Source organism: Podarcis gaigeae, assembly GCF_964106915.1.
Source record: "Podarcis gaigeae genome assembly, chromosome: 4".
Taxonomy (NCBI): domain Eukaryota; kingdom Metazoa; phylum Chordata; class Lepidosauria; order Squamata; family Lacertidae; genus Podarcis; species Podarcis gaigeae.
In genome coordinates, this window is record NC_139677.1 from 50,264,912 (window position 1) to 50,409,090 (window position 144,179).

Here is a 144,179-nt window from a genome sequence, read left to right on the forward strand (position 1 = left end):
TTTGGTGCAACCACCATTTCTCTTCATTAATGGCTGTGATAAGCAGCTTGGAAATAAAAATAAAATGCTATTTAAAGACTCATTGTGGGCTAATGCTGCACTGAAGGTTTAGTAAATTTTATGTGTAAATTGGTAAAGTTCCAGGTTGTATGGTTTATCGTTCAGTCTCCTATTAGTCTAATTCATTGCAGTTTTTGCTTGTAAACATGCACTGGCATACATAATTTTTGCAACACGGGGATGTAGGATGCCATGTGTGAAACGGCTTTGAGAAATCAAGTCTGTGACACAGGGCCTAAAGCAGACCTGATCAGAGATAGATATCCTTAAGCCCATTGATTTAATCTGACACACTGAAGCCCATTGACATCAGTAGGCACCAGCATTTCTAACTCTGCTATGCCTAAAAACATGTAACTAACAGGTTATATAACAACTAAGTTATACTCAGAATATAATTGAAATTAATTTCAATTGGTCTCCTCTGAGTAGGACTAGCATAGTGCATATTAAGGATAATTGCATACAAAAATGAGGACATTAGACAAAATGAGCACGAAAATTCACACATTTTTTTCCCCCTTTGGAGCGGAAAATTGCAAAACGATATGGAAATGGGGTCAACTACACTTAAGATTTTAAAAAAGAGAGAAACTGAGAAAAAATGAAATGGGCAAATCTGTCCCTTCCTGCTTGGGACCTAATTTTGCTGGAAGGAGTATGCTAATGGCCAGATGCAGTGACTGCTTGTCTTAAATTGTGCTAATGCTGATGACTGTCTAGTCATGGTAACACAAGGCTTTGGCCAGTAGTTTATACCTCAATCCCTAATCCCTTCCTATTAAGGGCTTTAAAAAGATGAGAAGAATTCTATTGACTTTTACCTGAGCTGTGCTAGAATAAATATATGGCCATTGGCCAAACACTGAAATTCCCAGAGAGTCCTATAACTCTTAAGTCCTTCAAGAGGCATGTAATCAACGAGGCCTGTCAAATGCATTTTCAGAACACACTATGCCTGATATTAGCCACATAAAATATAATGTCTAGCAAGCTCATGCCATTCTTTGATCTAGACCTACAAAGGGGAAAAGCAGTGTGTTTCACATGAGCTCAGCTATTTCCCAAATGGTTTGCAATTCCAGCGGTCCAGTCAATGCTTTTTTTAAAACAACAACAACACTAATCCAATTAAAAAACAAAATATGGTGTCAGCCCTTAAAATCTCTGCAGCCCAGGTTCATCGTCCTTCTAAAGACCAACTGCAGTAATTAGAATGTTGTTGTTGTTGTTGTTTAGTCGTTTAGTCGTGTCCGACTCTTCGTGACCCCATGGACCAGAGCACGTCAGGCACTCCTGTCTTCCACTGCCTCCTGCAGTTTGGTCAAACTCATGTTGGTAGCTTTGAGAACACTGTCCAACCATCTCGTCCTCTGTCGTCTCCTTCTCCTTGTGCCCTCAATCTTTCCCAACATCAGGGTTTTTTCCAGGGAGTCTTCTCTTCTCATGAGGTGGCCAAAGTATTGGAGCCTCAGCTTCACGATCTGTCCTTCCAGTGAGCACTCAGGGCTAATTTCCTTAAGAATGGATGCGTTTGATCTTCTTGCAGTCCATGGGACTCTCAAGAGTTTCCTCCAGCACCATAATTCAAAAGCATCAATTCTTCAGCAATCAGCCTTCTTTATGGTTCAGCTCTCACTTCCATACATCACTACTGGGAAAACCATGGCTTTAACTAGACGGACCTTTGTTGGCAAGGTGATGTCTCTGCTTTTTAAGATGTAATTAGAATGGTTACCTTAATTGCATAATATTGGTAGTGTAAGTGGCACTGGGTTATCTAATATCAAATGGGAGCACAGAGATGGAAAATACAGTGAGTCAAATTAATATAAGATACAATCATGGCAGGGCACTTGCACACATTCTTGAATGATATGGGTTATCTAGGTACCCCTTCCAATCTGACCTGACCCTTGAATTGAATCAGCCTTGATTCACCCTGATGAATGATCACTATTGAAAACAGAACAGCCTTGCTCCTTATTCGTAATATCTCTGCAGCCTTTGATGTTCTTGACCATGGTATCCTCCTGGACTGGCTCCCTGGGATGGGAATGGGAAGCACTGTGTTACAGTGGTTCTATTCCTACCTCTGTAGTTGAGTCAAGCATTTCGCTTTGGGGGTCCACTGGTTGTTAATGGTATGGAGTGCCACATGTTCTGGGGTGCACATTTGGTTTGAAGGAGCCCTGTTGGACTTCCCACCCCCACAAATGGTCCACGTACTGAAAATGTTAGAACCTTTGCTCCTACCCTTTAAAGCAGGATTCTCCAACTTGGTGCCCTCCAGGTTCCCCCTCCCCCCCAAAAAACTTTGTTGAATTAAGCATATATATATATATATATATATATATATATATATATATATATATTTGCTTTCGTAGATTTTCACGGGTACAGGAATGCAGGTTTTGGTGTCCTCGGGTGTCTTCCCGTGTAAAAGTTGGGGTGTCTAGGCGACGTTTCGACAGACACACACACCAACAAACTCCACAAACTAGAGAAACGCCAGAAGCCCGGCCACCCTCCACAGCAACCCATGAAACAAACAGTACATAACATATCAGACAGGATCCTCACCACAACTGAAACCAAAGTACTCTCCAAAGGTTTCAACTTTGCAGTCGCCCCTAGACGCATCCCCACGGAAAACATCATATGCGGAGTCGAAGCTAGCCTAACCAAATTCAACCCAGATGAAGCCAATAAAATCAGACTTGAAGTCACCAACATCCTCTGCTCCAGCAAACCACCCAGAAGCAATTTACACAAAGAAGAACAGAAAGCACTCACCAACCTGAGGAAAGACAACAACATAATCATTCTCCCAGCAGACAAAGGTAATGCCACAGTGGTGATGAACACATCGGACTACCAAGCAAAACTATCAAAGCTACTCCAAGATCCTGCCTACAAACCTATAAAAACAGATCCCACCACCTATCTGGAAAAAACCACCAAATCCAAAATAAAAGCCTCTCCTATCAGTGAAGAAATCCAGCTAAGAATCATCCCCAGAGAAAAATCATCCAGATGCCCCAAACTCTACGGCCTCCCCAAGATACACAAAGAAGGAACACCACTCAGACCAATAGTCAGCTCCATAGGCTCACCTCTACAAAATCTCGCTAAATTTCTCGCCAAGCAACTTCAGCCCTATGCAGAATCCATCTCTTCACACGTACCAAACTCCTTCCAGTTCATAGAAACAATAAAGAAGCAAAACCTACATCCTAATGACCTACTTGTGAGCTTCGATGTTGTATCTCTCTTCACACAAGTGCCCATTAATGAAGCCTTGACAGCTATTCAAAACAAATACAATCCCCCCGAATACATCTTGGACCTGACCAACCACTGCCTAACCAACACGTACTTCATCCACAATGGACAAAGATACAAACAGATAGAAGGAGCACCTATGGGATCACCCCTCTCACCGGTCATCGCAAACCTGTACATGGAACACTTTGAAACCAATGCTTTAGACAAGTCAGAACACAAACCCAAACTTTGGCTCAGATATGTTGACGACACCTTTGTAATTTGGCCACACGGGAAGGAAAAACTGGATAGCTTCCTCACACATCTCAACAACTTACACCCCAAAATACAATTCACTATGGAAATAGAAGCCAACAACCAACTTCCCTTCCTTGACGTCCTAATCTACAAAAAACCTGATGGCTCCCTAGGACACACTATCTACCAGAAAAAAACACACACCAACCGCTACTTACATGCACAATCACACCACCACCCTGCACAAATAAACTCCGTAGCCAAGACTCTCATCTCCAGAACCAAACGCCTGGCTGACAAAGACCACTTGACAACTGAGTTACAGAATCTCTCAAATGTGTTAATTGCCAATGGATACCAGCAAAACAGGATTACGAAGCTAATCCAAAAGGAAACACCCCCCAAAAACCAAGACACAGAAGAAAACAATGGCATGGCCCTCCTTCCTTATATCAAGGGCACTACAGATAAAATTAGCAAAATCCTCCATAAACACAATATCAAAACAGCCTTTTGCACCAACCAAAAAATAGCCAATATCCTCAGAAACCCCAAGGATAAAATCCAGTTGGAAAACCAAGGGATCTATGAAATACCCTGCAAAGTCTGCCCAGCCACGTACATTGGACAAACAAACAGACGAATAAATGCACGTATCGCAGAACACAAGAATGCCATCAAAAAAGAAGAAAAAACTTCCTCTCTTTTCCAACACATGAAAGAAACAGGACACGAAATTAATTTTGCAGATTCCAAATTGCTCTTTAACACGGAACATCACCACAAGAGAATAATCATGGAAGCCATCGAGATAGAGAAACACCCTCACAACATGAACAAGCGTGACGACACATCCCGCTTGCCAGACATCTGGAAATTAGCCCTCCCCACAAAAACTGACACCAGATCCAGAGGCACACAGAACGCCAACACCAATCAACCACACCAGACCCAAACCCAGACCCTCTCCACAGATGAATTACTGACACCATCCAGTAGCCAATCCATGGTGGCACCTCCGGATGCTGCACCCCCCTGCAATCCCTACACAGATCTGGCTGACACAAGCCACAAAACCACAGCTCGCCCCTATACACGAAGCCAAGCCAAAGCACAACTAAGTGCAATACAGCCATCTTCTCAGGAAAACTCTTCACAAAGTTCAAGAGGTCAAGACACAAAGACTTTAGCAACTAATCCACACCTAATGACCCACCTAAGTGGTACTCAGGATATCACTCAAGAAATCACTCAAGGTATCTCTCAAGTAATTAAGGAACAAAAGAAGAAAAGGCACACTAGCCTGGGAACTTCCTCTCTGCCCAGAACATTGGAGGCTAGACACCACACCCCCTCTACAGTATTTATAGGAACTCAAACATTGAGATCCCGCTCTGTTCCAGTAACAAGAAGCCGAAAGCACCAGCCTGAAGATGACGAGTGAGACCTCGTCGAAACGTCGCCTAGACACCCCAACTTTTACACGGGAAGACACCCGAGGACACCAAAACCTGCATATATATATATATATATCTACACACACACACACACCCCTAGCCTTCTTCCCCAGAACCACATTCCATAATACACATATTAATCATATCTACAAATATTAATTACATTTAAAATGTGTTTGTTATCTGTCTGCTGTTTCACAGAAATGTCTAACTCATCACAACTCATTGTGCCTATCAGAGGCATCCAGATTCTGAAGAAAAGTAGCTGACATTGGTTCCATATGAACAGGTATTCCGTTGGGATATTCTGATCTTGCTATATAATCAATGAAGTCAGATCAAATGATGTAAAATGTGTCTTTTTTTTAAAGTCAGTGTCTCTGAAAATGCCAAAAACCATACCCTTCATACCACACCTCTATAGAAAAGATCTCCAAATATTTCCAATAGCTAAGGATTAATATTCTTGCAGCCATAAAAATATCTGACTAAAATTTTACTTTTCCCATCTTTGTTTTGATTGCTCCATATACCTACAAGTGGCAGTGAGGACACTGGCAACAAGTCATGTGCTGCTGTTTGGTTGATTTCAGTGAGCACAGATTCCCAAAAGAAGACTCTCATCCAAGACATTCTCATCCAAAGGTGGAAATATGGTCATTTATGCTACTCACCAATAGTTTGGGGAAACTGTTGTAGATATTTGAGTCAGTTGTATGTGGTATAGGACCATCATCATCATCATCATCATTATCATTATTTTGAGAACAGCTTCTTTGCTGAAATTATATTCATCATAGGGTTATCTGAGATTTTTCTCCATTTGAGAAATGGTTTCTCCCATGTCACTTTCCTGGCACCCTTTTAGGTTCTGTAGATTGCCACAAGACAAAAAAGGCAACTGGAGACTGGTTGTGCCACAAGTGGTGGCTGGGCTTCTGGAGCACTCAGCAGCACACTGTGAGCAATTTGTATGGCACTTTGAGGATAAAGTAGCTCAGTGAATTGGACTGGTAAAAGCCATTCAGAGGGGCTTGACCCAACGTTGTTTTGGGCGTAATTGGAGTGGGTAGATCTTCTGACTATGGGATGGCTTCAATAAATGCTCTTTGAATTCTGAAATAGCATTCATGACAAGGCAGGAAATGATACAGTATTTTGAAATGATTTTGTTCTAATCCTACAGACTTTTCCGAGGTTCATTGCTAAGTTTCCTCAATAGACGTTTAATTCAGAAAGCGGAGTATTTTATCATATGTGGTGGGATTGTAAGGTAATTAAAAAAATTTGGGAAATGATATACAATGAATTGAAGAAAATGTTCCATTTAACATTTGTTTAAAAACCTGAAGCATTTTTATTAGGGATTGTAGGGAAAGATCTGCCAAAAAAGCTGAAAAACATCTTCATGTATGCGACAACGGCCGCGTGAGTTCTGGTAGCACAAGGATGGAAGACTAAAGAAACCCCAACCAAAGAATCATGGCAAGAAAAATTGATGGACTATGCAGAACTGGCAAAACTGACATACAAGCTATGGGACAAGGATAACTGTGACTTTAAAGATGAATGGGAATCCTTTACAAAGTATTTGAAGATACGACAAAGCGAACTGGACTCCTTGGTTGGTTTTGAATAAACATTCACAAACTTTTTATTGAGCTAAATAGTTTGAGGATTTATACAACTGTGTAACATGCAGAAAACAGCATTTTTAGAGAAATCATAGACTGGAACTGAGGGAAGTCGGGGTGGGGGTGGGTGGGTTTTGGGGGGGGAGGGGAGGGAGGAAAAATGGGAGAATAATAATAATATGTTTCTGGATAATATGTTTTGTTTTAATTTTGAATAAAAGTTATTTAAAAAAACCAGAAAGCGGAGAATTTTTAAACTACAAAGGCCTTTAGAAGTCTGTGGAAACTAGCAGATTCTGGAATTAATAACATGCAAAATACTCACCTGCACTTTCTGTATTTGTGCATATCATTAACATATGGAATGAAGCCTTGCCATCTCCCATGTGTGGAATTGAATGTGCTATGCCTACACAGTGAATACCCACACCTCCCTGTGGGGGAGATAGGGAGTCCCTGCTTCAGGCATTAACAATATGTGCAAATGCAGAAGCATGACTCATGCTTCCAGTAGCTATGCATATGATTAACATCCTAACCATTCTCAGAAACAAGAGGAACCGAGTAGTTTGCTATCTGGCACTGTAAATGATTGGCTATGTGGTGACTTGCCTGCATGCTCAATTCTGGAACAGGAGAAATTAAAAATAAAAAGCAAAAACCACTTTCGTTTTGACCTATTGCTATTCCAATTGATTTTAGTAACTCTGCAGGCCTCCAATATAGCTTGTCAAAAATCCTGGTTCACTTTCCCACCCCTTTCCCTCCTTGAACTTGTATTGTGCAAAATCAATGTTTCCTAAACCTTTATTGCCCCCTGGTGGAATTTCCTAAGTGAACACTTACCAGCAGGCATGTCCAGCTGTAAACATCTGCTGTTTGATACAAACATACATGGAAAACTAACAATCATCTAATCCACCAATAAATATTTCAAGCCTTCATAAGAAAGGGGATCTTCCAGAATGAGCACTAGTCTAATCCATCTATTTATTTTTATGCAATTATGGATGACAGCAAGGATATCCATTTGCACAATGGAACTTACGCACCCTCCCTAACTCTGTTCTGGGTTTTTCTCCAACCCTTTAAAGCAGATTTGGGGAGGGTGTGGGGTGCCGAGAAGGGGGAAGTTCCATTGCTCGAGTGAAAACCCTTGCTCTGATGGAGCCAGTTAGTTGAATACCACTCATAGTCTCTAAATGCATTTTTCAGACTTTTGTACAAAGCACATTACAAATCTGAAAAAAGACAATGATATAGCCTTAAACCCCTAACTTCACCCTCCTGCTGAATTAAAGTAACAAAAACTAGGTCAGAGCCATAGCTGTCAACTTTTCCATTTTCTTGTGAGGAATCCTATTCGGAATAAGGGAATTTCCCTTTAAAAAAAGGAAACGTTGACAGCTATGGTCAGAGCACATTCATTCCTCAAGGCATGCAACACACACATAGATGCTGATTCACATTGCTGTGTTTCCTTTAACAGTTGATATATATATATATATATATATATATATATATATATATATATGCAGGTTTTGGTGTCCTCGGGTGTCTTCCCGTGTAAAAGTTGGGGTGTCTAGGCGACGTTTCGACGAGGTCTCACTCGTCATCTTCAGGCTGGTGCTTTCGGCTTCTTGTTACTGGAACAGAGCGGGATCTCAATGTTTGAGTTCCTATAAATACTGTAGAGGGGGTGTGGTGTCTAGCCTCCAATGTTCTGGGCAGAGAGGAAGTTCCCAGGCTAGTGTGCCTTTTCTTCTTTTGTTCCTTAATTACTTGAGAGATACCTTGAGTGATTTCTTGAGTGATATCCTGAGTACCACTTAGGTGGGTCATTAGGTGTGGATTAGTTGCTAAAGTCTTTGTGTCTTGACCTCTTGAACTTTGTGAAGAGTTTTCCTGAGAAGATGGCTGTATTGCACTTAGTTGTGCTTTGGCTTGGCTTCGTGTATAGGGGCGAGCTGTGGTTTTGTGGCTTGTGTCAGCCAGATCTGTGTAGGGATTGCAGGGGGGTGCAGCATCCGGAGGTGCCACCATGGATTGGCTACTGGATGGTGTTAGTAATTCATCTGTGGAGAGGGTCTGGGTTTGGGTCTGGTGTGGTTGATTGGTGTTGGCGTTCTGTGTGCCTCTGGATCTGGTGTCAGTTTTTGTGGGGAGGGCTAATTTCCAGATGTCTGGAAATTAGCCCTCCCCACAAAAACTGACACCAGATCCAGAGGCACACAGAACGCCAACACCAATCAACCACACCAGACCCAAACCCAGACCCTCTCCACAGATGAATTACTGACACCATCCAGTAGCCAATCCATGGTGGCACCTCCGGATGCTGCACCCCCCTGCAATCCCTACACAGATCTGGCTGACACAAGCCACAAAACCACAGCTCGCCCCTATACACGAAGCCAAGCCAAAGCACAACTAAGTGCAATACAGCCATCTTCTCAGGAAAACTCTTCACAAAGTTCAAGAGGTCAAGACACAAAGACTTTAGCAACTAATCCACACCTAATGACCCACCTAAGTGGTACTCAGGATATCACTCAAGAAATCACTCAAGGTATCTCTCAAGTAATTAAGGAACAAAAGAAGAAAAGGCACACTAGCCTGGGAACTTCCTCTCTGCCCAGAACATTGGAGGCTAGACACCACACCCCCTCTACAGTATTTATAGGAACTCAAACATTGAGATCCCGCTCTGTTCCAGTAACAAGAAGCCGAAAGCACCAGCCTGAAGATGACGAGTGAGACCTCGTCGAAACGTCGCCTAGACACCCCAACTTTTACACGGGAAGACACCCGAGGACACCAAAACCTGCATTCCTGTACCCGTGAAAATCTACGAAAGCAAATATATATATATATATATATATATATTTGTGCATTCATTGTGCTGGTGAATTTCTTCCATATCTCAAGCTACTTAATGTGACATTCTCTCAGATGCACCAGTAAAAACAGATATCAGCTTTCTTCAGTATACAGTAGTACCTTGGTACTTGTGTGGCTTGGCTCCCGAACAAATTGGCTCCCAATCGCCACAAAGTGTTCTGGTTTTCAAACATTTTTCCAAAGCCAAATGTCTGATGTGGCTTCCACTTGAGTGTGGGAAACTCCTGCAGCCAATCGGAAGCTGCGCCTTGGCTTTTGAACAGTTTCCGGAGTCGAACGGACTCACGGAATGGATTATGTTTGAGAACCAAGGTACCACTGTAATGTTGTTTCATTTATTTTATGGTCTGAGGGCAATTTTAGTATTTATTTGGCCTGGACATGTTCTGTGCTAGGCCCATGGGGCCAGCTACTGGGGGCTGAGGACACTTTGGCCTCCCAAATAAAATATTTGAGGGAGGCAGCCCCCCCAAGTTGATGGGCATTGCCATTCAAATGGTGTGTTTGTGCCATGTCATGTGATTGTTTATGGGGGGCAGAGCTTACCTGTATTTTGAACCATACAAATTGAACACTTGCCAGGCAACTGTAGAAATGTCCATGACAGGGTCATAGATGAAGATCATTATTCCATCAAGCTGTGTATTGTTCACACTGGACCTGGGATCTGCTGCATGCAAAGCACAGTGGTACCTCTGGTTATGAACTTAACTCATTCTGGAGATCCGTTCTTAACCTGAAACCATTCTTAACCTGAGGTACCACTTTAGCTAATGGGGCCTGCCGCTGCACGATTTCTGTTCTCATCCTGGGGCAAGGTTCATAACCTGAGGTACTACTTCCGGGTTCGCGGAGTTTGTAACCCGAAGTGTTTGTAACATTGCTGTCAACGTTTCCCTTTTTTAAAGGGAAATCCCCTTATTCCAAATAGGATTCCTCGCAAGAAAAGGGAAAAGTTGACAGGTATGGTTTGTAACCCGGGGTGTTTGTAACCCGAGGTATCACTGTACAACCTTCCCCTTGCTAGGAGACCTTGCCATTAAACATTTTTCATCTCTAAAAGGCTGGCAACAATTCACAACAATTCGCTACTTTGCTACCTACTATATCAACAAAAAAATGATTGCCGAAGTGCCACCCATTGCAAACAAGATTATAATATTATATTAAACTCAAACAAAAAATCGCTGCAGACTTGTTTACGCTTGGGGAGTAAGAATCTTTGAACAAGAGGCTACCTCTGAAAGAAAAGAAGATATAGGAATGAGAAATTTGTTAGCAGTTACTTTTATAGATGCTTTCTTGTGCAGCTCATACATATGCAGTCCTGCACCTTCTTTGCACCCCCACTTGCAATCAATAAAATGGCTTTTTTAAGTGCCCTGGACACCAGCACACTATGCGAGGAGCAATTCTCATACCAAGTTCATTAACATGAGAAATTTAAATAGCAAAGTGATTCTGTAACAAATAAGCTTGTTTTTACAGTACTCGTACTAGGAATATGCAGTTAGGTATTAATAGCCGCAATTGTTTGACTCTAAATAGCTGGCAACTAACCACCAGCTGTAATGAAATCTCATTTTCCTCTTTTGATCATTACGCATTAATAGCCAAAGGGAGGTGATAAGGACCCGAGCTTGACATCAACTTTTAACGATCTAGTTGGCCATTATGCAGGCAACACACATAAGAATGACTCACTAATGGCTTCTGCTGTGAACTGTATGTTTAAACAATGAAAAAGACAGTTTACAGTGCTAGATGGCTTATCTTGCTTTGATGGTGGCTCCTTTTACACTTGTAAGATGGAATTCCAGGTAATTTGATGGCAGTCTTAATGGCAGATTTTCTGTAAGTCAGAATCTTGCTCAACACTGCTGACCTCAGCACAGCCAAAGGTACATATGAGGAACGGATAGAAGTCGGTGACAGAGCATCCATTCCACAGACAAAAGCAGAGGAGTTCCCATGGGTTGTTGAAACCAACCCTACCAGGAGCAGAGGCAGTGAGATCAAACTCCTCGATGATAACATTAGCTATATGGCATGGTGTAATGTGAGCTGCACTGTGGGTTAAACCGCAGAGCCTAGGACTTGCCGATCAGAAGGTTGGCGGTTCGAATCCCCGCAATGGGATGAGCTCCTGTTGCTCGGTCCCAGCTGCTGCCAACCTAGCAGTTCAAAAGCATGCAGTGCAAGTAGATAAATAGGTACTGCTCCAGTGGGAAGGTAAACAGTGTTTCCGTGCGCTGCTCTGGTTCGCCAGGAGCGGCTTAGTCATGACCCGGAAGCTATACTCCAGCTCCCTCGGCCAATAAAGTGAGATGAGCGTCGAAGCCCCAGAGTCGGTCACAACTGGACCTAATGTTCAGGGGTCCCTTTACCTTTACCTTTAATGTGAGCTGCAGCCGTACAGGCTTACTACAGTCAACCTTTTTGGGATAACATAGTAAAACATGTTACATAGCCCCCAACATTTTGGGAGGGCAATTCAGGGCACCCCCACACCATCCCACTGCCCCCGTCACTTGCCCCCTTTGTGATGCCAACCCCTTCCTCGCCTGCCCACTCGCCCCCTACCTTTGTCCGCTGTCCTCCTCCTCCTCCGCAGCCTAGGGGGAGAGTCAGGAGATGCTGCAGGGACAAGCATGGCCTACTGGAAGGTTGCACCAGCCTGCGCAGTGTCAGGAGATGACGCCACGACAGAAGGAGGAAGAAAAGGGGTGATGCACAGGGTTTTCCTTCTGTTTTTTGGTCCCACACTCTGGTGTGAGCCAACTGACTCACACCACAGCGCAGAACCCCAAAACACCCATCTTTTGGTCCTGGCATGGCCAGAGCACAGGAGCCCAAATAGGACATTCAGGATGTGGATCGGAAGCCAGGGTGGCTTCTGTCAATCTGTGATGTCCTGCTTAAATCGGGATACTTGGAGGGGTATGATGTTGGTGCTTAACATTGCCAAATATTCATGAAGGTAACAGGTGATCTCAATTCATATCCATTTTTGGTTGTGGAAGAGAAGCAATTAATTGGCCCTGGTGGAGAATCTGCAGAAAGATGGAGGAAGGATATGATCCCCTTGGTATATTTCCAGACTTCCCAGAAACCTTTGATACTAAAGGTAAAGGTAAAGGGACCCCTGACCATTAGGTCCAGTCGTGGCCAACTCTGGGGTTGCGGCGCTCATCTCGCTTTATTGGCCGAGGAAGCCATTATACAGCTTCCGGGTCATGTGGCCAGCATGATTAAGCCGCTTCTGGTGAAACCAGAGCAGCGCACGGTAATGCCGTTTACCTTCCCGCCAGAGTGGTACCTATTTATCTACTTGCACTTTGACGTGCTTTCGAACTGCTATGTTGGCAGGAGCTGGGACCGAGCAACGGGAGCTCACCCCGTCATGGGGATTCGAACCACCGACCTTCTGATCAGCAAGCCCTAGGCTCTGTGGTTTAACCCACAGCGCCACCCGCGACCTTTGATTCTGCTAACTATCAAATCCTTCTGACTTTCCAGGAAGAGTACCAATTGGGTTTTATGGTTTTGCTCTTATACCAACAGGCAGTTCTGTAAGGTAGTTTTTGGACCAGCTTTTGCCAACCCGGTGCCCTCCAGATGTCTGGGACTACAATTTCCAGTGTTTCCCATGCACTTGGGCGTTTTGTTGCCTGTCTAGGATTCCCTGATTAATGTGCATTGGTTTATTGGTTTAATCTGTGTTATTAATGTCACTATGTTTTTTATTAGCTCCATGCTGCACACTGCCTTAAGCATAATTGCAGAAGCCCAAGATAGGAATGTAAAGATAAATAAATAAGCCTATTCCATAACTTTATCTCACTGCACCCTGCAACCTCAGCTTTATAAATGGTGAAATGGCTCTGGTGTTTAAGCACAGAAGCAGCCTGTGGGTGAAATGGCTCGTGCATATTGTGTTTTGTAAAACACTTCATGTGGTAAATACCAGCATTGTTAAATGGTGGTGTTTTATTCATTTAATATACAGCAAGGTTGCACACTTTACAGGCCCAGAACAAGAGGCTGATAACTGATGAACAGGTTAGCACACAACTATTTAGGAAAATGAAAGTAATCACAAGCTTAAGGATGGAGTCTTCGCTCCAATCCATAATCACTGGACATAATCTTTTACTCTCTAATGACTAAATACTACAGGCATAATAGAATTGCTTTTCAGAGTCCCCCACACACACTTCTGACTGGATTAAACTACAACATGCTACTACTACCTTTTTGTGTGCTTTACAAGCAATTTCTTACATTCCTACTATCCCTAGACAGTAGTTCTTAAATGACTCTGTTTCAGCCTCTGCAGTATTGATCCTGCATTCAATTCCCATATTGAAATTCGCCTCAGATTATTCATCTATTTAGCTCGGCACTGTCAACATGCACTGGCAAACATTCTCCAGGGTGGCAGAGAGGAGTCACCTTTTCATCTCTGCCTGGGTTTACCAAGAACTGAACCTACGTGCATAGCACTTTTTTTTATTATTGGTGAGCTCAGCCCCCTGACATTTGCCCTGTCTACAATGTCCTTAACAACAGAGCTTGTCATTTCAGCTTCAGCAGATATCCTTGCTCTGTCAGTGTGTACTCCCTGCTTTACTGGTGAGTGTTTACCCCTGATTTTAGTGGTGCTAATAAAATATTCCCATTTTACCAATTCTCAAAATTTGGCACCAACATAATCCTATATGCCAAATTTATACCAAATCAGTACAATCTTCCTGAAATCTATAGCAATGGATTACTGGATTACTTTAGTGCTCTCCATGTGGGGCTTCCCTCACACTTGATCCGGAAGCTGCAATTAGTGCAGAATGCTGCAGCGTGATTGCTGACAGGCTTTGTCAGGATATAACACCTGTGTTCAGGGATCTGCACTGGTTGTTTGTATGCTACCAGGCCAAGTTCAAGGTGTTACCTCAGTATATAGTAACAACTTTACAACTTGGGAGCACTTTGCCTATATACAGTAATCACCTTACCACATTTGACTGCTTCAGTTTGTGGAACTGGCCCTGTTACAGATACCACATAATGCCTGTTCTGCATTTGTAAGAATGCTATCTTTTAGCGTTCTTACGCTCTTTTCAGCACCTGCTAAAAACATTTTTTTGTTTAGACAAGCCTGCCAAGAAATTTAGAAAGTTGATGTGAGTTTTAATCTGTTTTTAAAGGTAAAGGTAAAGGTACCCCTCCCCGTACGGGCCAGTCTTGACAGACTCTGGGGTTGTGCGCCCATCTCACTTAAGAGGCCAGGGGCCAGCGCTGTCCGGAGACACTTCCGGGTCACGTGGCCAGCGTGACAAAGCTGCATCTGGCGAGCCAGAGCCGCACACGGAAACGCCATTTACCTTCCCACTGGTAAGCGGTCCCTATTTATCTACTTGCACCCGGAGGTGCTTTCGAACTGCTAGGTTGGCAGGCGCTGGGACCGAGCAGCGGGAGCGCACCCCGCCGCAGGGATTCGAACCGCCGACCTTTCAATCGGCAAGTCCTAGGCGCTGAGGCTTTAACCCACAGCACCACCTGCGTCCCAATCTGTTTTTAGTTTGTTGCTATTTTAACTTTTTGAAAGTCGTAAAATTATGGTTGTTCATTCTTATTGTTAATGATATTATTTTTGAGGGGTTTTTTGGTTAAGTACTTTGAGGATTTGGGGGTGGTGCTGTGGGTTAAACCACGGAGCCTAGGACTTGCTGATCAGAAGGTTGGCGGTTCGAATCCCCGTGACGGGGTGAGCTTCTGTTGCTCAGCCCCTGCTCCTGCCAACCTAGCAGTTTGAAAGCACATCAAAATGCAAGTAGATAAATAGGTACCACTCTAGCGGGAAGGTAAACGGTGTTTCCGTGCGCTGCTCTGGTTCGCCAGAAGTGGCTTAGTCATGCTGGCCACATGACCCGGAAGCTGTACGCCAGCTCCCTCAGCCAATAAAGCGAGATGAGCGCCGCAGCCCCAGAGTTGGCCGCGACTGGACCTAATGGTCAGAGGTACCTTTACCTTTTACTTTGAGGATTGTTGTTGTTTTGCAATCAAGTAGTGCACACGTTATTTTATGAACTAAATACACAATAGCATACAATTGTCTGAACATGTTTATTATTTATTTAATGAGTTAATGAAATGGTCATTTACGCTGCTCTTTAACCAAAAACAAAACAAAAACTTCCTAGTAAATCAATCCCTGACGTCAGGCCTGCATTCTAAAAAACAATAACACAGAAGAAAGAAGGAATGGGGGGCAGAAGGGGGGGCAAAATCAGGGCCCAGTCCTTAAAATTACAGTTCTTATCATCTCCAGCTAGGACAGAAACATGATGGCAGCCTGATGAAATGGCTGCAACTGGGTGACAGTTGAAGGAGGACTAATGGCATCTGGCATCAATAGAGGCAATTACTGCTTCTTTTTTCTCCCTGCACTCTGTAGCCTGATAGAATGGTACCAAACATGTAATCAAACCTCAGTTAGGGGCATAGGCATTAATTTCTAGGAAAGGTGCATCCGTGCCAGAAGGCTGTGTCTGCCTGTTCAACAGCCTTTCCTTAATCAAGAAGAAAAATATACTCGGGTAGATTTTGACCCGTTGTAATGGACAGTCAGGGAGACATGTCCCTACACAGCACATTTCCCCACTTTGAATTCCATTTTGAAAGACTTTTATACACGCTAAGCTGCCTTCTCTTGTTTTCTTTTAGTGGCATTTTGAGGAGGAAGCTTGAACAGTAAGGGCAGCTTGCTTTGACCAACCTAAAAAGCCCTTGTTCTAAAAGTGCACAGAATATTGGGTAGGATCTAGCCAATGTTCAGTGCTTTTGAATCTCATTATTCAATGGGGAGTTTAAGCAGTGAGCTTAAATATATTCCATGGTAATCAATGGGACTTGGAAGTGTCTCAACTGTGGCTATTGTTAACAGAAATCAGTGCAAAACGAATGCTATTTAAAAGAGGTAGGAATGTGAAAGCGTTTAAAATATTTGGAAGCAACTATAAGCCTTGTGCAGCATGTGGCCACATTGATAACAGCTTGTTTTTAAACTTGAAATCTGATTAATAGCCAGTGTAAGTACAGCTATAAATGCACTACCTGCCCAGATTGCACACTTTCCTTGTTAATCTGTAGGGGCCCAATATTAGTTCATGTTCTCTCTTTTTTGTTTAATTTTCCTAAAATGTTTTAAGGAAATAAACTGAAGGACAAAGTTATGAGACTAAAATATAGGTTTTTTTGCATCACACACCAGGCTCAGCATGCATTCTTTGGTGCTTTATTGCATTTCAAGGAGGCAGACTTAATGAAGGCATATTAAAGCAAAAGGCTATTATCTAGTCCTAGAGATCTCATTGATCTTGGCATCAATTTATTACAAGGGTTCTTGAAATTTAAGCTAATTAGATGAGAGGCCCTGCTCTCTCAGGGTAAATCCCCCCCTTTTCTTTTTCTTTTATATTACAATCAAAGGCATAAATATGAAGTAAGGGTTATTAGAGAAATTTCATGCCTACTCAAGCATCAAATAATCAGCACTGTCCACTAATGAATTAATAGTGCTACTGAACTGGAGTTCCTGGTCTTCAACCCTTTTTGTTCATTCCTCAGTTCATTAGATGCAATTAGCATATATGCAGCACTCCAAAATATTCCTTTTGAGAGAACTGGTTCTTGACTAGAGATGCCCACCCCAGAGCGATGCAATTTACCAAGGGACAGAGCAGGAGAAGGCAGTGGTGGGTTTTCATAAGACTCAGAACAGCTTCTTTTCTTGCTGGGGTTGCACCTGGGAATACAATTCCAGAACTGGCAGGAACTGGCACAATTTGTGACAATTCCACCCAGGATAAAGTGCTGGCAGGGGCTCTGGGAGTGGAAGATGCTGTATGAGCATCCAGCCCTCTTGGGACAAGCTCTGGGGGTATAATACTGCTTGGTACAGGAACGGAGGGTTAGCACCCTGAAATCGCATTGATTTCAATGAGAGAGTTAAGCATATCAGTGTGGCCTGATTCTATGCATGTTTCCTCAAAAGTATCACCTGAACTCAAGGGGACTTGAGCAAACATGTGTACGTAAGATGGTATCCTGACAAATGTTTAACTTTGGCTGGATCATATCCAATCAGCACAAATTTGTCCTCCTAGTGGTGCAACAAGAAACTGCTACCACTTTTGCAAGGGTAAGTATGGTTTTGAACTGGATGGAGGACCACGTGTTGATATTAAAGAATTTCAGGGGGTTAGACTAGATGGCCCTCAGGATCCCTTCCAACTACACAATGCTATGATTTTAAGCCCTCTCAGATCTCAGGAATGCAGGACAATATTTTAAGCCTACACTGATGTCAGCACGGGTTCTGTTATTCCTTGGGGCATGCACTAGCCATGGAGCGTTAGAAATGGAATATATTAAGATATATGAAGCACAGAATGCTCCATACGTCCAGCCAGCCTCCTGCTTCTAAGGGGCAACGTTGCATTTACTGACCTTCCAGTCATCATATATGAGGAGTGTTCTTTGCTTCACCTTTGACACTGATTGTGTATTGGCTCAGACTTGCCTTGCCATATTTCTTCTACCAGAGAGCTATCTCAGTCCCCTGGGCTATCATTTACCTTCCAACATGTTGCTCCTTTTTTCCTTTGACTGCAATTTTATGCTTGCTGTGTATGTTAATAAACCTTATTTTTTATTTTTATGATTCTATTTTTCAGTTTTTCAAATTAACAACAATAATAATCCAATATGATTGCATACATAGTTGTTTAGACTTCCCTCGTCCCCTTCCTTGGTTCCCTATATGAGCATTTGCAAAGCTGCATCTCTTCCTTAACTCCTTTTGTTTATTACTCTTTATACTTCTTCCAAAGCCACATTTTAACTGCTAGATTTTAAATTAACCCTGATAGTGTATTTAATTGTTTACATTTAAAAAATAATAATCCACATATCCATAATAATAATCCCCCATTCTTTGTTGAAAGTTCTTTCTTCTTGATTTCTTAATCTTCCCGTGAGTTTTGCCATTTCTGCATAGTCCATTAACTTTACTTGCCATTCTTCCTTTGTTGGGACAGTACCTTATTTCTTGGTTAACCTGCAAGAACCTCCAGTTCTGAACTGGAGCAAAGGGGTGGGTGGGGATCCTGACTAATCTTATTTTACACCGCATTAATGCTCTCATCATCTTGTCCAGTAACTAAGGGAATTCACTACACAGAATACATAGGCTTCACATCACCGTAAAACTGTGCTCCTAACACACACAGGTAGTCCAGCAGGATGCCATGGTCAACACCATCCAAAGCTGCTGAGAGGTCCAGGAGAAGCAACAAGGTTGCACTCTCTGGTTTCCTTCTAAAAACGTTTGTACATCCAGGCAACAAAGGCCAACTCAGAGCATCTGCATCTGAACCCCCACCCTCTCAATTATCTTGCCCCCCCCCCCAGGTTGTATTGATGACTGGGTGGAAGCTGGCACAAATCTCTGTTTTCAGGATGTTTTTTTCTCCCCTGAATGGCCACACCTACATCCTCACACAACAGGCACCAACCCATAATATGCTTTCACCACACCCTAGATCTACCCAGTCAAGAGAGCATATAGGAGGCCACACAGCTGCAAATGTCCACAACCCCAGGCACCAGTAACTTAAATTAAACTCAAAATCAGATAGGATGGCATATCAGACCCTTCAACAGACACTATCAGGGCCAGCCCTCAAATCCACATGGAAAAAGGTGATTTCATCCTCAAAGCCCCTTGCAAAATCATCACAGTGGGCTTCCATTAGCTTTCCATTAGTTTCATTCCTCCCCTCCCCCCGGCAACTCATCCACCTTAAACCAATTCCCCTCCTTGCTTTGCTCTGTACCTTTCACACTGTGTATGTTAACTTCCAGCCAAGGAGCAAAAAGGATAGGCTGAAACTTTAAAAATTGGTGCTCCTGCTTGCCTTTCTCCTCTTCCGCCCCCTTACCTTTTTCTTTATATGTCATGTCTTTTAGGCTGTAAACTTGATGTCAGGGACTGTCTTACTACTAAGCTCCAGGGTGGAAGAGCACTTTAAATAAAGTACTTATGTGGGTAAATAAAGCACTTATGTGCTTTGAGACTGCATAATGTCTGAATGTGTGAGGCATAGCTGGGAGACCAGGGTTCAAATCCCCACTCAGCCATGAAGCTCACTGGGTGACCTTGGGACAGTTACTGGCTCTCAGCCTAACCTCACAGGGTTGTTGTGAAGATTAAATTAGGAGGAACAGAACTATGAGGTCCTTGGAGAAAAAGGTGGTATAAAAATACAAGTATGGAAACTTAGCAAAACACAAGTTTAGAAATCTTAATCAGAAAGTGCATACAGTGGAACCTCGGGTTGCGAACGTGATCCGTGTGGGAGCCACATTCACAACCCATAGCATTCGCAACCCGCAGCACCGCGTCTGCGCACATGCAGGTCATGATTCGGTGCTTCTGCGCATGCGCAAAGCGTGACTTAGCACTTCTGCACATGCGCGAGTGCCAAAACCTGGAAGTAACCCGTTCCGGTACTTCCAGGTATGGCACAGTGCGCAACCCGAAATTGCGTAACCTGAAGCGTCGGTACCATTGTATCTAGTCATGATAAGAAAGTTTTAACATCCAATATTAGTGTTCTGTTGGGTGTCCATGGTAAAGCCTTGTGTTTCTGAAAGTCAGGAAAGAAAACAGAAGATATGACCTATTTTAGACTCTGCCTCAGATGCATCCCAGGAATAATGCCATGCTTTTTAACTGTTGTACCGATTATGGCTTTCCATATGTACAAAAGAAATCTGTGATATTGTGATCGACAAGGTCTTTGGCTTTACTATGAAGTCTCTTCTCCAGATCCTTTATCCAGGTTCTCTTCACTCTGATGTCAAAACAAGCTTCCCCCAGTCAAGAAGGGCAGCCAGCCATCTGGAAAGCCAATGACTCCAATCTCCACTCTGCTAGCTTTCAATATTGTTGGCAGAGAATCAGAACTCCAGTTATCCTTCTGTTCTATAGATTTTTTAAAATGCTTTTAAAAGAGGATTTCAGAACACCGTACAAAAGATTCTCAGAATAAAAATCACATTCAAGTCTGGTATCTAATACACATGTGTTAATTTTGGCTGTCTTTGGTTGCATTTTATTCCTCCTTCCCTCCAAGGATCTCAGGATGGCATACATGATGCCCAACCCATTTTATCCTCACAACCACCATCTAAGGTAGGTGAGGCTGAAAGACAATACCTGATCCAAAGTCACCCAGTGAGCTTCAGGGCTTAGCAAGTATTTAGCCCAGATCCTAGTCTAATACTCTGACCACTACACCACACTGCCTTCACATTTGCATAAGCACTTTCCTCCACTGCAGCAAAAGATTATCCTCATGTCCGCATGCTGCTTAAGCATGGCCAAGATTAATGGTGGAAGCCCCCCATGAAGACATTTGGGGCAAGAGTAGCACCATAGGGGCCATTAAACCCTAAGTGTGCAGCAGTGTTACAGCTCCTGAACTGGCCTCTCTTCCTCCCCAGCATCAACTCCAACACACAAAAATTCTCGAGAGTTCTCCGACTTGTGCACTTCAGCTGTTTTCTCCCTCTTCCTGTGTCTTGGCTTGTACATGGGAGCGAGCAGCTGAGACTCATGATAAGGGGGAAACTGTACCAAAGCATCTGTTTGGAAGGGCTATAGTTTTTTACACCTCCAGGCAGGGCCAGGAAAATTCCTTGTCTGCAATCCTGATGACTTCTTTGACCAGCAAACAGCCCCACACAATCCAAAGGCCACCAGCTGCCAGTGTTCCTGTGCCACTGCTCCCATGGAGGGGACAGCTCTTTGAGGAGTCTCCGGGGTGAGTTAGGGGGCAGACCCATTCAAACACTGCTGGCCCTTGTTCAGTTTAAAGTGTGATCCCAGAGCCTGCAGTTGTGAATGACCCAGTATACATCAGCAGCTGAGACAAGGGAGGTTGTATGAATGCAAGTTGGCTTCTGTATCTTCGGTTCGTGTCCAGCTTACCGTTGCATTAGTAGAAGCCAGTACAAGGATTCCCACTAGCACAATGGGAACCCCCCTCCCCATGTACCTCATTCCCAAATCTTCTCTGGAGGGTTGGGGAAACCCCAGGGCATATTTAGAGGGCACACAAGGGGAGGAGAGGGGGAGAGGTTTCTCTTGATAAAGGAAAATCCTTGCACTGACAGAACTTTGGCCGTATAACTTTGGCTGGAATGCAAGCCGTGGTTATTTTTAGCATGTGGTTTTCTAAGCTAAGGTTGGAGGCAACCTTCATTTTTTTGAGAATCTCATCAGATAATAATTAACAACCAAGGCTGGTCATAGAGATACACAAACCTTTTCAAATTCTGCTTGCCATGCAGCTGCTATAACATTCACATATAACAATGTTGCTCATTTAGCAACTACTATGAAGTGATGCAATCAAAATATATATTGTTATACAAAAAAAAAACAAAAACCCAAACAACCCACCACAAATATAAATTCTGTGTACCTAAGTTGCACAGGCAGCATTTGGAGGATGCAAAACAAGGAAAAATGTAGACACAAGTCCTTCTAAAACATCCAAAATTGAGAAGAACTCCGTGACAACATCACAGTGATGCTGCTGACAGTACAAAGTTCCCTGTCTAACACTGTTGTAGAATTTGAAACTATTATTAACTGATACAGTTAAAATATTAACCAGTATACATAAATACAAGTGTAAATGTTGCAAACATAGCTACATTATTGAGGAAGTGGGTGGGCTCAGTGACATACTATTGTCCTCATACTCTTGGGCTCTCAACACCTTTCCATGGTTAACTTGCTCTGAAATGATGTTATTGGCATCTACAGTTGTTCCAGCTCTATGGTTCTTTGGTTCTCTGATTATGTATTTAACAACTGTCAATATATTATGTGAACTCAAACATTCATTTTACACCTGTCTCCTGATTGCACAGAGGGTATATTCTTGCTTTGCTTCACCACAGTCACTTTGCCAATATTGAATGAGCATTTGAACCCATAAAAGGGGGGAAATACAGCGCCGCTTTTTATGATAGGTAGAATAAAGCTGACTCTGTCAGTTCTCATCAAGTTGCTTATCTATTTGTGGCATTTACTAGCAGTTTGAGCTTGGCCTTACTTCTCACTCTGCAAAAGAACTTTGAACATACTTAAAAGTAAATCATCACATCATAATAAATCTTGCAAAGGAAAACGGTTATCAATATCTCACTGATGTTGCAAACGATGGCCTTCGAAAGATAAGGAGATCATGCTTTAAAGAAAAATAGGTGGGCCTCTGAAAAGCTGATCCAATTCAAAGGACTGATATTCTGACTGCCTTTGAGTGAAAGATTCCTGCATTGCAGGGGGTTGGACTAGATGACCCTCATGGTCCCGTCCAACCCTATGATCCTATGATAATAAGAATAGTTGGTGTGGGTGCTCCTCAACCTGCCTACCTGCCTACCTATTATATACCACTGATATATAATTTTATGGAGTCATACCATAAAATTATATATCAGTGGAAAGATAATTCAATAAAGAATGTAATGCAACAAGGTTTATTCCATTATCTGTATTCTATCAAAAGATATAGCCAAATTACTAGAAATAGGAGTGTTAAGAGAGCCAAGCATCTTGTTTTGGCTGTGATGACTCATAACACCACTTTTTTCTTTTCTTTTTAGTAATACCATAAAATTATATATTAATGGAAAGATAATTTAATGAACAATGTAATGCAATAACTTTTATGAAGGATTATTTATTACAACATAAATAAGGAGGGCATTTCTCAGTGTGTTATTATTAATAATAAAAAAGGGGTGTTAGGAGCCATCAGACCTCAGAAATACACTTTCTCCAAAAGCTTTCCACGATTTTGGCCACTAGTGTACATGAGTGGGAAGAGGCTGGGCTGATCTCGCCAGTTTGGGGACTTCGCCCTCTTCCTTTCCCGAGAAGGGCCTGAGAGACCCGCTGTCTGGCCAAGAGCAGAGCAGAGCAGCGTCCCGCCCCGCCCCCTTCCCCGCGCCCTCCCCTTGGGCACCAACCTTCTGCCCTGATTGGCGACGCCGGCGAGGGGGCGGGGCGTCATACAGGGAGACCCAGCTGGGAAGTTCCCAGGGCTGCCGCCGTGGCCGCTTTGCCCGAGTGGAGAAGCCCGGCGCGGGCGCGGCGCTGACAGGACGGGAGGCGCGCGAGGAGGCTGGCGGCGCTCGGAGCTGCGAAGGGCACAGCAGCAGCAGCAGCCATGAGCCTCGACTGCGACGTGGTGGTGGTCGGCGCGGGCATCTCAGGTGGGTGAGCTTCCCCGCTCTTTGCCCGCCTGGGTGACCCTTGTGAGGAAACCGGCCTGGCGGTGCTGCGGGAGGCGAGGGCGGGGAAAGGGTCGCGCCCTCAGTCACGGGAGACCGGCTGGGCGCGTTGGGGACAGTGGTGGCCCCGCCGGGAAAGGCGTCCGGGGTGAGGCGAGCTCGGCCGAGCTCGTGAGAGGAACTTGGTGGCGGAGGCTCCGGGGGCGCCTGGCCCCCGGCGGACAGGGATTCTGGCCCCGCCCCCTGTGAAGTCTGCCCAGGGCCCCCCGAGGCTCGGCGTTGGCTGCCTGTCGCGGACGGAGCCGGCTTCTGCTCGGGGTCAGAAGGCTGGTCACGCCGCGCCCCACTCCCAAGTTGGGGCTCGGGATCCGGAGGAGCCACAGGGGTTTTGTCAGGCAGTTTGTCGACTGCACCGCGAGATGGAAGTTCTTGCGAGCCGAGAGAGTACAAGGGGGTTTCGTTTTCGCAGTGTTTCGTTGGTTTGTTTCTTGTCCCGCCGCGATCGGCTTTACTCTGGTCTGCTTTGAATCCAGGAGCTTGCTCTGCCCATCCCCGCCCAGCGCGCTTTGCACCCAGACTGATCATAGCAGCAGTGAGAGGAAGGCTTTCGCCAAAGAGGAGAGGACAGGACCTGAGCAGGTGCTAGGGAAGACTTTCTCACGATGAGATGCTGTGATCCATTGTGTGTATGTGTTTAAAAGCCTTCACTGACGGATAACGAAAGCAATACATTGAGCCGCCTCTTTAAAATACATACACACAAATTACCAAAACTGTTGACTTGCAGCGTTGCTCCCAGGAAAGCTGCTGGCACCTGTTCAGTTCCTCTTCTGTTTCTTTTCCCACCTGAGGCAGACACTTGCATTCTGATATGGAATACTTATATCTCAGCCAAGGGGGTTGGCATTTTTGTGGGCAATCCTACATGTGCCTACTCTCAGAAGTACGTCCCACTCAGTTTGGCAGTACAGTTATAGTTGATTGGCAGGTCTTGTGCAACACACACACAGAAGACTAGACTAGACTCTTGCATTGAGGAAACTGACAGGAAAATGCACTGGAAAGTGTGAGGTAGCACTTGTTTTGACACAGCCATTGAACAAATCAGAATCAATGCTCTTTAAATAGCTGGTATCATCCAATTCCTGTGCAAACAAGTCTGGATGGATGCTCAGTTAACAGGTTGCTTGAAAGCACAGTGCTTACCCCTGTTGCACAATATGTGCTCCCCAGCTACTGTCTGTTACATTAAAATTAATTCCCTTGGACACTTCAAACACATGGCGTCTTTTTTTGAGAATAACTTGTGTGCTAGAAATATAACAATGGAAGAACTATAACCCACTTACTTGCCTTATAACAAAGAGACATGCTCCCTGCAGGCGCTAACAGTTCTGTCCTGTTTAACAAGCCTGCACTTGCAGAAATATAATCCCGCTCTTGTATTATATTTTCAAGGATGTTCAAAAACGAATGTTGTCCCAAAGTGAACGCCCATGCCATTCAAACCCTATGTGGTGTTTTTACAGAACGGCCGCATGGGCATTTTCAAAGCAAATAATATACATATACATAGGAGGAGGAGCCTTTGCTACAGCCTGGAATTGTAAAATTAAGATGACAAAACACATCTATAGGAAAGTAGTATATAAACAGAATAAGGAAGGCCATGAGTCTGTGTACAAATACCAGGAAGTACGCCCTACTGAATTTCAGTACAACTTACTTCAGAGTTTGCATGCACAATTAGGCTACACTCTGGCACACACTTGCCTCAGAAGTAAGTGCCTTTTGAATTTTGAAGGGAGGGGCTGCTTTTGAGGAAGTCTTCCTAGCATAGGGGTGCAAAGCTTCCTTTATTTAGCTGTTTCACTTTTTTTCTTCCAATGCTTCAGATTAGAAAAGAAAGGATGTGTTAGCTAAGGGAGCAAACACACATAGTGCCAGCCTTGTTCCTGTTTTTCAGTAGCAGTTGGCTGTATCATATTGCTTTCTTGGATGCTTGCCACAGCGAGAGCATGTGGAAAACCTTTGGTTGACCTCTCTCTAAGCCTCTATCTCAGGAAGCTACCAAAAATCAGACAGAACCCTTCAGACTGAGAGCAGCATTATTATTCTAAATTAAAGGACAGAGGTCTCTTATTAAATAACAGTGGGAGTGGTGCTTATTTGTAGCTAGAACATGGCTGCTGAATTTGTTTTCAGGGCCCAGATCTCATGTAGAGTAAGAATAAAGGTGGTGCCTCTAAGCACCCTAAGAAGGTACAGAGTGTTTTCCACATAGTCCCAGTGAATAGCTACAGCCAGCCCCAAAACAACAGGTTTTAAGGCTGTAGGGTTTACAGAGCATAACTTTGAACAACCTGGAGTCCCAGTCCACTTCATCCGAGAAAGTAAGCATGTAAATCTCATGGATGGTAATAGGCAACCACACTTAAATGAACTTAAAAAGGGGCCTGTTAGATCAGGCCAGTGGCCCATCTAAGTCCATCATCCTGTTCTCAAAGTGGCCAGCCCATGGGAAGCCCACAAGTAGGAGCTGAGTGCAACAGTACCCTCCAAAGCTGTTATTCCCAGCAACTTGTATTCCGAGGCAGTGGAGGTAGAACATAGCCATTGTGGCTAGTAGCTTTATCCTCCATGAATCTGTTTAATCCTCTTCTAAAGAGAGTGCAGTGGTACCTTGGGTTAAGTACAGTGGTATCTCGGGTTAAGTACTTAATTCGTTCCGGAGGTCCGTTCTTAACCTGAAACTGTTCTTAACCTGAAGCACCACTTTAGTTAATGGGGCCTCCTGCTGCTGCTGCGCCACTGGAGCACAATTTCCGTTCTCATCCTGAAGCAAAGTTCTTAACTCGAGGTACTATTTCTGGGTTAGCGGAGTCTGTAACCTGAAGTGTATGTAACTCGAGGTACCACTGTATAAGCGCTTGGCTTATTATTTGATTTTTGGCTTCCTCCCCCACATGGTGCTTGCCATTTCCGCGACCCCCACCCAATCTAGTTGAGTGAAGTTCCACACCTACATCAGCAATGTCACACCCACTCATCTGGATAGAATAAGGCAGGATGTGCAAACAAAAAGTACAATATCACATCCTGTTGATGTTGGTATCTTACAGCAGCAGAGCAATGCTTTATTAGAATTAGAAGTAACCTGTTTTGAAGCAGGGTGAGGTCCAAGTTCCATGTTATAATGGGAGATCTGTTGTTTTGTTAAATGCAGCTGGGGGAGCAGGGAATGCTAATTTGATCAGGAAGTGGTGCCGGGGATGGTGGCATTTAACCCTTTTCCATTTTAAATATTGCTCCATGCTGGGGGGGTGTAGGGGGATGGGGGAGAAATATAAGTCCCTTATTTTCATGTCTGAATTTTTATTCAAGACAGAGCAAATGCCATGTGTATGTGATATAGATTGGAAGATCAGTTCAGGGGCAAGGGTTAAATACCTCAAGCCCTTTCTATTTATCTCCAATCAGATTAGTACCTCCGCTCTTCCATGGCTGACTTTTTTTTATTAAAAAAAAAAAAGCTTGGGAATCAGCTAATCATGCATCTTTCAGCCTAGCCTGTAGTTTGGCCTTGGGATAAGAATTAAGCCTTCTTTGTCATTTATGTCCCATAATTTCATTATTACTCTATGCTGTATTTTTATGGCAGCAATTATAAGTTCAGTGAACTGATGAAGATCTTGAGACACACAGTACAAAAGATGGCCCCAGCCGTGAAGACTAGCAATCTAACATCTCAGTCTCTAAGCACATTTCACATGACCCTCCCCATGAACCTGGAGATGAGTATTTCAAATCACTTTTGAACATTCATCCATCAGAAGGGAGTTCCAGATTTGTTAGGGGCCAGGACCAAAAAAGCTTTGTCTTAATTGTCCTTTCCACTACATGGGGTGCAGAGCAATCTCACCCGCTCCCTCCAGCATCCCCATACATCCCGTTAAGAGAACCAGCTGAGGTGCTTAATTAATAATAGTAAAACCCCCCTTCTTTCCAAGCATTACATATTTCTGAGAGTTCTTATCTGCCTGCTGTACATTTTATTCATGTATTTAGTGTGCTAGTTTGTGTTGGTGCAAGGGAAAATAAATGCATATAGAAAGGAGAATTCCCTGGATGCCAAGATCCAAGTTTGGGGCAAGTACCCTTGGGTGAGAGAACCCAAAAAAGTTTAAAAATCACAAAATGTGTAAAACCTATGCATGCTAATTAGGGTTGTTTTTTTAAAAAAAACAACAACACAAGGAATCTCCATAAAAATATACAAATAAAACCAAAAAAATACCAGGGATAAGCACCAGGAAATAGGTGCTGCCTATTTATTTATTAAAATACATACATTTATATTTTGCTTTTTGAAAATAAAGTGTTTTGGCCACTCATATCCTTATTACTGGAAACCCTTACAGCAAACTTGGCTATTGTTAGAAGAAGAAGAAGAAGAGTTTGGATTTGATATCCCGCCTTTCACTCCCTTTAAGGAGTCTCAAAGCGGCTAACATTCTCCTTTCCCTTCCTCCCCCACAACAAACACTCTGTGAGGTGAGTGGGGCTGAGAGACTTCAAGGAAGTGTGACTGGCCCAAGGTCACCCAGCAGCTGCATGTGGAGGAGCGGAGACGCGAACCCGGTTACCCAGGATTACGAGACTACCGCTCTTAACCACTACACCACACTGGCTCTATTGTTAGTAACTCTATATTACAGATGGGGGAGGTGAACTAAGAGTGAAGATGTGTGGCTTGCCTAAGACCAATTCATGACTGAGGTGAAATCTGAACTAGGTACTTCTGACCTCATAACATTGGCCACTAACCACAGATCTTAATAAAATGCATTAACTCGGAACTTGTATTGATCTCTGAACTATTTAAAATTTTAAAAGATGATGCTGTTAAGGTGCTACACTCAATATGCCAGCAAGTTTGGAAAACTCAGCAGTGGCCAGAAGATTGGAGAAGATCAGTCTACATCCCAATCCCAAAGAAGGGCAGTGCCAAAGAATGCTCCAACTACCGCACAATTGTACTCATTTCACACACTAGCAAGGTTATGCTTAAAATTCTACAAGGAAGGCTCAAGCAGTATGTGGACCGAGAACTCCCAGAAGTGCAAGCTGGATTTAGAAGAGGCAGAAGAACCAGAGACCAAATTGCAAACATGCGCTGGATTATGGAGAAAGCTAGAGAGTTCCAGAAAGACATCTACTTCTGCTTCATTGACTATGCAACAGCCTTTGACTGTGTCGACCACGGCAAACTATGGCAAGTTCTTAAAGAAATGGGAGTGCCAGATCACCTCATCTGTCTCCTGAGAAATCTCTATGTGGGACAGGAAGCTACAATTAGAACTGGATATGGAACAACTGATTGGTTCAAAATTGGGAAAGGAGTACGACAAGGCTGTATTTTGTCTCCCTGCTTATTTAACTTATATGCAGAATTCATCATGCGAAAGGCTGGGCTGGATGAATCCCTAGCCGGAATTAAGATTGCCGGAAGAAATATCAACAACCTCAGATATGCAGATGACACAACCTTGATGGCAGAAAGTGAGGAGGAATTAAAGAACCTTTTAATGAGGGTGAAAGAGGAGAGCGCAAAATATGGTCTGAAGCTCAACATCAAAAAAACGAAGATCATGGCCACTGGTCCCATCACCTCCTGGCAAATAGAAGGGGAAGAAATGGAGGTAGTGAGAGATTTTACTTTTTTGGGCTCAATGATCACTGCAAATGGTGACACCAGCCACGAAATTAAAAGACGCCTGCTTCTTGGGAGAAGGGCAATGACAGGCCTAGACAGCATCTTGAGAAGTAGAGACATCACCTTGCCAACAAAGGTTCGTATAGTTAAAGCTATGGTTTTCCCAGTAGTGATGTATGGAAGTGAGAGCTGGACCATAAAGAAGGCTGATCGCCGAAGAATTGATGCTTTTGAATTATGGTGCTGGAGGAGACTCTTGAAAGTCCCATGGACTGCAAGAAGATCAAACCTCTCCATACTGAAGGAAATCAACCCTGAGTGCTCACTGGAAGGACAGATTGTGAAGCTGAGGCTCCAGTACTTTGGCCACCTCATGAGAAGAGAAGACTCCCTGGAGAAGACCCTGATGTTGGGAAAGATGGAGGGCACAAGGAGAAGGGGACGGCAGAGGACGAGATGGTTGGATAGTGTTTTCGAGGTTACCAGCATGAGTTTGACCAAACTGCGGGAGGCAGTGGAGGACAGAGGTGCCTGGCGTTCTCTGGTCCATGGGGTCACGAAGAGTCGGACACGACTAAACGACTAAACAACAACAACATTGATCTCTGATGGGATATTGGATGATAGTATTCCTATCATTCGTGTATCCCAACTTGAGTTGGGTGGTGGTATTGATTATTTCCACAGTACAAATAAAATGGAGGTGAATACTGGGAAATGTTTCAATAATTTTTCCTAGTTCTGATCCTGCAGCATCAGCTTGAGTCAATGTTATATAGCAGATCAAAGTACAGAGGAAGTTAATACAGGCCACTTCCCTGAATAATATCGGAGAAGAAGGATCTGAATGCATTTGTGGGCTGCTTTAATCATGGTCAGGATTCTGTGATCTTGTATTTGTTCTAGGGGTTATAATGGAAGTATGTAAGCAACATCAAAAAGAACCCTGCAGTCAGGTATATCTCTAAGTAAATTTAAGACATAGGAAACTAAGCTGTGTTCATAATTAGCATCATCTCATTTAGTACAGAGGACTCTGAATATAGTAGTAAGTGGTTTGTTGCTTGGAACATCAAAAACATGTTGCCAAGAAAAGTGGCTTCTCAAATTTGCTGGTAGCAGTGGGAAAGGAAAGTGCTTCCTATCATATTTATCTATCAAACATGACCAAGTAGTTGAGAAGAAAAAAACTGAATCCTGTTCCATTTCATAGAATTGCTCATCCAGCTAAATCATGATTTTAACTAGTTTTCAAATATATGAAAACAGAAAATATAGGTGTGCTTTGTGAATTCTGCAATGACAGCATCTGCAAATATCATATATGCTTTGCAGACAGGAAAAATACTCTTGGGTAGAAAATACAGACTATAGTTCCAAACATTTGCTCTAAGCTTGGGAGAAAGCATACCCATGTCCTTCTTCGATACATGGGAGGGTGGTGGAGGGAGAGAGAGAGAGAGAGAGAGAGAGAGAGAGAGAGAGAGAGGGAGGAAGGAAGGGGAAGAAGCTTCATTTTCTTCCTCATGGAGGTAAGGGAAAGTGACCTAGTTTAGGAACAGAACATACACCTTATACACTAGCTAGCTCTCATGCATTGCTATGTTTGACTGCAATTTCCCACAATATCAAAGTCATCTTGATAGAATACCAACAACTTTATTTACTATGCGATTACTTCTGTGTGGTAAACATGCTGCCTATGGTATTTGAGCTATCCACAGTGTCTGTTCATCCTCATGACTGGTTTATCACTGGGAATTACCATATTTTTCGCTCTATAGGATGCACTTTTTCCCCTCCAAAAATTTAGGGGAAATGTGTGTGCGTCCTATAGAGCGAATGCAGGCTGCGCCGCTAAGCCCAAAGGCAGAACAGGGAGGGCTCAGTCTCGCTCTTCTTGCTTGGGGACTGCTGTGCGCAAAGCCTCTCTAGGGCAGCAGGGTGCCTTCACCCCGCTCTCCCCTGGAGAGGCTAGCAAGGCTGTTCCCAAACCAGAACAGCAAGACAGAGGGCTCCGTCTCGCTCTACTAGCTTGGGGACGGCTGCACACAAAGTCTCTCCAGGGCAGCGGGGTGCCTTCACCCTGCTGCCCTGGAGAGGGTATCAAGGCTGTTCCTAAGCCAGAACAGCGAGACGGAGGGCTCCGTCTCGCTCTTCTAGCTTGGGGATGGCTGCGCGCAAAGGCTTCAGGGATCTTTAAGGCTGGCGGTGGGGGAAAGCAGCGCTTCTCCCCACCGCCACCCCCACAAGCTCGGGTGAATGCACCTTGAACACACCTTGTTTTAGAGGGGGAGAACAAGAAAAAAAATTTCCCTGTACTCCCCCTCCTATGGTCTGGTGCGTCCTATGGTCCGGTATAATCCTAAAAAGAAAGGGATTTTGACTATTGGTGGCTACCTAAAGATGCATTGGAAAAACAAGTCTAGGCCATGCATTTCAGTAAGCTGCTCTAACAAAATACCATTAAAACACAACCGCATATTGGAAAAGGGAAGAATGGGCAGGAAAGTTTATCCCTGGGGGGGATTTTCGAAGTATTATCTGGCCCATATTGGCAGCTCCACATTTTACTTGGCACAGAGATTCCTGTTTGACTAATGAGAGCTGAAGTTAAGATGGGCCATTGCCAGATTTCATTTCTCAGTTGTGTGTAGGAATAATTAGATTCCCCATCGAGGAAGCAGTGAAAGTAAATCATGGCAAAAGTGCATCATTATGGTGGAGCTCTAATGTAATAAAGATACATCGATAATTAGCCTTATTTACCACTAACTGATGTGGACAGTGAATAAGAAAGGAGAAATGTTGGGAAATAAATGCACAAATAAAATGCAAAGACAAGACCATAAAGGGATTTTCTGTGCTTACTGTTCAGTGTTAACTAGCAAGGTGACTGCTCTAATAGGCCAATAACTTTTTTTTAATGCACCACGATAACCATAATCTCATGGAGGATGCTTGTGTTATCATTCTAGCATAAAGCTCATATTCGTGACTTATTTCTTTAGCTGTTCATTACTTTAGCAGTTTTTTAAAAAACTTGCTTAATTAGTAAAGAACTGCACAGGAAAATCATATAAACCACCTTCCTCCTTTCTTAGAAGTAACCATTGATTTTATTTATTTAACAAAATTTATATGCTGCTCAATTCCAGGGAGGCGGAGGCGGCTCGGCAGGTGGAAGGGAGCATGTGCATGCATGCTCCAACAGCCCTGACACATGGAGGGGCCAGGCACCCTACCCCTCCTTCCCTCTCCACAGGCCCAGGGTCAGGGCATGCTCAGCATCCCTAAGCTGACCACAAGAAGAAGGAGGCACTGCTAACACCCTAGCCCCTAAGGCCTGACCAGGTGCAGCTTGCCTCCCCACGGCTCTGAGTCTCCTCCCACCTGCACAGTGGGAGCCCCAGCAGCCCACACAGTCCTTGGTGGGTTAATCCTCTCCCCCCAGAGCTGGTGGAGAGGAGTGCTACATGATGTTTCAATGTATATTATACACGCCTTTAGGTTAGTGTCCCATGCACATCATATATGAATAAGTGTTTTGACTTCCTTCTTGTCGACTTGCACCTTGCTACATCTCTACAGGCTTTGACATAAATAAATACATTTGGAACAATTTCTAGCTGAGAGATACCTGCACATATTAAATAGTTATTGTGAGGAGTATTGCAACAACAGCCCAAGTTTCACATGTTTGGATCTGTTGAGTTGGTTCCGGTTGGGAGCCTTGCAAATGGAATGCAGTTAACTAACAGTTTACGCATGTTTTTTAAAAGTAATGCTAAGATAAAGCCCTCAGTCTACAGCTTGTTTACACAAGAGAAATCAATTTAATGTGAATGGGGTTGCTACAGACCATATTCTGGTCTGCAGCCAAATGGGTAGTTTCTACTTAGCACTCACGGTTGTTCACACACTTAGGATTTGTTGGTGATGAGAACAAGCAGCTCTTGTAGAATTTTGCTGATGTTTTGTTTTGACTTTTAGCTAAATTTGAGGGCAACTGGGAAGAACTGGCTTGTAATCTTTAGCCTGACATTGGTTTATTTACCTTTTTATCATACTGGATCATAGCACAAATTGTATATATCGCTGTGCATCTGTGTTTGGATGCAATGAGATTGAGGGCTTTTTCTAAAAGTAGGTCAGTTCTGGTGCTGAATGTGGCAGTGCAGTCTTCGAATGCACTGTAGAATCAAACTGGGATGCAGCCCCCCCCTTTTTGTAGCACCTCCAAGCTTGAGTTGAGTTGCTATGGAAACGCCTGGGCAAACTGTTCAAGTGGCTATGACTTATTTACCCTGACCAAATAATAAGCAGGCTCTACTTTGCTAGGAGCTTGCGAATAAGTCAAATTTGTGATAGTAATGTTTTGTTGTGACTTTTGGGTGGAAAGGCTTAATTTTGTCAGAAAATGCCAAGGTCTATAATAAATTGTATTGGCATGAAGGTTTCTGAAACTAGGACTTCGTTTGGAAGACATGAGGGATACAGCTGAGTACTGTTCACCACTGCTGGTGAAGGAAAGAAGGAAGGAAGGAAGGAAGGAAGGAAGGAAGGAAGGAAGGAAGGAAGGAATCCTGCCGTTCCTCCTGAAGTTACCCAGGGTGCCAAACACACAATTAAAGCATCTAAAATTCCAACACAGTTGCAGACTGAGAACTATCTGTGCTAAAAAGTCATGTTGAAAGCAGAAGGGGTTGTATTCAAGGCAGTGCTTGCCTTCTCTCCCCCTCTTGGTAGTCTACAGCCATGTGCAGCATTGGGAAGCCAGGAGAGCAATGCAACCCCAGCTGCACAGCCCCACTGGCCACTACTGGGAGGGGTAATGGTAAAATGCACCTCTCTCTGTAGCCAGACTCTACATGGTTGTCACCTGCTGTGTCCAGCTGCATTGGAATACTTGGAACTCTGCAAAAGAGAAACACTGTGGCAGGCAAATTAATTTGGAAACAGAAAAACAGCTGGCAGGGAAAGGATAAAGCCCCATCCTCCTCTCTTCCTGATCATCCACTCCTGAAGCTGCTTTTTGATTTTAAAGAAACATTACATGCACCTGTTTCTCTTGTGTAGCTTGCTCCCCTCCCCTTCAAAGTTGGAGTCTTTGTTCTCCATGCCTCTGTGCTAGCTGATAGTACAGAGAGCCAATTGCTGGATTACATATAAGACTGGCAGTACACCTATTTCCTTCCTCAGATTGTTGGGAGCACTGAGACGTTTTGTGTACTTCCTCCTCACTCATAGTATATTCCTAGCTAATATATGGCTAGTTAACACTTTGCATATCCAGCCATTTTTGTATTTAAGAAGGTTTTTGTATTTTGAGGGGTTCTTTGTGTTACTTAGCTCCATCCTCATGCAGTTATACATTTAAAAAGGGGAAAAAATTAAATCCAGTTCGAGGGTGTCCATTTGCACATTGCCCAAAGGGAGAATATGCACCATAAAGGGGGGGGGGAGTAGGGCAGAAATTTGCATTAAATGTGCATTTGCCAGTTTTTATTTGTAGGTACAAATTTAGAAATAATTGTTAGAATTTAAATTTAACTGCAGGCAAAACAATTTATTTCACTTTGAGATTACCCCAAAAGAGTTCATTTAATTTGTTTCTCACCTCCCGATCAAATGAACTGTTCAATAATTTTGCCCGGCATCATTGGGTCAACCATCTTCAGTTCATGGCCCACAACTGCAGTGTGTGTGTGTGTTACGAGGTGGCCAGGGGATGGCGGTCTTTTGGGGTTTTTTCCTTCCTTAATCTAAACCCCAAAAGGCAAGCTGGGAGCTCAGCAACAGGTGTTCCCAAACCACAAATGACCTGGGAATTGGAAAATAACTCTGCAGGATTATGTACCCTCCTGGGTTCATAGGTGGCAGCCTTTTCTTTTTCCACATTTTCTGGAAATGAAAGTAAGGGTACATCATTCTGCCAGGTTGATTCCCATTTTCCAGGGACAATCCAGATTGCTTCCCTTTGGGCATCTTGCAGCACAATCCTAGAATACCTGCTCTGTAACAAACACCATGGACTTCAGTGGGACATACGGTAACTATGACTGCAGTCTTATATACACTTACTTAGTTTAAGTGAATTCAATGGGGCTTACTTCTGAGGAGACGTGTGTGCGTGTGTGTGTGTATCTATATCTATCTATATCTAAGTGGTTTCAATAAAAACATTGACATTCAACATTTTATAAAATTCCTAAAAACCAGATTAAAATGATATACAAACTGAATGCTACTGTATGTCACAAATCAAACCGAGCAGTGTATAAAATGGAAAATTAAAATTAAAAATTAACTGAGTCCAGGAAAGTTTGGGTAAACGTAAAGGATTCTAAGATGTGTTTAAAGGTCATTACTGTCTCCACCTCAAAGAGTTGTTCTGTTTGCACTTATTCAATAAACTTCCCCTCCCCTCCTACTCCCCCTCCCTCCATGCACCCCACTCCCCAAACCTCTACTGGGGTTTCCCTGAGCCTCTGGAGAAGATGCAGGGGCTTGAGAGGAGGTCCTTGCATGAAAGGAGCAACTTTGTTGGAGACAACCCAGTACTTTTTAATGGTAGAGGAAATAAAATAAAATACTGTTTTGTCTTTGTTTTAGGTCTGTCGGCAGCTAAGTTGTTGTCTGAATCTGGAGTTAATGTTGTGGTTTTAGAGGCTCGTGACAGAGTTGGAGGACGGACTTTCACAGTTAGGGTAAGAAACAAATAGCGAATAACCATATTTTATGTAAATGTAGCATATGACATTCTTGAAAGAGGGTGCCAATTCTGCAAAAGGTTGTGCTTATTCACAAAGTTGTGTAGAACACATAACTGTGGTTCTAAGTTTGCATGTGTGAATTAGGCCTAATTCTGAGGTGAAGTTTTGTTTGCTGCTATGAAACATAAGCACTTCCTGGTTCTTCCAGTGTGGAACATTCAGTAGGTTCTGTTATTCCTGCATTTTTTTCCTCTTTTGACAGAACAAGCAAGTAAACTATGTAGATGTTGGTGGAGCCTACGTGGGACCTACCCAGAACCGAATTCTGCGACTGGCTAAAGAACTTGGCATAGAAACATACAAAGTAAATGTAAACGAGAGAGTTATCCTGCATACAAATGTAAGAATTACATTTTCTACATCTCCTTTTGGCAGCAGTGTGCACAGGAAAACATTTGATGCATTGTAATAAGAAGGACATAGATCTCTTTTCTGTTCGTTTATTGACAGCTGAGTGGAAATGTTTCTTATGCATTCTTTTTCTAATACAGTGGTACCTTGGGTTAAGAACTCAATTCATTCTGGAAGTCCATTCTTAACCTGAAACTGTTCTTAACCTGAGGTACTACTTTAGCTAATAGTGCCTCCTGCCGCCACACGATTTCTGTTTTCATCCTGAAGCAAAGTTCTTAACTCGAGGTACTATTTCTGGGTTAGCGGAGTGTGTAACCTGAAGCGTCTGTAACCCGAGGTACCACTGTAATAAACTACCTACTGCATATGGATGATCCATGAAGCACTGCTGAGTGAAGACAATTGATCAGGACTTAATAGATTCAGGAACCTGAAGATTTGCAGAACAATTTTTTTATTGCCCTCCAACAAAAAAAAACCCAAACTCGAAAACACTCATAAGAACATAAGACAAACTTGCTGTGTCCTGCCAGTGGCCCATCTAGTCCAGTATCCTGTTCTCACAGTAGCCAACCAGATGGCAATGGGAAGCCTGCAAGTAGGATCCAAGTGCAAGAGCACTTTCCCCTCTTGTGCCTTCCAACAACAAGCATTCAGAATAATAATAATAATAATAATAATAATAATAATAATAATAATAATATTTTTTTATTTATACCCCGCCCTCCCCAGCCAAGGTCGGGCTCAGAGCGGCTTACAAACAATGATAAAAACAAGAAGAATGGTTACAACTTAAAAACAAAAATAAAATACAGCATTAAAATAATGGAACATTAAAATATTAAAATGTAGCCTCATCGCAGGAGGAGAAGGAAAAGAAAAGAGAGAGAGAGAGAGAGAGAGAGAGAGAGAGAGAGGGAATCAAATTGGCTCCAAGCCAAAGGACAGGCGGAACAACTCTGTCTTACAGGCCCTGCGGAAAGAAATCAGATCCTGCAGGGCCCTGGTCTCATGAGGCAGAGCGTTCCACCAGGCCGGAGCCAGAGTTGAAAAGGCCCTGGCTCTGGTTGAAGCCAATCTAACTTCCTTAGGGCCCGGGACCACTAGGGTGTTGCTATTTATGGACCTTGAGGCTCTCCGTGGGGCATACCGGGAGAGGCGGTCCCGTAGGTACGAGGGTCCTAGGCCGTGAAGGGCTTTAAAGGTCAAAAGCAGCAACCTTAAATCTCCACCGTATTCAGAAGCAGAATGCCTCCAACCATAGAGGCAGGGCATAGTCATCCTGACTAGCAGCCACTGGTAGCCTTTACTTCTATAAAACCTCCATGCATTTGTTTAATCCAGGCATAGGCAAACTCGGCCCTCCAGATGTTTTGGGACTACAACTCCCATCATCCCTGACCACTGGTCCTGTTAGCTAGGGATGATGGGAGTTGTAGTCCCAAAACATCTGGAGGGCTGAATTTGCCTATGCCTGGTTTAATCCTCTTTTAAAGCCATCTAAGTTGTTCACCATTACTGCCTCCTGCTGTAGCAAATTGCATAGTTCAACTTTGCTCTGTCTAAAGAAATATTTCCTTTTGTCTGTTCTGAATCCTCCAGCATTCAGCTTCTTTGGACAACCACAGATTTTAGTGCTATGAGTTCTCGTGTTTCCAACAAAACAAAAATGTCCCATCTTGGTTTTAGAAATTAAAGAGAATGCTTATCAGTGGAAATGCTTTCTGTGGAGGAACTGTCTCTTCATTCCATAAAACACAATCTTTTTTTAAAAAATTGAATAATTAAATGACAGTTACTAATAGCAGCAGAAATCCAGGTTCTTACTCCTCCAAACATTCACTGAAATAATAGGGCTGTAACTAGTCACCTAAAAGTAGGAGGGTTTGGGGTTGGGAGAAAGAGTGTGTCAGTTTAATTCCTGTTTCCTTATATACACATTGCATTCTTGAAAATCAGTTACTGGATAGAGAAGAACCGAACAAAACCCTGCACTTGCATGTCTATGCATCCTTTGCTGCGAGTGTGTTCAACAGGACACGGTGGGACTTACATCTGAATAAACAATCATGGGTTTCCATAGTTACAAGGCGTGATCTCCCCACCCCCCCAATACACTGTAGACAAAAACAAGTTTTTGGAAGCTCAAATGTCATTAAAAAATAATAAAGCAATAGAGTGTGATAGCCAAAATTGTATGCAATAAAAAATAACTTCTGTCATGCCACCTTAGTTACGTTACATGCTATTCTCAACCTTCAGACCATAATTCCAGCCACTGGTTTAAGTACAAGTTCACTGTTGAGTTTTAAATCTGAATGCAGAGCACTTAGAAGATACAGCAAAATGTTTATTTCTAACTGTGGAAGAGAAATTGCTTTCTTGATTGATGATGTTTCCCCCCTCCCTCTTGAGTTATATGGGAATGATCATGTTCCTCCATTCCCAGAAGGTGTGTATCTTGTGATTATGAGCTAAGAAAGGGTTGAGGACGTTTCCTACTTGGCTGTGATAACTGGACAAGTTTTCTCATGTTTCTGTAAATCCAATTGGATTATCTGCTGAGTTACTTTGGATAAAAACTTGCATTAGAGCACTGCCACTCACATTTATCTCCCTGCCACTCTGAGCAGCAACACAGGATTAAGTGCCCAAAAGTTTTCTGCAGTTTTCTTATTTGGTTTCCTTACACTATGTTTATTTAGCTACAACAGTAGTTTTGGTGCCCATTCAAACACTGCATTTCACATCCATGCAACAGGGGAGCAGAGATCTAGAAGGGAGTTCAGTGTTGCAGCATCTGCCTTGCATGCAGAAGGTTCCAGGTTTAATCCTCGGAATCTGCAGGTAGGGCTGGGAATTCTCCCTGCCTGTAATCCTAGAGAGATGCTACTGTTAGGTACTGAGTTGAATAGGATCCAAACTGCAGCAGTCTGATTGGTCCTAGAACAATAGGATTCACAATGCAGCAGTCTGATTGGTCCTAGAACAATGCAGCTGTATGATTGGTCAGCAGGAGCCACCCAATCCAGCTCCAGATAGAAGTGAATCCACAACCTGATTGGCCTACAGGAGAAGTCCGGAATTAGCCAATCACGTGCAGCCCATTGTGTAAATAATGTATATAAAGCAGACACTTTGAGGGGACTTCCATTCCTCCTCACCACTATGAGCTGAATAAAGAGCATGAAATCACTTTGCGACTCTATTTCAGCTACTAACCTGTGAGGATAGTACAGAGCTAAATAGAGCAATAGTCAGACCCTGTATAAGGCAGCTCCCTATGTACCTTATCAGATCCACCCTCCTGACACCAGTGTTATAGAGACCCTGCTGTGACTTTGTGGCTCTGCCTCACCACAGTGGTTTTTATGGCATCCAGGGAAACATGGGACATGGAATTAATAGGCAAAGCCCTAATTTGTGCATTCTAGCCTGCTTCTCTACTGATGTTTAGCAATTGGCAGGATGGGCGGGGCAGGTCTCTGTAGTATAAGAAAACAATTCTATTTGCTTAGGAGATGAAGTTTTCAATTTTGGGTGTCTGTCCTAAAGACCAAACTGATCACAGTTTGCAAAAGCAGAATGGTGAGAACAGCTGGAGGAAGAGAAGAAGAAGAAACTCTGTAGGAGATTTTGTTTCTGTAATACCTAGAGGTCAAAATACTCATCCCACAGTAATCATTAACCTTTATTTCTGAGGCAGTTGGACAATGAACTTGAGCTTTGTTTATTGCATTTATTATGTGTTCTTTGATTTCAGTTTGTTGGAGTGGATAAATGGGGTTGTTAGCTGACGCTTTATGAATATTTGAAACGTTCTGCTAACCTGTGCAGATGGATTATATAGAGCACACTTTTAAATGTTGCTTTTTAGAGCCATTTCAAGAGCAGTTTCAATCTGATGAGCTACATGGCATGAATGTAAAGGGTTTACTCAAACATGCGTGCAAATCAGAACGAAGCTTTTTCTTGCCATAGCCTCAACCCAGATTTTGCAATGCATTTTGCTGACATTCTGGACACACACGCCCATATCACAACTTGGGGACACAAAATTAAATCAATTGGCAGTAGATTCGGCAGCAAAAAATTATGTTCTTCTCACAAGACACGAGAGCATTCATGCAGTCAGCAAAAGGAAATAGCAGACCTTAACCCTTTCATGCCCTTGTGGTCCCGATCCCTATAGTCCTAAAGTAAGAAGGGTGGCATTCACTTAAGAATATTCATGAAATCACATAAATGACATATGATGCAGCAATATTTGCATCCAGTTAAATATTTATTGATTAATCTGTATGTAGTGTAAAGGGTTTGTTTTGGGGTCGGTCTGGCTTATATTTGAATATTATATTATATTCTCACTAAAAGGAATACATTTCCTTTGATTTTGACTGTGGTGTAACAACATGTAGAAAGTTTAATTCCACACACCCGCACCCCAGAAATGGACATTACATTTTGGAATCTTCTGTGTATGAAAGCTACCTTAACTAGCTTTGCTTATTGGCTGATGTCTTCAGAAAAATCCATCTTTTTCTATACTTGGTGTTTATGGATTCATTTCCAATTTTGTTTGTGGATTGTAACTGATATGGCTGCTATGGAGACCTCAGATCCATGCCAGGAAACAAATCCATTGTTCCATATATTTATTTGTTTCAGGGAAAGTCCTATCCATTCCGTGGTGCATTTCCTCCAGTGTGGAATCCTATCATATATCTCGATTTTAACAATTTTTGGAGGACAATGGATGAACTGGGAAAAGAGGTATGCTAGAAACAATGAAGGGATGTATCATTATCTGCAATATTTCTAAAAGCTCATATGGAAAATCATTAGGGCTACATGAAGATAGCATTCAGTAAGAATCCATCAAGAATCAAAGAGAGTTCTTTATACTGTATAATCATTGTGTAGACATTGAAATCTTCAATTGTGAAATGTATTGGCTAAATGAGTTGGTGTCATCTGGCATGATTAACAACCAAGTGTGTTTTACTTCAGGAAAATAAATTGTGCCAGAGGCACAGACCTGCCTTTCCAGCACTATCCTAATAATGAAATACAGATAGTGGAAATCTCTTGTGTGTTCAGCTTTGCTGGCTCTGTTGGATGTGACCCAGCCCAGCTTCACTCTATTTTGCCCAGAAGCAGAGTTAGTGGTGTATAGTTTGTCCAAGCCATTTTTTCTTCTTTCCCTCCACCTGATAGTTTTTTGCAACAGCAGCAAAGAAGGGGAAAATAAAACAGACGTAGTGTTGGGGTGGGCGGAGCCCAGTGCCTTGAGAGGGATGCAAATTGCCCCCTCCTCAGTCATCAGGTGGATCATCTGATGGGCAGAGATGGGGCAATAAAGGTCTCTGCCCAGTTGATCTGCATGGATCAGCTGAGAGAAGGAGACTTTGCACCTGAACATCTGCCTTTAAGCGGTGTCTCTCTCTGTGTGTATGTACAAGATGCATGTGCAGCCCCTGGAGAGTTGGTCATGTGCAACCCCTGGAGGGTTGCTTATGGTTGAATGGGACCCTCAGGCCGAAAAGGATTAGCCCCCACTGGGTACCTGGGTATAAGTCCTATTGGACTCAGTAGTGCTATCTGAGTAGACATGTATAGGATTGCACTTGAAATCTTAGTGAGTATTAAATGTACATATAGTGAACTTTGACTGCATTGGAAAATATCTACAAATAGCTGTCCTATCTCCAGCTGTTCTGACTGAATAAAACAGTGTTCTACTGGTTCTGAAAAGAAGAATTCACCTATTTAATTTTATTCCACATGGAGTGTTCTGCATCTGTGAAGCATAAAACACGTGTGTGTGTGTGTGTGTGCGCGCGCGTGTGTGTGCGTGCATGCACACACACAGAGAGAAAATTGCATCAGCATGCATTTGGGGCTGTGGAGTGAAACTATTGCCTGAATGCTCTTTCGGTGCATGGATGGAAGTTCAGTTTTGACTGTGATGTATGTAGTCTGGCGAGCAAGGAGAGTCACTTATTTCCCCACCTCCCACCCCTGGTCTTCAGATTCCAGCTGATGCTCCCTGGGATGCACCACATGCTGCAGAATGGGACAAAATGACAATGAAAGAATTCATTGACAAACACTGCTGGACCAAGTAGGTGATTTGATTCATTTTGAAAGTTTACCTTAATGTGATACTTCATTCTTTGCTTGCTGCGTGCCATATTCAGGCTACATACATCAAAGCCTTATTCATGTTGCCTCTCTCCTCTAGTCATAGAATAACCAATCACACATATACAGTGTGGCTAGAGAAATACATTTGGGAGCAGAAAGTAAAAAATGTAGAATATACTTAAAGTGCGGAACATGCTTGACAGATTGACCTTAGGCATCCATCCTGATTCGCTTGTGCAAAGCTTATGCACACGTTAGACAATGCCTAGTATTTACTGAGCATTCATTCTGATTTCTTTGGTGGGCAGTTATACAACAATGAGAAGTCATTCTGATTTGTTTTCAGGGTGTTCACACTTCTTCCCGGTAAAATTTGGTCCATCTCACACGTTTCAGTGCTTTCCCCTTCATTTCCATAAACTCTGGTTTTTTTAAAGTGCATTCATTGCGTCAATGAATAATAAACACGAATAGTGGAAGATGTATAGAAAACACGTTCCTGATTCTGAAGGTGAACGGAGGGGCTTTGGGATATGGTATTATAGTACAGTACCCATTACCATTCCCCACAGTTTAATAGGTAGTTCCACTTGTTTCCCCACATCTCAATGTATGCAGGCATTGCGAGACAGGAATAGGGAGAACTTTGGTGGACTTCAAGGGAAGACTCCTCACAATGAGGGGTATCTGCACTGCGTGTGGTGGGGCAAAGCCACCCTCCTGCCATTGACGTCATTGCTGCTTATCTTGGCAGGGCCATGGTGAGGTTGGGACTACATGGTTGCACTGGCAGAGCTGCTGGATTTGTGACAGTGCTGCTGCTGCATGCTCCTGGCCTCACTCCAGCCCAACCCTGTCCAGACAAGGAGCCATGACGCCCCAGCCATGCCATGCCCCACCACACACACCAGGACTGAGGGTTCAAAAGAGATGCTGAAAACCTTTTCAACTACATAAATGATGAGCTTAATGAGGCTCCCTTGGAGGGCAGAGCAAACATCACCACTAAATATGAAATACAGTTTTCCCCAAAGCAAATATTAATCTTTGACTGCAACCATTGGATAAATAAGGCTACAGTCCGTTGAATCCACAGAATTTGTACATACATATTGCTTTTGTAGACTAACAGCCTAGTTGGGAGCTACCTCAGATCATCAGCTGGTCAATTCTGGTCTAGACCAATATTAATATGCTATCTGCAGTTTTAAGGTCTTTGCAATTAACAGAGATTTTGGACAATTTATTTTTAGTGGAAGTGATAACATCTAGGAACGTAATAAAGGCAATAAATTCTGAACAAATCAATAGCAGTACAAAATTAATGAACAAAGGAGGAGCTGTCACTCATTCAAATGATCTTTCCTCATCAGATTAAGAAAACACTTCACTCTCTTCTATTATTATTTATTAGATTTCTTACCTATCCTTCACCATAAGGACCCAGGGCAGGTTATAATGGCAGAAACAATAGAGTTTAAAACAAATGAAAACCAACCATCAATAATAATATTTTAAAACCATTACATTAATTTGCAATTTTCAGGTAGGCCACAATAATACTATTCAGTTATCAAAGCCCTGGATAAATTAGTGCATCTCCAATGTGTGATAAAAGCCAAATAATGATGCTGCTGGAGGCACACCTCTGTTTGGTTGGAATTCCACAGTTTATGGGGTACTCATATCTCACACTGCCAACCCTCAAGCTTCCGAGGGTGACAGAACTACCAAGAAGGCCAATTAAATAGAATCTTTGTTTGGTCTCCTAATAATAAAAAATAAAAAATTGTAGAGAAAAGTACTGTTGATAATAGCAAATTAATATCAATAGCTCTCAATCTTTGTTGTCTCTACCTCTTCATTGTATAAAGAACCACTAGGGATTTTGCTACACTCTTTGTTGATATCAACGTCACTTCGGAGTCACACATGGTCTCTGCTCTCTGGTTCCTGTGGTATGTGAAGCTGTGTGGAGGAACAACCAGGATATTTTCTGTAACCAATGGAGGACAGGTATGTGAAATCATACATGGATTCTTCCTTGTGAGAAAAATGTGCTGTTGCATCTTCTCTAACTGATGGAGAAAGAGCATTTGACAAGAACTCAATGTGCTGGAATAAACAAACAGAAGACCATGCTATTTTGAACATTTAGACTCATGTTGAAATTAGATTAATATTATTTTCTCTCCCACATTCACACACCCCATACTATGGAGGCTTTACTGTGCTATTGTGATAATGATCCAGTTTAGTTTCTATGGTTACTAGCCAGTTACTGTGTTCTTAAGAATTCTGTATCTCATCACCACCACCTCCTGCCCAGAGTCTCTAGTTTAATAAACATGCACCCAAAGTACAGTACTACGTATTGCCTGACATAATCACAAGGGTCTTTGGGAAGGTCCCTCAGTTAGAGCAGAATTTATAAAATAGTTTGTATAATTTCTGAGAACATGAAAGTAATAAAGAGACAATATTTCAAGGAAAACTATGTCGGGAGCACTGCTGTCCCCAGTAAAAGCAATATTTCATAAGCTGGAAGCTTTATGCTTTCCCTGTGCTTGTATTAATTGTGAATTCTTCTGACCTAGAAATGATAGCAAAATACTGTCTATGATTACCTCTTTCATAATTATACTAAATGCATTAGAGATACCGTATCCCATAGAAGAGAACTAATGTGCTTTTGTCCAGATATGGTTCTGGTTCAGGGCTGACGCCAGTAGTCAACCAGGTCAAGCACATGTTGAAGATGTTTGCTGATTTTGATTACTTGGGAAATCCAGCTTTCAATGCCTTTTTCTCTCAAGCTTAAATAAAGATGGACTACACCATTTAAAAACAACAACCAAAAACATTCTTATCTTATTTCTCTGATGGTGCTGGTGTTCCCAGGAGAGGAAGTTTGTCGGGGGTTCTGGACAGATAACAGAGAAGATAATGGCACTACTCAAAGGCACTGTGAAACTGGAGAGGCCTGTAATCCACATTGATCACTCAGGTGATAGTGTCATTGTGGAGACACTGAACCATGAGACATATAAGGTAATCCAATAAGAATAAAACATAGTATGCATTTAATAGGGGGCATGTCCGCTATAGCTTTTAAGCCAATGTAATCAGCCCCACCCTTGTGTATTACTCTGCTTCTCTCAGTACTGAGAAAATCTTTGAAATCTATTTTATTGATCTATTTATGAGAGCTTCATCAGCCTCTGACATTTTCCTGTCCTCACTGTTACTTGCTTCCTTCCTTTTATATTTATGTCACTGGACTGCCACTACAGTGCTCACAGCTTTCATCCAGTACAAATGTAAATGTCAGAATGATTGAAGTACTGAGCGAACATCTCTCAAAACATTTCCTTGTACAGATCTGTATGAAAAGCTTATGCCACGATAAATGTTACTCTTTCAACATTTAACAAAGCAGCGTTAGCCTTTAACTGCCATGGTTGCTCTTCTGGGATATGCATCTTATGTTTTCCTATTTACATTTTACAGAGCAAGTATGTGATTAGTGCCATCCCACCAGCCTTAACCACAAAGATCCATTTCAAGCCAGAACTACCAACAAAAAGAAACCAGTTAATCCAGCGTATTCCCATGGGCTTCGTTATCAAATGCATGATGTACTACAAAGAAGCCTTTTGGAAGAAGTTAGGTATGTGTACTAGAAGAATTGATTCATTTATATCCCACTTTCTGCTTACTAAAACAGAGTAGACTTTGGCCTTTCAAATTTGAGTAGCACACTGTGCAAGGTGAAAATCTTGTGCCCCCCACCCACCTCTCACCTTCCATTTTGCTCAATTCACTATGTCATACTTGTTGCGCCATGTTGCGCCCCCTAGGCTACCCATCTAGTGTAGCAGAACCACTTAAAGAGTCACGGACGACTCTGAAGTTGGGGCTTTCATCTTGCTTTACTGGCTGAGGGAGCCGACGTAAAACTGTAATAAGGGTGGAGTTAACAAGCATCTAAGTTTCGTCTGATGGGTACACAAGTTGTGTAATCCTGTCAATATGTACAATCACTAGTGTTGATGCACTTTCCCTTTCTAACCTATATTAATCACAACAAAGATATGCAGTGTATTATCTCAGTAACTGTGTTTAATATAATTATCACTGTATATGACAATGGGAGACAGGGAGGCATATCAAAGAGTTTTTGAATATTGCAATGAGCAAAAAATGTTTCTTGTAAAGAATTTAAGATTAGAAAGTGCATTCCTTGGAAGTTTGAACAGGAAGATTTATGCAGCACAAGAGTTCTAAATGTGCAATGGCTAACAGGATACTTAATGTTAAAATAAATGTACATTTGTGCCTGGAAATAGTACTCCACGCTGAGTATTTCTGGTGGCCATTCTATTTTTCCTTTCAGATTTTTGTGGTTGTGCAATGATTTTGGATGAAGAGGCTCCAATTTCAATCACCTTAGATGATACTAAACCTGATGACTCTGTGCCTGCTATTATGGGGTAATGAAGCCCGCATTTATATATTAGATGCAAAAAATATTGACAGAAAGACCAGCTGGTGTGAAGTTATGGAACGTATGCTAGGTAACATTAGAGAACCCTATAGAAAAATGTATTTATGCCTTGCTATTAGTTCCATCATGCATGTCCTGAACTCTGTCCTTCATTTCACACACATGCAAACATTATCTTTTAGCACTTGTTGCTGTGCCCACAAATCCCCACATACCACAAGGGAATCTACATGCCATTGCAGGAATCCAGCACTGTATTGAAGCTGCCAATTTCTGAAGTATAAACTAGTTGCATGTAGCTCTTACATATTGCTGTTGGGTTTTTCTAAACATTTTGGTGGCATGTATCTTTTCCCCCAATTGGTACCTTTGTGTATGCAATATTGACATGTACTTTCCTCCCTGTTTAGCTTTATCCTTACAAGAAAGGCATTTAGACTAGCAGATCTTAGCAAAGAGGAGAGGTAAGAATAAGCAACTGTTTGTATTCTCTAACAATAACTAATACTTTATCATTGTATAGTGGTGCATTTTTAAGATGCAGAAGTCAGATTTTTAAGATACATACAATCAAACCTAACTTCATGGTTGTTATGTGACAGCACCTTGGACAAGGTCACCTAACAAGCTGAGCAGCAACTAAATAGCATGCTCCAACTCTCTGGAAGAGGTGAAAGTCTGCCATCTTTGTGTATGAACTTTAGTTTAGTACAAAAAAATGTAGTCTTTTGAGTAAATACACTCACTGGAAGATTTGAGTTCTTCAGTGGTTTTGATAGTTGTTTGAAATCTTATTTTGCTATCCTATTAGTTTCAAAAACTTGATGATTATGGATTTGGGCCCTTTCGCATTTTGTCTGTTCCTTTTCCTTCTTCATGTAGGAAGAGAAAAATCTGTGAACTCTATGCAAAAGTCTTTGGATCAGAAGAAGCTTTACATGTAAGGAAGAAGAGCATCTAAAATTGGTGGAGTATTAATTATTACAACTTATGGTTTAGCTATATGAACATTTGAGGTCTATGTTCATATTATGATTTGTTTCTTAGGTGAAAAGGTAATAGATGACAACTATTTTATCCCGTGCCATCTGAATGAAATCCTTAAATGTGAATATCAGGTGATATCCAGTCATATTCAGAGCAGACCCCTCAGAATCAATAAGGGAAAAATGCAGAATTGCATGCCACAAATTATGAGATACAGGTGTGTTAAGTAAATTAGCACAATCATTACAGGTGGAATAGGGTATGTGATAACAATCTTTTTGAAAATGAATGAAGATCCTTTTATATTATATTAGAATGCAAGACAAAATAAGGTGCCAGAAAACTCCCCTTTTCTTTTTATTTGGAAATATATATTTTACAGCATGTAATTGATTAATGTAGTGTTCTTTTGTTTATTTTTCCTTGTAAAGCAAAATACACATCTAGCTTGAAAGCAGTGCTTCTGTTATAGGGAAATGTAATTTATCATATGACAGCAATCTTGTTAATGGTTTTGATTAATGTTTATGTGCCTATCTTGCCTCAAATGGGTGATTAGCAAAAGAAGCTTGATGGTCTTTAATTATTTAGAATCTCAGAGGCAGAAAGAGGCAGGTATCTTTGAGGAATGTTGTTTGGGAATCTGATGCAGGAAGAACCATGTAGTGGTAGTCAACTCCCTTTTAATCAGAGTTGCTCCACTGATATTTACGTAAGAACAAAGCTAAATTAAGTTTATTAATTTCAATAGGACTACCTATGAGCAAAACTTAATTGGTAAAACTTACTTTTACTTTGGATCTATGTGGAAGCAACCATAATCTCAATGGCAATCATACCAATCTCTATACATCTAAAGATGATCAGAGCTTGTTTGCCTATCTTACAGACTATCCAAAGGCAACCCTGAGAGGTGGAATTATGCTTTCTTAAAACATGTTAACCGTTACTCTTAGAACATTGTTTCAGAAGGCAACTGCCATATTCTTTTGTACTGTTGAAACACTCTGTTTACGAAGCATTGCCTAATCCCTTGTATCCCATCATTGAAATCTTCAGAGGAGTCACTATTAACGACTGTCCATGGCTTGGATGAAAACAGCTCATATCCACCAAGAGCTGTGCATTCAGCATTGTGGTTCCAATCTTATGAAATTCCCTTTCAGCTGAGGTCAGGCAGGCCCCCCTCCCCTGTTGAACTTCCAATACCTGTTGAATACCTTTTTGTTGTTGTTGTTCCAAAAGACATTTTAACTGAAGTCTGGTTTTATAGTTGTAGCATATTTTTATATTTTCTGTACTGTATTCCTTGTACACATCTTAGAGATGAATATAGTTAAGCAGTATATAAATCATTTAAATAAATAAAAATAAGCCAAATCAATAAAGTTTAGGAAAAAGTAGATTCTGTTCAATACTGAATGCAGAATTCAAATTAATGCAGACTTTTCCCATTTGCATGAAGACTCTCACTTTTTCCTGGAGGGGGGGAATTGCAGGGGGGGGTCACTTCTACCAAGGACCGTACCCATGGGGTTGAGGAGCATAACCTATGAGTCCATACCATGGGACTGCAACATGTGAAAACAATGCAAGTTCTGGAACTTAAAGTTCTGCTCCATTATTACCATTTCTTCATAGACATACTGCAAGAATAGTCATTTCTCTTACCTACCAATCCTCAAAGCACTCGGCTCTTCGGAGATATGAATCAGGCTTTGTGTTAGAGAAATGCTTGAAAAATCACTGCCTGGTTCATAGCCAGTAACAGTGAAACCCAGCTTAGTCCAAAGTATTGAGTCAGCACTGTGAAGTAGCATAACCTCCTTCTCTGATTTATATGAAATGTATTCCGTTTGTAAATTAACACACCTCCCTGTAATCCAGTAATGGAAACCTGGAAAAATATCCAGCATTTACAATGTAAATTCTGCCATGAATCAATGCCTTAAAAAACAAACAAAAAAACTTTGTTTGATTTATTCCTGCAGCCAGTGCATTATGAAGAAAAGAACTGGGGTGCCGAACAATATTCTGGTGGCTGCTATTCAGCCTATTTGCCACCAGGCATTATGTGCCAATATGGAAGGTACAACTAGCTAATAATATACTCTTGTTCTGTTGTTGCTAGCAGAAATTTGTTGAACTATAAAACCTTCTAGATATGAAGCCTGCTACACTTAGGCATACTAATACACTATCCTAGTGAGAAAAATGCCAGAAAACTGAAGCTATTGCCAGCAGGCAAAATAATAATATGCTGTAAAGCACTCTGTAAAAGCATAATAATCTATTTTAAGGTTGTAGATAACATACTCTTGATTTAGGCATCATTGAGGAGAAACAATTCAATTACAGTCATGGGGCTTAACTACAGATTACTAGCAAATATGTGGCTTGGGACCTCTGAAGGAGAAGACAGTTGCGGGGGGCAGGGGGGCAGTTTGGAGATTCCAGTTCCCTTTGTCTGATTCCTATTAATAGATGTTGGATATATTTAAACCTCTGGAACTGGGGATTACTGGGGTGCTGAGGCAAAATGGGAAGGCTGCATTTCATACAGCATTTTTGTTTCTTGCAGAACGCATCACCCACTCATTCCTTTTTTACTGTGTTAGGTTAGATGGTATGTCAGCATTGGCTAGGCAACTGGACCCAATGTTCTCTCCTTCGGCTCCAGTCACAATTAGCAGAATATTTGGACTAGAATGTGGACAGAGATTCACATCTGAATGTTCAACCAAGTCCACATCCTGCAATGATTAGTACTGCATGATTAGACGTGATAATTGGAGGCAGGGCAGAGTCTTGCTGCACAGTACAAATTGACAATGATGCTGTCAACAGAACAGTCAAGGGTGGCACAGTTGGGAAGCAGAGATGCTTTCCCTTTCCATCTGAAACAATAGCCAATTAGGGTAATGGCGTAATCATGAATGGGGGGGGATGAACAGTGAAGAGGAAGGTTCTGTGAGTTTTCCAAACATTTGCACCTTCCCTGAAACAACTTTCACAGTGTAACTGGCCACCCCAATCTCTGCCAAGCAGTGCATGAGATTTCAAAGAGGGTCTTGGCACTCAACCAGGGTCTGTGTTGCTTTGGAGAAAATGAGACACAGTGGAGTCGGCAATGTCTTTGAAATCTGATTTATTTACACATGTTTACACATATTTATACCAGATCTGTAACAATAGCAAAAGTTGAACATCATGAATATTTGATGCTATACTGCCTGCTACTGTTCAGTAGCCTAAATCTCTTTGCTCTCAGTGCCTACCAAGTGGGACTTATGTGTTGCAATGTTTGTTTTACAGGGTCATTCGTCAGCCAGTAGGTAGGGTCTACTTTGCTGGCACAGAGACAGCTACTCAGTGGAGTGGCTACATGGAAGGTGCAGTGCAAGCTGGAGAGAGAGCTGCCAGAGAGGTAAAGAGAGCCAGAACTCACTGGGCATCTTCATTAAAGACCTAAATGATATAGCTGTACCAATGAGATTTTGGGTCTTCTTGGTATTCAAATTCAATGTCACTGTGCTAAAGAGAGAATTCTCAGCGAATCAGAAGGGCCAAAGAAGAACAATAGAAACTAACATTCTTTTATAACAATCAGCTGCTAATAAATCCCAGCTATTGTTGTTTAATGTATCCTTGAAATGCCTGAATCAAAGTTTTTATGTACAATAGGATTTTTTTCAAACAGAATGCTAATTAAGCCAGAATAAACTTGAATGGAGTGGAGCAGCTGCTTTAATTTAAACAATCACTCTTTGTAGTCAAATGTGCACCATTCAGCTATCAAGTAAACCACTTCAGATGACTCAAACGATAAAGGTATTAGGTGTGTGTCAGTTAACTTCCTTGTGACATCTGAACCTCTTTTGTAAACATGTTGCGGTATTTTCTGTATAGGCTAGATATTGAGGACTTGGATCTATGAATCTTCATAGCTTGCAGTATTTGTGGGAAGTAAACATGGAACCAATTCGTATTTCACCTCATTGTCCTACTGAATTATGAGTTGCCCTTGTGGTGTGTTTATTTTTCCACATGGTCTGGTTTTGCACCACCAACATACTAGTAATGTTTGAAATTTGGATCATTTAGGACGGTCAGACAATGTGGTGCTTACCACATCAGTGGTGTACCTTCTGGGAAGCCAAGAGAGTTAGCATGGAAGTTAAGTGTATGATCTGTCTCTGATCTTAGATCTGATCTTGCAATATGGGATTCTAGTATGTGGAAACAGTGTCTGAACACCATGTGTGATGCAGGAAATGGCCCTCAGTTGTCTTTATCTCATTTCTGCCTTCATGACTTGCATGGTGATGAAAAGAATTACTGTTAGTGGGATATCATTTTCTGTCTTCCAGATACTGTGCAGTATGGGAAGGATTTCAAAAAATGAAATTTGGGTGACAGAACCAGAATCAAAGGCAAGTATGATTTCTCATGCTCTTTTTGTACAGCTGAACCCAACATTTCATTGTCTGGCCTATATGACTGCATCACTATAATTGATTGCCATATTATTATGAGGATACCTGATAGAAAAATAGCCATGAACTTAAAATGGAAATCTTGGCCTAGTTTCTAGTGTGTGCACATAAATAGTTTCCAGTTAGTTAAGTACAGTGGGAAAAGTCATTCCTATGCTTTGCAAGTCTCTCATTCTGCTCCTCAAACTGCCCATCTCTATCCCATAGTACCTGTCTCCACCTCCTTCTAGTTCCTGATAGTCTTGTAGTCTCACTCATTTGCTTACATACCAGATAGGGGTTCTTCTAGCTTTCATCTAGCAAGAGTTAGTTTCAGGCGCCCTGTTTAACTGCATTGTACAGTTGCTTTCTTTGTTGTTGAAATTGCTGTGCTCTAAAAATGACTGCACATTCTACCTAGGATGTCCCAGCTTTCCCAATCACTACTACGTTTTTGGAGAGGAACTTGCCATCTGTCCGAGGCCTCTTGGGGTTCCTTGGATGTTCTGCTTTCCTCACCTCGCTGGCTGCCGCTGGACTTCTTGCCTATAAAAAGGGACTTATCTTCCGAGAATGCTTCTGAAGAAACTGTTTCAATTTCGGCCTTCATGCTGGGTATTGTATTTTTATCGTGGGAACTGTATTTTTATCTGTTGCTTTTATAAGTGGCCTTGAGTGGGTGAGTTTTACCCATAAAGGTTGCCTATAAATATTTTCAATGAACAAATGTTGTTCTTGGAGAGAGGTATCAACACATCAAAAAGAGTTTTAGTGTCCATTTAAAAATCAAGTAGTAGTGAAGCAAAAGTTCTATTTTCTAGTTCAAGCCCCATGTTGGGCAAAAGGATCCTGCATAGCTGGGGGTTGGACTAGATGGCTCACATGGTCCCTTCCAACTCCACAATTCTATCATTCCTCACTTACTTTTATTGATTAAAGTCAGTGGCCTTTTATCCCTTATGCCTTTTGAGAACAAGCCAGAACAGATACTTTGCACATTTCACAATGTTTTTGGGAAAATTCTGTTTGTCTTAATTTTTTTTTTTTAAATCTCACAGTGAACAAATCAATGTTAAAGGCTTACTCTAGTGGCTCATTAAACTAGATGTTTATGCTGTCAAGTGCCTGTTTTACTTAGTGTACTGCCATTTAAAATGACAAAACTGTAATTTTGTAAATTTTGCAACTGTAAATGTAGTTTCAGCTATTATAAGATATGAGGTTCAGCATGGATTTGACTAAAGAGAAATAACTAGCATTAAGTGCAAAAGCAAGGTAATAAAGTTGGCAAGAGAGATAATTTAGGATTCCCAAGGCTCTATAAATAAAAGTGGGGTTACGATACGAGATGTGTGTAATTATTTTACATGTATTACTTTACAGAAAAAGATATAGAATCCCTCACTATGTTCTGAACACATAACATGTTGCTTTGCCATTTTTTAAATAGGAGTAACTTACAAACCCCTTAATTAAAAATAGAAACTAAGGAAGTAGAGTCACATTTGTGTAGAAAGCTAGACAAAATGTTTCCCTTCTGACACAAACAAATAAAAATAAATCAGCTAAATGAAAATGGGTTGTATTCTGCTAAGCGTACTTATTTCTCATAACTCTGTGGGATAGTTTAAGTTGACAGTGAGTGGAATTAAACTAAGTTTCTCAGAGTAGACCAATTGAAATTGATGGGCATGACTGAGTTAGATCCATTACTTTCAGTTGGTCTGTTCTGAGTAAAACTTAGTTGACTGTCCCCCAGAAACTGACCCATCGTCATCTAGTGAGCATGGTGGCTGGACAGGCATTTGAACCCTGTTCTTCTCAGCCTTACACAGTACTCTACGGGTAATCAGTGGCTACTAGCCATGATGGCTATACTCTGCCTCCACCATGATTCTTCTGAATATCAGTTGTTGGAAATCACAGGAAGGGAGAGTTATCTTGTGTTCAGGTCCTGTTTGTGGGTTTTCCACAGGCATCTGATTAGCCGCTGTGAGAATATGTTGCTGGACTAGATGGGCCACTGCCCTGATCCAGCAGCATTTTCTTATGTTGTTAATGTCCAATGATAATGTGACCAATGGTTCCCGGAAAAGACAATTTACTTCAGGCAATGTTATACAGGTATGTAGATAACTGACAATTTGGTGATAAGGGTATCCAAGTCTGTTGGGTGCTCCTCTCATCATTAACTACCTTTATAAAATGGTAGATACGATTTGTGCCTCTTATCTGTGTAATTTAGTGAAATGTGCCTTTGAACATTCCTTGAATTGCCATTAAAGTATCCATTTAAAACACTCCAGATCATTCAAGCTGTGTCATTTTTATGTCTATTGAAGGGCAATTTGTCTGCTGCAAATTACACCCTCCCTGCAAATGCATATACGCACAGCTTTTAGGAAACATTTCAGAGCTCTGTAAAAGAGGATGTTGTGACAGCTCTAGATGCTAATGACCTTGGTGCAGGGAGAGGGGGAGGGAGGCGTTTGGACAGAAGGGTGATGCTCTCACAAGTGCAGCAATGGGTGCACACAGAATTTTGCTATGTTTGTGGCTCTCTGAATGGAAACAAGCATGATATGTGCACAACTCTGGGGGAGTTGGGTGTTCAGATTATTTCTTGGGGGCAGGTGTTTGAGGAGGGACAGCCAAATGGCAATGTGGCACTCAGGAATGCCCCGGCTCTCTCTGAACTCAGCGGGAGCCAGGGTATTCTTCAAAACAATGCTGATTACCTGGCTTCTTCAGCAAGGGCAGGCAAGATGAACATCTATGACGCATGCTGGAGAGCCTCCCTCTCGGCAGTGGAAGTGGTGGGGTGGGCGGAGGACTGCCTCTTGCACTTCTGCCTGAGGTGGGTGCTTCACCATGACTCATGGGTGGGCTGGCTCCGGCTCCAAGAAGCATTGAAGAGAAGACATGACTTTGTATCCCCAAGATTAGTATCCATTTAGAAATCTCTCTCTTTAGTGCAACTTCATGTTGAAGTTCCTGTTGTGTGTTATGGCTCCAATGCAGAATGGCCTTTTGCATTGTGCAGCCCACTTCTTCTGCAAGTGGATCAGCCTTGCTGGTTTGGGGCATTTAGGGGGAACCTTTTATTGGCTTGCGAAGTGGTTCTACTGTTCTGCAGCTGCTATCTTCAATCACTTAACATTGCCTTGTGCTGTGTTCCAAAACTTCACACAGAGAAAAGCACTTCTCATGACTGTGGGAGCTGCAAATGGGATTTCAACTAAAAGACTTTCATTAAAATTGGCAGTATCCTGCTGCTTGCTGACATGATGCTCCTGCTGGAAGCAACATCTTTCTTTTGCTGCAGAATAAATTTATACATCCAATTTCTTCCTACTTTTTGATGTTTCTGACAACCAGCTCAAACTTAACAGAAGTAAACTTAAATCTTTCTGTAAAGTAGATACAGTGAAGAACATGCTGAACTTTAGCTGCAAGGACAAAACCATTCTTCTCAGAACACTGGGCTGAATCCAAGTACTGTTGCCATAGAACTGCTGTGTGTGAATAAGTGCCCTGAGTCAGAGAAGATGTGACACTATGGATCTGTTGTTTGAAAAGCCAGCAGTATGAGCTGGAACATCTCAATTTCATATTGTTTATCTCTGCGAATAGGGATATAAATAGCCTAGGATTTCATTCATTAATTCTGTTGACTGGTTCTGTTTTTGCTGAAACCAGGCTATGAACAGGTGTAAACATTACAATTCCAAGGCCGTTGTGTAGCATATTGGTTACTAGATATATAATTGGTTGCAGACCATTGTGTTGCATAGTAAATGTTGGCTTCAAAAATACTCTACAGTGACATTGCAGGGCTCCTCACACGCATCAGGATATCAAAGAACTAGAAAAGTTGCAAAAATATTGGCAACCATCAGCAGTAGACAGCATGGTTGGTGGGGGGGATGATGCTCATCTGACCTCTGGTTCGTCACATCCCTGCCTTTTAGGGGGAAGGGAGAGGCAGTGGCAAGTTCAGCATGATGCAAAGACACTGCCTGGAACACTGCAATGGTCTGCACTATGCTGACCTTGCTGCCACCTCTCCATCCCATTATGTAGCTGTGATGCAACCAACCGGAGGTCAAATGACTGGCATCACCCCACCATGGCATCCGCTACAAGCATCTAAAAGAATCAGGCAGATGTAGCATCTTCTCTAAGAGGAAAAGCTATGATATTCAGGGATCTTTCATTTAGAAAAAGGCAACTTCGTGAACTAAACATGCATAAATTGGGGGAATTATAGTTTTGCAGGAAGGGACTTGCCTCAGCAACAGGCAAGGGAAGGGTCAAATATTCTCACCCGCCACCACCCACCTCTTCTCTACTTTGCATTGCAAGAGCAAGCTGTCAAGCTTTTACAAAATTATTTGTTACCCAATAGCAGTGCAGACTGGGGTGGGGTGGGAGCTGTCGTCCAAAGGGATTGGAAAGCCACCAAGAAGGCTTGTTTCAGACTCTCATAGAGACCAATACTAAGACTCTGATGCAGGCTTGGCCTATTTGTTTTGTGTATTTACAGACGGGCTGGTGGCATCTGTTCATAGTTCATGTTCCCAGAGTCAGCTTCTTGATAGGCATGGCTGAGTGTTTACTCTGTCAACACTGTGAAAAGGGGTAGGCAAATCAGTCTGTTCCAGTTCATGCCTCTTTCACATTTGTTGATGCGTAAATCTGTCTTGTCCCTTTTCTACAGTCAACTGTGTTTTAAATCCACCCTTTTAAACATTTTAAACACATATTTTTGCACATGCACGTTTCTAAACTTATTTTGATAGTCTCTCTCTTTTGAGCAGAGAACTGCACCAGAACATTCTGTAGAAGAGCCAGCGGACAACTTGGTCCCAATCCACACATTAATCTGGGAAGGGAGGGTCAGATTGGTTGCAGGTTTTTCTGTCCTATTTAGGACACCACTGATTTTTGTGGTGATTATTAAAAATATATATATCCAGCCCAGCTCTCTGAAGGGGAGGCAAATTGTCCTTTCCCTCATCAACTGATGGATAATTTGATGGACGGGGAGAGGATGATACTCCTCTCCTTGGCTGATCCATGCAGATCAGCTGTAGAGGTGGGGCTCCATGCTTCTCTGTGGACTTGCCTGTGTACTTGCATGAGTGGTAACATCTACCATTGTCATGTAACCCCTAGCAGGTTGGCCAAGGGTGACAGAAAGAGTCAGCCACCCCTGCCGTAAGCAACTACAAAATATGAGTGATATCCACCTCATACAGTAAACCCATTGATATCCATGGATGTAAATGCATTGGGTATCACCTGTTAGGATTTGTATCTATCCAAGCTGCTCCAGCGAGTGGTACTATGATTGTATAAATCATGTGAGCGTCTGAGAGAGCGTGAGAAAGGAAGTCTGTATTATCTTTTCCTTCTGAGTACTATTGGAAGTTAGTTTCACTTCTGTATGCATCGCAGGTTTCTGTACTGGTGTTCAGAGAGCACAGATGTACTGATGGAGTCTCTGTATATAAGATTGAAAATAAAGTAGTTTTAGAACTACAATTGAATCTTTCTTCTGCTATGATATACCAGAAGACTGGCGTGCTCTTTTCAGGAGAGAAGGATCGATTATTACCAGCTGCTCTGGACTGAAGGAGATTTACAGCCAGAGAGGGGCACCGGAGAGATGCTCCGAAGACTTGGGAAGCTTCCAGCCCTCCCAGGGCATTTTTCCAACATCACCCTGTGTTCACACCTTGACCAAATCAATGCACCAATGGAATGCAAGGACTGCCAAAAATTAAAAACAATAAAAGACATTCAGTGTGGCAATGTTTATTCCTTTGAGTTGAACTTTTAAAAAGGTTCACAGCTGCCAGATAAAAATATCTAGAACAGAAAAAGGAACATAATAAGGGACTCAAGACGAGATAGCCACCACAGAGGCACTTAAGAAAACGCCACAATCATGTAAGGCACAAACAAACCATGACTGACTGAATCCATATCTTGATACTGTGATGTTACACTTGTACAAAACAGATACGACGACTAGTACTAGTATGTGATCAAAGGAAAAGAAAGCTCAGCTGCAGATTAGGTCAGTATAATTTATTTAATTTAAACCCCCCTTTTTAAAAACCTGCTTTGAAGATTTTCACTTTTATTTCCACTGGAGCAGAAGCTCAGCCATTAATAAGGTTTCAGGGAAGAAGGTGCTGGAAGGAATATTATGTTTAATCAATGGGTACATTTACTTAGGGAGAACTGTGTTAACTTTTAATTGCACTGTTCAAACTTGCCCAGGTCTCCTGCGGATTAGCTCTTCCAGTTTTCAAGCACACACTTTCCTAGTGTGTTGTAATTTCTCCACTCTTCAAAATAGGCTTAAACTTTAGAAGCCTGCCTCTGGACACAGTTCTTATAGCACAGTAATATTCTAGACTAATGTTATGCTAGTTTCAGTTCCATAAACTGAACCTCTTGGGGGAATGGGACTTTCCAGAAGATGAAATCAGCTAGAGGAAGTAGAGTCCATCCCTTTAGGATAAAGTACAGCCCTTCGCTTTCTGGGAGTGTTAATGAGCATGGAGGACATTTCTGAAAAGTGAGCCACAATTTAAAAAATCACTGCAGATTTGGACAGGCCAACATCCAAGACAGTGTTGCCTTACACAGAGGAAAGTATTAATTACCATGTGCATGTGTTTTCGTGGCCTGAATGCATGCATATAAAGCTTTTTAAGTGTTAATTTTTGACATGGACAACTTTTTAGTGTCCCAGCCTTTAGGAGATGCATGCTAAATGTTCTTCAGATATCACAGTATTGCAACTTTTTCTGGACTTCTTTATCTGCTGCCGGGATATTCCTACCAGAGAAAACTTAGTTAAAATAATTGAAAAAAATATAAGTGCCATGCAGACACCCACTGCTCATACAGGCCCTGCAGAGCAGATCCCCATGCAGATCAGCTGGAACCAGTACAACTTCAACCCAGTGTGGACACGCAGGGATCAGACCTCAAAGACAGATAAGAGTAGACATACTTGAAGCTGGCTGCTTATAGTTATGTTAAGTTAATCTCTATGCAAACATGGTAAGCGGTTTCAAAATGCTGGCATTGGTCTTCTCTCTAGCACTTAATAATCTGCTTGATTTCCACTGATAATTAGAATTCAGGTGTTATCTTGGAACAGGACATCTTGCAGCAAAGATGACAGTGTTTCTAAAGCCTTTAACAGGGTATTGCCAGAATATTCATCTGACTCAGTGCAGAGAGGGGCCCTTTAATGAACTATGCACCAATTCTCACTGCCAAGTGCAACAGCTGATTTTTCTGACCCCTTTGACATTTAAAACAGCAATACAATAGTTACTGCTCTGCAGTATATGAACCGATACAATGGCTTTCAAATGCATTGATATAAGGGGCAATTAGTGCACACTTAGCAGCACCTTTTTCTCTTCATTGTCTCTTGGACTCTCTGAGTTCCTTCCCCTCCAATTTTTGCAACCTTAGCTTTAACCTGTAGGGCAGCACCATAGTCATTTACAGAAAAGATACAGTGAAATGTTGCCGTGCTCCTCTTATTCAACAGCCTTCATCGACATCAATGGTGCACCGAGTCCTTAGTTCACTATGTCCTAAGTGTCACTTTCCCACAATTTGATACATATTGATCTGAGTACAGTGGTACCTTGGGTTCAGAACTTAATTTGTTCTGGAAGTCCGTTCTTAACCTGAAACCGTTCTTAACTTTAGCTAATGGTGCCTCCTGCTGTCGCCGCATGATTTCTGTTCTCATCCTGTGGTAAAGTTCTTAACCAAAGGTACTACTTCCGGGTCAGTGGAGTCTGTAACCCGAAGTGTTTGTAACCCAAGGTGTTTGTAATGCGAGGTACCACTGTACTGCAATTGACAGTGGGGTATGGCTCTATGCACTCTATGCCAAAATAGTTGTATTCATTATCCACAATACACACACACACACACACACACCCCTCAATAAACAAATGAAGTGATCAATGGATTGTCTCCCTCAAAAGATGCTGGCATTGTAGCCTGCTGCCCATTCCAGAATTGGGCAGGTACACACACACACACACACACACACACACACTCTTTGGTGATGTGTCTCAACAAGGCCCATCCAAACTGTGGCACTAGGGTTAACTTACAATAAGCACCCTGGTCAAATAAAACACTGACCCAGACATTCATTAAAAAATATTGTAGCCATAGCAGCATACATGCTGTCTTTACTGAATCACTGAAGTGAAGTTTTAAAATTGTGTCAGATTTCCAATCACATATCACAGAAAGTCAAGTGGCACTGCACAGAACAAGCACTTACTTTAAAATGTCATCAAACTCCATGCTGTGTTATGTGCCTTACAGTCCTATAATGCCTTTCAGAGGAAGTAATTAAATTCCTAGTGTGAAGGGAAATCTCTGTCATGCCCTTCTTGTAAGCTCCACAGAGGCACCTAGCTAACCAATGGAGGCTGCAGTCCTATATCCACTTAAAAAGGTAAAGTTAAAGGACCCCTAACAGTTAAGTCCAGTAGTGAATGACTCTGAGGTTGCAGTGCTCATCTCGCTTTACTGGCCGAGGGAGCCGACGTTTGTCCGCAGACAGTTTTTCCAGGTCATGTGGCCAGCATGACTAAGCCACTTCTGGCAAAACCAGAGCAGCGCACGGAAATGCCGTTTACCTTTCTGCCGGAGCGATACCTATTTATCTACTTACACTTTGAGGTGCTTTCGAACTGCTAGGTTGGCAGGAGCAGAGACCGAGCAACGGGAGCTCACCCTGTTGCGGGGATTCAAACTGCCGACCTTCCAATCGGCAAGCCCTAGGCTCTGTGGTTTAGACCACAGAGTAAATCCCACCAAACTCAGTGGCACTTACTTCTAAGCAGACATGTGCAGGCTTGCACTACACATTGATAGAGTACAACCTTAGATGGACATTTCATTTGAGGATCCAAGCAAGGCAACCTCTGTGTTCTTTTCTTGTAATGTTGTATGACACCATACACATTTTTGTCCATAAACAAGAAATAGGATGCTAGTTAAAGTATGATGCAAAATAGTCGGTTGTAAGTTAACGAAACACACCTCAAAAGATTAAGACGCTGTCATTTTATGAAGTCTAACACAAGCAATTTATGAGGTGACAGCTTAACAGTTTGCACCTTCCTTCTCCCATCTGACCCTGATTTTGGTTCTGAACTCTCAGAGAAGTTTATAAATTCATGAGAATAAAACACTCTGCTGTTCAAGATGTTGGTCCTAGCCTGGGGGGGGGGGGGATTGCAACATGCTGAGTGCCCAGTATTTGGCTTGTAAAACCTTCCTCTTCTACTTTCCCCACATTATCTTAGGTATGATCAGCATTTATCAGCTCTGAAAGATTAATCACTTGGTAGATAAGAAGGTTGAAGAAAACATCATCCCTGTATTGACCCCAGTTCTTGTTTTCTCCTCAGCTAAAGAGGTGATTGGAGATGGCAGGCACTTTAAATTCTTTGCATGGTGCTGGAGCTTAGCAGTACCCGCACCATGTGTTGGCTTGGGGTTTTCCCATAGCAACCTTTTATACTGTTAGTGTAAATTAATGCTCAGAAACCTGTTCCCATTCATGGATTGATGTAGAAGAAAGTTATATTGAAATATGTGGGACATGCTTCCAAGAAATGTTGCTGAAAGAACAGAAGTTCAGCAAGTTCAACCTCTTGCCTAAAGGCAGGATCATTCATCCACCAAATCTCATAGGCCAACTTCCAGACCCGAGGTAAGACTTTAATGTGCAACCGATTTCTGTTTCTGAAAAGCAGTTGCACCCCCCCCCCCCCTGCAAAGCTCCACATTCTCATTTATCTCAAGAAATGAGGAACTGAAGTAAGCGGGGAAACAAAACATTTGTGGAAAAGAATGATTAAATGGAAGAGCTGAGGATTTGTTGAGAGTATTTGAGTGCTTTTTTGAAAACGATCAAAAAGTAATCCACAACCCACCTTTTCATGCCTGATGAGTGAATTTCTGTGACTGCTACATCATAGCTTAGTTGGAACAGGGGAAAGGGGTGCAGTAAAGGAAATCACATTTTGCATAAAATGTGCTGTCTTTGTTCCCCACCTCCCTCCATTCTGCCAAATACTCCTAGGGCTGCATGCTTACTTACAACAGTATAAGGAAATGCTTCTTTATGGGATACTAAAGCAGAACAAACCACAAGCAACTGTATGTTCACCTTCCCCTCCTCTCTATAAACTAAATATTACAGATGCTACAGATCCTCTCATACTACCTGAATGGCTGCCACTGACACCCAAGTTATACATAGGAAGAAACCCAGAGCTTCTGTGGTCTCGTACCTCTTTCCTCTCCATTCTTTGTAATTTCTAACAAAACCAGTGTATAAAGCAAGGTTCGGGGAGCCTTTGGCCCTCCAGATGCTGCAGAACTGCAACTCCCATCATCCCTGAATATTGCTGGTGCTTGCTGGGACTGATGGCACTCATAATTCAGCAACAACTGGAGGGTGCCCCATCTCTGGTATAAAGTGACCTCAGGTTGGTCATTTCTTTGATCCCCTGCCTCACATTATTGTCAGGAAAACTCACTGTGCTAGAATGTCACATCGCATCATATTTTATAATGTCTAATACATTACTGAAAAACAGAACAAAGCAAAACCCAAACCCAGATGGCAAAGAGGCACACAGCTAATGTCCCATCTCTTTAGCCCAAAGACAAGTGTTTATGATGCTTCCAAAAGATGACTGAACTGTGGCAAAGCTCTGAGAGGATGAACTATGAAGCACAAATGTAAAATGCTTCATGACAGACCCTGAGGGGAAGAGGCCATTGCTTGGTGGATGAGAAGATGCTTTGCATGCTGACGTTCAGGTTCACTCTCTGACACCTGTAGCTAAAATGAATTCAGATACCAAGCTGCTACCAGCCGGAGTGGGCAATCCTGGGATAGATGGACCAGTGATCTGACTCTGCAACCTGTTATTATCACAGACTTGCCTTCAAAGACCCAACTGTGTGATACATTTTTGCATTTGGGTGAAATAATAATCAGACTTTGACATCCGATTACCATAATGTTCCTTGTTTAGAAAATATCAATCTGACAAGTGACATTTGTGGAATTATTATTACTTAAGAAAAAAGTTCAATTGAATTCAGTAAGATTTAGTCCCTGGTAAGTGTGCACAGGAACACTGCCTTGAATTACTAATTTCTTTAATAATTAAAATGGAATTAGCTTCACCACTGTTTTGACGAACAGATTCTAATTAGTGATAAATCCAAGCACATTCTGATTGATGAAAAGAAGCAATTGAACAGTGCTTGCTCCCTCTGTGAGAAAAAGAGAAGGATCTAGAATTGCTGGCATGGTCCCAGAACCCAGCACAGCCTTCGGGAAGATGAGGACATACAGGCTGTCCCGCTCGGGGGAAATCTTTAGCACCACCTCTTACATCATCCCAGCTTGAGGATGTGGTCCTTCCATTTTCCTTGGGTTCCAAATCTCCAGCAGCATCTCCATCTCTTCCATCTTGTAAACAAACAACAATAGTTCCAGAACACCACAAGGGTCAATTAATGGAGCACAGCCAGGTCTTCCAGGGAGATGGGCAGACAGAACAGACCTTACCAGCTTTCATGATGCTTCAGCCCTTTGCTGAGATAATATCCCTCCACTGCCTGAAACTGGGAAGAGTACACTTCTGTCAGCAGCCCTTACTGGATTTCTCTGTGTTTCTGATAAGGCCTACCTGAATCTGGATATTTCTGGTGCAGAACCTGACATGACTCTTACCTGATGTGACACTGCTTACTAAAGTGTAATATGGCACCTTAATAGAAAATATTTAACTTAGGTAAGGTGGCAACAGGTAAAGTCTGTGATTGCTTTCACATGAGCCCTAAGCCCTGGTGGAACATGATAATTTCAGAACTCCAGTGTTCTTTAAGCTAGAGGTAAAGAACTTTTGGCCTACAACTCCCATTATCCCTGCCTATTAGCCATGCTGGCTAAGGCTGGTGGGAGTTGAAGCCCAACAACCAATCAGTGACCCGTGCTTTAAACCTTTTCTGTTTCAAGCCAGGAGCCACAAGGCTGGGCGGGAGAGAGGCCACACATAAACAGGTTGACTTCTCATTACCAAAAACCAACATTTACTATTTAAAAACCTGCCCCTCAATTGCCTGAAAACTGCTTCTGAAGCTTTGGAGAACACGGAAACAGCCTCCAAAGCTGTCACTTGGAAAAGAAAAGGGGGCAGGGGTGGAGGCCACAGTGTGCAACAAGGTACTTTGCTGTGCCTTGGGAGCCCCCTCAAGTTCTGGCTACTGCCCTAAAAATTCCTCTGTACCCACAAGTAAATTTTGGAAAAGTGATCCATTATGAAATAAGGGAAAATATCTTCATAACAGCAGCCCTGGGATATTGTTAACAAACCTAAGTCTGTCCAAAGAATAAAAACAAAAAACATAACACCACCCAAAGGAAGAGGATGGTAAATTCATCAGGCCAAAAGCTAATAAACCTTGGCATACCATTTTGGTCAAGGGCTGTGTCAGGACTGCCGCTAGGTCCCAGCTCACAGAGGACCAACGCTCAGTGGATGTTATATACAAAAGTCTTTATTAAAGTTTAGTTTCCATTTCCAAGCTCTGGGCGCGCAGACCCACGTCTCGACGCTAGACCGGCTAAGTCCCCTCTGACTCACTGCTCCACCCACACCAGTTTAAGATTCTAGCCCGGCTCCACCTCTTACGCTGTTCTTTCCTTCGCTGGGTCCTTCTGCCCTCTGGGGTTCCCTCCTTCCTGGACTCCTCTGACGCTGAGCCTCCTGAGTCTTGCCCCTCCCTCCGGCGGGCTTTAGGACCCGGCTCCCTTCCCGGGCTCCCCGCTGTGCCGCGCTCCTGTACATTTGAACTTGGCGCGCGCGCCCAGCCGGTGACTTTCCTTCTGACCGTTTCCCCGCTTCCTGATGTGGGCGTTGCCAAACCTGACTCCTCTCCTCCCTCTGGTGGTGAGGACACTGGTCCCGACTCCTGGGACTCCCCCTCCCCACTGCGCTCTGGTGGAGACGCTGGTCCTGATCTCCAACTGCTGCTCAGGGACTCCCCGCTGGCCCCTTCCTCCTGGGGCTTCCCCCCTGGAGCCCCCCTCGCTCTGGCCACCGGCGCTCCCTTCTGTGAGTCCTCCGATTCGCTAGAGAGGCTTGTGGAATAACTCTGGCCACTGTCACTGCCTGCGCCCCCCTCGTACTCCTCCTCCTCACTCTCCATTTGCTCCCCCTCCTGTGTCTCTCCTTCTGAACCCCTGACAGGCTGTAACTTGGAAGTTGGTATAAATATACATATGTAACTCCCAGGGAGTCACAATGCCATTAGTAAAAGGTAATCCTAGTTTAGAAAAAAAAATGCAAAACAACTTCAAGACTTGGAAATCTTTTTGTAAGAACATGACTCTTCCATAATACCCCAAGAGAAACATCATGTCTGTCCTATAGCTTGTTCCTCGGTCTTTCAAATTCCTAAGAGATGCTCTCTCAAGTTAAATGGATGCCTTCAGTTCACAGTGGCACACTGCATAACCAGAGCACAGAGAAACTGCCTAATTTTTGCCAGAGGCAAGCAACAGACTTCCCAACAGATTGAAATCTGACATTCTGAAATGTCATTCTAGTTGGCCGTCTTGATTTCATTGGAGCTACTTGAGCAGCAAGATGTTGCAGTTCCATTTTGTAGGTGAAAAATGGGCTTCAAGACCCTTCCTACAGTGTACTTCCTGTGTGCCATCTCATTAGAAACCGAAGCAGAAGCACCTTCACACATAGAAATAATAAATCATTTTAACCAGACGAGGATGTTAATATCAGATAGGAAGTAAACATAGATTTTGGACAACAATAAGTGTTAGTTCCTACTGCAAATCCAGGAAGTGCAAAAGAAAGCTAGTATCATTTTTATACACTTTTAAAATAATGGATCTTCAAGATGATGCAAGTATGACAAGGTTCTTGAAAGGACCTTTCCCATAGCCTCAGAGGTAGACATGGACTCCATGTTATGTTTTAAGATACCTTTCCATATGGTACAGTTGTCAAAATTCAAAGTCAAGTATCTATTGCTGAAGCTGGGATCCTGAAACTCATGGATTCATTTAAAAAATAAGAAGCTGTAGTCAAGTGTCCAGTACTCATATAGAAAAGCTTAGAAATATTTGGACGCCTGCATGTTTTTAGAAACCAAAAATCTAAAAGGGAATATCTAGGGAGCTGAACTTTTGTACCATGCACAGTTCTTTGTCCATCTCAATATTATTTCCTCTCTTTTGCCCACGTACTGCTGGAGTTCACGTTGGCCCCTCCCTGCGTGAAGTGCAGCACTAGTTTTCTTTCCTCAGCTACTTACAATGCCAGGCATTTCTAAATGCTCAGGATACACTAGTCTTCATAACACTGCAGTGGTCAGATTAAGATGACAGACAGGAATCTTTCACAATTCACAAAACAGTGTCAACAAGTTCCATGTGATAATCATCACAATGTTGTTTTGAGAGGCATTGGCTGAGAGCAGGCTTTGGCTGTAGAAGCTCCCATGTTACACCTCCAGCTTAAAGATCTAAGTTGTTGGGCATCTATTTAAGAACCAGAACCTGTTGGTAGATATTCCTGGGCTAGATGGACCAATTTTCTGATTCAGTATATGGCTGCTCCTTGTAGATTATCATCTTTGGTAATTTATTCCCTGATTTGTACTGCCAAAGACATGAGAAAGGAAAAGCAACACTGGAAATGACCCCTAACTGGGATTTGCACCTGTATTTAGCCTGAGTTGATAGGTTCCTTCTTCGGATGGAAGGATGTGTCCATTTTGGTTCTCTCAGGTTTCACATTTCCCCCGTCTTAAATTCAGTTCTCAACATTTTGCAGCAATTTGACATGTTTTAAGAAATACTCATGAAAATTCACAGGCATGTTAGAGCGAATTTCTCCTAATAAACACGAAAGCTTTATGCAACTTTGGCTAATGTACACTTTTTAACAAACCTATTTCCCCATCTGCATTTTAAATATTACCTTTTTTTACTAATATCTTCCTCCTAATATCTGCATTATTGTGAACATTGCTTGCTTGGACAACTGCACCACAAAAATGCAGGGAACTGTGCTCCGATTCACATACTGTTTTGGAAAGTCCAAATCTGAGTGCGTAGTGATTTACACTTTTCCTACATTCCTAGTTCTTCATAATGCCACAAGTCAAAGGCAGGAAGTGACAAGGGGGAGGGTGTCTAACCAGGAGTCCCAACAGCATCAATACTCCCCAACCCCCTCGCACGCTTTAATCTGGTCCTGGTATTTTTAATGACCAGATTAAGGCTTGGCCATATAAAATAAAATATTTGCAAACACATAACTCAAGCCTTAAAAATGTGTGTTTTCATTTGTTGGGTTCACTCAGGTGCAACTGCTCTTGCATTCTCGGAGTTAACACATGGTTGAATAGTAGGTTGCCTATGTGTTCTAGAAAATGTGCCATGGAGTGTGGAATCCCTCAAAAAAAAAAAAAAAATAGAGACCCCTTCCAGCTTTTTGGCAACCCTTCTCTGCAAAAAAACAAACAAACCCCAAGAACAGAAACCAAAAAGTACTTCTGAAGAAATAGACCCCTAAATTTGTGTAGAATGTTGACCCTGGAATTTATTCACTCCTATAATCTCTTCACTTAATTTTCATTCTCCCAAAACATTTGGAGGCAGTGGAAATGTTCGATCAACTACTTTTCTCCCACTGTGCAATGATTTTTGCCTTGCCACTGTGGTGAGATCAACATAGTAGTTGATTTTGTAAAAAAGGAAAATGTCATGGCAATACACTGGGCTCCACCAGACCACTTTAAAAAAATACCCCAAAATAATAATAACAGCAGCAGCCCACTTTGTACTGGCCTCAGAAATACACATTGGACCCTTTTGCAAGATAAAGTTTCATAGGAGAAATACATGGGATAATTGAGAATTGCATTCATCACTACCTGGCAAGAGTAAAATGATCGTGCAAATGCACACACATCTGCCAATTCTTATTAGATTCACAGATCGATTTTCAGTTTTTCACCAGAAGTCCCCTTTTAAATGTGCAGAGCCCTACTGCAGTCGCTGATGTCAAGAGAGCACAGAAGCCAAACAACTTGAGAAGTCCAGGTACAGAAGGCAAGTTTCTTTCCCAAAAGGTGGTAGTGATTGGCAGGGCTGGGACATCCTGGATGAAAGAACATTCACTATTAGTGTAAGGCAAATGTGAAGTTCTTCTTAGGTGGCAATCTCAGTCACATCTATTTGGGTATAACTAACAGCCATGGAATTATGCAGGACTTGCTTGTGACAAAACATGCACAGGTTTCACTGTTAGTTACAGATCCTGTATATAGCATGTCACAAAATGGTTGATAAAATTAATAATAATGCAGCACTATTTCACCTTAAAGGAAGAACTGCAAACTTACGAGTGATTCTGGTTCTGACTTCCAAATTTCTGCTTCCGAAATCTTCCCCATTGAGTGCAATATCTAAAAATGAAGATAACATTTACATGGCTTCCTTTTATTTCCAAATACCTTGGTAAAGGCTTCCCGAAAATTATACACTAAATGCACACCAAGGTTTCAGATCTTTCTGAAATGAGTGGGAGGTGCACAGATTCACACGTAATGCAAATTTATCAGAAAGGTCCAAGATTTAAGGGCATATCAAAACAAGCTAGGCAAAACGTTGCCCCCACCGATGCTGCCATGGGAATAAATCCTGCATCTGCATACCAAGTAAAGTTTCAACTGACTTTAAAATGGACTATTGCCTGGGAATAGTCCAAAATACTGCAGGCCTGCCCTAATCCCTAATATCCAATTTCAAGCTCTCTTTCCAATTTTAAAATGTATTCCATTATTTTAAGCACAGTTACAAACAGAGAATGTGTTCAGCAGTCTGCAGCCATCAGAGATCCAGCTGGTAAGACAGGGCCTGTTCAGTTGTGGCACCCATGTTTTGCAACCCTCTCTCAAGGGAGGCTCTGCTTTATTAGAATTCCAGTCCATTTTCCTTTCTTTTGTCGCATTTTGGGATTCATTTGACCACCACTACCCTTCCTTCTGTGATTTTATGTACTGACTTTCCCACTTTGGTGGCTTGCTTGTTTTTGTTGATTATTTGCTTTTAATGGGTGTCTCTTAAATTGCTTGGCCAAATCGTGGAATACAAATATTTTAACCAGCAAATACAATTGCCCTTTATTCAAACATATCAGCAGTGCAATCCTATATGCCCCTATGAAAGAAAAAAGGCCCATTGAGTCCAATGCGGCTTACTCCTAGATTCGTGACTATAGGATTGCAGCCTCACAAGGCCTTTTTACTCAGGACTCACTGTACCTCTCTGACGGCTCTCTCTCCAGCCTGCACTGCACCTTCCATGTAGCCGCTCCATTCTGAAGCCGTCTCGGTGCCTGCAAAGAAGATTCTCCCAACTGGCTCACGAATTACCCTTTAAAAGAGGCACAGAATATGGAAAGCATGAGGGACCCATTTCTCTAAACGTAAGTCAGAGACAAGAGCATTCCTAATATCATTCTACCACATCAGCATTGCAACCTATGGCAGATTGCTTCTGGCCCCCTTTCCCAACTTTATGAAATCCTTTCTGAGGAGAGGAAAGGTGACTAGAATTGAGTAACAGTCTTCTGACACAGAAAGTTTTCATGGCACAGAAATCTGAGTTCACATACAGAGCACCCTTGCTGGGCAAAGGCATTGAATTCCAACATTAATTACGTAATTTGTTAGCTTACTACTTTGATTTATTAGAGACATATTATAAACTCAAGGGTTGTAACTGAATGTTAATCAGAGCTGTTATGTATGCAAGGATGCTCTGGGCTGATGGCACTGATATAAGTAGCAACATAAAATCTTTGCTTCAGATAATATGCTTAAGATATTTCCAAATAATAAATGCTTTATCTTGAGCGAGGAAGTTACTTTTACTGAACACCTGCAAACTCTCACCAACACTTAGATGTTCTAGTACCCCTTTAATTAAGGATGCACACTTTCCTGGGATCTCTTGCATAGGACTGAGCTGTTTGGAGCTAATTAACTCATTAAAGGCATGGTCGCCAATCAACAACAAAACATGAATCTGATTACAGTTTTTATTAACTGCTGAAACAAATGCAACCTCCTGCCAGTCATCGCGTAATCACAAACTAGGGAATTGTATTTCAGGTGTTATAATCTCCTCAGGTTCCTTTCTGTAATGAAACATCCTTGATTATTGTTAACATACCTTCCAAACTGAGTCATTATCCCTGGTGGGAAATAGGCTGTATAGCACCCCCCAGAATACTGTTCTTCACACCAGTTCTTCTCTTCATAGTGCACTGGCTAGAAAGGCAGAGTTAACAGGGTTAAAAGTAACAGAGGAAGGTTAAAAAACAAATCAAAAAACCAGAAAACTTATTTCAGAGATCTGTGAGGAATACCCAGCGATTTCTCATGTCACTTCAAAATTTACACATCTATTTACAGATAAAGCCACTCCAATTTGAAAATACAGGTCAGATAGCACATTTAAAAGTGTAGGTAAAACTACTTTAAAAGAGAAAAGAAAATGGGTAACACACACAAACTTTAATCCCTCTCTGCCCCACCACTTTGTTAAAGGTTTCTTAGAAATGTATTATAATAAGGTACAAAAAATATAGCAAGTGCTTGCTCTTCTCAGTCCATCTTTGAAAAAATTGAAATGCAAAATACATCTTTGAAAACCCTCACGGGGTTGACTGAGATCCACATGTGAAATATTCCCAAATACCAACACTCAAAGTGAACCTACTGGTTTTCTGAGGTCATGGATTGTGTGTCCAGCTTCACGGACCATGACCTCAGAAAACTAATCCAAGATGACTAGTCTTATAAATCTTCCAAAAGATGTTCAAGCACTGTCCTGGGGCCTCAGAGGAAGATTTGGTGCCAGAGTATTGTCATACAAAAAAATTACTAGGATTCATTTGCTAAAGGAGGAGAATGCATGAAGCCCTGCTAACTGTATCATCAGAGCTAATCATTAATAAAAACAATATATATTATCCTCTTACATGCAAGGCTTCCTGGGATCCCAACACCTTTGCATAGAGCTCACAGATCCTTCTTTTCCTATAGCAGAAATACAAGAAAAAACATATTGCTGAGCTTACGTTTCTGAAACAAACTATAGTTTGCTCTGAATCTGGATTTTATCACCTCAGTTTCTAAGATTAATATTTACAGGGATTGGTGCTATACAGTCTAAAGGCCCTCATAAACATCATGGGCCTGAGCCTGCTAGGGAACACCACCCCACACACAGTCTGCATACAACATCAGCAGCAACAAGGCTAGCCCTATTGTTAGGCTGCTGGCTTTCTGAGTGAGACTGCAACCTGGGGCAGCTTACTGGAGTGTCACAAACAGGCAGCAAACGTTACTGTTGCATTTTTAAAGTGAGGGAAGGGAAAGTGGTGCTTGTGGGATTTTCTGCCTTGGGTACCAAAATAACTTGGCCAGCCTTGGAGACTCTGCCTTTTCTGCTCTTCCTCAGGTAGCAAAATTTCTCTGGATGGCCCTACTGAGTAGCCACATGTGCAAACAGATCCTATGTGTGCAGTTTGAATAGATGGGCCTGTATGCATGGAACAATTCCTTTAAAAGGCTAAAACAAAGCTTTGCCAATTGCCTGTTCATAGGAGGATACAAGCAAATGGAAATGACCCCCTTTCCTTTCCCCACCCAATGGCTGATCAGTGGGATTCTCACTTTTAAAAAAATGCATAACAGGCTGCTCTGTTGTACAGGCTGAATTGTATCATATCCCCTGTGCTTGCTATGAGCCAATTACACAAATGACTCCCAGAAACTGATTAGGCACATAGGCACAGTGTGGAATCCATGCATGAAAATAAGCTTCAAGGCATCGTTGGTGGGTCTTCTGGACATGTTCCCACATACACAAAGACTGCTGCAGGAGGAGCTCCCCCGCCCCCACCCATAGAGCTCATCATCTGTTGCAAGAACAAGGCTGACTCCAGGCCCATCCTCTCGCACTATATTGTCATAGATGTTATGACTGTGCATTTCATATATCAATTTCTGGACTGGGGAGTTGTAGTAACTACGTACCGAATGAAATACTTTAAACTTAGCAAATACCAAAGAGCATTAATTTGGAGACCATCGAAACCATCAAAAACATTATTACTTCCTTGACTCCATTTTGTCCTGGGAGTCAAAACCTATATGAAATATATTTGCAGCCGAATCATTTATTTGTTTATTTACAAAGAATATTTGTATGCTGCCAACTCATATAAAAGATGTAAAGCAGTGCACAATATATACAAGCACAACAAAACACAAAACAATACCCCCCCCCCAAAAAAACCAATAAAATGAATGGCTTGTCAAGAAAGTTTAAGCAGCTGCATAGACCTGTTAGCGCATAAAGGTCTTTGCTGCTGAGCTTTACATGGGGCAACACTGGGAGTAAGAAGGAGGAACATGACTGGCAGTGCAACCACCTGGTCTGGCTGTAAGTAAGAAAGAGGGTTGGTAGAGGCTGGTGGAACAGTGCTCCACTTGCCCTAGTGAGTCAGTCTCCACTGATTCTACCACCATATGAATGAATGAATTTATTATTTCGGTCACAGACCAGTTACAGCTCACATACAAAATCAGGGAAGTCCATATGGGAATGGAAAGAAAGGAACATCTTGGGCTGCCAGAAAAAAAAAAAATCCAGAGGTTTATTATTCATACCTTTCCTCCGCGGTGAGGTGAGTCAATTTTCTGCATTTCCGAGCAAGGATAAAACTAAAATACAATAATATAGAACAGACTCTTACTTCTATCATCATAATAGAATCAATACTAATTATAGTTTAAATTAAGACCATACGATGCCGGTGGTTTTCAATAATGTCATACAGTCCTTTTTCAAGACTTATGCAGACCCTGTCAGGTAGCATCTTTCCACGCGATGTGACAACACAGAAACACCAGCCATCTCACTTTGTCTCTCCTTCCATGACATTGTGGAAAAGGGGAAGCATGGATTTTTCTCATGGAAGTGCCCAAGGGCACTTGACACCTGGTGGGCACAACTTATGCACTGTATACAGTATACAGGAAACAAGAAACTCCACACTTGCCTGTTACCAAAAGATGTGTGAAAGAATGAGGGACCCATTCTTTCTTTTCCCATACTTCTACATAACATATGAAAAGGTATGCAGGTTCTAGACTAAATAGGTGCAAACTCAAACATAGTAGACTGAGACAATAATTCTTCACAGACAGCTTTTTATACCCCTACAGGACATATAAAACCAATGTCCTGTATTATGGTTGCTTTTCTGTAAAGAATGATGTTCCAACTGTATGGTACACTTGCTCAAGACAAACATGTAAGGTACATGCTTAAGTCCAAACACAAATCATATTCTCTTCACATTTCATTTCTGATTCTCTTCCTCTCTTAAAAGACTCAAAAGGTGGCTTTTCGGTATTCCTTACCCAATTATTGCTGGAAAACTTCCATCGGGTTTAGTGTCATCTAGTGTCAAACCAATAGCTGCATCCTCATCTTCAATTATCATGGTGCCACAATAATCTGAAATGGGAGTGAAAAGTGAATCCATGTATCAGTAATCTAGATAGTTATAACAACTATGTCACTCTCATGCCTCTAAATAATATATCTTAACAACATCTCTTGACAACAGGGGCACCACAGGAACATTAAATTTAATGCAATGTATATGCAGCAATTTAAAAGTCACAATACACAGCTACTTAAAGTGGTTGGGAGAAGCTACATAGCGAAAGGGCCTTTAGAAAGCCCTCCTAGTAGGTCCCAGGAAGAATTATTCCCGCCTAGACTAATGGGACTTGGGTGGCGCTGTGGTCTAAACCACAGAGCCTAGGACTTGCCGATCAAATCCCCACAACGGGGTGAGCTCCTGTTGCTTGGTCCCTGCTCCTGCCAACCTAGCAATTCGAAAGCACGTCAAAGTGCAAGTAGATAAATAGGTACCGCTCCAGTGGGAAGGTAAACGGTGTTTCTGTGCACTGCTCTGGTTCTCTAGAAGCAGCTTAGTCATGCTGGCCACATGACCCGGAAGCTGTATGCTGGCTCCCTTGGTCAATAAAGAAGGTGAGCGCCGCAACCTCAGAGTCGTCCTGACTGGACCTAATGGTCAGGGGTTCCTTTACCTTTACCAACACTAATGTCCCCGAGATCACTTAACTGTGGATATATATTTTTGTATTTTAGGTATTATTACACTTTCCTCCAATGAGCTCAAGTTGGCATGTGTGGTTCTGCCCCTGTCCATTTCATCTTCACAACAACCCTGTGACATAGACCAGGCTGAGAGACAGCAACTGGTTCGAGGGTACCCAGTCAGCTTCCTGGCTGAGTGGTCCCGCATTCTAACCACTATACCAAATTGGCCTTCCGGGAGATGCCAAGAGTTGAGCCCTAAGAGTGTCCTGAACAGCCATGCACCACCATTATGTTTGGATTTCTAGAAGTTTCTGAGACTCCTATATTGTACCTCACAACTGTGTGAGGTAACAGCAGGCTTTAAAAAAGAGAGAGAAATGGATAGTCTTTGGGTGGCTGCCAGATTCTGGGTTACCATGGTAATTCTTCAGGCACAGAGAATATCGACAACTCTTTGCATAAGATCTTGTTCTCCATAGTGCACCACATTAATCATAAAGATAAAAGACGTAACCCCATCTTCAAAGCACCTTCCTCAGGGAGGGTCCAGTATCTTTTCGGCACTATTTGCTCAAGCCTTTTAGACTCCCTTTAAAATGCTGTCTTATTTTGCTGCCTTTGGTTTTAATATGCGTTGTCTCTTCATGGCTGTTCCACATCTTAATGTTACTGTTTGATTTAATTGTTAGCTTTAATTGCTTGCTTTTAATTATTAGAATTGTTAGTCACTTTAGGATTCAAGAATACACACACTTTATGCATCTATTTCAACATGCGGGTTGGATCCAGACTTCACCCATGCTGCTGGAAGGGAGTGGTGGTGGAAGACAACTTTCTCCACTTCCTCCCTTCCGCTGAAGTCCCCAGAGGATTGGGGGGACCCTTTGGAACAGCATGGGAGGGAGGGGAGTAATAATAATAATAATAATAATAATAATAATAATAATAATAATAATAATATCACCTTCCTCCCTACCATGAGCAGGATCAAAAACCTTCAGTGAAGGAACCACAGACAGCAAGATTGTGCCTGTCTAGTTCTCCATCTATGTGTCTAACTCTCTAAGATGATGCTGAAGAAGACAGCATGAGAACAACATGTGAGGAAAAGTATAATTTAGGGCAATTCTGTATGTGCCCCTTCCCTTCAATCAGCATAAAATACCTTTTTTCCTCCAGAATGCTTCCTTGTAGTATACTATGCATTTGATGACTGATCCCATAGGAACCCGGCTGATCAACTGATTCCTCATCGAAGGCAACGGTGGGTTAAAGTGAATCTTCATACAAAGTGCTGGAGGGATGGCACTAATAACATACCGGGCCTTGAAAAGAAATGAAAAGAAAAATCAACTCTATCTTCACAGGATACTTGAAACTGCTTGTGTTATTATAGGAGACTTCCGATTACATTTCAACGAAAAATTGACTCACAAAAGAGGATACAAATTTCTCATCAGGTTATAGGTCACAGAAATTTAAAGTGACAAGCAATTTTTCCAATGATGACAAAAATGGACCTTTGAATTTTTCAAAATGGCTGAATAAATTGTTGAAAAGGCTCTTTGCAACACAAAGAACACAAGGGTAGTTTTAGATACCATTTAGATACTCAGGCATCTCCTGGGAAAATATAGGACAGCAGCCACAAGGAAGGAGTACAGTCACAACAGTCAAGAGAAATAATTAAAAGTAAGAAAGTAAGAAAGCACAATAGCATAAACTCATTAAGAAACTTGCAACCAACATGCATTTAAGCTTTACACATTAGTAATTTTCCTTAATTTTTTTAAGAGGACAGAAAGGGGGTAAAAAGGAAGAAATACTTTGGGATTCCTGCTTGCTATTGAACCCAGTGTGTTTTGACTATACGCGATTTGGGTTTTATGCACTATCCCCAGAATGTAACTCCCACATGAGTTGCCTGTACCAAATCAATTACTGCATTGAGATATGGCAATCAAGCCATGGCTTACACACACTCTTCTACCCTTCTCTGCTTCCTCAGGGTATGAAGGGAGATTAAATCTTGAATTCCTGGTTTGCAGCAACCTGCTCACAATTTTGTTGTCCAAACCTGGCAAACCATGGTTTGTGCAAACTCTATTTGCTTCTAAACCACAATCCCAAACCATAATTTGATCTGTGCTCTGTAAACTATGAGGAAGGAATGAGTAAGGAAAGTTTATCATCTCTTCTGTCACAAACAGAGGAAGGAGAGGGGGAGAAAGTGTACAGGTCCAAGGCATAATTTGTTCATGTTTGTAACAGCAAACTGTGGATATTTAATGCAGTCAATTGAACACAGTCGTTTGAACATTTTTATTTGTTGGGATTCTTCACCCAACTAACAAATGTCCTTTATATCCTCTTCTCCTTATATGACAAAAAGAGAATCCTTGTATATATTAGAACTGTAAGCTTTTAAATCACCTCATATGTTTCATGATCCAGTGTCTCCACAATGACACTTTCACCAGTCTGATCAATGGAGGTAACAGGCTTCTCTAGTTTAACCAGCTCTCCGAGATATTCCATGATCTTCTCACAAATTTGGCCAGAACCTCCAATGAATTTCCTCTCCTGGAAGATAGAAAAAACACACAACATAGTTCAGCAGACCAAATTGGTGGCTTAAAGTGATACCCAGATGGAACAGATGAACCACAATAGAAGCCCCTTCATATTAATATTTTTCTTCTGGCTGGGCTACACACACCCAGCACCTTCACATGTTGAGCATGAAGGTCTAAAGGTGGCTTCTAGCCATGTTTGGAAGCCTCTGTACAGCTAAGAATCCTGTTATTGAGGCTTTCAAGCTAGAAGAAGCTACTAAACACATTCAGCCCCCTTCAGACCATCTAAAGAAAAATATCAATGTCAGAGATGGTGTGGCCAGTGCATGGAGAACATGGAGGGCATATTCTGCCCTCTGGAGACATTCAACCCTCACTCAATCAAGCTGAACGTCTGAAATTATTGCCATAATTGTTTAACACAAATAACCGGGGGAGGAGCGGTTCTAGTTCACTATACCTGGCCTCCATTGGTTGTTGAAAATATCCTGGATGTCCCACCGCACTGTTTAACATACCACAGGAACCACAGAGCAGAGATCTCATGGGGCTCAGAGGTAACATCGACATTGACAAACAGAGTAGCAAACCGCCTGGCAGCACTGCATACAAATCCAAAAGAGAGAGGGAAAATGTTGAGTCTGGCCTCTCCCCCTGCCCCACCTTCATTATAGGTGTGGAGATGCAGGGTTCTTGCTGGACTGCTCTTACTGCATGCACAGGGAGGGGTGGCTAATATCTCCATTCTCCCTTTTCATGAAATGGGGGGATCTCAGTTCCAACCATGGTGGGAGGGTGAGATTAGTCTTCCCTCTTCTGATATGCCTTCCCAGTAAGAACTGGGCTACATCCATGCCTGCTGAGTATTTAAAGAAAAACAAGATATGCCACTATCTCCAGGGCACATCATGAGAAGACAGCAAATGGTTAGTTACTTTATAGGGAGGGAAAGAGGTGTTTTTCCTGCCTCAGATGCAAAAATAACTTTACCAGGCTTGGGTATTAATCACTTTAACATTGGGAGAGCGACTGCTCCACTTTGGTAGTCCTAAGTTCAACAGCTACTCAATGGCTCTGTGTGTGTGTGTGTGTGTGTGTGTGTGCGCGCGCGCACACATGTATACATACAGTATGTATATACAGTGGTACCTCAGGTTACATACGCTTCAGGTTACATATGCTTCAGGTTAAGAACTTTGCCTCAGGATGAGAACAGAAATCGTGCTCCGGTGGCACAGCAGCAGCAGGAGGCCCCCTTAGCTAATGTGGTGCTTCAGGTTAAGAACAGTTTCAGGTTAAGAATGGACCTCCAGAACGAATTAAGTACTTAACCTGAGGTACCACTGTGTGTGTGTGTATATATATATATATATATATATATATATATATATATATATATGCACACCCACACCCCAGTGGATTGCAGCTAAAGATTTCTATCATAGCTATAAATGCCCTGATGAATGGTCCTTTGAACTTTTCATTTACTATTCCACTTGAGACTATCAAATAATTCATGTATTGAAAGGAATATTTTTTATAAAAAAAAACCCCACAGCTTTATAATTTTAATTCTTTTATAAACCATGGGAGCCAAGAAAACGTCAAATAAGTGAAAACCAATGAGAAAATATTATTCAAGAAATGTTATTTTTTTTCTGATTAGTTCTTTCCAGAAACCAGCATGCCCCATTTGTTCCTACCTGAAAGAGCACACTGTGCTCAAGGAAAGTGTTGGCCTCCAGGGAAGCCTGACATTTTGATCTTTTTGTGCATGATTTTGACAGCAGACTATTATTTCTAAATGATCAACCACTGAAATAGCAACACTGCAACTGCATGCAATATTTATCACATGTTTTCACATATAAATCTGTTACTGTTCCTCACCTTCTTAAAATGCTTCAAATAAACAAGGCAATAAATAAGTGACCCAAAAAGGCTGAGAGTTATTTCCATGATATTTGAAAAGCAAAGGAGTGAATTAAATATTTCCCTGGCATATAGACTAATATTCTGTTATGAGAGAACTATAACTGGAAGCAATAGAGGCAAAAAAATCCCCTTGTTCGTATTTTGATAATATTTAGTATTTTAAGAAGTTAAGAGGAAACAAGGAATGCTCCAGTACTACCATCTTGGCAAAGGATGGGGACAGGATACAAAAATCCCCCTTAATGTTATAACCACTGTAACCATCAGTGATCTGGACACAGAGTCAGAGGCTACAGGGGCACCAGATGGGGAGTCAGTGGAGGGCTCAGAGCTGATTGCTGAAGATAGGGAAACCATTGCACATGAGGTGGTTGGACAGGAGGCCACAGAGGAACTTCCCTATAATACTCTCATGGGCACCTTCCCCTGACCCTGAAGCACCAGTTGCCTCCCAGTGAACATCAGCTGTCCAGCAGCACAGGCAATGCACCAGGAGGGAAGCTATGGAACAGGTGAGAAGTGACTGTGCACAGGCCAAAGGGTTGGGTCTTTAAATCAGTAAAGCTCACTCAAGGGAGCGGAAGCTGGAGGAAGCAGTCTGGAAACAGACCCCAGTCTGCTCCCAACCTTTGTTGGAGCAAGTTGCTCACTTGGAGCTGTCCATGGTCCAGTTTTGATCTGCCTTGCCTCCTTCTCCATGGAATCTGACATCAGACCAAAACAGGGCACATAAGTAGTGCACAGTCCTGGTTTCTTTCAATCTACTGTTTCTGGCACAATGTTGGAAGACCCTCCCAAATCTCCCCCATGTCCAAATATTTGTTCAATATTTCAGAAGTGGGTCCTCAGAAGCACCTCTGAGCACACCATGCATCGCATGCAGCGCTGTGGGTTTTGTCCTAAATAACAGCAGTCTTCAATCCTAAGTAGGTTAGTGGTGCAACACATGCTTTCAATCTGTGGCATGCTTACAATCCTGGGAATATCCAGGTAAGGCTAGAAAAGACTCATGAGAGCAACCCTAGAGAGCTGCTGCCAATCAACATAGACCAGGAGTAGCCAACACTGTGTCCTCCCGATGCTGTTAGACTATCTCCCAACATCCACAACAATGATGATCCCGATGATCAGGGATGATGGGAGTTGCAATTCAGCAACACTTTGGGCTGGATTGGCTATCCCTGGGATAGTCAATGCTGAGCCACATGGACCAGTGATATAAATAGCTTCCCATGTTCCTTTGACATCTTGCTCTTATGTTCCAATCAATCCAGAACTAGTGCTGTGCCAAAATATTTCTCCAGAGTTTTATTTCCCTGTGAAAAGAGTCGTTTCCCCCTGCCTCATTGTCAGGGCACTTCAGCGTTTCTGTGGGTGTAGGATTTTGAGCTTGCCTTATAGTTTAAGAGAGCAGTGGTGTGTGCATCTTTCCAGAAAACATTTATTCACCACTGTGCAGCCTCCCTGGCTGCCCCTGATTCCTGATCTGAAATGCTCCATGGAATGAGTTATATTTTGATGTGTTCCCCTAGGCTTTAATTGAAGCATGGGTACCTGGGCAGGCTGCAGAGTGCAGACGACTGGTGAGATGATTTGCAGAATAAAAGAAAGGACAATCAAGCCCACCCATTGGCCACCTTGAAAGCAAGGTAAGCACAACAAAAACCCTGTACCCTATCCATGAAAATTTCACCAAAAGATTCTCTCAGTTTTGATTACTTTTGAATGCAATTTCTTAACATTTGATAGAGAACGTTTAAAAAGTGAGAGAACATCAGTGCACACATGCCATGGTAGAGACTGCATGCATGCACTCCATGTCTCTGGAAGGTTTTACTTCCATGCCTTTAGAATTAACTACAGTGGCGTAGTGTGGGGGTGCAGGGGGGGGGGCGGCCGCACCGGGCGCAATATCTGGGGGTTAGGGTTAGGGGGCGCAAATCCACGGGTTAGGGGGTACAAATTACTTGCCCCAGGTGCTGACAACCCACGCTACGCCACTGATTAACTATACAGGGAAATGGATGGCTCCTATTTTATTTGTATGTAGTATGGCCCTTGTGTGATTCATCATTTGAAATATGTAAAGTTTATAGGAAATTATCAAACACACATAGCTTTCTGGCTGCATTAGAGCTTGCCAGACCTAACTAGGCACCTAATATATGTCATGCATCTCATTCCAGCATGCAATGCCATATAAAAGCAAATTTGTTCAATTTGTCAACAGAATGGAAGAAAAATGGAGATTACCCTTCAGCTCCATTGCATCCTAGAGAAGGGAAGCCATTTCAAAAAACATAAATCTTGATCACAAAGGCAGATCAAATGCATAGAAGTACATGAAACATGCACATCGATAGGCTTTTAATAAGAGAGAGAGAAATGAGGTTCACCCAAAGGTCTTTCCTGGGGCTTAATATGGGATAGGACTCAGTTTGTGTAGGAACCATTGGTTTTAATTCATTTTATCTAAACCACATTCTCCCGGAAGCTGAAGAAGAGTGGGAGGTCTCACAACCCTCCCAGCTGAGCATTAACTTAGGAATGCTCACTGCAAAAACAAAAGTGTTAAGTGCTAGAAAAACAAATGCAGAAACAGATACAGAAAAAAAGAAAGCCTAACACTAAAGTAGGGGCAGTGAACTGGATCCAGCGGGAGAGCAAGATCCAAGCCTCCACAAACCACTTTGGCAGGCTGGCAGGGCCACCCACCTGTCAGTTACCAGGTATCATATGACACCAGGTAATTTAAAACTTTCATGAAGAACTAGGAGCACCTTCTGGGCCAGATAGGGAGACATGGGCAGACCACCTTAGCCCATGGCTTGTAGGCTCCCCACCACTGATAGAATGTTGCTTGTGTGGTGCTGTCACTAAAGAGTTCTTAGAAATGACCTCTGGTAGAAAATGACCAGAGTTGCTAAGAGAAAATAAATGAATCAGCTCCCAGATTATTATTTTTTTAAGGGCTGTGGCTTTCCAGGTGTTGCTTGGCCATTGTCCATGCTGGCCAAGGCTGCTTGGAGTTGGTACAAAATCATACTTCTTAAACCATGGGTTGCTTAATCCCAATCTATTTCCCTGTTGCTAGTTTTATGGTGGCAGATAACATTTTTATTTCTAGGAGCATTTGAAGTCCTTTGAATTGCTGTTTGGGGGTTTGGAGTTTTCCACTGCTAGTCTGGTTTATTTATTTTTTTACTCTTCCTAAACTCAGCAGAGCTTACATGAGTAGACGTGTATGATCACACTGTCAGAGCAATATAGCCACATTTCCACATGCACATTATTTCACATGTATCTCCCAACTGTGAACACAATTCATCATTCACTATGATAAAGATTAATATTACTGTAGCAAATAGATAGCGTTACTTCTCAACTTAGGATAGAGATGTTTCCTCTAGGTACTATTGCTATTGAGCTTATCAATATGGAATGTATAAAACTGCATCTCACTTTGTCCAGCACACTTTGTCTATCAATTCTTGCATAGTCATTTTGTCCCATTCCTCTGCATGGGGCGCCTTCCATGGCGCTTCATTGGGAATCTAAGAGAGAAAGAGAGTCACATCTCAAGAAAGAAGCCACAGATCTATGTAGAAATCATTCACTCTCTTCACTGGCTCCATTGCTTTCTCCACAGGTGCGCCCTACTAGTTCACTTCTAGACTACTTAAGACTTTAGAAGCAGAATACTAACAGGATTCTCTAGAAAAATAAACTAAAGTTTCATTTATCCATGGCACCAAAGAGTTTTCACCTTCTGCAAAGCCCTCTGCTTCCCAGTTTAGTAAAAGAAAATAAAGCCTTTGTGCTTTGGGAATTTATTCTGCCTATCAAACTGCAGTGTTGGACAGATTTTCCATTGAAAATTTAAAAATACTATATAGCATATTTTAAATTAATTAAGTCCTGTACTCTTTTAATTGGGTTTCCCACACAATAAACTATTATTAAGTCTGCAATGTTATATACCCTTACTTAGGAATAAGTTCGAAATAGCTCATTGAGAAGGTATGGACACAATGCTATGGATGGAATACTGAACTGAGCATCATGTGCATAATGGGCACAGGCAGTCACCTCTAGTGAGGCTGCAAGAAAGAGATAAAAAGCATTTCCTCCAATTTCAATTGAACATGGCCTGCCATTATATCCAAAGTAGATAAATGCTGTTTAGTTTGAACTTTGATTTATCCTAACAAGCCAACTTCCAACCATGTCTTATGGACCTTGCTTGTTCAGATAAACCATAATTTAAAAAACTAACTGCACTTCCTAGTCCAAACCTAACATCAAGCTGTGGTTAGGTGAAATGGAAGAGGACACTGGAGGAGGAGAGGGGCGATAGGAGCCCAGTCATTTATTGCTAAACGTGAAGACTCATTCTGGGTTTTTGTTTTTTTTTTTGTTTTGGAATAAGCCATTTAGAACTATGAAATGGATTGGCTTTTATTTGTCTTGCTTTATTTGTGAATTTTTGGAATTCTTATGCTATTTATAGCCTATATATTTATTTAGTCCTACATAGTTCAATGAGACCTACAAACAAAGACCTACAAATAAATGCTGCATAGAATTGCAGTATTTATTGTTTGTTAATTTTGATTGTTTTTATTACAACCCCCCCTCAAAGGGTTATCTTGATTATTTCTTTATCTTGAAATTAGATTTGTATGTCTGCTTCCCTGTAAGTGACTTGACACTTCCAGATAGCAGAAAAATATCAATCCAGCAGTGCAGGAAAGGGGTCAAAGGCAAATTTGTACTGCAAAGGGGTGTGAGAGACAAAAGAGTGTATTCTGGAGCAGGATGGAGGGCTGCAGGTATCAGCAAACATTTTCAGCAGGGGCCGGTCCAAGGTCCCTCAGACCTTGGGGGGCAGGACTATATTTTTTGGGGGGGGATGAATGAATTCCTATGCCCCACAAATAACCCAGAGATGCATTTTAAATAAAAGCACACATTCTACTCATGTAAAAACACACTGATTACCGGACCACCTGTGGGCCAGATTTAGAAGGCGATTGGGCCGGATCCAGCCTCCGGGCCTTAGTTTGCCTACCCATGGCTTATGGGCACTGAAGCTCAAATGAAAGGGTTCTGATAGATGTCACCAGTCTGGACAATAAGCTGGCGTTTACCTCCTTCCCCATTTCATCCATTGTCCTCCACAAATTGTTGTAATCCAAATAGGCAATGGGATTCCACATTGGAGGGAAAGGGCCTTTGAACGGATAAGATTTGCCCTGCAAAACAGAAGAAGCAAGAGAAAAAATACCACTTAAATCCATTTGCTTATTTTCCTCTATTTTGATTGAAAAAAGGGTGCAATTCAATATAGAAGATCCATTTTAGAGAACAGATCTCTCAAATGAATATACAAAACAAGTCCTTGAGACTGCCATTAAAAAAAACACACAGTCTGTCCAAGTTGATGCAAATAACTCATCTTTGAATCATACATGTAGGCAGCCAACCAGGGCAGGAGAAAGAAAGTCCTCCATTACTCCTCAACTGCCTTTCTTGAACCTCCTACAGACCATCTTTGGATGAGCTTTCTAAATGGCAATGATAGGCGCAGCTCAGACTTGTATCACACTCGCTAAGAGTTTCCTAAGATGGAAAACTCTGAGCCAATCCGTCCCTTATACCTTAAAGGCCTTTGGGGAAGGGTCATAGCTCCAGGGTACAGCACCTGTTTTGCATGCAGAAGGTCCCAGCTCAATCCCCAGCGTCTCCAGTTAGGGCTGGGAGGGGCCTCTGAAATCTCAAAGAGTTGTTGTCAACAACACTTAACTAGATAGACTTCACTTGGTAGAAGGTAGCTTCCTACAGTATGCTCCAAACTAACTTATTTACATATCCCCCAAACTTCCCTTTAACATATAGATCAGCAACACTCTGTCTGTGGCAAAGGTGAAGGAGGGAGGTCTGTCTCTCTGACAGCCCTTGGAAAAGACCCAAGGGCTTCCAACTTCTGGCACTGCTGCTGGTGAATGCAGGATGGAAGGAGACCTTTGGGCAGAGGGTGAGCCAGGAATTCTTCTCCGGTTTGGATTCTAAATCTGAAGCAGAATAATTCAGGAACTCGTAACACACATCAGTGAGCTTTGCTGATAGCCCCATTTATTAGTTTAAAATATTCAGGGCATGCACATAAAGGACATGGCATTAGAAATGGACACATTAACTAAAATCTGTACTGTAAGTCAGTGCAAAAGGGTTTAGGCTAGGTTGGCCTCCCTGCTTCCATCAAAACAGCCAAACTGCCGCCCGCTTTTGTCTTAATTGGATTGTAGATTATGCTGCTTGTGTGCATGTAATATCAAATTTTAATAAGTATTTGATTAAGTGTCCAGTTAAACTGGCAAATTAATTGAAATGAACTGCTACACAAGCAAGATAATATGATTTAGAATGTTAATAGATTGATCACAACAGGAATCATTTGATAGGAGAGATTTTGTGGATCAGTGTTATGTCTCATTTTATTTAGTGTCTTTAACAATAATCTTTGGTGAAAGGTAGCCAGCATATGTAAAGTGTGCAGCTGTTATAATTCATTGCCTTTCCAGCTATTTCTTTAAGAAAAGCCCCTGAGAGGCTAGAAATATCAACTGTACATACAGCACATAAAAAGCAGATACATTTTTTTATTAGCTTAAAGTCTTTAGAAATTGAATTCAAAGGAAAGTAGTAAAAGCAAAACCATGGAGACAAGGAATAGCAAACCTGGCCTGCTTGAAAAAGTACACAGTATTGGAAAAGACAAATTGGATGACCTGAAATAATATGTTCTACTTTACTGGAAAAAATACAACTTCTTGGAACGTCTTACAAGGATTTTATCTGTCTAGCACTGTTTGTGGAATGAAAACCACCTTAGATTCCCCTATGGGTGATCTATTCCCAGAGAGAAATGGAGAGGGGCTGATGAGGTTGAACATCTTAAAAATTTTATTTCATGATGTATGGCTGGACATGGGTGGCACTGCGGTCTAAACCACAGAGCCTAGGGCTTGCCGATAGGAAGGTCAGCAGTTCGAATCCCTGTGACAGGAGTGAGCTCCCGTTGTTCCCAGCTCCTGCCCACCTAGCAGTTCAAAAGCATGTCAAGTGCAAGTAGATAAATAGGTACCTCTCCGGTGGGAAGGTAAATGGTGTTTCTGTGCGCAGCTCTGCCAGAAGTGGCTTAGTCATGCTGGCCACATGACCCGGAAGCTGTCTGAGGACAAACGCCAGCTCCCTCGGCCTATAGAGCAAGATGAGCACCACAACCCCAGAGCCATCCGTGACTGGAGCTAACAGCCAGGGGTACCTTTACCTTTACTTTTACTGCCTCTCATATCAGTCTGCCTCTGAATACCTGAGTATCAAGTGGGGAAGCTCTTTCTGATATCTGTTTGGCCACTGTGGGGGCAGGATGGGGCTCTGGTCGGATCCTGCATAATTCTTTTTATATGCTCTTATTTTCAGCTTTTAGAAAAGGCCTTAGCCCATGTTCCAGTAGCTGGGGAAAACCTGAGAAGGATGACAACATCTTAAGTCATCTTGACTCTAATATTTATGCTTTAATTAGAACAGGTCTCCAAAGAAAAGTTTGAAAATGAAAAACGAAAGCAATTTCACCCAGTCATTTAAAATCCATTTAAGCTGTTCTACTCTGATCTCTGCACATGGAAATGGCCATTTATTCTGTGGAGCATGTCAAGGAGGAGAATAAATCAGAGTATTTAACTCTTACACATGTATCTCCAGCCATAAAAGAGATGCCACAAAATTGAATGTGTTCCAATACAGCAATCACGTACTTTGGGGCTAATTAAGTCTGAATGCTCCAGCTGCTTTGCATATTTTATTCATAAACAAGAAGATGGCAAACAACATTTTAATAAACAGTTCCAGTGAAGGAATGAAAATGAACAAGGCTTGAGTGAGCCTTGCAAAGTTGTAATTCAATGGTTAGAGCCAAGGAAGAAGGTAGGCTATGCACTTTACAAAGAGACAGATTTGTGGCCTTGGTTAATATTTTATGGGAACCAAAAGAGGAAGGGAAGAGGAAAGTCAGAGAAAATAATAACCTGCCCTCTTAATTAAGAAATATATACATGTTTGCAGATAAGATATTCATCACCTGATGAAGAATACATTTTGAATTGATTGAGGTGTTAATTTCCCCCCATGGTAAGGTAGGTGGAAGGGTGCAGAAGGCAAAAAACCCATATTTTTATTTCAAAAGTCCCCAGACTACCACATGCCCTATTCATATTCATGAAAGTGTATGTAAAATTATATTGCTTCCCTCACCCCACTTCTCTGAGCAGCAAGCAATTGCCTGCATTTGGTTTCCTTTGGAGGAGCCCACTGGTGACTTATGCTGTTTTGTGATGTACGAATCTACTTACAACTACATAGGTGGAGCATAGGAGACATCAAATGGCCCAATCTCCAGCACAGAATCATCATAGTCCAAGCCTCTGCCAATAAGTTTTCCAAATCTAAATACTGCGACCAGAGTAGCCCATCTTCTCCACACTACAATGGGCTAAGCAAGAACACAGATACACCATACCCAAGCATACCATACCCAGAAGATCAGTCTTACAAAAACAATTGTGCAGCTGTGACTTATTTGTTGCACTGGAACCAGGTATCTTCCCTCCAATGCTTTGTTGCTTGATTATTTCTCCCCACTAGGATTCCTGTGAGGGCCGAATGTGGTTGCAAGAATATCACCATCACAAGCTCCTCCCACTGGATAGGGACCATGACTTCATTAGTTGAGTGACACAAATGTCTTGTCACACACACCCCACTATGTACATTTTAATTATCTGAAGAAGCCTTCTCTGAATAAAAATGTGTTGTGTAGTGTTTTGTGTGTGTGTGTGTGTGTGTGTGAGAGAGAGAGAGAGAGAGAGAGAGAGAGAGAGAGGGAGGGAGGGAGGGAGGGAGGGAGGGAGGGAGAAAGAGAATAATCTCTTAAGAAAAATCACAGTGGACCCTCCTATTTGCCTCCACTCAGCCACTTATTCCATAGCATAATAATTATTTTCTAACACACAGTCCATCCTGGTCTGAAATTATTTTGTTAATTGGTATTAGAAGTAATTCATACTCCTTGAATTAAAGAGGCACCTCAGTTAGTGAACTTAATCAACTCTGATGTATTCACCATCAGAAAAGAAACAGAAAGATTTTTATACAGTGCTTTTTAATAAGAAAAATAGTGCTGGTACCCACCATGAAGTTATTACAGTGATTGCCACACTTTTAACATATGGTGGGAAAGGTGAAGGTTGCATACCCTTGAATACCCCCAGAAAAATCCACTGGTTTTACATGACCCTCATTAAAACTTTCAAAGATAACATTTCTTGCTAAGGCATCCACTAATGTTTTAATCTAAAAGTATGACATCATTCCCATATTGGATAGTCAGACAGGCAGTACGTTTCTCTGTGGGTACGCAGGGGTACGCATACCCATAAACATTTTGTGGGTCTTTGAAGTTTTGTCCATTTACTGTATTTATTTTCCTGGATTTGAACTAAAATGGGTGATTTTCTTGAGTCAAAATGAGAGTACCCCTAAACTTTTTTTTTTAGAAAAAACATTTTGCAGGTATGCAAAATCCTGCAAAACCCTTGTTATTTTAAAAAAAATAAATAAGGTAATTATTATTCCAGTTATACAGATGTAAAGTAAGCTTAATATGGTGAATGACACTCTCATATCTGAACTAGAAATGAAGCCCATGTCTCCTAGGTGCAATCCATTGATTACAATGCCTTGGTGCCAGTTAGCAAACAACACTTTTCAATAATTTGTATCATATTTATTGATTAGTACACCAATAAAACATCACTTAAGGGCCAAAACACATAAAGCCAGCCCCATGTAGAATGCTTAACATCCCACACATATCCCATCATGCACTTGCTACATGTCGGTGGGCCTACACACAGTATTACCAAGCCAGTAATTCCTGGCCTGCTGATGTGGTAATGATGGAGCTTAAATGGTAAATGTACTTAAATGCACTGGGGTATGCATAGAACATTTACTTAAACATTTTACCTGTAATATACCAGTATGTAGGTTATAGTGGTTTTTGCTTGGAAAACAGACTGATCATAGTTCTCCCTAATAACTCTTTGCTCCTATCAATATATATTGACCTTTTGGTAGACACTGTTTTGTTTGTTACTTTAAGTGATATTTAGCTTTTGTCATTCCACCTAAAGGAAAGAACTGCTATAACCTAATCTATACTGGATTGTGCTCAAGGCAGCAAAGCCTCAGATACCAATTGGCTCGAATGTTCACAAATATTCCAACTGCTCAGAGAACTAAACTGTCAGAATGGAAAGTTGTCTGCCTGCCTGGGATTAAATACTGACCCACAGGTCCCAGGAAGAGAAGTAGTTATGTGGGCCAGACTAAAAGGAAGGGAGCCAGGGGACACCAGACCTAGACACAATGGGACTAAGAGAAATGTGCAGATTAGGCAGTAGAGTAAGAAACAGGAAGATGAATGAAAGTGCTATTTGGAGGCAAATGGACAGCTGAACTTCACATTTTGAATTTTGAACTTGCCCACCATATTTGCAGGCTCCTGTTGCTTCTCTGATGCACAAGATCCAGATTCAATATTCCTTACTTACAGCAAGCATTCTGCCCAACCACAGGCCTGAACACCCAATGCAAAAGTGATTGACCAGTTCAAACGTGAGTCCATCTGTCTACTTCTACCTTGGGCAGCGTTTGCAATATCTGGGAAGCCAGAGGGTTTATAAAGCATTTCCGTTCAAGGATGATCACTATCTGCCCTTATTGCAACAGTAAAAGTTAGTGAGATACTGCCAAATACAATGTAATGTAATAACATGATGATTAATATTTCCGCCCTTATCTGACATACAGGTAAAATGGTCCAGGCGGTCATCATTAACCTTTCCCCATTCAAGAAAATGAAACTGAATTCGTAATATAGTAATCAGGCTGGCCCATGCTTAATCGTTTAGCATTATATGCTGGGATGGCTTTGAGACATAATTAGAAAGCTATCCAGGCATTAAAATCTCCCAGTATAACCAGGTCTGCCACTGGGCATTCATCTAAGAAAAGACCAATTAGGTTTTCTTCTAAGGCTCACTCAGATACAGCAGAGCTGCTACTGGGAAACTACACTTGCACAGCACTGAGGGGAAGGGACACTTAAAATAATAAGATAAATATTGCTACCCTTTACTGCAAATATCCCAACTAGATGATGCCAGCATGTTTGAACTGCCTGAAATTCTGCATCTAACAGGATTTTGCATATCTCTTTAGAAGGCATTAAACACTTCAAAACCCAGGAAATAACAGCCACCTCATTGCTTAATTCTGCATCTTGGTGATCAGATTTCAACAGGGTATCACTACAGTTAATCATATTATTTAATACTGCAATAATCCATCAAATTATTTTGATTCCACAATCAGATTAGATCACTTGATCCAGTCAAACTCCCAACTTCTTGCAGAAAGAATGATTATACGTAGCCCCAGTTAGGCTTAAACATTGATCTTTATCCTATTTAGGGATTCCAATAAAGATGTTATGAGCCACCATCCTAATTCCAAAAACATACACATTCAGAAAAAAGTTCTGGTCATACCTTGACATGGTGAATGAGATGTTCTACTTCATTCACTTTATAGGTCTCTAGTCCCAGCTCCTTAGATAGTCGCAAGACACGGTTTTGTGTTGGCCCCACGTATGCCCCTCCTAGGTCCACATATTTGACATGCTTATTCTGGCAGAGAAGGGAACAAAGGAAACATTCTTGGCAAATGGCTATCAGACAAAACTTGTGATTCTCCATTTTTGCCCTCAATTCTGTGCCATGGGATGAAAATATTTTTTAATGTTGATGGAAGAAGAGTTTGTCTCATATATATATATATATATATATATGCACATACATACATACATACATACATACATATACATACACACAATTTCTGCAGCAGTGCAGTGCAGTGCATGGGCTGAAGGCTTGTGGTACAGAAACCTGTTGATGCGAACTGGGTACAAGCCTGGCTAGCATTTCGGTGGGAGACTGCCATGGAACCCTATGTACCACACCTTCCATGATGGAAAGAAAGTTGTGATACAACTGTAATAAATAACACCATGGGAGAGGAGTTTTCAGCTACTCCACCTTCTGCCGCTGGAAGCCTTGTAAGAAACTGCTGCAAAAGGGGAACTGTGAACAACATCATGGGACTGGGGTTTCTAGGACCAGGAAACAGTGTTAGACTCTCTTGTTATTTTTGCTGTTTGCCAGGAGGTGTAACACTGTTAATGTAATGTTGCTATACAGTACTGCAATGTTTTTTGGAGTTGCAATATTTGCTATTGTGTTGCTGTTTTATTATGTTATTATGAAATAGTTTGCAATGTTTGATTTTGAAATGCATTCTTGTTTTCTTTGTTGTGAGCCAATTTGGGCATCATTTTGTGATGCTTTGTGAATGAATGAATAAAAGAGATAAGACAGGAATACTTACTCTGACTGTGAATGTTCTACCTCCAACCCTGTCACGGGCTTCCAGGACCACAACACTCAATCCCGAGTCAAACAGCAACTTGGCTGCTGATAGACCTAAAGAGCAAACAGAAGGATGCATTACGCTCCCTCCACCACACAAAGTACTCCCAGCTACATGAAATAAGAGTCAACCTTGAAAATGGATTTCATTAAATATTTCAGAGGTTTAAACCTCCCAATTACAAAGACTGAATAGTGAAGTGCTCCTTACCCAGTGTTAAAATGCCATTATGAAATCTGGAATGCTATTGCCATGGATGGACATAGTCAATTGTTCATCAGATGGTGTTCACTTGAGAATACATCACTGTCTCACTCACGTCCTGCTTACAGGCTTTTGCATGGGCATCTCATTGGCCACTGTGAGAACAGACTGCTGGACTATATGGGACCTTGGCCTGATCTTGCAGGCTCTTCTTAGGCCCTTATTGTACATAATTCAGGGCAAGTGCTTGGGAAGGTCTTTGGACTCCAATGATGCAGTGTGACAAATGAGAGCACTTCCTAGCTATGCCACCTTACTTATCTATTTGAAGGAGAATAATCATTCTAATATATTACATGGCAGGAAACTAAATGCATCTCCCATACCTAACCCTAATAATAATTTCACACATGCACAATATTAGGGCACATGCTCTCTGGCATATTTTTCTTGTTTGATGGTTGATATTTAGCAATATATTGAGATTACCTCTCTCAGCTTCAGTTCCACAAATGGAAGTTAAACATGCAATTTTATGAAGAACAGTGAAGCAATCACATAAAAATATTCTGTGCTTAAGTTCTATGCAGAATCTCACTGCATACTCTCTTAACTGCTTTTATTTTTGTTTCCAGTTCCAGTGCTACAAAATGTTACTTTCTTCATTGCATTACCCTATAGATCCATAATTTGCACAGTAAACCATGGCTTGGCGTGATGTCCGAATTTAGTCATTGTGTGCCCTGTGGCAACTCAGCAGCTTTAACTCAAGTTTCTCCAAGAGTTGCAGTGGTAGCAAAATTAATAAAAACAACTAAGAATTGACAAGGATTGATCTTATTTGCACAAAGGGCACTGCAACATTTAGAAAGAGGTGAAGCAAGGGAAATGCAGTAAGCCTTCATAAGTAACTATGGCAACCTGCTCTAAAATTGCATCCCCTTAAAGACTGGCTTCTAAGGGCTTTTACAATGGAAATTTAATCTGCAAAGACTGCTTCCCTATCACAGAATAATCTGTATTCAAATTACTGTCTGACTGAAATGTCAGCAATCATAATTATTAACCAAGCTCAGATTTTGGCCTGTTGGATTCCTAGTGGTTCATCTTTCATCAATCAGAATTTTAGATTCAATCTACCCAAAACATCAGAAAGATAAAATAAGATGAACATTACACAGGTTCTCTCAGTTAGGCTCACCTTTATAAAATATAAAACTGTAAGTGATATTGCTGTATATGAAGGGAACTTGAGAGAAAGTTTGGTTAGTGAAGTATATACACATGTGATCTGACAATATCCATTCATTCCCGTGGCCAATATTTTCTACAATTTTAACTCAGCAATCATCTTCTCCATCCATCCCTTTGATTGGAAGCTTCCTCTTTGCGCCTTTTGCTTGCCCATTTGCCTCCGTGGCTAAATGAGCTCCATGGCTCATCCAAAACCAGCTTCTTCTCTTATGCCACAGGGCCTTATTCTTAGCATATGTGACCTATTAGTGGCTGCAAACTCCTTCACCAACCCCAAACAGGTGGTGAAATGAGGTCAAGGAAGGCCTCAAAAGGCATGCTGAATGGCACTTTTAGAAGCAGCTTTTCAAGCATAAGTCCCAAAGACTGGGACATTAATGAATTAGACTAAAAACCATTTGCAAAAACTAAGATGCTTGATTTTGGGGCCAAGAAAAGCATTTCCTCTCCTCCACCCCCCCCCCCCCCCCGCTTTGGATTAAGAGCCCGTCGGGAATTTCATCTTTCCAAACCATCCAAGGTCAGGGTCACATAGCTGCTTCATACTTTCCAAAGCAGCGGGGGGGGGGGGGGGAGAGAATACAAATCAGTGGTCCTTCCTCTTCCCACGCCTCATGAGAATGTCAGAAACGGCTCCCAGGCATCTACCTCTGTAAGGAAATCTGTCTGCTTTCTGTCCCTACATGTGTAATGCATTCACTTCTCCAAGGAAAGGGAAGCACACAGAGACAGCCAAGGAGATGCTAAACAAGTGTGGGAGGAAGTGCAGTTCATTTGTGTGTGTGTCCCCCAGCTTGTTCTGAACATCCAAGACAGTTTTGCCCACAGATAAAAATAGAAGTGTTTTCTAAAAAGCACAGTCAGACAGTATACAACAGTTAAATGTCTCAAAACGTTTAAAGACAGTTTCACGCAGAAGACTTTCCTCCAGATTGTTTTCTCTCCTAAGCACTCTAGAGAACAGCCACTTCAGGCCTAATTTGGAATTCTGAAGTAATTTCACAACTAAATCATACTTAACAGAATATCTGCTGCTCAAGTGAGACATTAAAAACACCTCTAAAAATTAAGGTGAACTGGGAAGCTACACTCTCACAATCACCACAGTGGTGAAAAGCTTTACATACTCAAACCACAGAAAGCAAAATAATTGATAATCAAATAACCGTTGACTGCGGAGCCACTGAGTTTATGTCCAATTAGGTAATGTACCCACTTTAGATATACACTGGGAAACCAGCTTGTGTTCTGCTACAATTACTGGTACCTGTTTGGTAAGGCTGGTCACAGATATTTTTGCAACTATTCAGAACAGGTTATAGTCAGAGTAGTCCCATTGAAATTAATGGATAAGAGCAACTAAGGTCCTACTATTAGTAAAACTTAGTTAAATACAGCCCAGTGTATGTACTCCATATAGGACTGACCTGCTTTAATTAATGAACCTAAGTTAGTTTTGTCCATTCATTTCAATAGGCCTATTCGGAGTATGATTTAGTAGGATGACACCCTGTGTTACTTACTTATGAGGCACCCTCATCAGCATACTGAACAAATGCCTCTTTTGGGAAGTGGATAGGCCAGCCCCATGCAGCTGTTTTTTCTTTGAGTTCAGATCAGTTTAGTCCATGATCAAATCAGACCCTTGTCATTTACAGGCTAACTTGCAAGTCAAGCACTTTCTTGAAAGCATAAGCACAATAAACTTTGCAGTTCACTAGAATATACAGAGACAAACAAAAAATTATGTGATGCACAATGAGGGAACTAGAGAGGGTAAGCCTCTTTTGTTCACAGCTAGAAAGCAATTTCCCCAAGCTTAGATCTCCTTTCAAAGCCCCAACATTCTGCTTATTGCATTACTTTGCCTGAAACTTGGATTTAATAGCATTGGGGTCATTAGAACAGTCAGCACAATATAAACAATCTGATTACTGGGTTTCAGCTGAGATATTGAACTTGGCATCAAGTACTTTGATCTCTGTTCTTACTCATTGTCAGTCAGCAAAATTCTGTTAATAAGGTTGCACTGAAATTGCTCAACTGAATTGTTTCACATGTCTTTGAGTCTTCCTTTCATTTCTCTAACTTTGACAGATTGTTTTGGGGTTCTAAATTGTCTCTGTGTTGAACAAAAGTCATGCAGTAGATGGGAACTCTGGAAAAACAGTGTTCTATGTAGATTGTCCCGGTCAATGTCTATGGCACATTCAGTATTACGTATGTAGAGTCCATGCAGACATTCAACTGAACATGTTGTATGTTGGAGGCAGAGCCTATTTTCAATCATCATCATCATAATTTATTATTTCTACTCCGCCCATCTGACTGGGTTTCCCCAGCCACTCTGGGCGGCTTTCAACAGAACAGTAAAAACACAATAAAACATCAAATGTTAAAAACTTCCCTAAAGAGGGCTGCCTTCAGATGTCTTCTAAAAGTCAGATAGTTGTTTATTTCCTTAATGGTAGGGCGTTCCACAAGGTGGGCACCACTACCGAGATGGCCCTCTGCCTGGTTCCCTGTGTAACCTTCACTTCTCTTAGTGAGGGAACCGCCAGAAGGCCCTTGGTGCTGGACCTCAGTGTCCGGGCTGAACGATGGGGGTGGGCCGAGGCCATTTAGGGCTTTAAAGGTCAGAACCAACACTTTGAATTGTGCTCAGAAACGTACTGGGAGCCAATGTAGGTCTTTCAGGACAGATGTTATATGATCTTGGCAGCCACTTCCAGTCACCAGTCTAGCTGCTGCATTCTGGATTAGTTGCAGTTTCTGGGTCACCTTCAAAGGTAGCCCCACGTAGAGCGCATTGCAGTAGTCCAAGCAGGAGATAACTAGAGCATGCACCACTCTTGTGAGACAGTCTGTGGGCAGGTAGGGTCTCAGCCTGCGTACCAGATGGAGCTGGTAGACAACTGCCCTGGACACAGAATTGACCTGCACCTCCATAGACAGCTGTGAGTACCAAATGACTCCCAGGCTGTGTACCTGCTCCCTCAGGGGCACAGTTGCCTCATTCAGGACCACACCTGCCTGCCCGCCCCACCCCCCACCCCCAAAACAATACTTCTGTCTTGTCAGGATTCAACCTCAATCTGTTAGCTGCCATCCATCCTCCAACTGCCTCCAGGCACTCACACAGGACCTTCACTGCCTTCACTGGTTCTAATTTAAAAGAGAGGAAGAGCTGGGTATCATCTGCATACTGATGAACACCCAGCCCAAACCCCCTGATGATCTCTCCCAGCAGCCTCATATAGATATTAAAAAGCACGGGGGAGAGGACGGAACCCTGAGGCACCCCACAAGTGAGAGCCCAGGGGTCTGAAACTTATCCCCCAAAACCACTTTCTGGACATGGCACAGGAGAAAGGAGCAGAACCACTGTATAACAGTGTAAACAGCCCAAACATTTGCATAGGTCTAGGGAACACAATATTTAGTGGTAAAGGCCACACAGGTCAAGAAAAAACTTAAGCCACTTTCTAGATTCACTGCTCAGGGTTACAATATCTAGTTAGTTGTCCCTCAGAGATATGGGAGGGTGAGATGCCCAGAGACAATGCACCATTTTGAGAACACAGCTTTTTCTTTCAAAACAATAAGAAATGTGATGCCATGAAACCTGAATGTATTCTGTTGCTTCCGGTAATTTTATAGCTGTATCAAAAAGAGATTGTGCAAGTTGTCATACTATATATTTCCTTGGCAGCTACCCAACGCTGAAACCAAATTGATATTGTAGCATTATGAGCTATTTAGGCAATTACAGCATGTTGCACAAATTGTTTAATCAGCTGCTTCAGAGGCTGCAAACTCTGTAGATTGGATTCAGAGCCTTATCTGAAACTTGATATCATGTATAAAGAGGAACTGCAGGTAATAGACAAGAATGGGCTTAATGCTGTGCTAGAAAGGAAGGCCTGTGCGGTTCAAATCTAAAAGAACAAGTTACCCGAGATGCTAGGGAAACTATGTGCCCATATGAAAAAAGAATGCCATTCACGCCATTTATGGCAGGGATGAATTTGCCACAATCCTCCACCCCTGGAAAAAGAAGAGAGGTGGTATCTCCCTAGGGGAGGACAATGATCCGAGGGCAAATTTGCCCAATGGGGAGAGAGGTGGTGACAGGCTATTTAAGCCTACTCCACCCTGCACGCTTACCTCTTCTTTATTCAGCACCCTCCCTCCATTTTGCAGCGTGGGCCTACAGGCTAGTCATCTGTTTTCCAGGGGCTGAGTAGGATTTTTTTTTTGGGGGGGGGAGACTGTAATTGGCTCCTGGTCTTCTCTTTTTTTACTGACTCCACACTGTAGGGTGATGTTTCTTGGAGTGCTGTTCCTTCCGTTTGGTTAGTTGGCATGTAGACAGGTGAGAAGATTTCAGAAAGAACAGAACACGTACCTAAGTCAGTGTTGGGTTGTGGGCATCCCTTGGTCACTGTTGTCAGGCATGGCTTGCAGGTGCTGGGGGGGTGGGGTGCCTTTTGGCCTGGCAGGCACAATGGGGTGAACGCTGGTCAATGGGCCACAATGTGCCTGTTTGGCTCTTACACTCAAGGTCCAGTCAGTGGGGAGGGAGGAATATTAGGAAACCTTGCTGCGTGCACACAATGTGCAGCTGTTAACTTGCCCAGATGATGGGGATAGAAATTGCCCCCTCTATTAATGAACACCTGCCCAGAATTAATTTGATTTGGTTACATTGGCTGAATGTGACTAGTTAAGTTGTTGTGCAGATCCACAAGTTGTTATATTTAGTAAATATAACCTATTTATCCACATTTGGTTGTCTTGACACTTCTTCTTGGTGTGCTGGCAAATTACCTTATTTTTCGCTCTATAGGACGCGTCCTATGGAGCAAATGTAGGCTCCTTGGCTTCAGCGATAGCAATGCGAAGCCTCCAAAGCACAGAGGGAGTGCTCCCTCTGCGCTCCGGAGGCTTCGCGTTGCTTTCACTGAAGCCTGGAGAGCGAGAGGGGTCAGTGCGCACCGACCCATCTCGCTCTCCAGGCTTCAGGGATAGCTGCCTGAAGCCTTCGGAGCGCAGCAGGACCTGCGCTCCGGAGACTTCAGGTTCCTTTTGCTGAAGCCAGGAGAGCAAGACTCTCCTGGCTTCAGCAGAGAGGGAGAGCTGCACAGCGCCCCTTCAGCCAAACGGGAGGAGAAATGTAAGGGGCTTTGTTTCTCCTGCCGCTTTGCTGAAGGGGTGCTGAGCAGAGAGGGGGATAATTTTTTTTTCTTGTTCTCCCCCTCTAAAACAAGGTGCGTCCTATGGTTGGTGCGTCCAATAGAGCGAAAAATATGGTAATATGCTGCATAGATGTTCTATAGCAGGAATGATTTATCTGTGCTTTCCACCAAAGGAAATAGTCTTGTACAGCCGCATTAGCAGCATTAGTGAAAACACAGCATACTTGCATGAGCTCTCTGAAACTACCAGATAAATGAGGTTGTGTGAATTTTCACAGTATGGGTACTTGTGACATCACAGAGATGCCTAAAATTGAATATTTCTACCAGAATCTGGCCATCAGCAATATAAATGACAATATAATTGGAACTGATGCAAACTGTTGGGTAGCTTATTACCCACAGAGTGATAATTACCGTACCTGGTTTCCATTCCAGGCACTGGAAAGGTTTCCTCACCCACCGGTACCCTTAAGGAAAAGGCAAATTAAGCAGAGATCAAGGGAGCAATCAAAGATACCCCACAGTTCAGAAACAGTCTGTTACCCATGACCAGTTGGAGGAACGTGTGTGTGTGTGTGTGTGTGTGTGTGTGTGTGTGTACACTACCACAATCTCCCTTGTTCTTGTTTCCCATAGAATGAAGCACAGTGGAGACTGTGGTGTTTTCAGGATACATGGTTTATTTACACATATATACAACCGTTTGCAGCATTGACACCCCAAGTGGGCCTTGCTTCCCCCATAGCTGCAACCTCGAATTCAAACAGAAATCAAACATCACACTGTCTCTCTCAGTTCCTATTGTGCTGCTTAAATTCTGGCTCAAATCACTGAAACTCTCTGCTCTCTGCTCTGCCTTTGTCCTTCTAACTATCTGCGAGTTGATGGAAGGCCCCACTCATATGCCATCTCACACAGAGCCCCTTTCCTTTGCTCCCCTTAATGACTCATCACCCAGCTGACTGCCTCACCAGGAAGCTAGCCTCACTTATAGTTTAACACCTGCTGGATCCAGGGATTAGAAGGGTCCCAATCACAATGCACGCTCTCTCTGGGGAAGGTGACAAGAACAGTTCGTTTTGTTAAAGAAATACTATTATAAATTATTTGTAAAGAGAATGCAGCAACTAAATCCTTAAAAAATGTTGCCTGGCTACCTTACCTAACAGCACAAAGTGATAATAGTGTGAGGGTGTTTACACAGTGCACAAATATTGTGCAAGGCTCTATTTGCTGTATTGAGTAAGTTTAATGTTACCTGGAGTTTTGCCTTCAAGATGCAATGTCAGCCTTTGAACAGTAGCCATTAAAAATGCTGACAGATTTATATTTATGGCCCAATAAGGTGATAAGAATGCAACTGTCCTGTTATAATTTCCCCAAGCTTAGATCTCCTTTCAAAGCCCCAACATTCTGCTTATTGCATTACTTTGCCTGAAAATTGGATTTAATAGCATTGGGATCATTAGAGCAGTCAGCATAATATAAACAATCTGATTACTGGGTTTCAGCTGAGATATTGAACTTGGCATCAGGTACTTTGATCTCTGTTCTTACTCACTGTCAGTCAGCAAAATTCTGTTAATATAAGGTCGCACTGAAATTGCTCAACTGAACAGTTTCACACGCCTTTGATTCTTCATTTCGTTTCTCTAACTTTGACAGATTGTTTTGGGGTCCTAAATTATCTCTGTGTTTAACTAAAGTCATGCAGTAGTTGGGAACTCTGGAAAAACAGGGTTCTGTGTGGACTGTGGTGTTTTTAAGGATACATGGTTTATTTACACATATATACAACCTGAGCCTACAATGGAGGGGTTCGCAGCATTAACACCCCAAGAGGGCCCTGCTTCCCCCATAGCTGCAGCCTTGGATTGAAACAGAAATCAGACATCACTCTGTCTCTCTCAGTTCCTGGTGTGCTGCTTAAATTCTGTCTCAGATCACTGTCAAATTTATATTCATGGCCCAATAAGATGATAAGAATGCAACTGCCCTGTTATAATATTTAAAGACTAATTAGTGGTAGCGGGACATCTCACCCAGTTATATCCAGTTTTCTTTCCAGAAGGAAGGAAGGCAGGCTGTGGTCAATGAATACATTGGGAGGTTCATGAATTAGAGAAGTGCTCTCCTGTGAACAGAGTTGGTGCTATTTGAACAAACCCACCCACCACTGAGTACACAAATGAGTTTCACAGCTCACATCAGCCTTCCTCAAGCTGATGCCCTCCAGATATTACTTGGACTGCAGCTCACAACATTCCGGCCTCTTGGCTGAGGCTGATGGGAGTTGGAGGCCAGCAATAATTGGAAAGTTGCCTCTCACTATCAGGCTGCAGCCAGAACCATGAACTGAACTCTACTTTTGAATGAAGGCTAAACCTGGAAATGGGCAGGGAACCATGGCTTCTCTCCACACATTTAGGTACAGGTCCTTCGTAGGTCCTTCAGACATGTTTCCTGGCTACCTTGCAGTCACCTAACAGCACCAACTGATAACACTATGAGGATGTTTTGGCAGAACACAAAGCCACTTCCAACATTGTGCAAGGTTCTATTTCTGTATTGAGTACGTTTAAGGTTACCTGAAGCTTTGAGTTTAAAACCCGAAATCAGTCTTAAATTTAGGTGGTTTGAATAATGACAGAGTTGCCCAGCATGCTTCTGGTGACTGAAGCTTATTAAGTTCATTCTTTGAGAGAAAAATGTCAGCATTAGTGTCAGATACATCTACTTTCCAAAATATATATTATACTGCAAAAGGGATTTAGGAAAGTTAAATGCTAAGTTCCTCTTCCCACACTGAATGATAAAGGACATCTGATGATATTCATGCCTGGGAATCTGTATGTCCTGAGCCAAAGGGACAATTTGCTTAGAAAATGTTTTTTTCTCACATTATTTTTGGAATAGCCAAAGTCAAAACATTAGGTCCCTTATACTGGGAAGTAAATATGTACCTAATTTTGAGAAGTTGGAGATGGCGTTTGTAAGTGATCCATGTTTCACAAGCATACAGTAAGGTTGGTAGTACAATAGCTTTGTAAACAAGCATTTTGGTTTCCCTGTGAATGTCCCGGCCTTCAAACACTCTGCACTTCAATCGGGAGAAAGCTGCACTTGCAGAGCTCAGGCGATGCTGGATTTTGGCATCAATGTTGACCCTTGTGGAAAGATAACTGCTTAGGTAGGAGAAGTGATTGACATTTTCCAACGTTACACCATGGAGTTGGATTTGTGGCGCTGCAGAGGGGTTATTTTGTACTTGTTGGTGCAGCACTTTGGTTTTTTGGATTTTGAGCGACAGACCAAGCTTTTCGTAAGCTTCTGCAAAGATATTTAGGATGGTTGGGATATCTCTTGGGAAGACAGGCGAACTAATATCAGTGTACTGGATGAAGCAAAGATCACCAATGTTGAAGCAATGATTCTTCAACATCAACTTCATTGGACTGGTCATGTTGTGCGGATGCCTGATTATCATCTTCCAAAGCAACTACTCTATTCCAAACTTAAAAATGGAAAGCGTAATGCTGGTGGTCAACAAAAGAGGTGTAAAGACTCTCTCAAGGCAAATCTAAAAAAATGTAGTATAAACACTGACAACTGGGAAACACTGGCCTGCAAGCACTCCAATTGGAAAACAGCCTTTACCAAAGGTGTCATGGGCTTTGAAGACACTCAGAACTCAGGACGCAAGGGAGAAATGTGCTAAGAGGATGGCACGCTTGGCAAATCCACACTGTGATCAACTCCCGCCCGGTAACCAATGTCCCCACTGTGGAAGGATGCGTGGATCCAGAATTGGCCTCCACAGTCACCTACGGACTCATCGTTAAAACCGTGATTATGGAAGACAATCTTACTTGGCTACAAGTGATCGCCAAAGAAGAAGAATGTAACCAATCTGTGAGGAAAAACACACACTTTTCAATCTCCTTCACAACAGTCCAGCAGTAACTCTTCACCAAGAATGATGTGAATCATCTACTGAAAGCTTGCTGGACTTTTTCTTTTTGCCTCGGTTCAATGAGCAAACATCCTTCCCTTAAAGGCATATCAGGATATGAGCACATGGCTAGCTTGTTCTTGCTGTCTGGATGCATGGCAGCTGGTTCAACAACCACAAATACAATTTAAGTTGAAGTAAGATTGTCGTGCAGTTGCCCAACTAAACCTTTTCAACAGCTCATGCATCTATGTTTCCTCTATTCCTCATCCCTTCCCATAGCTCAGTCAATAGAGCATGAGACTCTTAATCTCAGGGCCATGAGCAAAAGATTTATGCATTGCAGGGGGCTGGCTATTCTATGAAAACAGTGAGAAAAGAAAAGTTGCCCCAATACACTTTAATCAAACCAAAAGGTGTTAAGCCTCCAATATACATTTAACTCTTTCAAGCCATTCCCATCACCTCCAAACATCCTGCCTGCTACTGCCTCAGGCAGGTCTTCAGTGCATAAAGGCTGCATACACCAGCAGGCATTAAAGCACATTATCTCCACCCCCTCAAAAAAATAATTCTGGGAACAGTAGTTTGTTAAGGGTGCTGGGAATTGTTGCTCTGTGAGGGGTAAATTACAGTTCTGATGATTCATTGGGGGTAAGCATGTATTTTTAATGTGCTTTGAATTAATGGTGTGCCATGCTGCCAAAGTCTACTAGAGTGGGGTAGGAGAAATTAAAGTGGGACAAGGGTTGAAGTGTCTGACATGCACCTGAAACTACTAAGCAGAGCTGCTGACTGAACTGAAAAGTGCATACTATACTTCATCATTCACCTTCAAAAATGATCCTTTTGTTCTCTTAGCATCTGCTGGAACATTATAGGAGCATGTAAATCTGAAATTGCAAATCTTAACTTCAAAGACTTTTTTGTCAGATGTTGCTCATTAACCCTCACCACCCATATCAAACCTCTAGCCTCCTTCAGTCAATATAATAAAAGGATTTGTGCTTTCAGAAAAGTGTTAGGTGTTATAGGTGGTAACCTGTTGCTTTGATAGTCAAGATTTCTGCCAAAAGTGAAATACAGAAGATTTGAAAGAGCGGTAATGGTAGACAAAGTTTCTGAGGCGATTTTGCCACAGAAGTGCCAACCTTTTATTTAAAAGTTCTGACTTGGTGACTGCTGATATTAGAGGCAGAAAGAGAAGCCTATGTACGTGGACAATATTTAGCTCAAATTGGCAATAAAATATCTGGAGAAAGAAAGGCCAGTTCTAGTTTTCCAGACTAGACTTTTGAAGACAGAAATCGCTAAGCCCAACAAAAAATACAAAGCTATATATTTGCCCTTATGGTTGCATATATGGTAGCCATTTTTATGACAAATGGCCTATGTCATTTACCAGCTGCATGGCAGAAATTTGAAAGGCCTTCCTCTCCACCACTGCATATCTCACCTGGGGAAAGTTGCACCTGTTGAGTTTTGACCTGTCATGGACCTGTTAGAGCCACAGAAACTGTCATAAAATGAGTTTAGAGAACAGTAAATGCATGATGTTAGGTAAGCAGGTTCCTTGGAGTTTTATAGCACATCATCATGCAGACTACAAAGTAACAAACCCTAATCTGAAATTATAATATAAGCCTAACACAGACACAAATCAGCAAACTGTCACAATTTCCAGCAGGTAAGTTAGTAGTGTATAAAACAGATCCAAAAGCAAAAGCTCTCAGAATATTGGGGGGGGGGGGACCTAACTAATTTTTTGCTTATAAAAAAGCAGACATCCTCTACTGTAACAGATGGAGATAAGATTAGAAATGTAATAAGATCATGACACTACCAGTGCAGTACTATGCATGTCTACTTAGACGTGAGCACCACTGAGTTTGATGGGCCCTACTTCCAGGTGGAACCCTTAGCTGGGAATAAATTCAATTTAACTTAGTGGGATTAATTTCTGAGTAGGCATGTAGATGATTGCACTGTGACTGACCTAGAAAAAGACCTTGCTTCACTTCAGATTGCTGCCCCACCCTAATCTACAGTTTTTAGGCAGGAACATCTCAGCCCCCCAAAAAATATTCTGTAAAGGTAAGAGCAGACAGCAATCCATTTTCCCCCCTACCCCTTAACAGTGTATATGTTTTAAGCCTCATTCCCTCCTTAAATGCCTTAAAGGCATCTCTCCATCCTTTCCCTTCAATAAGCCTTTTTTTCCTCACTCTAGTGCTTCCCTTTAAGAGAAGAGGAAAACAGAATTATGGAAGTACCATGGAGGCACTTTTCTCACTGCTCCTTCTGCTTTCCTCTTTTGATCTCATCATCACATCACCATCTCGTGTTACTACTGATGCTACTGCGGGTACAAAGAGTGGCAATTTATTTGGGTCATGTTACTAGTGGTGGCAACCAGAATGGATCCACTAGCTCCAGCGGAGCTAATAAATAAAGGCACAACAGGGATCTGCCTCAAAACGTCTCCCGTCTGGCCGGATCTCCACTCTAACCATGCAATTAATTGTCATCTTTAATTAATTAAAGGCTCCCAAAGGAGCCCAGGGCAAGCATTCCAAGGCGTTTATTTGGTGCTTCCGCAACAGGGTCTGGGGCAAGAGCGACAGTTTGCCTTCCTTGCAAATGATCCCTTTGGATCTAAGATGACACGCATCTGGGTACCACAAAACAAAACACGAAATTATGGGCACGGCCTTGGGAGTGCTTCTGCCCAAAATAAGGTGCCACCGGCATTAAGCGAGGCTAGGATATCCCCAGCCTGCAGACATCCTTGTTGAGGGAGCCAGACAGATCGTCCCTGGTGAGAAAGAGCAGTTGGGGGACGGGGGGAGACCAAGGAGCAGCCGGCGCCCTTCGTTTGATATGGAACAGGCTGCCCGGGCGGCTGCTGCGCAAGAGCGCGTTATCCAACCATTCGGAGAAAAGAGCAAAGTCGTCTGCGTTCTGGCGGGGACGGGGCACCCGGCAGCTTCGCCAGTCTCTGCGAGGGATATTAGTGTTTCCCAGCCAGTTTAACCCAGTATAACCCAGCGACTGGATTGGGGACAGCCCTGGCACGACCCGAGCGAGGCGCACGCCCCTTCTCCCTCCGGCGCGGAGACGCTTTCGCGCTCGCCCCGCCACTGACCTGAGATGCCTGCCCCGATCACGACCACATCGCACTTCTGGCTGCTCATGGTGGCCGCCTTCTCTCTGCCCGTCGGCTGGCTGGCTGTTCTCTCTGGCGGCCGCCGAGGCTCCTGGAACAATTGCCAGCCGGCGGCAGCAGCAGGAGCAACAGCGCGAGCTCGGCGCCGCCCCTTCGTTCGGCCTGGAGCGGAGCCCCGCCCCCTGCTTTCCTCCTGCCAAGGCGGCTGATGGAGCAGAGGTTCTCCATGGAGCTCACCCTTGGTCGACTCTCTCAGGCCAAGAAAGAGGCAGCAAGAAGGCAGCAGCTTCTTGCCCCTGAGCAAGAGCCAGGGCCATTAAACAGGTGCCACCTTTATTGGCAGTGGGGCCAGGTAGCCCCTGGGCCTGTGGCCAAGGAGGTCATGTAGGCAGGGGCAATAAGGTCATATGTGTGGGACCAAGAGGCAACTGTTTAATGACACAAGAGCAGGGACAAGTAGTTCTGGTTTTCTTCCCATCCTTCTCTCCCTTGCAAAGGTGTGAACAGGAAAACACAGGAGCTGTTTAAGCGCCTAGCACCTATCTCAACTGAAAAGTGTCTCACCTTGGTTTTGGAGGGGTCCCTGCTGCCACACTTTCTAGTGCGGGTTGATGTCACAATAACCACACTCAGAAATAAGTCCCACTAAATTCCATGGGGATGGCACTCATAGACGACTACAGCCTGAATGTGTTAGTAGTAAGAAGGAGAAAAGGAAAAAGAAAGGAGAATAACATATATATATATATATATATATATATATATATATATATATATATATATAGTAACATAACTTATTCCTCCAATTTAATGTGTTAGTTTTAAAGGTATCACACACAGCTGTTAACAAGCCAAACCCAGATTACCAAATAAGCAGAGTAGGCACTGGCCTATGAGCCCCATTCCTTTTAGGGGCCCCACAACAATGGATTAAAATAAATACTGTTTCTTTCGTGTAGTAAAATTGGTTTAATAAAATTGTTGGTAAGTAAAATAAAAAATGTATTAGGAGATAATTTGTGAGGAGATTTTGACTGCCTAGGGTCCTCCACAGGGTTTAATCTGGACTTTCAGACCTGTGGAAAACTATTATCCCCCACCCAGCCCAACTTATTTACTTCCATGGCTTATTCCACCCAGTGGGAAATGGGACATGCTGCCCCTGATCCATAAGCTTCCAAGGCACAATGATCAAACTGAGTTCGCGGAGGGAAGATGCCAGTCTTTAAGGGAAAGATCCAAGGGGGGGGGGGAGTCTTCATATGTTCAGCTGAATGCACTTAGAATCCTCACTGTGACCATGAATTGTGACTATGTGTACTATATAGCTTGGAAGAGTGTCTGAATAAGACTTTGATCAGGTAGTGATCTGGCTAGGAAAGAGACCTTACTTCAGTGCACCAGAAGCCTGCTTCAGTGATATTTGCATCTGGTTAGACTCAGGGAGAAAAGAACAAAGCACCCTTCTCCTCCCTTTCCCAGTCATTACACCTGCATGAAATGATCCTGCTCAAACAAGACTGTCTTTCAACTAGAAATCACTTCCAGATCTGTAGGGTATTAACAGGCTCCAGACCGGCATTGCTATCGGGCTGGCTTGGGTGCTTAGCAACAATCTAATCCGCAGCATCCATCCCCAGGGCTGTGGCTCGCATTACATTGTCAAGATACAGATGCTCTTTTGCCAGACCCACCCATGTCTGCTGCCTGGCAGAAGAGGGAGTCGCTGCTCCTGTCAACCCAAGCAGGAGCATGCTGAGCAGGACCCAAGCAAAGCAATGGGGCGGGTATCAGGACAGGGCTCTCTGCAGATGGCCGATCAGTGCCACATGCTCATTATTATGAGGAGATGAGATGAGATTCTCGATCATGCTTGAGAATATCTTTATAAGATTTGCTAGAGTCAAGCAGACCACATTATGAGCAGTGTGCTGCTTGCTCAGGTCCTCTTGGAGAAGAAAGAGAGAGCAGGGAGAAGCTTCCTTAGAACAGCTCAGGGAGTATTTGCTCATCTAGCCCAGTAATAATAATAATAATAATAATAATAATAATAATAATAATAATAATAAATAATTTACTATTTATACCCCGCTCATCTGGCCAGGCTTCCCCAGCCACTCTGGGCAGCTTCCAACAAAATATTAAAATCCTCTAATTCATCAAACATTAAAAGCTTCCCTAACCAGGGCTGCCTTCAGATGTCTTCTAAAAGTCTGGTAGTTGTTGTTCTCTTTGACATCTGGTGGGAGGGTGTTCCATAGGGTGGGTGCCACTACCGAGAAGGCCCTCTGCCTGGTTCTCTGTAACTACTACTGTGACAAGACAATTTTGAGGAAGATATGAATGCAGGAACTGCCTTATATCAAATCAGACCATTGGCCCATAAGAAGTTGCTTTATACCAAGTCAGACAACGGTCCATCTAGTTCAGAATAGTCTACCCAAAGGGATCATCCATACTTCCAGTTGTCTGCTAGTCTCATGCTTTCTAGACATGGGTCCAAGCGGTTTTGCCTTTGCCTCGCACCTTTCTCCTGGAAAACATGCTCTTCCCCACTAAATTGGAACAAATTGAAATCTGCAGGAAACCCAAGTGCCATTTGGTCCAATTCAATGGCAAACTGCAGGTTTTCCCGAGGGGAAGCAGCAGGGCAAACAGAGGTGTGGACAAGCCCCGACTGTGGTGCTCCAGGATTTCAGACAAGAGTCTTTCCTAGGCCTACCCAGAGATGCCTTTTGGATGCAAAGCATGTTCTCTGTCTTTGAGCTACAGTCCACTCTGATCACCTGGTACCCCGTCCCTTTTTAACTGGAGATGCCAGAGATTGAAACTGTTTAGATTCAGCCCTTTAAAAATTGACTGCAGTCTAAGCAGCTGTTTTAAGAGCAGTGGTTTATGCTCCTCAGCCTACTAAAATGGCTGTTTAATACTGTAGTGCACTCCAACTTCCCTTTCCCCCCTTAGCAAGTACACGGATCCAAGTGCCACACAATCCTATTAACTTCAGACATTGGTAAGCCATGCTCAGACAGGTGACAGTGCTGAACAATTTGCTGCTCTTCAGCCAATTCCTTCAATTATGCTTTCCCTATGTGACATTCTGTGTTTCCTAAACATTCAAAACCACAAAATACTCTGTTTAATCCAAGACACTGATGGACAAGATTAAGAGTTGAAGAGTTAAGGTTTCTCAGCTAATTCTCAGTGAGAGTTCTCACATTCTACTTCTCCTTTTCCTCACTACTCCCCACAGATGTTCTCATATATTTTAAGAGCTACTTTTTCTTCTAAATGCTTTAAGTAAGTAGTATCCGTATATTGTATGAAAAGTTTTATCCTCACTTATATACACTGGGCTGGAATAATGTGCTGAAGAACAGTGAATTAATAGAATAACACTGCCCTGGAATCTTGAGCAGTTCAGAAATTTGTATTTATAAATAAAGTAATTAAGTGAATCACCTTGCTCCATTGCATGAAAGGAATCAGATCCATTCCCCCTGCAAAGTTTCCACTGATGGATGTCTCTATAGCTTCTTCTGACTGAGCTTCGATACCTAGCTGTTGTCAGGATCCAGAGCAGGGATAACCAGTGGCATTCAGTTCTCAAGATGGTAAACCAAGGTCTGAAAAAATTTATATGCATTAAAGTAGTTATAAAGTTTCAGACAGGTTTGTTATTGGTCAGAACAATTTCTGTTTAATCAACACTTCGTTAACATTGGTTTAATATTATTATAACCCACTGTGGATTTTATGACTCAATAAACAAAACTGTGTGTCTGCACAGCCTGCAGCAGCTTTTTTTTCTCAACCTGGCATGCTCTAGAAAATTTAAGTTCCAATTCCCATCAGCCAAGTCAGGGCAGATGTGCTGGTTGGAGCTGATGGAAGCTGTAGTTCAAATCTTCTGGAGGGCACCAGACTAGGGATGGCTAGCCTATAGTTTCCCATGTACGGTGGTACCTCGGGTTACATACGCTTCAGGTTACATACGCTTCAGGTTACAGACTCCGCTAACCCAGAAATATTACCTCAGGTTAAGAACTTTGCTTCAGGATGAGAACAGAAATTGTATGGTGGCAGCGCGGCGGCAGCAGGAGGCCCCATTAGCTAAAGTGGTGCTTCAGGTTAAGAACAGTTTCAGGTTAAGAACGGACCTCCGGAACGAATTAAGTACTTAACCCGAGGTACCACTATATTCGATTTACATGGTCAGTAAGGCTCAGGAGTTGACATGTCACACTGTGGTTATATGAGAGGAAAACATGGCTGCTCCCATCTGTAAAATTATCTTTCTTTTATATTGTCGATGACATCTACTTGTCGTTGTGAACCTAGCTTGCCTGACATAGGGATGGAGGAAAATTTCATTCCATTTCTGAACTGAGCTAATGCACAATTCCTCGTTGGAACCCGATTATTCTGTAAATTTCACTTCAAATTTGGTGATGCAATTCTATGCTCTAAGCTCACTCCAGCTCCTTAATAATGGGGAAGTGCATACTTTAGAGGGATAAACATAAAAAACGGCATATTTGGAGGGGGGGGAATGTGTACAATTTAAATGCAATTGTTGCTACAGTCTCTTTTCTGGAAAAAGAATAGCAGAAAATAGGATGGATCGGACATATGATTACTTCTGTAAAACTGACACATGCTGGAAATAGGCTGATCCATCTGTCCCCAGTCTGGCATGATTATGATGCTTCCTAAGATTGAAAGGAAGAGAGGGGGTGCATCAGCCATCTACTGTCGAATAGCTGCTCGTGTTGATTTTGGCACAGGCGACAGGGCTGCCATTCGCTATTAATCTTTCTGAGCAACTACTGCATGTTAAATAGTGTAGCATTATCTTTAAAAAGAATGACTGGCTATCTAGACACTTGTGTACAATTTGACTGTATCCATTATGCTAAATGAGCCTGCATAGAGCAGTTGCCAGAATAATTCACAGAGATCATAGCAAGCCAGATTTTCCATGCCATAAAATTCTGTTTCTAAGTCATTTGCTATGGGTGGGGAGAGCAGGGATGATGTTTGGGCAATCCCAGATAGCTAAGCAGTCCCCTGAACAATGGGGGCATGGAGAGGCTTCTGGGAGAAAGAAGAGGTGGAGGCTTTCCTTCTGTGAGTGTCCTCAGATCTCCAGATCTTGGGATCTAAGTCTCTGGCCCAGTTCACCCATAATGCTAAGCCAATCCACAGCTCAAAATGAAGGAGCAAGCATGCAGGCTCCTGGAAAGTAGAATGTGGCTCTTTTGCTCCTCTTCTAGTCCTGCTGCAACTACACTAAGCCACAGAACAAACCTTGGTTACAGCTCAATGTTTCTCTGGAGCAAAACAAACCATGTACCTGGGTTTGGCTGTAGTGCTGAGCTGGACCATAATGTAGCAGCAGAGAAACCAGGGCAGGAGCATAGCGACTGCAATCTCTGCTCCAGGAACTTGCACATTTCTTGTTCACACCGAAGTTAAAGGGTATCTTTTGAGTAATTTTACAGGACAAGAGACCTCTATATCTTTTGAGTACATTTCTTCCTTTATGAACTTTCTCCTTTTTTATGTCTCTGAAGGGCTCCAATGCATTATATATTTTGCTCAGAAGTATGCCTTTAGGGTTATTTCAGCTGCAAACCAAGATGGAGAAAATGCCATTTGGAATATTGCCTGGTGATTTCAAATACCCCAAGCTCATTATAACAGTAATTACTTCTTGTCTTCTAAAATGTCAAGAACTAATTGGCCACTAGAAGTAATATTCTGTAAGTAAATAAAGGTAATGTGTAGCTTCCAGACTATGGCCGGGAAGGCGGGCTGAATTTGAACATGTCATATTTTGCAGGAACTAGTAAATGTTCCTTAAAAAGAAACACAGAGAGTATAGCCCAACCAGAGGAATGGCAAATGTTTTCTTTTAACCGTGGTTACACAGTGCCTGGATTCATTCAATGTCACCAAACTATTCTAAGAGTCAGGCTACAATTTATGTTAAATGTATTTTGGCATTTCTCACTGGAAGGACAGATCGTGAAGCTGAGGCTCCAATACTTTGGCCACCTCATGAGAAGAGAAGACTCCCTGGAAAAGACCCTGATGCTGGGAAAGATGGAGGGCACAAGAAGAAGGGGACGACAGAGGACGAGATGGTTGGACAGTGTTCTCGAAGCTACCAGCATGAGGTTTTTTTTATAAGATATTTATTAAATTTTCACAGATTATATAATAACAAAAAGAAAAAGAAAACAAACAATACACAAACAAAAAAGAACAAGTATAATTTCAATCCCTTATTTTCTTAAACTTACTTCCCCGACCTCCTCATACCTCCCCTTTCTGTATCCCAATTTCTAAATATTAGTTCAGCAAATCCTCTCCCTTAATTTTCAGTTAATTTCTAACCTTTTCTTTTTACATAACCCTTTCAGCTGAAAACCACTTAATTTCTAAACCATCGTCATGCTAGCATTCATTAATTTTGCAATGTTTCCTAAGATAGTCTTTAAATTTCTTCCAATCTTCTTCCGCTGTCTCTCTTCCCTGGTCTCGGATTCTGCCAGTCATTTCTGCCAATCCCATGTAGTCTATCACCTTCATCTGCCATTCTTCCCAGGTGGGTAGATCTTGTGTCTTCCAGTGCTTTGCAATGAGGATTCTTGCTGCTGTTGTAGCATACTACCAGCATGAGTTTGACCAAACTGCGGGAGGCAGTGAAAGACAGAAGTGCCTGGCGTGCTCTGGTCCATGGGGTCACGAAGAGTCGGACACGACTAAACAACAACATTTTGGCATTTGTTTATTATGTGGTGGTTGATTTTTAAAGCAGCCACCTAAGGTCCTGGTCTGGAATAGTCATGCAGTATGGGTTCTTAGTCCTTCCCCTAAACGGTGATCATTGTGAAAATCACACACCACACCCTGAAGCTATTTGGCCCATGAGAGATGCTGCTATTAGAAGCCATAGCAGATTTCCTCTGGGACAAAGAGGAGCTTTAGAGTAGATTTTTAGCAGGACACCAGCATTGGGATAGTGGTGGTCTCTGAATTCCCATCACCTGCACTGTGCTTCAGCCCAGATCAGGACTACTCCAGGGTGTGTGCGTGTATGTGTGTTTAAAGCACACCCATATACATATTCACACATTTACAATAACTCATATTGGATCTTAGGGCTACGCATTAACCATTGTTTTTCATTGCCAGGGCTATGCACATTCATTATTTGAGACACCATTTTGGTGTATCTTATTCAGAAGCTGTATCCTAACAGATCAATCCATAGGGTCCCCATGTGTAGAATTTCATTTGGGGCCCTTGTATTATTATTATTATTATTATTATTATTATTATTATTATTATTACACATCCAGGATGATTTGTGCTCATGATGGTATTGTAGTTATATGTGACCCTGCTTTCTTTTCTTTTTTAAATATTCTTTTTTATTTTCAAAGTTGACATTAATCCCAGAATAAAAAAATCCAAATTGTAACTTAGAATAAACTAAATACAGCATACGGCTGTATATATTCATTGCGTTTGTTATTCTGGTACAGCAAAAGAACCCATTTCCCCATAAATATATGAGGTTGACTCTCCTACAGCAGGTTAATTTAATCATTGCAACCATAGACCAAATATTTTCAATTCATCCAAAACTAGAAGGAGGTTAGGAGTATTTTTGTATTTGCAATTACTATTTTTGCTGTTGGGATCAAATTAATTTCTAGCTCAGGATCACTGTCCATAATAACATCTTTTAAAATAACCCAGCAAAAAATATCTCAGACTCCAAAGGAATATAAATTTCTGAGATAACGTTAGATACAGAGTTCTAGAAGGTTTATGATCCCACTTTCAATGCTGCTTATGCCTGAAAATGTTTCAGGGTGGACATACTGCTTCTGTGTGTGCAGTTGTGCATATCCTACAACTTCTTGCTGAAATCCTCTAACTTTTCATGTCACTTTTTCTTGGGGGGGGGGCAGGTGGAGTTCCTGCTTTTATTGCACTGCAGCACAAGAGTGCTCTCCTAGTGGCAACAATGCAGTATCATTCTGGAAGCACAACAGAACAAAAATAAAGTGGAACGATATGTAGACAATCGCGTTTAATTCCACCACTAAAACACTATTATTGCATCAATGACATGTTGTAGAATACACTCACAAAAAACACAAGGTCAGAGGGGCCCTTGGTGTCTTCACCACTTGAATAAAGCTATACCACCAGTCCATAAAACCAGTAACATAGCCAAGGTAGCTTCTTGTCTTGTGCAGTTTTCTATCCATAGTTACACCATTCTTATATCAAACCAGCATCCTCATCCTCCCGGTGCTTTGGAAGACTAGGAATCATGAGCAAGATTAATCCACTGTAGATGTGTGCCATAGACAGATGCCATTATATCTATGGGGATGATTGTAGCCAAATGAAAATATTCAGCTGTTAACGTATAGGAATAAAGAACTAGGAACAGTAGCTATTTGTTACCTATAGCAGTGATAGAGCATTCGTGCCTTTATTTATTACTCTTCTTTCCATTCCTCTGTGTTAATCATTTAAATAGTTTGCTGCTTCAAACGCTCCATTTGTTCCAAATGCTTCAAGGTACATCCTTGAAATGATATTCTAGGCAATTGTGTTATCTCAGCAAACATTGTTTATCATTAAGAGTGATAAACGGCTGTGAGAATGCCAGGATGAGTACGCAAGGGTCCTAATAGCCTTTTTGTACAGAGAACGGGTCCGGGAGACATCATTGTAGCAGCAAGCAGGAACAAAAGGGGGTCTCCTTTCAATATTCGGCAATGCATTAGCACCACCTAAAGGTGGATTGTATGTATTCCCATTTGCAAGTACTGTAAAATACGAAATATATATATAAAAATTGTCCAGTAGCACCTTAGAGACTAACTAAGTTTATTCTTGGTATAAGCTTTCATGTGCATGCACACTTCTTCAGATACGCTGAAAGTAAAATACAGTACGATGAAAGTAAATGCTGAAAGTGAAATATGTTGCAAGTAAATTGGAACCTGCTGTAGTGACAGCAAATAGCAGAAATATTTTCGTGCATTTGTGCGATATGCCCAGTTTCCTTCCAGTAAAATACAAGTCCATTGGCAAAAAAGTCTATTTCTTTGACTAGTCATGAGAACCTCCATACCAAAAGAAAGCAGAATCTTCCATCCTGATTCCCGTGCTGTCTGCATGAACAATTTCATTTTTCTTCATGCAGCAATTGGCTTGGCTGTCATCTAGATTTACTCACCATCCTTTCAGTTTTGCTTCTTGTCTTCATTTTTAATCCATTTTATTTCCTTATTATCTACCATGCACTTGGACCCCATAAAATTTGCTTGTATTGCCTGGAAAAGATCCTGCAACCGTAGCGTAGCAACTCCAGAGTTTCCCCTGCCATAATTATTGCATTTATTTCTAAATCATTAGTTTATTCTTAAATATATGACAAGTATTGATATTTATATATAATGCAACACATGCTACAAACCTATCATAATGATATGAAAATAGAATAGCAAATACATTCTAAGACTGAATCTAATCATTTCTTATATTCGTAGTACAAATATAGTACATGGAATTGCTTCTGAAGATTGCCTGAAAACTTGTTAGTTTCAAATGCAGCTGGTAGGCTCCTAATTGGGACTGACCACTGAGAAGACATTTCACTGGTTCTTAAAGAACTTCACTGACTCCTGGTCTGCTTCTAGTCATAGTTCAAAGGGTTGGTGCTAACTTGTTAATCCTTGAGTTCTTGGTGACTTGAGGGAATGTCTTCTCCCACCCTGAGTGCCCCTATCATCAGTGGACAAGGGCTGTAGCTTAGTGGAAGAACAACTGTTTTGCATGCAGAGGGGTCCCAGCTTCACCCCCCAGCATCTCCAGATAGGGCTCAGAAAGACCCCTGCCAGAAAGTCAATATACACCATGCTGATCTAAGCAGACCAATGATTTGATTCAGCGTAAGGCAGCTTCCTATCAGTGCTGGATTTAGGGCAGTGTGGGTGGTTCCCCCAAACAGGGTACCGAGCCAAGGGGGCACAAAAGATCAATAACTGAGAAGATCCATTTGGGGGCACCAAATTTTGGCTTCACTCAGGATGCCATCTTACCAAAAATTCCCAAAGTCCTCCCCTGTCCCTGTGTTATCTTTGCATATCCTCCTCTGGGTGCATCCAACACCCAGGGTGAAGCAGATGGTATCTGGAAGGGAAACCTTTTCAGACGCAGCTAGTACTTAGGTTGACAACTTTTCAGTGTCAAGTAAGGAGTTTTAAAGTTCCATAACTTGATAAGATTTTATGCTGCTCTTTTTATTGTCCTTTTATTGACTGTTGCTTAATTATTTTTTGTTTTATAACTTTTTAATGTAAGCCACCCAGTCTTATGGAAGTGTGTGTGTGTGTGTGTGTGTGTGTGCGTGTGTGTGTATTTGTCAAAGTAATAGTTACCCATACAAAACTTGGTTAGAAGAAGTAAGAAAGCACTTAATTAAAATGGGCACAATCTTTCAACCCTCTTTTTGCAGCTCCTGCAATCATACAAGGTAGGCCAGGCATCATGCAAGGCCAAGCAACAACAGATTTTAGAAAAGCCATTTTGCTTTTGTAGCATTTATGACTCACAGAAGTGCACTTACACTCACTCAAAAGCTGTTTAATCTCCTGTGCTATAATAGCTGCTCTGTTTGAAAGGCTGCAATTTATTACATACTCACAGTGTACCTGTTTCATGAGATTACATATTTATGATGTTGCTTGTTCAAGTTAGCATTCTTTTTTTAAAAAAACAAACCACAATGTTTTAGTCTTGGCCATTTAGGTTGGTTGTTTTTTGTTTTGGTTTTAATAAAAGTCAGTGTGGTTTTGTAATCATGGTTTGACTCTCTAGCAAAGCACCGACCACTGGAGATGAAGAGCCTTTAGCTCTGAAAGAAATGGTCCATGTTAGTCAATCACACCTGCTGGTTAATTGAATAAAACTTTTAACAAGCCTTGAAAGAGAGCAATAGATAGAAAAGAAGTCTAAGAAAATTAGCAGATAAAGAAAGATGTTTCAAAAGTATGAGAATTAACTGGACGGAAATTCAGACTTTTGAGATTAATTATACATATAGCAAGAAACAAGATGCCCTCAGAAGAGGTGAGGAAGGAAGGGGAAACACATTGAATAGATCTAAAGTTTTCAAAGAAAATCATGCACCAAAATCTGTCTACAGTTCCAACCACATCTATGGCTGATGAGGGTTATTGTTATTTTTTGCCAACCTTGGCATCATCAGCCATAGATGTGGTTAGAACAATGTCCACACTGTTACACTACATCCCATTGCACTACCGTCAACCTGAACCCCAACAGCAGCAGATGCCACATATCTCTATGCAATTTCCACCTCCCCACCTGTCATGCAAACCCCTTCCTTTCTTCCATCTTACCAGAGAATTGCTGAAGTTCCTAGAATAGCTCTAATGCACACAGAGGCAGAGATAGGACAGCATAACCGGTTCTGCCACACTGGGCGCTGAGCCTAGGGGGTGCTTCAGGGCATCACAACTATGATGTCGCTGTAGTGGGTGGAACAAAACAGGAGGCAAGAGGTGGGCAGTGTGCCAAATTTTGACATGGTGCTGCTGCTGAAACTTGAAAGGCCAAAGTCCACCCTTGATGCACGAGGACAGCCAAGACTGACTCTTGCAACTCTCCAGCATATGTTGCTTTGAACCAGGTCAATGGAGACCCCAGTCATTAATGAGCATAAGCCAGGGATGGGAAACATTTGGTCCTCCAGATGTTGTTGGACTGCCACTCCTATCATCCCTGCCCAGTGGCCATACTTGCCTGGGCAGTTAGAAGTGGCAGCCAGCAATACCTGAAGAGCCCCAGGTTCCCGATCCCTGATTTAAGGGCCAGCTTGAAAGCTATTTACTGGGTCACTTAAAATCAACCTCACAATAAGCTTACAGCCCAGTTGCTGTATCAGTATAGCCTGTTAACAGGCAGTGCTGCTAAGTCTAATGCTTGGGGAACTCCAATGCAAGTTTGGTTTCAACCTTAGCTCTCACCAGCCATTAGAACCAATGCTGCTTTTAAACGAGTCTTTGTCAATTTGCCCCTCCTACAACCTAATGCGCAGGCTGCCCTTGGCCACGGGCACATCTGAATGGCTATGCTGCTGCTTTTTCATCTTTAAGATGCTTCCTAGATCTCCAGTTAAGCACAACTGGGGCCAGCCCTACCATTAGGAAGAATGAGCTGCCTCAGGCAACTAATTCTGGGTGTCATATAAGGGGGAGCAAGTTGTTATTTCATTTACCACTGTTGTATTTTATTCTATTTTTACTGCCAGGGAGGGAAAGAGGCACTTGTGGGGGTTTTCCAGCTCAAGTGCCAAAATAACATGAGTGACCATGCGTACTTTGGCTTTGGCGATGGCGTGGAGAGGTGCCATTTGTTGCTCACAAACGTCTTGGGCTGACCTTCAGCATAATATCCAATGTGCAGTGACATTTTGGATGCCTTTCCCCTATGTACCTATGAAGCATAACAAGAGGAATGGCCCTGAGCCTCAAAAGAGGGCATCAGTGCCAAGAGGTCTTGTCATGAGCGCCACCTAGAGAGGCCTGTTTTAGCTTGCTACTTCTCTTGTTGTTGACTAAATGAAATCAAGCAAAGCTTGGGAGTGGAGAGGGGGGTATTGAAAAAGAAGCATTGGCAGAGAGGTGTTGCAGATAAATTCTGCCTTGAAGGAGTCAGAGTGAGAACTCTGTGTTCTGAGGGATTCTGTTTTGGAAGTGTGGTTTCGCTTAGGCTCCACAACTGATTATACAATTTTCTGTCAAGGTTGCCAAGTAAACAGGACTCTCCAGAGCTGTTTCTGTTCTGACCAGTTGATCATGGCCTTGTTCCATTAACTCTCTGGGCAGAACTAGAGATTATAAGAGGTAAGGAGCTGCCGCTGTTGCTCTCAGTATCTCTGCTCCCTCTTTCTTTTAACATCTACTGCAATATAACATGTAACCAACCTGTTCACGGCATTTTCTTGCCCTGGTTAGAAAGTGGCATGAGACGATGTGGGGGGGGGGGGATGTGTACAATGCAAAGATGTTAAGTCACACTGGGGATGGGCAAATCTGTTTATTTCAGCTACTCTGTTTCTCGTTTAAGTTCTCCACATTTCCATGATTTTTTTGGGTGGGGGGGAAGTCCTCATGAAAATTCACCAGCATACCAGTGTGATTTTATCCTAATATACACATTTTTGTGAAGCAATTTCTAAAATATAAAGCAGTTTAATGTGTTATTTTCACTAATATATGCATTTTTGCACACATTTCTTGACTGGAGAACTGCATTGCAAAATTGGGACAAGTGTGAATTTTGAAGGAAAGCTGCTTTTCAGTTCATATATCGTTTCAGGAAGTACAAATTAGTTCAGTTCACCATCGATTGCATCTGTTTATTTATTTATTGTTAAATATCTATATGCAGTTCTTCATTTCTCAATTCCTAGATGGTTTGCAATGAATTGAAAACATAACAAGAACACCATAAAAACTTCAAATTAATGCCTGGCTTAAAAAAAATCCTCAGCAAGTTCCCCCATGCCTGGGTGCATAAAAAAGTTTTTTGTTTTGTTTTGCCAAGCTTGTAAAGGATAACAGTGTTGGCACCAGGCAAGTGTCCTTGAGGGTGGCATCCCAGAATGAAGGTGCCATAGAGGCTCTTTTTATATGGTTGCCGGCCTCACCTCTGCTGGGGAAGCCCATGGAGAAAAACCCCAGCTCATGATCTTAAACTGCAAGTAGGGTGACAGGAGATTAGGTGCTTTTTCAGGTAATGGGATCTTAAGCCATTTAGCACTTTAAGCACCAGTGTACCACTGAAGCTCTTTCAACACTAGAGTAAATAATATGAACAAAACAAGCGGCGCCTGTCAAAACTCTGGCCCTTCTGCATCCGGTGCTAATTGGAGCTTCCAAATTATCTTCAAATGTAGCCCTAAGCATAACACATTGCAGTAATCGAACTGGGAGGTTTCTGGAGCATGAATAACCTTGAGCCAGAGAGCTCTGCATTTCTTAAAATGTCTTACTCTGCCCTTTGACTGTCTCCATGACTTCTGAGAATTGGAACTTCTTATGGTCATCTTTTAAGACTTTCTGTCCTTTTCCTTCTCCAGCTCTCATTGGTTTAGAGATGCTAGTAATGCATTAGTTGTTCTTAGCTGTGTCTGAAAAGAAATCATGTGAAATGCCCCGGGGCCAGGGTTTTTTAAAAAAATCATTTTGCTTTGAAGCTTTGCAATTTCTATTGGCGTAATGTAAGATTAACACAAACAACATTAAAAAATATAGCTGTGGATAATTTTCATAGCTGTTTGCAGACATGTACAATCCAGTTGGAGCTGCAAGTGTGCACAAACACAATTATACACACTAAAGGGCTCTCTGTCACTGAAGGGGCAGGGGGCAATGAAGTGGTCCCTTTCTTGTCTGCCTCACTGCCTGCCAGCCAGCCCTCCTGATGCTACTATGACCAGCTACCCATCCAGCAAGGCTTCCATCTCTCTAGCCACTCTGCTCACTCTGAAGAGGCCAAAGGAGTTATCAGAGCAAAGCATTCTGGCTGAGGTGGCCAGGAGGGCACCTGGACTGCCACCATGGTTTGCCACAGTGGCTAGAGATGAAGTTTAAAGTCACTTTGAATTCTTAAAGTTTAAACAGCATTTCTAGCTGCAGCAGCAACACTACAGGCACTCCCCTGGCCACTTCACCTAGAATGACTCACTCTGAGAAAGGAGCACCTCAGCCCTTCCTCAGAGTAAGGCAGGAAGGGAGACAGAGGAACCACCACTGGTGCTGACAGTAATGTTGTGGAGGGGTGGAGGAAAATCCAATGGGAGCTGGGGAGAATGTGTGGGCAATAGCTATTGTACAGGGGAGAAGGAGTTGGGCTGTAGCAGAGCCTCCAGCTGCCTCAGGTAGCAGAATCTCTTGCGACAGCCCTAATGGCCCAGTTTGGATGTTATATCCAGTTAAAGTTGGCTTGTTTCAAACAAGCCATATTTAAGATTAACCACAGGTTGCTTGGGATGGCACAAGAAGCTGTGGTAAAGCGAAACTGAAGAGGGAGCCCAAGGCTGACTGCAGCTTGTTCTCATAATATAAAGCTATGGTTTATTGTGGTGGCTAAATATGACCAATGAATGTGAGTCTGTGTTTTTCTCCTCTTGCTTCCCTGTCTGCCATCTTCCCTCCCCCTTCCTCCTAGTGTGACAGTTCCTCCTGCTTTTCCTCATTGCAGCTCCCTTTGATTTGGCTTCTCAACTCTCAGACCTGGTCTGCAAATTCCCATGGATCATCCCAGTTCTCCACCAAAACTCCAGTTTCAGCCCTACTATGACTTGCATCTTTAGCGTCTCCACGCCCATTGTTCTACCCGGACACTGAGGTCCAGCGCCAAGGGCCTTCTGGCGGTTCCCTCAGTGCAAGAAGCCAAGTTACAGGGAACCAGGTAGAGGGCCTTCTCAGAGGTGGCACCCAACCTGTGGAATGCCCTCCCACCAGATGTCAAAGAGAACAACTACCAGAGTTTTAGAAGACATCTGAAGGCAGCCTTGTTTAGGGAAGCTTTTTTGTTTGATGGATTACTGTATTTTCATATTTTGTTGGAAGCCGCCCAGAGCGGCTGGGGAAGCAGATGGGCGGGGTATAAATAAATATTATTAACTATTTTGTGTTTGGCTGCATATTTAGCTTCTTGTGCCTTTCTCTCAATGGTCAGAAGTCATATGTTTGTGAAGGGAACATCTCTACCTTCTTCTTTCACTAATCTCCCTTTGCCACCTTCCACCACTGCAACTCCTCCTCCACCCAGTATGGAGGAAGGGATGGAGTTGGCATTCCACAATTGTATCTAGTCTAGCCAGAAGGGTTAATTCATTTCTCTCTCCCTTGTTACTCTGCTGCATATGCAGCATAGAGTTGCTACTGTATACGTTAAGGAAAGTTAGAGGTTTTAGAAGGATTACCTATGCTCACTGGAGCCAGGGATATATTTGATCTTTGTATTCATTTTCAAACACCTGTTCAAATGTTTGTTGAGGCTGGCTGTGTTAATCCTTAAAGCCCATACTTGTTTTTCACTTGAGATTTCACACTGTGGTTTTTTTAAAAAAATCATTTTAATCCACTGACCCTGTGAAGGCTTATTTTTGTTAGAGGGAGATGGCAAATATCTTCCTTTCCGAAATGATATGTTTATAAAATGGCATGTTTAGGAAATTTGTATTTCTAGAAAATGCAAATTGTGGAAAAAGTCCAAATAATAATAATAATAAAGTAGCTAGCCCACAATTACTGGAGAATATATTGTACTCAATTTCCTCACTGCCTTTTCTTCGGAGCCCAGCTAATCTGTACACCAGCCTTGCCACCACTTGCCTCCATTTGCCAGCCCTGTTTCTTCACATGGGCACATGTAGCCTTTCTTCATGAGGAGGCGGGGTGATGGTGAGCTTCATCCACTGGAGGAAGTGGTGACTGGGCTTCTGTGCCCTTATAGAGCCTAACCATAATTTGAGGTGATGTTCAGGTCACTCCACCCCAAAATGAATAACACAGGCAGTCATTTGGAACACTGGTATTTTAGTCATGCCAGTGAAAAGAATGTGCAATCCTAGTCTCCTGTCCCCAAATTATCTACATCATTGCACAACATCCTGGGTTATATCCCCTCTCCCCGATCATTTGCTTCTCAGGGTACCAAAACATTTTGCTCTGGCCCTGAGCTCATCGGCTGCCTGCAAAGGTTTTTGAAGTGTTATTCATACAGTGTCCAGTACCCAGGAACTGTGCTAGCTATGTGATTTGGGGAGTCTTTGGACAATGCTCCCCTGAACCTGGAAAAGGTAGTGCTGCAACCCAAGACTTACCTCTGACCCCCTTGGATGCTTCATGATAAATATTGTCACCAAGACTGACAACCTTGGTGGGGCTGTGATATCTTGGCTCTTCTTGGGTCACTGGCAAATACTGAACTTGCCACCCTCTGGATCCCGCTCAGGTTAGAAGTGTGATCTTTATAGGTGAGTTGTCAATTTTTCAAAGATCTACTGAATCATCAAAGGAAATCAAAACTTCCTTATAAAATGTCTTCCTGTGCACCGTTGTTCCAGTCTCCTGCTGTGACTCTGAATCTGTGATGCCTTTTAGCTATTCTCTTTGCATCTCTGTTGTATTTCTAAAAACCCTCTGCCAAGGAAAGCTGTCCTCCTGTTATTAGGACTCTATCCTGTTCTTGCTGTGCTCAGTTGCAAATCTCCCGCCAGCTTTAATGGCAAACAATCACACACTGTAGTACATTTTATTTTACAGAAAATGATACATCGTCATTTGTTCCCTCCAAGCAGATGTTTTCCTCCTTCTTTATCAGATGTTGCTTCATTCATAAGTGTGAAGGCAGTAATAAAAAGGGGCCCAGGTGCAAATAGAAGGACATTGGAACATCCCCAATTACAGCTAGAACTTTGCCTTTTAAACATCTCTCTTGACTAGTCACAAAAATGCTACCTTTAACTATAGCACATTTCAGTGCCCGGCATAAAAATATTGGCAGGATTTGCCATGCCTCCAAACACCTATCTGGAATTGTGCAATGTTGCCAGCTGACAATTCAGCCAATGCTCGTTTTGTGCAATTTAGGTTTCATTCCCCAAATGGCTTGTAGCCCCACATAGTGATAAACACAGGAAGGCACAGAATCTCTATTTCATGAATAGGTCCTAGAAGATAATTCAAAGGGAGTGTTAAGTATGTTCCATGTTTGTTGGTGTCAACTTTAGCAGAGACGGTTATAGGGTGGCACAACTGATGTGGTCACACTATGCTGCAGGGGGCACTAAAACAATGTTGTTGAATGGAGCGCAAGAGGCGGTCATGCCAAATTTTAGCATAAGTGCTGATCCAAAGCCTTTGTTTAAGTTAATGGGATCAACGAAGGCAACACTTTCTGTCCTTGTGTTCCCTGAAAAGAAGTTGAATTAGCCAGATGTTAAGTAGAGACTGATGCACTGGGAAACATCCACCACTAACCGAAAAAACCACATTGCGTTACCATCTTGGCTCCCTGTATTCACATGTGAAATAATCTTTTCATTCAGCCTTTCCTAGCTTTGTACTCTTAGTACAGATGTATTGGACTAAAATTGTCATTACAATTGGTCATGCTGGTTGTGAATGTCCTGTCTGGGCCTCAACTCCTGAATGAGATATGGGAGGTGTCCTTAAAGCTATAATCACATTTCTCCTCACAGAAGTTGTAGCCCAACAAGAAGTGGAGGGCACCAGATTGGAGAAGCCTGCTTTAGTTGTTTTCTTTCTATGACAGCTGATCTGGCAAAGCAGTTAAGCATGGAGGGGAGAACTTTAAGCAGCAAGCAGTCCCACCAACAAAGCAACATTTGTGCTGAAATTATTCATACAAATCACTGCTTCGCTGGACCCATGCCCTAGCCTTCAAAGTTTACTAGACGTTTAAATGAGCATTGTGTTCTGGGACATCACAACCTCCTCCTGACAGATCATGATATAAAACATTTTACTGCACTTCTTACAAATAAACAATACCAGTGAGGAACTTGGTTATATTATATGCTGTGCTCAGAGTTCACATCTCTGACCAGTTGGCCTTCAGAACACTCCCAACTCTCATGAAATTGTTAGTTTATCTTACTGAAATTTAACCGTCCTTTTGCTGGACAGAAAGCTAATACCATCCACATGGAACGGCAAGGCGTTTGATGAGAGGTGTGCATGCGGAAGAGACTGTTGTTGTCAAGCTACATGAGCCGAAAGAAAGAAGGGGGAGGCTAATGGTGGTTTCACACAGCCAGTTTTCTCATGCTATCAAATGATTTGTTTTTCAGACCCCATGCAGAACAGGACCATGGGAAAGGGGTTTGGTATATATTCAGATCATGCGGCAAGATTAGTTTAGAAAACTGTATTTTGGGGCTTGCCCAGATAGTGTTTATACAATACCATCAGGATGTGTTCTGCACAGGGACCAGTTCTCTTGTCCCCGAATCGGTAGAACTCTGGAATATTAAATAATATTACATGGCATTATCCAGATGTAGCCTAGCCTTCACAATGTCCAACCACATGTACGTGGTTAGGGCAGTAAGTCTCCTTAAGAACAGGAATTTATTGCATTGAATCAAGAATGTGCCACATAGACACACAGAATCATAGAGTTGAAGGGACCACAAGGGTCATCTAGTCCAACCCCCCGCAATGCAGGAAGGTTTTTGCCCAACTTGGGGTTCAAACTCTCTTGCTCTACCAACTGAGCTAATGCAGCAGCTCTTAATTGTTCTGAATTCATAACGATTGACTGTGACTAGAAAGTAGCATTATTACTTTCATCCTAAGGTCCCAAGGTGCGTAACAACTATTGAAAAGACAGCATGTAAAACAGTTTAAAGCAACTCCTTTTGAAACAGCATCTCATATCCCTCTTTGGACAGACATCTCTTCAAGCTGTCTTCTCACAGCCACTTAAGCCCTGCTGTTAGTTTTAGATCATCCGCCCATTGCATAGGCAGTCATCCCTTTGTCTTTTAAATGTGTAGTGTCACCATCCTATCACAGCTTTATTCCATTGACCTGAATAGCCTTTTGCCACATGTTCCACATTAAAAAGAAAAAAAACTTACAATGAAAGGATAGACTCTAATAATCTGCACCCCAGGTGTCGAAGGCCCAGGTAAAGAGTTGTGTTACTTAAAAATAGGGAGGTTTTGGAACTGGAAGGTTGGGGTAAAATTTATGGATGGCATGGCTATTTTTTAAGGGAAAATACAAGTACATAAAAGATTTACGAATCATTTAGTGAGAAAGGCCTTGTTTGAAGAATAGGAGAGAACAAAGGAGGGAACAAGATTTAGGTTACGAAACTGATTATAAAGATTGGGGGGAAATTTTGGACAAAAAATATAAATTTTACAGCCTGTTACCAATTAAAAGAAAATTTTATGAAGATCACCATAGATGGTATTTGTCTCCAGACAGGTTGGCAAAAATGAATAAATTGGGTAGTAATGAGTGTTGGAGGTGCAACAGAACAACTGGCACTTTGTATCATATGTGGTGGTCCTGTCCTGAAATTAAGAAATTTTGGAATATGATACATTAGGAAATTAAAAAATTGATAAAAATATCATACAAAAAAGGAGCAGAATCATATTTATTAGGAATCTTGAATGGAGACGTCCTGAAAGAGAAAATAAAGATTTTCCTGTATGCAACAGCAGCAGCAAGAATGCTGATAGCCAGCCATCTGAAAGGAAATCACATCCCAACCAAAGAGGAATGGTTGAATAAACTATGTGAATATTTAGAATTAGCAAAGTTAACTGATTTAATAAGACAAAAACCAAAGAGTATAATTCAGAAACAATGGAAATGTTTAAATGATTATTTATACAGACAAGGATCCAATACAAGGTTTTGGCTGTGTTTAGAATAGACTTGTGAGAGACCCAGAGAACTTAGTGACCTGATTATTTATATAAGATTCTTTGGGAGGAAAAAAAATGGAATAACAGATACAATTATGTTTGAAATGTCTATAGGAAGTGCAGTGTAAGCGGTGGAAGTCATTCAATAAAAATTTATTATTATTTGTTTATTGAAAAACATGTAGAATAAATTTGGAATAAATTCTTCTTTCTTTTTCTTTTTCTTTTTCTTCTTCTAGAAAGGAATGCTGTGATCACCAATAGTCAGCATGGATTTCTGAAAAATAAGTCATGTCAGACTAACCTGATCTCGTTTTTTGACAGAATTACAAGCCTGGTAGATGAAGGGAACGCAGTGGATGTAGCCTACCTTGATTTCAGCAAGGCATTTGACAAGGTGCCCCATGATATTCTTGTAAAGAAGCTGGTAAAATGCGGACTTGACTATGCTACCACTCAGTGGATTTGTAACTGGCTGATTGACCGAACCCAAAGGGTGCTCATCAATGGTTCCTCTTCATCCTGGAGAAGAGTGACTAGTGGGGTGCCACAGGGTTCTGTCTTGGGCCCGGTCTTATTCAACATCTTTATCAACGACTTGGATGATGGACTCAAGGGCATCCTGATCAAATTTGCAGATGACACCAAACTGGGAGGGGTGGCTAACACCCCAGAGGACAGGATCACACTTCAAAACGACCTTGACAGATTAGAGAACTGGGTCAAAACAAACAAAATGAATTTTAACAGGGAGAAATGTAAAGTATTGCACTTGGGCAAAAAAAATGAGAGGCACAAATACAAGATGGGTGACACCTGGCTTGAGAGCAGTACATGTGAAAAGGATCTAGGAGTCTTGGTTGACCACAAACTTGACATGAGCCAACAGTGTGACGCGGCAGCTACAAAAGCCAATGCAATTCTGGGCTGCATCAATAGGAGTATAGCATCTAGATCAAGGGAAGTAATAGTGCCACTGTATTCTGCTCTGGTCAGACCTCACCTGGAGTACTGTGTCCAGTTCTGGGCACCACAGTTCAAGAAGGACACTGACAAACTGGAACGTGTCCAGAGGAGGGCAACCAAAATGGTCAAAGGCCTGGAAACGATGCCTTATGAGGAACGGCTAAGGGAGCTGGGCATATTTAGCCTGGAGTAGAGGAGGTTAAGGGGTGATATGATAGCCATGTTCAAATATATAAAAGGATGTCACATAGAGGAGGGAGAAAGGTTGTTTTCTGCTGCTCCAGAGAAGCGGACACGGAGCAATGGTTCCAAACTACAAGAAAGAAGATTCCACCTAAACATTAGGAGGAACTTCCTGACAGTGAGAGCTGTTCAACAGTGGAATTTGCTGCCAAGGAGTGTGGTGGAGTCTCCTTCTTTGGAGGTCTTTAAGCAGAGGCTTGACGACCATATGTCAGGAGTACTCTGATCGTGTTTTCTGCTTGGCAGGGGGTTGGACTCGATGGCCCTTGTGGTCTCTTCCAACTCTATGATTCTATGATTCTATGATTCTATGATTCTATGATTCTTCTTTCTTCTTTTTCATTCTTCTTTTCTCTTTTCTCTTTTTCTTTTTTTATTAACAACATTATGGAGAATTTTGGATATATGTATGTAATTGTAACACTTTGTTAATTGATTTTGATTTTGTAATAGTTATATTAAGCTATTTTTTTTTTTTAAAAAAAGAGTTGTGTATTGAAGCATTCGCTTGAAACAGCAAAGTGAAATTTTCATATGCACTTTTGTGGGGAGGGAGTTCCACAACCTTGGGACTGCAGTAGAGAATACCCTCTCCTGAGGGAAATCACCACAACTTTTGAGGGCAGCTGAAATACCAAGAGGGCTCCTTCTGCTGTTCTCAATGGAACCATTTCTGCATCTTCAGCCCAGCCACCAAAGGAGGCAGCAGAAGCTGAGGGTGCAGGCAGGTCAAGCCTGATGCTGGCCAGTGGATCCCAGGCCGGCTCCATCATCAGGATTCCCCATTTGGGGGCTTTCCGCTGAGCTTCACTGGTGGGGATACTGCCAGTGGCCTTTCCACCCACCCACATGCCCTGTGCCAGGACAGAATGTCGGGTGGAGTGGATCAGAACCTAAATTTACCTGATAAAGCATCAAAATCAAGATGTGGAAAATATGGAAACAATGAGGAGAGGCAGGACTGAGATGTGGAGATATGCTTCAGAGATCCAGACTGTGGGGAGCTCTGAAAAATTAATAATTATAATTTGGACTATAATTTGGTCTTTTTTATTTTAATTGGAGTATTATGATTGGATATATTAACTGGATGGTTTTTATTGGAAAATCAATAAAAATGATTTTTTTAAAAGAACCTTAATTTTCCTGTTTACACTGTATAAAACTGAATAGCGTTCTAGGTTTGTTGTTGTTGTTAAAAATTGAGCATCGGTTAATGTTTAAACAGTTGGGTTAATGCCCTTACAATTCATTGGATGCAGGAAAGACTTTGGTGCTGTAACAAGAATATGATCATGATTATTTTGTAGCAGAAAAGGAAGGAATCTATGAAGGAGTATTAATAATACACAAATATCTTTTGTGTGTCCTACTGTGGTGATAATAGTTCTGGTATTGTGGTAGCCAAAGGGAATATGAAAATACACACAGTCCCAAGTTCTTTTGTCTTACTATAAATACTTTCCTAAGTTGGTTCTGGAGTGAAAATGTTTCTTTAAATTCTCCTTCTCTTTTTATGCAGGGCTGGGGAGAGAGAATGGAATGACCACATGCTTTTCTATTGCGCATCATTATTCAGGGTTTTCTTGGAAAGATGATTAGTGCCTCAAAATGTAATCGGTGGGCGGAGAACGGATGGAGATGCTGAACACAGCGGTTAGCTGAGATATATAACATTGCTACAGTGTTTGAATAGCAAGAAATTTCATTTCCTGGGTAATATTATTCAGCTACTGGAACAGTTTTAAGAACACCCACTACAATTCTAGGCTACTAATGATCCAGAAACTCAATGGAAGTCTTGGTGTAATATATATACATGCATCAAATATGGGACAGCTTGTATTAGGCATTGTTGAAACTGAAAATAATGGTTCTGGTGTGTGTGTGTGTGTGTGTGTGTGTGTGTGTGTGTAAGTAAGTAAGTAAGTAAGTAAGTAAGTAAGTAAAATAATAATCTATGAGACAGCATTACACTGGTAACTGAAGGCCTCTGGATTTAATTCCTTGAGGAAATGCAGATGTCATAAGGTTTCACGTTATTGAGTCTGCATATTTGGGGTCAGCAACCATTTCCCTTACTGCCCAGACCCTGATCAGAACAAGACCCTTATCTCTTTCAGGCGAACCTGACTAGATTATCTCCTTACCCTTTCTGACTCCGTAGTTCTGGTCACCTAACTTCACAAAATGCAATCTAAAGCTGGGGAAAAGTTCAGAAAAGGGCAATCAAAATGATTAAAGGGATGGAGTAACTCCACCATGAGGAAAGATTACAATGCTTTTTAGTTTAGAAAAAAGGTAAGTAAGAAGGGACATGGCTTGGGATGTCAGAGGGCATCATTTTCCCATTCCACCCTGTTTTCATCACATGTAACACTATGGTTTATCTTCCACCAAAAACTACATTATTTGTCGCACTACTGTGGTGAGCTAACATAACTTGCAAAACCTACACAATTAATTATGTAAGTTACATTATTCCACCCCATTAATTCTAGTGCAAAGGAAACAATGCATATGAGGAAGGGAAATGTAATCAGTTACGTATCATTTGTGGACTAAAAGCAACAATAGCAGTGAACACTGATCAGTATTCTCTGGATTGTGTTCCGGACATGGAATGAACGAGCAAACATTGGCTCCAATTTCCATTTCCATCAGAGTTCTCTGACACCCATCAACATGCTTGAGCTGTAGAAGATTAAACATGGTATGGAGAAAATGGGTAGAAAGGCACAATGGTAGAACCCAGGCGGCATCCAATGAAGGTGAATGTTGGAAGATTGAAGATATACAAAGGAAAGTACTTCTTTACACGGTGCATCGTGAAACTATGGAAGTCTCTCCTACAAGACACAGGGATGGGTGTCAACATGGATAGCTTTAAAAGAGAATTAGACAAATTCATGGTTAAGTCTCTTGGTGGCTATGTTCCATACTGCCAGAAGCAGTATGCTGCTGAATACCAGATGCTGGGAATCACGAGTGGGGAAAATCATAGAATCACAGAATTGTAAAGTTAGAAGAGCCGTCCAGTCCAATCTCCTGCAATGCAGGAATCTTTTTTGCCCATTGTTGGGCTCAAACCCTCGACCCTAACAGTCTCATGCTCTACCAGCTAAGCTATCCTGAGTACTGTTGCACTTGTATTCTTGCTTATAAGCTGCCATAGACATCTGGTTGGCCACTATGAACACAGGATACTGGACTAGATGGGTCTTTGGTCTGCAATATGGCAATCCTGCCATAGACATGAAAATTTGGTAGCTGTAACCATAATATACGGTAACTAAAATAGTAATGTGCACAGTTAGCTGGGAGTACGTCTCTTTGAACTCAATAGGACTTACATTTGAGTAGACTTGCCTAGGCTTCCATTATAAGCAAAGGAAATACAAAGTCGCTGCAGTGTGTGTGTGTGTGTGTGTGTGTGTGTGTGAGAGAGAGAGAGAGAGAGAGAGAGAGAGAGAGAGAGAGAGAGAGAGACTCCTAAGTGCTTTGCTCATGAGTTCATAATAATTTCAGAGGGGTGAAAGAAATATCAGTCAAGATGAAGCAATATCTATCTATCTATGATGACCTCATGTTCTTCACGTTTCTGTCATGAATGATATCCTGTCTATGAATTTAGCTGCACAAAACAGCTCACACCTGCCACTAATCTCCATTTTCTTTAGCTTATTGATGGAAAGCCAATAACAAAGAGCTGTGGCGTTCCCTGGATGATCACAATTATGGGCATGTAGGTCATAAAGCTGTTTGGCTACAAACTCCACGGGCCATTTCATTTGTTGTTTTCATTAGCCAGGCAACCATTCCCCAAGAGACACTGGGGACTCCTTCAGTGCGTTTAATGGAATCTCTGTGATGTAATTGTCAAAATCCTGGTTGCTATATATGGCAATTATTCCAGACAGATTAGATGACATAGAACAGATGGGCTGCTTGCCTGCTCACTTCTGGCCCCCAACTTTACTCTTTTCTCATATTTAGAGCGGTGCAGTAAAACTGCTCCAACTAAATTAGCATGGCTGCAGCTCTTAGATCTTTAATACAAGTGATTGGGGGATTGGATTGGAAGTCAAAGAATTCAGGGCGAACATTATTTCCTCATATGGTAGATCTATTTGGGTTTCTGCGGAGGAAAAGAGTTTCTAAAACTGGTTGATTGTTCTGAAGAATACATTGCCATCCAAGGCAGGACTTATATTAACCACAGAAAGCTAGGCATAGAAAGCTGTAACTGCAATGGCTTCGCCCGCTCCTAAACTTTCGACAAGAAGTAATTCATAAACCTTTAGACTAATTCAGACTCTAATGTATTTCTGCGTATAATCCTATCCTTTGCAACTGTAACTTCATCTTGGAAACATAAATTTATATCCATTGGAAAATGGAAAAATGCATGACTTAAAGTAAGACTCTGGTGTCATTGCTTTGTATTTAATGAAGGGAAGCTGTTGATTACAAATGCCACAATGGTTAGGGGGTTTTTTTTTGGGGGGGGGAGGTTTGGGCAGAAGAGTGTATACAGCCCCACTACATACTACGGTGCTCAAAGTTGTATCAAGGGGCATGACATGGGTGACACCATTTCACCCATGTAAGTAATCAGTCAATGATGCACTTACCAAGTAATGAAAAAACATGTCTTCACCAACAAGAGAACCCTTCATTTAAACTTGTGCTTATTGTGAAGGAAAACAAGACTAGCTATTACTATTTTGGAAGCTCTGGACCCTGCATAGAAGTTAAAACAGTAGCAAAGAGGCCCAATTGAAAACAACTCTTTTCAAAGCTTCAGTCCCTGATCGTAAACACCACTTCCCAACATTGGAGGAGCTGCACTTGTTGTTCAATAAATTTTCTGTTATTTATTTTGTAACTGCACCTAAACCACAATAAATTGTCCAGCACTTGGCTGCCAGACCAGATAAAATATAACTTTTACCATCAATACAGTCCATTTCCAAGGCCAATATAAACTAATGGGCATATTTAAAAGATACAATAGGCTTCTGCATACAGGGACGGAGTCTTTCTCTTCTTCTAAAATAAAACATTTCCCACATAATAGCATCCAATGTACATATTCTATAATGTCTTTCGTTCTTTTTACTTTTACTGGCAGGGCGCTCAAAATGAAGAGTCATAATTTCTCACGGGCCCTTATTCAGGATTTAAAGAAATACTGAACCAGAAAAACTACCCAAAGTATTTTCCCAAGAAAAATAGGTTTCTAAAAACCAGTCCTCCACCACCACAAGAGGGTTTTTTCCCTTCAGCATAGATATACATTCTGATGTCTGTTCGTGATTTGGCACATTCCCAAGCAACATCGTGATTTGCTTTCTGCAGCTCTGAAAATTAAATCCATGCTTAACTGGCCTTGGTTGTGTGAGACCTGTAATATCAAGTTGGCAAAAAGGCGAGCCTTGGCTGCTGGTCCTTCGGAGAATTCTGCTGCAGACCATGTGTTCCTCCTCCTCTTTCTGCTGCAGAAGGTTTGCTCCTAGGAGTTGCATTCCTCACAGTGGCACGAGAGGATGTAACGGTAGGTGGCCGTGAGCCTCATGCCACCTGAGCAGCGCAACCTCATGGCTTTCAGCTTGGAAGTCTGTGGCTGGCAGCAATGGCACGTAGAGCGGAAGGGCTGTTTCAGGACCGTACTGAAGGACACCATTGGTTCGGAGCGTGATGTCTGAGTGCAACGTCCTTCACAACGAGCTAGCAGCACCATCTGCAAAGGAAGGAGACAAAGGAATCAAGGAATGGAGCCCCAGAGCAGTGCAAATTTGTGATGCCAGCAGAAATTGTATTGTTCATAACTACCTGGTTCCTGTTAAACAACCCCCTTACAACCCATTTAGGCCTCACTGCATTGTGTTAATAATTTAATTATGGGTATATATACACTGGGCCTAGGTTTTCTATCACATCAGCTACATTTTGTATACATTGTTTCAGCATATTTGGGTTTTTTAAAAAATATAGAATGCTTTGATTATGGATCAGAAGGAGTAAGATATGAAGTGTTGCAAACCCAGTCATGTGATCTAGCACCCGTGGCCACCTGGAAATGGCCAATTTGGACCCCAGTTCTTTTCTTAATCCAGTTGTTTCCTGTCTATTCCTCTAACACACTTAAGCAGAAAAAGGAATCTACTGTAGTGCTTCTGAGGCAGAGGCATGTATGTGTGCAATAATATTATAGATATGACAGCAGTCTAATTAAAACATTCTTAGCAAACGAAGAAGAAGAAGCCATGCTCTTGCCATTGCTGATGGTGAGCTCTGCCCCAAGATGCTGTTACAGAATTTATTCTTCCCTCTGGGATTCTCTCCCCAAATTCTCCGCTCTATTCATGGGTAATGAAATGCCTCACCCTATCCACTGCCCATGAATAGCATGGAGAATTTTCTCTCAACTCTAGGCTTGCTACTGTTATAGAATTAAATACTGATTGGCATTCATTCCTCTCTCTTGTTTTTATGGACCATATTTCCCCAGACACAGATGATATATTCCAGATTTAATAATAATATAAAGGAGTCTTGTGGCACACAGTGACACACAATGCAAGTAGACTTTTGTCAAGCAAAGCTTATGCCATAAGAAACTTCTCAGTCTTTAGGTGAAACAAGACTCTTTGCTGATTTCTCTGCAATAGTCTAACACTGCTATCCTTCTGGAAATCCCTTACTGATTGTATGTAAGGCTTTTAGAGACCACTTGCCCTATATTCCTGTCTGGCCCCTGGGCTCAGCTGGTGAGCCCTTGTTGGAGGTGTCACATATTCAGTATGTAGGTATCACCAAGAGGGCCTTCGTTGCAGTTGCACAGGTATTGCTGTAGATCAGGGGTCAGCAAACCTTTTCAGCAGGGGGCCGGTCCACTGTCCCTCAGACCTTGTGGGGGGCCAGACTATATTTTGGAGGGGGGAATGAACAAATTCCTATGCCCCACAGATAACCCAGAGGTGCATTTTAAATAAAAGGACACATTCTACTCATGTAAGAACACGCTGATTGCCAGACCAGCCGTGGGCCAGATTTAGAAGGTGAGTGGGCCAAATCCAGGCCCCCGGGCCTTAGTTTGCCTACCCATGCTTTAAGCGCTGTTCTTTCTACTGCTCTTTCTACTCAGGCCTTCTCCAGCTGAATTGTTGTTTTCAGTTTTCAGTTGACATAATCTTCTATGAAGGATTTATATTATGCTTTGCAGTTTTCTTTTATGCATTTCTTTTATGCATCTTACATATTTTTATATGTTTAGTCTACATTATCCTATATATAGTATAATATAAGGCTGGTATCAGTCATTTGCTTTTTTTTCAAAGGCTGAACAGAGAAGGAAAGTTCATTTTTAACAGGCAATAATGGGGACAAATCTCCGTAAGGATTTTTGAGCTGGTTTTTGCAGAGAAAAGAAGGGCAAATGGTCAGCAACAGCAGCAGGTGTTGGAGCTACAATCGATGGCTCTGCCTCTCTTCCCCACTTCCACGGAGCAGAACAGAGCAGAAAACTCAACAGCTGCTATTAAGCCACAGCAAGTTTCTCCAAGCAAAATATTTCAAGCAAAAACACCTTTTTTGGCATTTCCTCATGTTTCCTAATGAAAAGGGAAAGGTTGGCCAAAAATCACTTGAAACCATATGTAAACCACATCTACTGCATTTGGATCAAAAGAAAACTGGATCTGAAGCTGTCATGGAAGGAGGATGTGTGTGGACACAAATGAATTTCATATCCCTTAAGAAAGGCAAGTGGTGTGTTTTTACCTCAATTTTGCTACCAACTGAATGTAATTAAGAATATAAGAAGCTGTGTTATACCGAATCAGACATTGGTTCACCTAGTTCAGTGGTGTCTACAATGACTGGCAGTGACTCTGCAGGGTTTCAGACCAGGGTCTTCTCAAACCCTGACTTGAAGCTATCAGGGATTTGACTTGGGACCTTCTGTATGCAAAGCTGGTGTTCTACCACTGAGCTATGGCCCATCCCCAATTACAGAAGGGCCATTCCACCCCACTGCCCTACTTTCAATCCACGTGAGATTATTTCTCAATAGCAGCTTTTTGTCTCATTGTGATGAGGTCTACAAGGTAACTACAAAAAAATACACTGATTTTTATTTTGGGGTATATTGTCTTGAATATATGAAATATATACTAATATTAGCAATTCATAAAAATAGGTAAAGGGGGCATCACCAAACAGAAGGAGACCAAAAGGGGGCCAAGGACTCAAATTGTATTGAAAAATTGAAATGTATTGAATAGTAAAATGTCTTTAGAAAATGCCTGATAGAGTTTGGTAAAAAAACTTTCCTCAAGTTTTCTTGTAATAATATGAATAATCTGAATATTGCAAGAGGGAAATTGTATTCTTGTGCCCTACTGAAATGCAATTTTCTAGGGACATTTTCATATTCTATAAATTTTTATTTTTTAAAATTCTTCTTGAGGTCTTCTTCTTCTTGCTAATAATTCACAGAAACTAAAAATCATAGGGACTTGGCAGGAGGGCTACAGAAGTTTCTGATGGTGATGAGGAAATCTCTGGTCTTTCCACTCATTATGGCAGTTCTGCTTTAAAATATTATGGTCGCACCACCACCTTGAAGGAGAGGCTGTCTACACGGTCAGTCACACTTTCCCCTTAATTCATTCACAATATGAAACATATCAGGAAGTCTGTCTGGCTGAGAAGGGAATGACTAGATGAAGTACTTTAAAACAACCTGAATGACGATGACAGTCCTGAACACTGAGCTGAGTCAGGAAAATTTCCACACAATACAAAACAATCTCCCCAGCCTACATTGTGTCTTTTCAGTGAATGCAGTAACTCAATCAGCACACAAGATAATATAATCCGGATGAGTGTGGCTAATTTCCCTATTTTAGCGGTACATATTTGCTTGCTTGTACTCTGGTACATTTCTGAGTGAACATGTTAGAATTTTTAAATGGTATATTTTTCCATTTATAAATGTACCTTTCAGAGCATTTCTTGCTGTCACATTTTCTAACGCAACTCTGCAGCCATAAAGGCTGAGTGCCAATTCACATAATCTATTTTGTGTCCCTGCAGGCAGTCCATGCCTTCTCTAGGAATGTGCTCATGTGGAGAAACTTAATATATATGAACTGACAGATCAAAAATATGTCAGCAACAATTTCTGTGACTGGAGTGGTTGGAAAAATTGCCACCTCACTCAAGGGAAGTTGAGCTGACTAGATTTGCAATTGGCCAATTCATAAATTTCTTCAAGCAGGTGTATCAAAAATTATACCACATGAATCAGACAGAACTGGCATCGTCATGGGGCAGTTACTTCAGACAAGTTTCCAGAAAGAGTGATGGTTTTCCTGCCTCCAAAGAACAGTGTGACTACTTTCAAACACTGAACAGCAGTTCAGGCCTCGTGGCAAACTGCTTTTGAAACTGAGGAGACTTTGAGATATGGCACATAGGTCTGCAGTGCAAAGGGTGGGAAGTAAAAAACGACAGCTCAGCCCCTTGTGGGAGGCATCTTTTCAATATTTCACTCCAGAAGCGAAAATCTCTATGATCTGTCCTGGAATCAGCCCTTTTCGTTTAAAAATAAAAATAAAAGTCGGACTTCTTAAGAATCTCCTTGGAACTTCACAAACACATAGTTGTACTGACATCATCTCCTCTGCTTCTCCTTCAGAATAAGTGTTCTTTGCATGAGTGATCAGTTACACTAGGCATGGGAAAGCAATGGCACTCATGATGATGTTTGACCCACCTCCCATCATTCTAGATGCTGGCTGGGCATGACAGGACCACCTGAAGGGCAATAGGTTGGGAAAGGGCGAATTACACCATCAGTTTTCTGGATGTCCATCTGATTTTCAGTCTGTGGTATTCGGAGGTATCAGCTTTATTAATTCATTTATTTTTCAAAGGATTAGATGTCATATTTCCCTTAATTCAAATGCAACCAGTCATGGCTGGAGAAGTTCACTGCGGCTACAGTCCTATGCCCACTAAGCTCCTAGCTAGGGATGGTGGGAGTTGCACTCCAACAATAGCTGGAGACCCAAGTTTTAGAAACAGTACTGGGATTTAATATGATTTTTTAAACAAAGTTTAGGAATATAAAGACAGGTTTATCAGGGCAGCTCAAGACATTTTGCCGCCTGACGTGGAGAAGCAAGTAGTGCCTTCCCCTCCACCCACAAGTCAAAATTCACAGAACACAAAGTCAGCCAAGTTACTTTAGCACCTGAGGCAGAACTTCCTACAAATGCCTTCCTTCCTCCTTGGCAGTAAAAAATGTAACAATAATAAATTTGCTGCTGTTTCATGACTTCCCAAACCGGCTGCTTGAGTTGGCTGCCTCACTCTGCCTAATGGTAGACCTGGCCCTGAGGTTGAACTATTTATTTTGTGCTTTTATCCTGTATTTGTATCTTGTGAGCCATCCTGAGATCTTTGGATGAAGGGCAGCATATAAACTTAATGCATAATAAATAATAAAAATAATATTTCAACACACCAGTTTCCAACCCCTCTCTTTCAAACTACACACACACACACACACACACACACAGAGAGAGAGAGAGAGAGAGAGAGAGAGAGAGAGAGAGAGAGAGAGAGAGTTATATACACACTGTTTGAGGGGAGGGGAGTAGATAACACCATTGCACCATTGAATAGCAGCTGCAACTTTAGATAATGTCACCACACATAGCTGTGTACAATTGCGAAACTGCAAAACTGCACTGTGAAAAATCAGCTTCTGTGTGCTTCAGATACTACACGTGTACACAACACATTATGCTCCCTTACGTTATTGGGTTTTTTTATGGTACCTGCATGTAAGAAAGGTTGAGAAGTTTAAGATAGCACTTACCTTTGAACTGCACTTGTACAAAGGGTGGCTGATGGAATCCACATAATGGTGCCTCATGCAGCGGTCTGGGTCTGAATCGATCATGAAAGTACTGTCTGTTTTACTGTCTGTGTCTCCCATTATTGCCAGAAGGGACAGCATGGAAATGGAAGCGGCTAATACATGATTTCCCATCGTTGGAGAACTTCTCGGGAAATACAGTAGAGGGAGGCAGAGCATCAGAAGCACTCTAAAGACTGGGGCCCAGTCCCTTTCGAGGAAAATGAGAGCTCTGTGCTAAGTCTCTGGCTTGTCATTGCTGGTTTTGAGTTAGGCATTTGTGGAGGACATAATCCATCAGAACATCTTCTGTATGGCTGCTGGGATAGAAAATAAATAAATTAAGATCCTGGAAAAACAACAAAATGGCCTCTAGAGTGAACTAGGCATAAATAATAATAAAGCTCAAAAGACCGGTCTCGGCCAAGAAAAACTTACTGAGCAAACATCATCCCATTGTAGGTGTGGTGGAAGAAGAGGTCAAAGCCTCGCAAGGCTGAAAGCCTCTTCTATCAATGTTTTAATAATAAGGACATTTAATATTGCAGAAAATGTTTTTATGCAATGAAGTCTCCAGTCGGTTCCGTTCAGTGTCAATTATTTAGCAAGGCACCTGAGGATTTCTGAACATTAAAAGGCCCGAGGATTTGCATGAAAAATTGAAAGGTGTGTTCCAGAGGATTAAAGAGAGTTACATTAAAGATGGAAATGTTGGCTCAAAGCAGAAACGAAAATTAATTCACCGGGCTCATCCCTCTCTCCAGTGATCTGTTCAGCCATTCTAATCAGTGATTGCCCCAACGATAGACTTGCTTTTTTGTGCTCTGCACACAGCTGTGTCCATTGAAATGGGCTGAGATGTGGGGAACATATGTGAAAATAATTGTGCAGTCTTGCTGCTAGCAAAGAGATCTTACCTACACATCCACAAAGGGTGCGTGAGCACACACAGGACATGTGTTTGAGGGTGAGTGTCTGCAGCTAGGGGGGAAAGTTCTTGCCTTCATCAGTAGGAGGGCACCCATGTTTCGCAAATCCTGATCTGAAACGAATCTGAATGAGATTTTACTAATAGGAGGTTCTGTGACCATACATTATAAGAGTCAGGTTTTTCCATCTCAAAGAAAGAGATGGGAGCCACTACTTGACTATATTAAATTTGTTCACCTGTATGGAAATGTTTATTTACTTGCATTAAGCCAAAATAAATAAATCCCAAGAAGCTCCAGCAAATAACCCCCAAAGCCACATGCATTTGCTTTAAGTCACACTAGGATCGACTCACATAGCGCACCAAAGGTTGGGGACCTTTATCAGCCTGAGGGCCAAGTTTATTGGCAACGGACGAGACTCTGATTCCAGCAGTATGGATGCCAGAGATTTCTACACACATCTCTCCATCTCTCCATCCTCTATCTACCCAGGCATGTAAGCGGCATGATCACAGTTCAAAAACACATTCCAGAAGCTCTCAAGGAGTGCACCAAGCAGATTCAATGGGGGAATATCATGTGAGGATCAGAGAGAGATGTGAAGGGCTGCATTTTGGCCCCCAGGTTTCCCACCCCTGACATGAAGTATCAGTGGTGGCATTTCATAAAATGATGAGGGCTAGAAACATATATTCTTTAAAACCTCCTGATATTCCTGCTTGAGATAACTGAAAATCTGAAGCTCTTGACACTGGAAGAATAGATGTCCTGTTGTACTTTCTCTTTATTCACCAAGAAATGTTTTATATCATTTCTCTAATATGTACATAAGAAGACCCTTGCTGGAGCAGGCCAATAGCTCATCTAGTCCAACCAACCTGATGTCTGTGGGAAGCACACAAGCAGGACATAAGTGCCAGAGCACTCTCCCCACCTGCAATTCCCAGCAACTGGTACACAGAGACAGGCTGACAGAGAAGGTGAAATATATAGATGAGCCACCTGATAAAATAGCAACAGCTGCAGATCTTGCAACTTCAGCCCCACCAATAAACCAACAACTTCATTTTCAAGAAGCATATAAGATATGTCAGTCAAGTCCAACCAACCAATATGAGAAGAAGAAATAATGTTAATCAGTGAGCAGGTCTGGCCAAAGACATTTTGCTGCTTCCCACATGTCTAGGTGCATAAAGGCCAAAGGCAGCCAAGTTATTTTGGCATCTGGCGCAGAAAACCTCGCAAGCACCTCTCCCTCTCCCCTTCCTTAGCTGTCAAAATACAATAAACAGAAATGAAATGAAATAATAGCCGTTAAGTACAAAACACATAAATTAAATTAAATAACCCTAAATTAAAGGATCATAAATTTAAAATACAATAACCATAAATTTTAAGAATCATAAATGTAGAGTACAGTAACCAAAAATGAAAGAATCATAAATTCAGAACACAGAAATCATGAATTAAAAAGCCATTTGCTGCTCTTTCATAACCCCGAAACAGCTGCATGTGGAGGCTTCCTCACCCTGCCCCGTGGTAGGACTGGGCTGGCCACTGAATTCCTACTGAAGGACATAGAAGGCTGCTCCCCTGTTCCAACTACTAGCTGTTTCCCCATCTTTCCTTGCTCCAGGTGGGCAATTTGAACAGTGACATGCCTCTTGTTGGCAGGCAAGCTAAAGGACATAACCCCAGGTAATTAGCCCACAGTCTGCAGGCTGGATCCAGCCTCCCAAGTGGCCTCCCCTATCCCTCCCCACCATATTCTCAGTCTGGTTCACTTACTCAAACACGATTTGTGAATGGAAATGCCTGCCTGCAGGGGCAAACTATATGGCAATAGACCGTGTTTAGTTTAGCTTGAGAACAGGCTTCTCCGTGTCTTTCCCAAGACCTACTTGTGCTAATGTTCATCTGCTCTATCCAATGGACTTCTGAGCCATGTGCTGGCACATCCACCCACAGGCTCCTCTCTACCATCAGGGGGAAATCTGTCAATTTTTATTTCAGTTTCTCTCTCTCTCTCTCTCTCTCTCTCTCTCTCTCTCTCTCCTCTGTTTCTTCACATTTCCAAATCAGTTTGCCAACAAAAAAAGGCCTTGTGAAAATTCATCAACGTCTTTGCAAGAATTTCTAACACATGCACCTTTGTCTAACAAACACTTATAAAACAATCTCCGCTAACATAATTTATTTTTGCATGCTATTCTCACCAATATATGCATTTATATGTGCATTTTATCTTCCTCTAGGCATTACATTACAGTGGTACCTCGGGTTACGAACTTAATTCGTTCCGGAGATCCGTTCTTAACCTGAGGCATGCTTTTGCTAATAGGGCCTCCTGCTGCTGCCGCACTGCTGGCATGCAATTTCTGTTGTCATCCTGGGGAAAGTTTGTAACCCGAAGTGTTTGTAAACCAAGGTAACACTGTACTTGGAGGAAGAGTGGCATTGCAAAATTCAGATAAATGCAAATTTTGAAGGACAGCTCAGTTCTTTTCATTCTGGAAGTGTCAGATTAGAAAGCTTCACCTTTAGAGGTGAACGGAATCAAATTACTCCCATCTCCCATCCCTACCCAAAACTACTTGGTGGTGAACTGGGCAGGGTTGACTTGCATGGTGGCACTTAGAAAAGCCAGCGACTGCATGGGCTGATGGAGGAGGCTGCAGGGTTGAGCAGAGAATCCTACAGAGCCTCCTTTCAACTCTGTGGTGGTCCTTGAAGTACTAGCTCCAAATAAGCTGCTATGAAAAAGAGGCCAAAATTACAGAAACTGCAATAAAGATGATTACATACATTTACAAGAAATGTGGTGGGAAAGTGGAAATTACAATTGCGGGCCCTGCAAGAACAGGGTGAGGAGCGGCTCCCATGGAGGCCTGCCATAACCTTCCCCACCCCCTCTGATAAGCTGCCACTTCACTAGACATGCCGCTGTGCTGCTGTGCGGTTTTTCTGCCAGGCATCTGGCTGCTCACCCAGGCCAAAGCTCTACCTCTGTTTCCCAGGTCAGCTGGGTATGTGGGGAAGAACAAGCTGGTGGATTCTTCTAGGGCTTATGCTTAGCATGAACTGCCATACTTTTTAAGGTGTGCCCTGTGCAACAGTTGCAGGTGAGGCTATACCACAATCCTATGGAAACCGCTCAATAGTTATCTGCATATGCAGGCTGCCATATCGTAGCACCAGAGGAAGATAGAAAGCTCAATGTCCTACAGTAGGAGGGCCACTCGCACAACATTTTAAAACGGGGGCACAGATGTGCATGAAATGTGTGTGTGCTGATTTTGATGAGTAGGCGATCATTTAGAAATGATCACATTGATTTAAATAGAAACACACAATACATCCCACCATAGTGAGGAAGATGGTGACCAGGTGACTTTTGTACCTTCTCAGTTTCCTATCTATCTAGTAGGCAACTTCAAGGTCTCTTCTTTACCTTCCTGTTTAGCTTTAAAGTGGGCTTAGGATGGAAGGCCCTTCAAATAGAGAATTGTCCTCTGTCATGCAGGACACATGCCTTCTTTATTCTACAGAAACACTGTCAAGCATCTGCTTGGGCTTGGCTCCATAGGGTGGACTGGGGGACAAAACTTACTACTCACTTCAGAATATAGGACGAATGAGTAAAACACACTTAATAGTTAAACGTGTTACGGTCCATAGTGGGCGAGACGCCCTGGGGCAACGCAACTTCCTATTTTGCTTCCAGCGCAGCCCTCCCATCTCCGGAGCTGGAGTTTTATTTGGAAGAGTTTCTGCTTGTTTGCTTGATTGATTTGTTGCTCTTGCTGCGAAGCCTGCCAACCTGATGCCAGGTTTAGATCTAATAATAGGCATAAAATTCAAGGAGCTGCTAGCTGTGCAAGCAAATGGCAGCCCTGCACGAGGCAGACTCTCTGCTCGGAGCAAGTCCCTTCCCGCTAATCCCGGTGTGACCTGTGTGCATGGAATGGTGCCTACTGGAGAACCACAAGCAAATGGACCTCTTGCAGACTCTCTTCATGAGCCACTCTAAGCACTCTGCTTCCTTTTGCCATGAAACCGCTAGGTAGGCCTAAGCACAATACTCTCCCTTAGCCTCTACACTCTCTCACACACATACAATATCAGTGGCGAGGGAGGAGATCTACAACAACGGGGTGATTGTAAGGAGTTCAACAAGGTAATGTATCTGAAGTGGTTTGAACACACTATAGTGCTATATCAATGCTATTCCCTGGTTTGATTTAAACCTTGCCTTTCAGAACAACTCCCTCCCAGCACATCTTGTGGTGCAATATAATGCAATAATAAAACCACCAGCAGAATGAGTAAATAAAAACAGCAGCTGAGGGCTAGTGCTACTAGCTACAGGGGAAATTAGGCAGACACAGGAACATGTCTGAGGG

General features: G+C 42.1%; 3 protein-coding genes across 6 annotated transcripts in view; 1 reads left to right on the top strand and 2 right to left on the bottom strand.

Moving 5' to 3' along the window:
* The first annotated feature begins 23,780 nt into the window (after nt 1-23,780).
* On the top strand, nt 23,781-55,215 carry LOC310842624 (amine oxidase [flavin-containing] A-like). The gene is made up of 16 exons (XM_083734718.1): nt 23,781-23,822; nt 23,857-23,935; nt 36,285-36,379; nt 36,648-36,785; nt 41,468-41,572; nt 42,832-42,923; nt 44,821-44,962; nt 45,848-45,997; nt 46,457-46,616; nt 47,343-47,439; nt 47,864-47,917; nt 48,336-48,393; nt 50,432-50,529; nt 51,756-51,867; nt 52,811-52,873; nt 53,337-55,215. The coding sequence occupies exons 2-16, from the start codon at nt 23,890-23,892 to the stop codon at nt 53,496-53,498; spliced, it is 1,572 nt and encodes a 523-aa protein (XP_083590844.1). The 5' UTR covers nt 23,781-23,822; nt 23,857-23,889; the 3' UTR covers nt 53,499-55,215.
* Nucleotides 55,216-58,719: 3,504 nt separating this feature from the next.
* LOC310842620 (amine oxidase [flavin-containing] B-like) lies at nt 58,720-106,292 on the bottom strand. Its single transcript, XM_083734706.1, has 16 exons — nt 106,134-106,292; nt 92,336-92,430; nt 91,441-91,578; nt 84,916-85,020; nt 83,228-83,319; nt 78,291-78,432; nt 77,688-77,837; nt 76,420-76,579; nt 74,543-74,639; nt 73,787-73,840; nt 72,091-72,148; nt 71,280-71,377; nt 70,367-70,478; nt 69,446-69,508; nt 66,260-69,201; nt 58,720-65,497 (listed from the first exon to the last, which is right to left on the bottom strand). The coding sequence occupies exons 1-15, from the start codon at nt 106,180-106,182 to the stop codon at nt 69,046-69,048; spliced, it is 1,569 nt and encodes a 522-aa protein (XP_083590832.1). The 5' UTR covers nt 106,183-106,292; the 3' UTR covers nt 58,720-65,497; nt 66,260-69,045.
* Nucleotides 106,293-132,762: 26,470 nt separating this feature from the next.
* The window catches only part of NDP (norrin cystine knot growth factor NDP), a 26,220-nt gene continuing 14,803 nt past the window's right edge, over nt 132,763-144,179 (bottom strand). For 3 of the 4 annotated variants that reach the window (XM_083735029.1, XM_083735027.1, XM_083735026.1), the window contains 2 exons: nt 138,806-139,164; nt 132,763-133,654 (listed from right to left, as the gene is read on the bottom strand). In XM_083735029.1, the coding sequence (XP_083591155.1) occupies nt 133,427-133,654; nt 138,806-139,024 (447 nt within the window). In that variant the 5' untranslated portion in view covers nt 139,025-139,164 and the 3' untranslated portion in view covers nt 132,763-133,426. The remainder of the gene's footprint in view (nt 133,655-138,805; nt 139,165-144,179) is intronic. The other variant, XM_083735028.1, reaches the window with a different exon arrangement.

Bases quoted from the DNA above. Each gene is read 5' to 3' on its own strand.
- LOC310842624 (XM_083734718.1), top strand. From the start codon at position 23,890: ATGAGCCTCGACTGCGACGTGGTGGTGGTCGGCGCGGGCATCTCAG. The intron at 36,380-36,647 runs GTAAGAAACAAA...CTCTTTTGACAG, and splicing joins GACGGACTTTCACAGTTAGG to AACAAGCAAGTAAACTATGT. The intron at 48,394-50,431 runs GTAAGGAAGAAG...TTATTCCTGCAG, and splicing joins GATCAGAAGAAGCTTTACAT to CCAGTGCATTATGAAGAAAA.
- LOC310842620 (XM_083734706.1), bottom strand. From the start codon at position 106,182: ATGAGCAGCCAGAAGTGCGATGTGGTCGTGATCGGGGCAGGCATCTCA. The intron at 78,433-83,227 runs GTGAGATGCAGT...ATTTGTATGCAG, and splicing joins GACAAAGTGTGCTGGACAAA to TGCTGCCAGGCGGTTTGCTA. The intron at 71,378-72,090 runs GTAAGAGGATAA...CTGCCTTTCTAG, and splicing joins GATCCCAGGAAGCCTTGCAT to CCAGTGCACTATGAAGAGAA.